We start from the raw sequence: 113,073 nt of genomic DNA, 5'->3' as shown, positions 1-113,073 counted from the left end.
CTGTCAGGTAACGGAGAGCTCTTCGAAAAAAAATTTCGAATTTTTACAATCTGAAATTTGAATCCAGTAATATAATTTGATTAAATTTTTGATTCACATTGATATTAAATATCAATATCTAAATGAATTATTTATTGAAATAATTATGTTTCTAATTAACGGCCATTTCTATTAAATATAAATTTAATGAATGTATTCGAATTCCGAATCGCAGTCAATAATGCGGATTAAAATAAAATCCGGATTCACGCCTAATTTTTTTACAGTATATTTTTAAATTAATCCTTTACACTGTAAAAAATTTTTGGACTCGGTGTAATGTAAATGACTCGGTATACAAATTTTGGTGTGAAAATTACACTAAATATCGTGTTAAATCTAGGCGGTGTAAATGTGTAATTTATGATAATTTTGCGTTAAGAAAAATAATAATAAAAATATTTAAATTTTCAAAATACTATTTAATATTTAAATAAAATTAATGGAGCTATTGATTAAGTAATCAAAAATATTCAATGATTATTTGTTGCTCGTTAATAAAAATTATAACGAGTAATACTGAATGGTGTTAAAATAATACGGATAGATATTTTACACCGTTATTTCACATTACATGGACGTGTAAAGTTCTTGAGGGCCATTTTTACAACAAAATTTGTTAAAGTGTACAAGACCCTAAAGTCTCTTTTAAAATCGAAATTTAAAATTTTTTAAATTTGCTAATTTACCATTTTTGATCTACTTTCTAAAAATGAATTAGTGAAAATCACATGACAATCACTGTTTGACAGTGAATAGTCACTTAGTATCAGTCAAAAGTGTACAACTATTTGAATTAGTAATATACTTTTCACTAGTAAACAGTGAGTAGTCATTTTTTTTTAATATTTCAAATTTGAGAGAGTAAGTTATCTTTGATCAAAAAAGTTTTTTCTGGGTAAACTATAGCTAATTAATGATATGATGTACTTAAAATATAATGACCATGATTACGAAAAAAAAAAAAAAAAAAAAAAAATAAATAAATAGTTAAAACTCTTTTGAGTAATTGTTAACTGTTCTTATCATGTTTATTTAACATACATTTTTTCGTTTTTGCATGCATACATTAAAAATTGAATGGTTTCAATATAAATAAATTCAATTTACTTGAAAACAGTTCATCAGCAAATTGAAATGCTTTGCACGACCGATCAAAGACTTAGTCATTGGTGTTACACAGTATTACTGATAGTAGATTAATTATTATAATCAATTTAGCGATGAATATGACACGTTTTCATCACGGAATTAATCATTTAAACGAAAGATCAAACACGCGTGTTACTGCACTTCGTTTAACAAATGTTAATTTCACTTTTATCATAAATTAGTTTATATAAAATATTTCGTCACACAATTATGATTAATTTTTAATTTTTAATTAACATAATTTTATAATTAAAAAATGATCGACAATGTAGGAAAATCCGGGGTGAAATGAGACACCATTTTTGAGATGAAAAAAACTTTTTTTTTTTAATGCTTAGTTACAATATGAAAAAGAAAATGGGGCAATTTAATAAGCCGGGAAATTGTGGTAAATTAAAAATTTTTTAAAATAAAGTTTTTTTTTTTGAAAACTAAAGAACTCTCACTCTGTAGTAAAATAGATTTTTAAAAGGAGTTCAGACTAAGAAATAATTTTTTTTTTTTAAAAATGGAGTTTCATTTTGTTCTGGAAGTTCCCTTAATTACTGATTAGTTTTTAGATTGACGATAAAAATTAATCAATAAGTTTGCTGTAATTTTGATTAATTTTGCTTTTAGAATATTGATGAAATAAAATTTAAGTATATGTTAAAATTGAAATAAAAACTTAATGAAAAACGACAACTGATATATTATTATATTGACGTTAAAGTGTTTCTTAATGTCATATTTCGTTATTTATAATTTTTTTATCAAAATTTTGTTAATTGATTTACGCTGGATTGATCCCCACATAAAATAAAAAATTAATTAATAAAAAAAAAATGACAGTCATGATATGTATATGATAAAAATATATAAAGAACATATACTAAAACTGGGTGTACTATTTTTATAAAGAATGGATTGAATCTTGAATTCAATATTCATTTTTTTATTTAATCAACTGAAGCAGTAAAATATTGAGATCTATATATATGTGTATATATACATAAAAATATGATTTTCTTATAGAGAAAAGTATATTAAATACGTTGTACAGATAAAATATAAGTGAAAACAAAGGAGAAAGGGGAAAAATTAGAAAAGAGAGATGGACCGAAAGAGGGTGCGCAAGCATAAGCATCCTTGCCAGGTATAAAATCAGTTGGCGGTAAGCTCTCGGTATCCAGTATCGTGATCATCGCTACTGACAAAAGTTATACATTTCATAAATAGAGTGAATATTAATTTTCGAAATTATTGTTATTTATTTTTATTTAAATTTTGGTTTAAAACTTCATTTTATAATATTTACTTATAGTAATTATTATTTTTAAATTTGCAATGAAAAGTCACTCGCGGTTAATTGTGTTTATTTTACTAGTTTGTATATCATCATTAATCAGTAAGTGTTTTAACATTATTATTGCTAATTACTGCAGATGATCCATGCACTGTATTCTTCGTGTTCATGACCGGTTTTCACCTGCGACTCGTACGGACTCGTTGGTGCATGTGAATAGTATACATAGATTTCTAGCCATTGGTCCTCGTTAGACTCAGCAGATTCCATAGAATAACATAAATACTATACATACCGTCGGTTCAATGTGAACACCCACAGCAAACTCTTTCCCATCAAAAAAAGCTCGACCCAAGATCTTTCGCACTCTGCTTTTGGTTCATATAGGGACTGGTAATTTTGATCACGGTTAAAAAATTATGACATAAATGTATTAGTTTATACGGTACAATTTGAATATACTGACCGCGATTGTCGAAATAAACTAAATAATAAAAAAAAAGAGTAATATAATTTTTGTCGTTGATAAATGCCAGCACGTGGTCTTTGACGCGTATTGCTGATTTCCAGTTCTTCAGCATATGATTGAGCTGAGTTATTGCTGATGCACTGACTAAGACATGTCTTGACCAATTCTGATCATGTTAGTGACGAATGACTAAAATTTAAAAAAAATTTACATTAAAAATATTTTTTTTATAAAAAAAAAAATTATTGATGAATTTTTAAACTTTTCTTAAACCGACTAGGATGTATGAGATATTTTAATTTTTTTTACTTTATTAATAAGAATTTTAATTGTAGACTAATTTTTAAGTCAAGTGGTAATTAAATAAAAAAGCAATTTTTTTTTAAAAATGAGTAACGAAAGATATCGATAATTATTTAATGGTTGTTACGAAACAAGAAAAAAAAATCTGAAAACCACCTGACCCTGCAGACCAGCCCCAAAACTTCCTGCAAAACCTTATTACTTGTGAATTTATGATCTCTCCGAGCTCAAAAACTGTTACAAAGACCAAAAAACACACATTTCACTGAAAAAAAATAATTTTTCTCTGACAATATCTTTGGAAAGAATGAACCGATTCAAGTTTTTTGGTGGCAATCGAAAAAGCTCACCAAGATTTAGAACTAAGTATATTTTCAGGTGAATCGAGCAAGTGGTTTATGAGTTATACGCAAAAAACTATAAAAAAATTTTTAATTTTTATTTTGGTATAACTTGTAAGCTACATGACGGATCGACTCCTAAATTTAATTAATTTTGAGTCTTGGTGAGCCCTTTCGATTGCCATTAAAAATGTCTAAAACGGTTGATTCGTTCCAAAGATATCGTCGGACAAAAAAAGTTTACACACACACCCACACACATAAACATGGACGTCCATCCGGCAATAGTCAGAGTAGTTTCCTAGAATCTCAAAACGTCGACATCTGATGAAAACTCGATTTTCGAAAATCGGACCGAACTCAATAACTTCCTTTTCTTGAAAATTTTCAATGTTCATAGCGGCAAATTAACAATGACGCCAATGAAATAGTTCAATAAATATTATTTAGCCAATTATTGAAGATATTATTAAATAACAAAAAAATCGTTCTATCAGTTGACCTTGCAGGCCAGCCCAAAAACTTCCCGCTGTTTTTGAACTTTTTGAGCTCAAGAAAATTGTTGTGAATACATTTTGCTCTTGTATGCCATTGTTTTCGAAAAAAAAAACCGTTTTTTACCATTTTTTCTCCAGATATCTCTCGAACGAATTAACCGATTAAGACGGTTATGGTGGCAATCGATGCGTTTTATTAAGTTCTAAAGCTGATCAAATTTTGAAATTTATTTATCTACTCGTTTTTGGAAAATTTCGAAAATACTTAAAAAAATTTTTTTTTTTTAATTCTTTCTCTTGAACGAATGGATCGATTTTGATGGTTGAGGTGTCATTCGACCCGGTTTATAAAGTTTCAGAGCTCAGTTGATTTTGGAATCAATCCATCGAGCACATTACAAGTTATCCAAAAAAAAACATTTTTGAAAAAAGTTTATTTTTGGAATATCTCTGAAAGAGCCCTACCGATCAAGCTCAATTTTTCGCAGCTTTTAAATATTGACAAGTCGCGTCGAATGACACCTTGACGATCAAAATCAGTTCACCCGTTCAAAAGTTACAAATATTTACACACGTACGTACATACATACATACACTCGGACATCATCTTGAAATTGGTCAGAATAATTTCCTAGAACCTCAAAATGTCAAGATCTGTTAGAAATCCGATTTTTTAAAATCGGACCGAAACCAATTATTTCCCGAATTTTTAAAAATTTCCAATTTTCTTAGCGGGAAGTTAAAAAATCAGCACTAGCACACAATAAACTATGTACTGTAATAAATCAGATGTGAATTCGGAGTGATTACGGACTTTATTTAAATCCGAATACAGTCCGTCATTCGGAGTCTCAAAAAAATTCATTCCACATACGGAGTAAATAGGAAGTTTGGCTTTTTTCGCAAAGTGATTTCGAAGTAATGTGGATTTTATTCAAATCCGCATTCACTCCGGTCCGGAATTTTAAAATTAAAATAAAATTTCCTTTGGAGTAAATTTCACTCTAAGAGGATTAAATAAATACACAGTCACCTACTTCACATTTACTCCGAATTCACTCTAGATTTAATCCGCGTTCACTCCGCAAATATTTTACAGTGTGAATTACTTCACTTTCATCTATAATTAATAAAAAAAACTTTTCATCCCATTATTTATTTATATCATCACATTTAAAAAAAAAAGAAAACTAATAATTGAAAAATAATCCAAACATCAGCAGCTGAAGCAATCCGAGGTATTTCGCGAACGTATCTTCAACATTCGGCATTAGCAAGACAATTAAATGGTAAAATAACTATTTTAATAACATATTTATTTTTCGAGCATTATCCTCTAAGTTAAATAAATTTCTATGACTAAATAAATGTTAATTAGTTATCTAAATATATAATTAACAATGAAATTAATTTATTATTCAAGTCGTTTCTTAGCCCCTGAAAATAACAATAAACGAACATTTATAATCATGAATTTTCTGCTCTTCTTAATCTTCTACACATCGCACTTGACATGAAATCATAAATATGCAATATTTATTCTTAATTAGTCTTCTCTAATTATCAGGTATCCTCATTTATAAGCAACTAAAATTTATTTCAGTGGGCGCAATAAATATACACTTTTATTTTTGAGTTTATGAGAGACAATTAAATATTTTAATTCATTATTAATTATATATTTCTTTAACATTAAAGCCGTTTATAACATTTCATCTTTATGACCCAACTTTGATGTTAAAATTTAATTTAAATATAAAAGGTACAGAGGAAACCGGATGCGACCAAAAATCTGTTATTATTACGATAATTTTAATATTCAAAAAATTTGATTTTCTAGGATATTATGGGATGCTCAAAATTTTTTTTTTATTTTGTACCTTTTTTCAACATTTTTAATTACTATTCATATTTGTATTCAAAGAATTTATAATTATACATTATTTACGAAAAAAAATTTCCGAGGTAAAATAAAAAAATTTTCTTTCCCTTAATTTTTAGATCCTTCGTTTTACTTCGAGTACTCCTGTATTTCTCTAAGATTTATTATAGTTGCAACCTAAGTAAAAAGTTTTTGATTAAAAAGACTCTTTTAATTTTTTTTTTTTTTTTCAAATAATTTTAAAGATGTCCCATTTCGCACTGAGTTCTTTATTTCGCTCTGAAACTTTAAGTATACGAAAATTTTATTCTTTTTTCCATACTCTGGTTTCCTCTTTTATATTTTTATTATCAATTTTTGATTTTCACTAATTTATATACAATCGAACTCCATTAACTTGGACAGTTAGTCTACGGGAGAGCGGGTTTCCGGTAAATTTCGACTTATCGAATGCCATTTCTTCTTTAAAGAGTAAACTATACGCATGCGCTCTTACATCTACATGTATGATGATATATAAATATACAGACACACATAAAAGTATAGCTTCGGGTGGGAGACAGCGTAGCTCATAGTGGGAGTTAAGAATGTCAAGATTGAGGGGAAGTTCCGAGATAATGGAACCCTAGTTAATGGAGTTCGACTGAAATGCATTGAGTTATAAATTGGACACCTCAAGCGCGAAATTTTAAAAATATTTTTTATAAATTTCAGATTGTTTGGGAGCTGTCGAGTATAAAGATTTAAAACTAATTGAATTGTTTTTTAGGTGGTGATAAAATGAGTGATGTGATAACAAAGTACAATGAACGAAGAGCAGCAGGTATTTTGGCACAGCCAAGAGTGGGTAGAACAATGGGAGCCGCAAGTCTTATTCGTTCTGATGGTCCTACAGGTTTGGTTCATTATCCTCGGGTTGGGCGATCGGGTCACTCTTCTTCTTTCAACAACATCAATGACAACAACTCCTTGAAGTTTAGTCCTGATTCAGGAGAACCGAGTCGTGGTAATTTCAATTCCGAACTTTCTATGGATCTCGATTATCAAGGCATGTATTTTTATTATTTATTTATTCACTCAACTTAACAGCCAACCCGGGTCAAAAAATTATATCTGTTTCAAAATAAATTATGAATTCAAATATTTTTTATTTAATTTAGGTTTTTAAATCGTATTTATTTAATGGGTTTTTGTCTGTAGTATTCTCTATCCAGGCCAATATAAGACTTGTTTTCGTATTATATTTAGTCTGTTTTTAATTGCTATTAAATTAAAAACAGACTTTTGTGTTATAATTGTTAGTCTGTTCATTTGATTTTAGGACAAAAACAGACTTTTTTTTACTATAATTTTTAGTCTACTTTTAATCGCCTTTAGATCAAAAACAGGACTTTTTACAAATATAAATAATAATAATAATCTAGATTTATAAATTTATTTTAATTTTCTTGATATTTGAAACATGCCAAAGCGCAATCGTAATAAAATGTCACAATAATTCTGATGGTTTCTAATGCCAAAATATTTATCGATTTATCCAGAAAATAATAAAAATTTCTTGACATTTTAAGAGTAATTTTATTACTTTTATTCAATATTATAAATATTCGGTCAAGACAACTAAAAAATAAAGCTGTCAAACTATCATTAACTGCCGACATTTTTAAACAAAAGACACTAAGTAAATGGTATACAAAATATAATCAATTCTGGAACTCAAAATATTTTTTATAGATATTGTCCATAAATAAAAATATTACAAGTCCATGATTAAATCTAGTTTTGTCCTCGCAAATTTTCAGAACTAAAATTTTTCCAAGTTCAAGAATCAATCTAGTTTTGTCTGCCCGTAACGCAATCGTTTTTTGAAACAACAGATCAAAAAGAGTTTAAAAATTTTATAAAATATCAAAAACAGATCAACTAGTTCAAATACAGACCAATTAGTCCAAACGCAGTTCAGTTAGACTAAAATCAGATAATATTTTTCGACGCGGGAACATCATTAATGAACTGATTTATTATTTATCCAACAGAACGCCTCGACAGTGATGAAAAAACATGGAAACCGATGGACATTTCAACAAGAGGAATTTTTTGGGCTGCTACCAAACCTAGACGAGAATCAAGAAGAGAACAACAGCATTTAAGATTATTCCGCAGTGAAGGTGACAATGATGAAAACTGGATTGCTTTGCCAGTCCAATTCCAAGGTTATAAAAATTTATTGACGTACTTAATAATGTCTATCAATAAATTATTATTGTCATTCGATCATTTGTATTACTTTAGATTTTTCAAATATAGAACAACAGCAACAAGAATCCTCTCAAGATGTATCAAAGATCACCAGGGAAATGAATCATGCTTGATCGGATATTCTTAAACTTAAAAAAATACGTATTTTGATTTCCCAACGGTAAAAAATAATTTATAAAAAATAAAAAAAAAATAAATTTAAAGCTTCTTCAATTGATTACTTGTTCCGCACAAAAGAAACTCGAAAGCTGGAAATAATTGGAAACAACTTTCAATAAATTGAGTTACAGATTATAAAATAAAGTAATATTTAGATCTATTGTAATAAAATTTTTATAATAAGTTCAACGATTATTGTTATTCATAGCTATATAGATATATATATATAAAAATAAAATAAAAAAATTTATTTACTTTAAAGTTTATTTATATGTACTGTTCTATGAACTGAAAAGCTTCAGTATTAAATAAATAATATACTTATGAATTTTATTTTCTTTGGCAACAAAGAATTTTATTCTTTATTTATTTTTAACTTCCCGCTAAGTAAATTGAAAATTTTCAAAAGAAAGGGAAGTTATTGGTTTTGGTTCGATTTTCGAAAACTGCGTTTACAACAGATCTCGAGGTTTTGAGGTCCTAGGAAGCTATTCTGACTAATTTCAAGATGATGTCAGAGTGTGTGTACTCAGTAAAAAACGATACGTCACAATCAACACATATCGAGTGTAAAACGAACAATTTACACATTTATATGTTATTTTAATATGACGTGAGTGTTAAAAAAGTTACACACGTATATTTTAAATGTAAAAATTTTTCAAGAATTCTTTTGTGACGTCGACATTATTTTTAACATATTTTGTGTGTTGATTTGACAGTAAGATATAAAAAGTGTTACTTTCAAATAAAATGACATTTTTGTGTGTTAAAAAATCAATCGATATCGACAGTTCAAACAAGATAAATATTACGTGTTAAATTGACACACAAAAGTGTTAATAATTCAACACTCCGAATTTTAACATACGTTTTTTTTTACACTTTGACGATTTGTTTGAAGCGGCTCAATAATTCCAACAATTTGTGAGAAATTGAGCAGAATCGACAGTATATTCAGAGATGGTCCAAAAATAAACTTTTTTCAAGTGATCTTTTTGGATAACTTGTAATCTGTACGATGGATTGGTTCCAAAATCTAATCAGCTCTAAAACTTTATAAGCTGCGTCGAATGCCACTTCAACCATCAAAATTAGTTCATTTGTTCAAAATAATCGTTGTTAAAAAAGTTTCAAAAAAGTATTTTTTTTTAATAAAATTCAAATCGTTGAATTAATTGATAACAGTTTTTTTTAACGTCAGTAGTTAAAAAACTGCGTCGAACATCAACTTAAACGTCAAAATTGGTTAATTATTTAAAAAAATATTGGTGATACAAAATTTAAAAAATACCGATTTACTCCATTTTTCCAGAATAACTCATAATATTATTAATCAAATGTTCCAAAAATTTTTTTTAAGTTTGAGGTCAAAAAACTGCGTCGTGCTCTTTGAACGTCAAAATTAGTTCATTATTTCCAAAGATATTGCTAATATAAAATAATAAAACAACGATTTACTTAATTATTTTTTTTTGTTATTGTTTATTACTTGAATTTTCACAATGAAAGGTGCGAAATTACTATTTTCAAGCTTGAAGAGCTCAGAAATTTATTAACAATAGTAATTTCGAGTTCAAGAGCTCGAAAATGGCGGGAAGTTTTACGACTGGTCCGCAGGGTCAGGCGGTTTTTAGATTTTTTTTACCAGATGGAGTGTAAATAAATTTACAAAAAAAAAATTATAATAGTAATAATAATTTAAATTTAGTCATTTTTATTAATTGACAAAGCGTTTATAATAAATATCGATGTTGACGATATCATTATCATTATCATTATTTATATTGTTATTATTATCATTATTAATTTGTTAATAATAAACGTACTTAGCAGCACGCAAGATTCTTTGAGTTCTAATAATAATTATTTTTTACGTATAATATATATGACGTAACAAATATATACACAGGTGAAGTTAACATACTAGTGATACTGAACCTCTGTTCTTTATTAGATTAAACGATTGTTACAAGTAATTGATCCGGTATCTAAAATCATTCATATATATATTTTTATTTTATTTATTTTCTTGTTTTATATTTTTATTATTATTTCTTATTTAGAGTTATGATAACTTATACGATAGTTCAAATAAGAAAGTATTATACTGTGAAATATGTATTTACATTATGAATTTATCATCGTAACATTAATTATATATTAGCATCTATTATCATAATAATAAACATATCATTTCCAAATGCACAAACAATAACACTCATAACATTTTTACAATCAGACGGTAGTATACTAAAGTGATACTCAATCTTTTATTTATTATTATAATTATTATTGTTATTAATAATTTTTTTTTTTTTCATACGACTAGTGGACAGACAGGCAGACGACGAAACATACAAGATCAGATACATAACTAATGTCTTATTAGTAATTTTATTTTTATAGTTATGATTTAAATTATTGTTAATTATAAATATTACTATTAAATAAATAAAAAATGAAATTTATAATTCGTTTCATAGAGAAACAAATTCGATTGGCGGCTTAATAACCGGTGGTGGGGGCGGTGATAAATGTAGATCATCCGTTAATGAAAACGTTGAACTTCCGGTGGCGGTAACACGTGGACCCATGTTGTCATACTGCGATCCTAGTTCAGTACGTAGTGATCTGCGTGGTAGAGTCGCGAAACTTGATATCATTGATGACGCTTGTAAAGAAGTTGGAAAATTACTTTTATCAGTTATCGTTGGTGCATGAACTGGAATATCAAGTAAATCTGGATAACAACGTTCAACATCTTGTGGTAAAGCTACTGAAATAAATATATTTCCAAATATACCAGAAGGTAAAACACCGCCGGTAAATTCTGGTGGTGGCGGTGGAAATCCGGTTGTTGAACACGATGTTACATTATTACGTAATGCCGTCGAATTAATGCTACCACACTCGGGTCTGAGTCTTTCGACGGTGACGGTTGTGGCATCACAAATGGAAGCACGTTCTGCAAGTTCTAGATCACCCGGACTACATGTGTCTGCTAAACTACCGTGGCCACTTATACGTTCATTAGTATTACAACCACTTGTACCAGTTGTTGTTACTGATAAGTCTAATAGTTTTTTTTCTTGATCACCAAAACTTGTACTACCTTGTAATTTAACTTTTTCACGTCTGCTGCGTCTTCTTGAACCACCGCAAAGACACAGGACCATCAGTACTGCTGATATAAATCCAAATAATGCTGCTGTACCACCACCAGCAAGCGTCACCCAAAGTAACCAATTGTCTGTCTGCGACAAAGTTGGTGCCGTAAAAACACGAGGTACCACAATATTCGTGGTATCCTTAGCAGTACCGGCGATATTTTTAGCATGGCATGTATATTCACCGGCATCACTGTCACTTGCATTGTAAATTGTTATGTTATTCCATCGTTCTGGCAGCTTTCCATCAGGACGATAGTGACTAAATTCTGGTGTTGATGTAAAAGTTACGATATAAGATACCAATGGCGAATACGACGCTGTTGATTCAGTGTTGCGAGTTAAATTCAAAAAACCGCCATTCAGTTGCCACCAGAATTCGGGTAATGGATCACCGGAAATAAGACAAGATAGACTTAAATTACCGTTAACTTCTTCTTGCATTGGACTTGAGTAGACTTTAACTTGTGGCGCACAGGCAAAGTCAGCGGGTTTAACGTCTTCCCAACGACGACCCTCGAGTCTTGATGGCCCGTTACAAATTTGTGATACGGAATATATTTTTTTTGGCACATCGGGTATTAGCCAATTGCGAAAACTCTTCAATCGGCAATCACATGACCATTTGTTTGCGTCAAGTGTAAGAGTCTTTAGGCTTGGTAATGATGATATTGTGGTGTCATCCAAGTGGGTTAATTGATTATTATCAAGTTTTAATGATTCTAAACCGGGTAAACTAACAAATGCAAGACTATGAATTTCAGTCAATTCACATCTTTGTAGTTCTAAAAATCTTAGATGCTGCAGCAGCGGAAATTGATGACTTTTAAGGGTAATCAGTGGATTACCGCTCAGAGTTAATACTCGAAGCCTTTCATTGCCAAAAAAAGTATTTGGTTCTAAGCTCGCGACATGGTTGTCAGATAAATCAACTTCTACGAGTATACGCATGTCTTTGAAGGCATCCGCATGAATTTCGTGTATACCCGCGTTACGAAGAAATACTTTTTGCAAATTGACGAGTCCATTTCGTTTGAAAATTTCATCTTGCAATGCTGGTATTTTGTTACCCGATAAATCAAGTACTTGCATATCTGGATCCAGTGATGCTGGTAAAGACGTCAACCCGGCGTCTGGGCAAAATGCTGATTTTTTTCCTGATGTCCATTTGCAACTGCAGACAATTGGACAGTCTGTCCAGTCGGGAAACGCAGCAGCGTCTGATAGCAGTACATATGTACTGTTTATTATCAAAAGAGCTAATACTGTACGCCCTCGAAGAGGGTGCTTCACTGTTTCTAACATAACACTGTTTTATAACGTTTCATTTACAGCGTTTCTTCCATTTTCTTTCGTACTTTTTGAAGATTGCCATCTATGTATACTGTCGTTACTTTACCATTTCATCAGACATTTTTAGTTTTTTTTAATCAATTTTTATTTTCAGCAAATTTTGTCGATAAATCCAAGTTTGAAGTCTAAAATAGAAAAACAAACAATTAATTATATTTTTAAAGAGAGTTGTGGAAAAATAATTGTATATGGAGTAAAAAAATTAGTGAATTTCCTTTCATTACATAGTTGCTTTTGTCTACAGTACACAGAAAGTACCCATCAGGCATAAGAAATTTTTCTATTGTGTAGAAAAAGTTCCGATTCTTCATACTTATAGGAATACTTTCCATGATGTTATAGGAAAAATTTCTATGCATGTATAAGAATTGTCATGCACTGAAAAATTATTCTTGTTTAAAATGCTATCAAAAATTGCTATGGCCATGCATAGTAAAATTTACAATAGTTACAGTAATCTGTGATATGGTGATTGTTCATTAAATTATGGTCATAATAATTTTTGCAATATGTTTATTCCAATTTTTGTAGTTGACCATCATGGTCCGGTTTTACCATAACACCATAATATTTCAAACAAGAATACCCAGGTCAAAGATAAAACTTGATTTAAAGACTGGTTTAAAAAGTCAAAATTTGGAACCGTTTTTCACAAGACACTCAACTTTTTTTTTTTACAGAAATATGACATACATTGAGTTTTCGCCTTGATTTAGACTACTGGCTACTTAGTCACGATTTAAGACCATAAAGTCGAAATTCACTTGGTTTAAACTTATTCAACTTGACTTTTAAGAAAAAAGTTTTAAAAGTTGACAAAAATTAAATTTAAATCGAAAAAGTCGAGATCATATCGACGTTCTAATTAGCAAAGTGTCTAATTGATTATTTTTCGTAGATGATTCTGTGCAATTATCAGATACTAATAGTCAGAGAAAATATCATTTGAGTAACCTTGACGAAAATACAATACATATACTAGATATGCAATTGACTTTTAGATGAAAAAAAATTTTTAACTTCCTTTTTTTCGCATGCATGAAGGATTTTCTGAAATGGAATTAGACAATGTGCTAATTAGAACGTCGATATAAAAATATGGATAACTTCAAAAGAAAATAAGGTAGAGTGAACCTGAATCAAGTTTTATTTTTGATCCGGGAAATTTCTTCGTGTAATTTTTGGAACCGTTCCGTTAATTTCCATTCGTGTTATTCATGCATGGAGAAAATTAGAGATAAGAAATGTACAAATTTTTTTTTATTATGCTGTCGACCAAAATTAGAAACAGGAAATTGAGTCGCCAAAAAATTATTAGGCTGCACTACAAAAATGTTTTACACTTGAAACTTATTGATAAATTGTAATGAAAATTATTTTTCTGAATTAGGAACAATAGAGAATTGAAAATTTTAAGAGGCTCACAATAATAATTGCAGTACAGTATGATAATTTTTCGGGACTCATTTTCCTGTTTCAATTTTTGTTGACAGCATAATAAAAATTCATACATTTTTTAAATCCATTTTTCTTCGTATACTTCATTTAATTATTAATAAAAGAAATAAAAATAAAAAATGATAGTCTTGTATTTATATAAATATTTTCTGTAAAATGTGTCCTTATTTTAAGATGAAGAATAATAAAGAAATAAATATCATCAATACTATTATATATAATGGATGACTGCGTATTGTGAAAGGACAAATGACATTAAAATGATTTATGATCGTACGTTGACAAGAAAAAAAAATACACTGAATTATTACAAATAAAATAAGTGAGACAAAGTATAAGTGACCTTTGATATAATATTCAATTATCGTGTCCGTTATTAACTGAAATATAATTTATCTGCAGTATGTGATCAAAGGGTGATAAAATTAATTGGATGATAAAATATTTTTTTGTTATTTTTGTTGATAAAAAAAAACTTACTTGATTTTTGACTACTCTCTGGGTAATAGTGTTTGCAGTACTGCCAATTTCCATTTCTTATCAATAATTATAATCATTACACAGTTGACAAATAAACAATAAGACAATTATTCTTCACTGGATGGCTTCATTATTTAAAAATCTTCAACACATTGTTTAACTTCACTGTATTCCATATTTTTACGCCCAACATATCTTCAAATCTGAAATCAATAATATCGTTAAAACTTATTGAATTTCAAGTATCCATCATTTGATGTATAGAGGGAAAAAAGTTTTTCTTCGTTATTAAAATTGTGAATAGTTTTGTGATAAAAAATAATTATAGTTGGATTCAATATTTAAATCTGCATGAGAGTCGATTATTATTATTTTCTTAACAAGTTAATAATTTTTTATTTTATTAATAATTCCACTGGAAAAAATTGGGAATGAATTTGGAGTGTTTCGGAGTTTTAAAAAATAATCAACTTGCATATGGAGTAGGGGAGCCTGGGGAACGAAGGCCCCCTTAGAGACACAAAGACCCCCCTCGAAAATTAGGTAAAAATTTTTTTGTTTTTTCCCGTCAAGTTATGACCTTTACAATGTTTTTATCATATTTTAGGCCAATATGTGATATGCGGGGCAAAATGGACCACTTCAAAAAAAATTGTAAGGAAAAAATAATTTTTTTTTATTTTCCGTCAAGTTTATTTTTCCGTTACAATTTGTTTTTTTTGTGGTCCATTTTACCCCACATATCACATATTGGCCTAAAATATGATAAAAACATTGTAGAGGTCATAACTTGACGGGAAATAAAAAACAAAATTTTTCTCGATTTTGTGGAAAATTTCGACTGATTTTTCCGAAATAGACGGAAAATAAACAAATTCGGTGGTTAAAAGCCATAAAAAGAAAAAATCGGCTTATGGGGGCCTTCGTGCCCCAGGCTCCTCTAAATAGGAAGTTAGTTTTTTCAGCTGATTCTTTTCGGAGTGATCTAGATTTTATTTCAATCTGCATTCACTCCGAACCGGTTTTCAATATTAAATTAAATTCCCTTTCAGGGTAAATTTCACTCCGAGGATATTAGATAAATAAACAGTGAGCCGCTTCGCACTCACTCCGAATTTACTGAGCAAATTTTTTACTGTGGATTTTTAATTTTATTTAAAATTTCCTTTTTTCTACGGAATATCTCAATTATAATTTTTTTCAATGACATTTTTTTTTTAATTCACGAGATTATAAAATGTAAGCGCGCAAGTTAATTACACTAGTAATTTTTTCTCCTTTGGCATTCATTTTATTCAACAAAATTACTTTAATTACTTTGAGCTGCATGATGCTTCAGTTTAAATAAAAAGAATTGTAGAATTAAAAGTTCAATTAGCTCAACATTGTGGAAAAATAATAATAAAAATAATAAAATATCACAGCAAGGTATCGAACAGAAGGATTTTACATGAAATATGATATTAATATATGAAATATTATATGAATTTAATCATCCAGTTTTGTAAAAAATGAAAAAACTTTGTGGAATATCGGAACAATAACAAAAAGCTTGAGGATAAGAATGCGCTTTTATAAATTTTATCATGTAAATATGAAAAAATTTCATGGTTTTATTAATGTAATAAAGTATGTCGGATATTAAAGCTGTATATGAAAATGTATATGCATGTAACAATATATGTATAGCGGAGGCTCGGGCAAAACGGAAAAATCTAAATTTTTTTTTTTAATTTTTATTTTTAAATCCCGAAATTTTTCTCTAAAAAAAAAATTTTTATTTAAAATCTTTTTTCAGGAATTTTTCAGTGGACTCAACACGGAGGAAAACGGACCTAAAAAATGTACAATTTTTTATTCTGCTGTCGACTAAACTTGAAACAGGAAGTCGGGTTGCTAAAAAATTATTATGCTGCACTACAAAGAATATTATATGCTTAAAATTTATTTACAAATTGTGATGAAAATTATTTGTCTAAAATATGAATTAGAGATAAAAAAAATTTTAGACTCACAACAATAATTATAGTATAGTATGACTAAATTTCTTGTTTCAAATTTGGTTGACAGCATAATAAAGAATCGTACATTTTTTATCTCCAATTTTCCCTGTGAATGTATTGTTGGCCACAAATAATACATATGTCTTCTTCGCTATATTTGAATTTTATATAATTTATCTTTAATAATTTTTTTGCTCGTCATCTTTATTCACTAGCACTATTACAAATTTCTTTTTTCACTGAGATTTAGGCATAAACAATTTTATTACATTAATCATTTTACTTTTTTCTTGAGAGTGATCCGTTTTGTCCGCCGAGAAAAAAAATTTTTTTTATATCAACTAGAAATTTGGTTTAATTTCTTGAAATGGTAGTCAAAAACAAAAAAGAAGATTCTTCGTAATCCTGCCCAGAAATCCATTATTTTCTTAGTAGTCCCATTTTTCCCGCCATTCCCGTACAGGGGAGCAAAACGGGTTCTTTAAAAAAAAGGGCTCTATGTAATATAAATGTAAGCCCATTTTGCCCCCCCCCCCCTCCCTCTCCACACACACACACATACATAGTATTAACATATACAGTAGGACCTCGTTATAAGACTAGCTCGGGGCTGTAGGGGAAAAAATTCTTAGAATTGAGGTGCACCCACGATTGTACTTAACAGCGTTTGCGCCCAAACCTCGCTATAAGACTATCGCCGTTTTGCGTTTTATTTATGTATTCGGTTCAACTCTACTCTATTATACAGTGAATCTATTTCATATATAATCATAAATAAACAGAATTTTGTCGTTCTTTTTTGTTAATTAATTATGTGATACCACGAAATTTGAAGTATTCTTTATGAAAATAAATTATTTAATGTACAATCTTTATGTATGTACATTTTATCTCGATTTTAGTCGTACTGGTCGTTAGTCTTATAGCGAGGTTTCGGCACAAAACTTTTATTGAGTAGTTGGTGGGGGAAGTGTTCCGAGCGAGTTTTAACAAATTGAGGGGAAGAGTCTTATAACGCGTAGTCTTATAATGAGGTCCTACTGTAGATCATATTTAATTTTGAATTGCAATCTACTAATTTAAAATTTTGATTTTTAAAATAAAAAATAATTCAAATAAAATTTGGTAATTTTGTTACAAATGTATCTGCGGTTGAGTCAAAACGAATTCAACTTAATTTATATAAATTATAAAAATATTATTTTTCCATTATTATATTCTTATCTATATCATTGAAATAATTATTTGAATTTTCATAAGAAATTTAAAATTTAAATAATACATCTTTTATTATTTTAACAAAAATGGATTTTCCATAAAAAAAAATTTAAAAAAAAAAAAAAAAAAATTCAGATCATGTCCATAGACGAATTATGTTAAAGTCAAGAGATAAAAATTTTTCTCTATAAAATAAATTTAACAATACAGATAATATTCATCAATGATTTCATTAAATCTTTTCAATTCGACGGTCTCTCCATATAAATCAACTTCTTTTATTTCTCAATTCTCATAACTTGACCTATTAATTTTTCCCCATTCATTTGCGACAACTTTATTTAACAAAATTTACATATTAATAATTTTTATAATATAAAATTTATATAACTATTTTTATTACGTTATATATTTTATTATCAAACTTTTCCATTTTATATTTATGAAATATAAATTTTTGAAAACAATTTATCCGACAAACAAAAAAATAATAAGTAAAAATTGTGACAGCTACGAAATGAAAAATATATTGTGATATATATGTATGACGTCATCCGAATAAGCTTTGAACAATGTTACGCCAATAAATATTTGATATAAAAGTAATCTGAAGAAAGGTAAAATGTGATGACTCAGTTGTAATGTTGTGGTCGTTGGCCTCATAAACGCGCATGTCGATGGATAAGAAATATAAGGAAATGATTAAAGCGCGGATAATATTGAAAAGGGTGCTATGTCCTATTAAGTGGTACATGGAGGACATTACAAGAGTCTTGTTGACACGAATTTGAATGTCTAAGGCTATGTACTATTTGCCGTAACACTTTTTCTCTTTCTCATTTACTTCTTCTTCAATGTGTCTCATTCATAATGCGCAGTGGTCCAGCCAAATCTCTCACTATATTATTTATACATATATATATATATATATATATATATATATATATATATATATATATATATATATATATATATATATGCTGTACATTGATCATGAGCACAATATCAGTGGCAGCGTGCGATCAAGCTTTTGGATGCGCGGAACTTAATTTTTTTCATACATAATTATAAGCAATCAATTAATACTTATTGGTTATATATCGATTTTTTTCTTTTTTTTTTTTCATGTTACAACTCAACATCACCATTACACTCGACCTTTTTTCTATATTACTTTCATCTTTCCTCTTTTAATCTTAACCTCGATTACTTGAGTTGTTGTAGATGCATACGATAATCATTGCAGTGGAAATTATGAAGATTTTATGAAAATAAAAACTTTATTTCAAAATTTTTTTCTTTTAAATTTACTCTAATTAATGAACTCAGAATTAATTATTTTTATTTATCAATAGTATTGATGAAATATAAAATTCACTGTTAAAATAATTTTATTTATTTTTTATTTTATGCAAAAAGTTTTCCTGTTAAAAAGTTAGCTAACAATTTATATTTTGTTAGCTTATTTTTTTAAAACCCATCTATATCAGTAGACAAAAGACTACAAAACTTTCTTTCTTGTCTTTCAACAAGTGTTGAATACATAATAGTTCACTTTTTAACTATCACAATGATATATTGTATTTATTGTGTTTAACAAACTTTAAATTTCAGTTATTTTTTTTTAAATGTCACTGTAATTTTCATATATTGTATATTTTACATTCTTAAATATATTTTTTTATGATACTGAAATCAGCCGATGTCTGATAATTTTTAGATTCTTTTACCGAAGATAAATTTATAAAAAATTGCACTTGTAGTTTTTTTAATTTTCTACATGTGCATTTTTTTAGTTTTATTTTTTTTTTTAAATTAAATCATTGAAATAAAAAAATCCAAAAATAGTGGTCTACTAACTTCAGAATGATTTTTGGATTCTTTTACTAACGATAAATTTATAAAAAAAAAATATTTTAGAAAATTGCACTTGTAGTTTTTTTAATTTTCTACATGTGCATTTTTTTAGTTTAATTTTTTTTTTTAAATTAAATCATTGAAATAAAAAATCCAAAAATAGTGGTCTACTAACTTCAGAATAATTTTTGGATTCTTTTACTAACGATAAATTTATAAAAAAAAAATATTTTAGAAAATTGCACTTGTAGTTTTTTTAATTTTCTACATGTGCATTTTTTTAGTTTTATTTTTTTGTAATTTAAATGGTTGAAAAAAGAATCCGAAAATTGTTAATTGTCTGCTAACTCCAGAATCATTTTTTTTTCATATAAAAAAAAATACTAATAATAATAATGTCTTATTAAATTAAAAAAAATAAAATGTGTGCCCATGAAAATTTAATTAATCATTATAATTAAGTAACCAACATATTCCGTAGTTGAAATAAAAAAAGTATATAAATATTTAATAACTGTGTCAACAAAAGTTTTGTATTCATATAGAGACTCACTTTGAGGTTTAATCAATTATGGCTGTAGATGGTCACTCTAATGTTCAGAAACAACTTTTTTCTTTTTTAAATATTTCACGGCATTTATCATTGGCTCTATATGATTACAGATAACAACGATGTTTATGTAAAGTAAAAAATAAAAATTGTAATGGAGGATAATTGATAAAAATACCACTTACACTTTCACTGGAGAGTTTTTAAAATGTGTGGATAGTCAAACATACAAACCCGATTGATCGAAGGACGCGACTGACACCCTAATCCAGGCCGGGTGCAGTGTTCCATATCGTCCACAGCTATTTTATAATATCAAATTTAACATGTGCTGATCTTCAATAATATATAATATTTATAAATAAAGTTTACCAAGTAATATTAAAATTTGATTTGTTGCTTAAGTTCAGCGTGACAGTGCAATACGCAGATTTGCCGCAGCGAAGATACAACCACGGATTTGTAATCTACCCCTCTTTCCTCCATCCCCTTTGTCTATCATCCTCTATGTTCATTTACCCTCTTACTACCCCTACGCTGTCCGCATATACCGCCATCGTGGCAGCACTGGGAAATTCCACAGCCCTCGTTCAATGAAACTCGTCTCCTCTGTATCTACTATTTGTTTCCATATATTCCGATATATACTACTACAATGACAGCTCATATCATTGCTATGTACATTTCACCCTCATCGTCAACCCTTTGTACATTTACGAACGGAAAACTTAGCATATGACAAAGCCGCTTAATATTTAAATCGTAATTGTTTCTATTATTTAGACTCAAATAAAATATTATAATAGGGATTAACTTTATAAAATTTCATTAATTGTTTTTTTTTTAAATTTATTTTTTATTTTTTTATAAATTAAATTATTATTATTTTTTATTAAATTAACAAAAAAAAAATTAAGACTTAAAAAATAATTTTAAAAAATACACAGAAAAAAAAAACTTCTTGATGCAAAATATTTTTACTTACCCCACAAAATTTTTTGAATCAACAATTGAGAAAAAAAATTTTCTTGTTGTGAAAAAAATTAATTGTGCCAAGGAATTTTTTTCAACCCTAAGTTTTTTTTTTTTTTTTTTTTTTCATTTAATAAGAAATATTTTTTGTGCTCAGAAATCTTTTTTTTTCTGTGTAATATAGAAGGATATAATTCTTTATTAAGATAATTATGATGATTAGTAACTGATGACTGTATGTACATATATATATGTATGTAGAAATATATATATTTAATGAAGAATTTATTAATCAGTCGTAGGTGCTGGTAATAGTTTGTGAGAGTATATAGTCTGAGTAATTGATTACTAAGCCCTCGATGTACATACAATGCACGGAATTACCACCCCAAGTTTGTTGTGTCGCAAATCATTCCTGTCATTATTGCAGCACAGACGGATTTAATCAGATTATGGTTGATAATAAAATTAATATTGATGGGATTGTCTACTATTTGTTTGAAGTAAATAAAAAAAAAAAAAAAATAAAAAATATAAACACGCGTTTTATAAAACAAGATTGTGAGATCAATGTAATCGGTCGCTGTAATGATTGACATAAAATAATGCTATTTATTTTAAATCATTAGTGGCCAAATTTGCCCCAGCTATAAAGAATCAGCCGCAAAATGGATTAATATATTAAATTTTTATGATCTTGAAATTAACAGACCATTAAAAATTTTTTAATTTTTTTTTTTCAACAAATTGATGACGAAAAACAAAACTAAAAATATGCACATGTAGAAAATTTTAAAAACTATAGGTGCAATTTTTTGGAATATTTTTTTTTCATAATTTATCATTTTTTTTTAAATCCAAAAACTATTAGACGTCGGCTGACTTCAGTACCATAAATTTTTTTCAATTTGAGGTAAAAATTTGAAAGAATTATTTTTTAGAATTTTCAGCTGGTCCATTTTGCCCTAGGTGTCATGCGTAGGGCTAAAAATGCGTAAATATATTGGATTTATAGTAATTAGACAAAAAAAAAAAAATTTTTTTTTGATCAAAATTTCAGAGTGGCCGCTTTACCCCACTCTTTCCTAAGTGTTAAATATTTTTATTGTTATTGAAAAATAGAATAATACACTGTAAAAAGAGCGATGTTAGAAATTGACTCCATTTAACACCGTGGTGTTAAAAAGAAACAACACCGGTATAGGCGGTGTTAAATCGGTGTAAAAAAAAATTTCACGTAAAGAAATTAGGAAAAAAAAATTTATTGCATACACTGTAAGAAATTTACGGAGTGACCGCGGAGCGGATGACTTTTTAATTATTCACTCCCCTTTGGAGAGAAATTCACTCCGAATGGGAGTTATCGCGGAGCGGATGATTTTTTATTTATTTAATTCCCTCGAAGTGAATTTCACCCAGAAGGAGTTTCGGAAAATATTAATTATATAAAAAATTACTGATACATAGTGAGCTTAGGTCTTCGATATTTTGACATTTATATTGAGTACGCAAATAATTACGAGCTCCCTGAACATATATTCACGCGAAATTATTTTTAAAAATTATAAGCAGCTGATAATAAAACTTTGACAAATATAATTCCACTGAGTCACAAACTGTCGTATGACTTACATCAATCATACCACGAGATGACATTTCATATTGTACCGAAATATAAAATATTCCCATAAAAACTATGTCACTATGGCTGTTCAATAATTTAATATTTTCACTATGCATTATATATATGAAATTATAATTTAGTGAGTTACTAAAACATTTTATAAATTAAAAACATAACATTTTAAGTTTAATTATTAATATCTGAATGAATTGTTTATTTAAATAATTATGTTTCTAATAAACTCCGGACCGGAGTGAATTCGGATTGAAATAAAACCCGCGTAACTCCGAAATCACTCCGCCCATAAAAAATCCCTATTAACTCCTTATGCGGAGTGATTTTTTTTAAAGTCCGGAGCTCTGAGTGACGAAGTGAATTCAAATTGAAATAAAATCCGTATTTAATCCCAATTTTTTACATTGTACAGTGCAGAGTGTGAAAATACCCAAAAATCAGTTTTTGAAAATTCCGCTTTTACTGATTTTTTGAATGGAGCAATCGAGTTGAAACCCTCTTCTGTATAATTACTAAAATTTTTGCTGTACAACAAAAATCTCACACGGACAAAAAAATTTCACACTATCTGTTAGAAATAATAGTATAATTAAAAAAAAAAAAAAAAAAGTGAAAATTTTGATAATTTCAACTATTTAAAGAAATCGTATTGATTTGTTTAACAAATATATATGACTATTGTGCAATATCCATTCATGTCTCATTGCTTAATTAGAGTATTTGTAGTCTAAAAAAAAAGTTGTGGGTATTCCGTGGGCGTTGACTGTTATCTATATAAAAAACAAAAGGTCAAGAGACGATGAGTCGGTCGATTTAACATAAATACTTAAAATTTGAATTTAAAATTATCACAGTTGTATTTTCTCATGAACCCAATTTATCAACAATTGAAAGTTTCAATAAAGCTTTAATTCATGAATACACTCGTTAAATATACTATTTAATTTATGTATTTTTATTGAATGTATATAAATTTAAAAAAATTATTGAAACCGTAAATGTAAAATAAATATTGAATACCAATGACATGAAATATAAAACATTGTACTGTTTTTCCACATAAAGTACAAATAAAAATAAATTATCATATATTATTTTGTTTTAATAAAAATGTTAATTTTACTAACAGCTATACTGAAAAGAAATAAATTAACCGCAAACATTATTTACATATTAGATGATATCATTTTTAATTAAAAATAAAATCACTCATATAACTCATGCCGAAGAATACGCCGCTAACTGGCTAAGGTCAGCCTCATCAAATTTTATATTAAAATGCAATACTTTCTGATTGGTCAAGAGTGTGATTTAATATACAATAGAACACTCTTTTTTATATTAAACCACTGAATTTAAATAAAATGCGACAAATATATCCCTACTCAATAATTCGAGCCAAAAACTAATCTATCACTTTTCTCTCTTATGACTTCATTTTGAATTTAGCTGCTTATTAACATAACCAAAATCTCTTGGCTGCACATGCGCATTTAATGAATCAGCGCACGCATGTGTAGATCAGTAAAATGTCAGCTGAATTTTATAACCTTACAAATCTCTATTAATTGATATGACATAACACCAAAATTAACTTTTTTATTGGGTCAAATTTTGTTAAGTAAAACAAGATAGTACTGGTTACTGTTCTGCGCAGTAATCAACGAACAATATAAGTAAAAATACATTTTAACATGACTGATTCATGTTAGAATAGAAGTGAGTCATAGCTTAACACGGACTATTACTTTTTAAACAGTAACAAGTGCTATCCTACACAGTACATGAAACATATGTTTATATGACTGGTTACTGTCAAAATAGTTGTCATTAATATCCAAAACAGTACTCAGTCCTGTTCTGACACGAACGGTTACTACATTCATATGTCTCTTTACTATTTTTGACAATGGAGGTCTTTTATTGAAATCTGTCAAATATTTAATTGCAAATTTTGGTATTTCACTGAAATTACGGTATTTTGCGATAAGTTACGGCAATTCCCCGTAAATTTGTGATAATCCTGCGGTATTTTACGGTATGAGTGCAATTCTTTTCGGTGAAAGTGCGGTATTTCATCGTAAACGTGCAGATTTACCGAAAAATTACGTGAACTGAATTATAGTAAATTACTTCATGTTCCGTTACGTGAAGTACAGTAGGACCTCGTTATAAGACTAGCTCGGAGCTGTAGGGGAAAGAATTCTTAGAATTGAGGTGCACCCACGACTGTACTTAACAGCGTTTGCGCCCAAACCTCGCAATAAGACTATCGCCATTTTGCGTTTTATTTATGTATTCGGTTCAACTCTACTCTATTATACAGTGAATCTATTTCATATATAATCATAAAAAAACAGAATTTTGTCGTTCTTTTCTGTTAATTAATTATGTGATACCACGAAATTTGAAGTATTCTTTATGAAAATAAATTATTTAATGTACAATCTTTATGTATGTACATTTTATCTCGATTTTAGTCGTACTGGTCGTTAGTCTTATAGCGAGGTTTGGCACAAAACTTTTATTGAGTAGTTGGTGGGGGAAGTGTTCCGAGCGAGTTTTAACAAATTGAGGAGACGAGTCTTATAACGAGGTCCTACTGTATTTGGCTGTTTTGCAGTAAAAATGCCACAAAATGCGGTAAATTACAGAAATTCGTCATATTCTACCTAAATTCCGTGTTTTTATCACAAGTTACTGTATTTTACCGCAATTGTCCACATAATGCGACAAATTTGCACTAAAATACAGAATTTTACCGTAATTCGGATCCGCTAGGGAAAATATATATCTTTTTTTAATAATCATAAAGTAGATTATTTTTATAACTTTGGCTGCATGACGCATATTTTGAATATTTAACGGCGTTTTTCTTCGTGCACTCCTTACGTAAGCTATTGTATATATCTAGTGACGTCCAGTATTATACTCTCGTGTGTTGGCAATACTCGAGTATAATACCGATTCTACATGATGTATAAGATACCATTAATAAATGAAATAAAAAAATTTATATACAGCATTATCTAAAAAATTATACACGATTTTTTAGGTTGTTTATATTTTTTTTTCTTAATAAATTGATTAGATTATTATTTATCGGAAGATGACAGTATAATAACATTGTTTTTTTTTTTTATAGTTTTTTTCACATTTTTATTACAAGAATATAGTATAAATCTGCAATCAATAATCATTCATACACATAGATACGCGCATATAAATAATATTTGTATGAGTGTCGAAATGTATGCATGTGTGATATGTATATATATATATATATATATATATATATATATATATATATATATATATATATATATATATTTATATATAGATCTGTTTTGTGTATGATTCTGTTTTTTTTGCATATAGTTACATTACATTCACGCAGGCCACAATAATTATAGCTTTCATCGTTTTCAGATATTATATATGTACATATATATAAATATATAAATTTCTTAATAAATTTATATATACGTACGCATACATATACATATATAATTTTATACGTTTTTACGTTACTTTTACTGTTCTAATCAACTATATAGATTATTGTATTGTGTTTATTTAATTTAATTTATTTTTTTTTTTGTTCACTCAAAACATAATAGGCAAATCAGGTCTAATAAGTTTTACAACAAAGCATTTTTTTGATGTCTTATTGGCGCAATCATTGTTTAATTTATATCATCTTTTTTTCCCATATGTTCTTGTTGACTTAATCATATATTATATGCACGACAATTTGTGCCACGTGACTTTACGCGAGTTGATATGTTAAATTTTTTTTTACAATAAAGTTTATAACTCTTGAAAAAGCATGTACAGCAGCAATCCATTTAATTCAATCCCATTTAGTCGGATTGTTCCCAACTATTTGCTGAAATTTAAATAATTATAATACTAATTTAATTAAGATGTTATAATGTGATTAAGAGATGATGTTTATAATTAAAGTGGGTCATTTATTAGTATATTGTGTGACAAGGGATAAAACAAAACAATTTCAGACACGGGTGAAGTTGGCTGACATCACCCGAAGTCTGAAATCATTTTGCATCTTGTACTACACACTATATTTTTCATATTCCCTGCATTGACAATGGGAGTTTTGATGTTCGAAATCAGTTGAAACAGGGCAATTTTTTATCAACAGTGCGGCAAAAACATGCTGCATTTGAAATATGAAAATTTGAGTAATTTAACAGAATAAACCACAGCTTCCTATTGATTTAGTATTTTTTTATAAAAATTCATATTATGTTTTCAATTTTCTAAACACATGTTAGTTCGGTTGGTTATTAGAATAACATAAATTTTTAGAGGTTTATGATAAATAAATTGTACTCTGACAGAGCTGAAATTACGTCAGAAACTAATTTAGCAGACAGAAACTAATGAGTTTCTTCCCTAGGGAAGATACTCATTAATTTCTACCCGCTAAATCGCATTGCTATGAAATTGGTTTGTTTTGACTGGCAAAACAAACATTAAAACTCACAGTTTCAATGCAGGTTTATGAAATAGTATATTATACAACAAGGGAGAAAAGTAGGATATTCCAACCCACGTGTGTAATTGCCTATCCAAGCCGAAGACGAGGTAGAAAATACGTAGATTGGGACGTCTTACCTTCCTCCTTAATGTGTATGCTATTTTTTCCCAGATCTTCGCCTCAAAGTTTAAATTCTTGCCGTTGTATGGGAAAACATGGCGCATGCGCTAATTTTTATCATTTGCTTTCTCACAAGAGAAAAGTAAGACTTTATTTTCGCTAAACAAGGCAGGAATTCAAACTTTCAGGGCAAGTATAATTATAGTACATTACACACCAAGGGAGGGAAGTAGGGCATTCCAACCCACGTGTGTAATTGCATACCCGAGGCGAATGTGCGGGTGGCAAATACGTGGATTGGGTTATTCTACTCTTCTTCGTTGTGTGTATACTATTTTTCACCAAATTTGGACCTGAAGGTTTAAATTTTTGTCTCTGTTTTTGGGAAGAATAGCGCATGCGCTAATTTTTATTAGATTTTTTCACAAAAAGAAAGAACGACTTTTTTTCCCGTGAAATAGGGCAAGAATTAGAACTTTCAGCATTAGTTATGGTGGAAATGTATTGATTTAAATATTATTTTACCTTTATAATATATATCTCGATACATTGTTGGACAATTTTTCACTCCCTGAAAACAATAAATTTGTAAAATATAAATATATTGTTATTTTTTAAACCGATTTGCATTAATGTGAAAAAAAATTAAGTTTTACCTGTACGCTAAAATCAATATTCGTTCGTACAGGACGATGATGAAGTAATTGTGGTGGTCTAAAATTATTTCCCAATGGTGCTTTAGAATGTCGCTTGTCACCTTGCATCAGAGCTCTTAAAGCGATGAGCTGAAATAAATTTTAATTACATAGATAATTAATTTGATGACAAGTCATTTCTACCCATATGAAAGAAAACGTTTATTTGCTGATAAACAAAAATAAAAATTTTATTTTGGTAAAAGAATTGATTGTTTACATTTTATGAAATTGATTTTTAAAAAACCCAGCTTCTAAGTTTGCCGCCAGTAGAGTTCCACCTCCTTTGTGTTTGAGGTGTGAAATATTCATATTTATGAATGTAACACAACTATTAATAAACAAAAATAATTTCTTATTTCTGGTCAACTTCTATTTTTGTATCACTCATAAAATAAGATTTTATAAGTTGATAAATTTCACTAAATTAAGAAATGAAATTTCGAGTATTTTTATTTAACAATTATTGATATTTAATTTAATAAAATGGAGTAACTGGGGTAAAATGGGTCATTTAAGAAATTCACTGGAATCATTTTTTTTTAATTAACTTTCTATTCGTACTATATATATATATATGTCATGTTTTAATAAAAAACAATTTTTTTATTAAAATCAATTTCTTTTCTCAATTTTTTAAATTAAAAATTATTAATTAGATCAAAAAAATATATTACATAAATAAACATAAAAAAAGTTGAAACAAAATTTTTAACTTTTTTGTATCTTATTGCTTATAACTACTGTACATAATTTGTCTTGATATATTTTTAATAAATCGATAATATTTAAATCATTTAGAAAAAAAAAATTTTTTCCCAGGCACAATAGGACAAAAAACAATTAAATATTGCACAAAATATTCATTTTACCTAAAATTCAACAAATTTCTACTGAGTTTTAAGTCTTTTTTGTAAAAAAAATTTTTTCAGAATTTTAATTTTGTGCCAAATTAAAAAAACAAAAATGATACTAAAGTTAGGCGACGTCTAATAATTTTTGAACTTTTTTTCAAAACGATAAATTATAAAAAAAAAATATTTTGAAAAATTGCACCTGTAGTTTTTAAAATTTTCTACATGTGCATATTTTTATTTTTTTTTTTTTTTTTTTGTAAGTGATCAGTTAAAACAAAACCCGAAAATTTTTAATTGTCTCACTTTAGGATCATAAAAAAAATGTTATAAATTTTCACTAAATTTATCAAGTGATCATTCTGCCTCGGATATTTTGTGTCGCTTTGACCTCTACAACTCGGGTAGAATCAATAAAAACTTGATGAAAAATATTTATATTTTTTCTAATCTAATTTTCGATGTACTCCATAATGCCCCCGTATATTCTATTCAATTAAATATATAATCCGTATCCATGCTCCACTTTATTTTCTCTATCGAATTTACATCACAAAATAGTTCAAAACATCGATAAATAATCTACGCTATATAATATGTATGCTTTAATTTTTAATTACAAATGGAAATTTACTACTTTATATTATCCAGCAAAAGCTTATACGAAATTGGAAAAATGTTACGCCTATTTATTGGTTTTATACTGAAATTTTTTTCTATACATTCAAAGTTTTTTCTTTTACTAAAGCCACAGAATAAATAACGATAATATATGAACTAATTATAATTCTCACCTGCTGTTTAGTAATATATATTGGTTTATTGAGAATAATCCATGTTGTGGTCTCATGACAGGCTGGCATAGTGATGGAGCCTTCGTACGTCATGTAGTGATTCGTGTCCGGTAAAAGATCTCGTACAGCGAAGCGAGTAATTTCCGTGACCTCTCCTATGTAATTTTTGTATTGATCGATAACGTAATTTTAAACTTTGTTCGGTAATATATACCCATTCATTCATATATATATATATATATATATATATATATATATATATATATATATATATATATATATATATATATATATATATATATATATATTAATTAGGGGTATGCGAATTGAAGAATCGAATAGATATATTTGAACTGAATTATTCGACCTTTTTGAATAATTCGAAACTTTTGTCAATTATTTGTAATCTTTTAAATTACTCGTTTCGAGTTGAGAAAATTTTGATCAGCTTTCAAATTTTCAATTTTTATTTAATGATGAACTTACACTGTAAAAAATTTAAGGAGTGAATTTGGAGTAGAAGACATTTTATTTATTTACTCCCTTTCGGAGTGAAATTCAAGATTACGAGCTCCCTTTCCATATATTCACGTGAAATGATTTTTAAAAATTATAAGTAGCTGATAATAAAACTTTCACAAGTACACGGAAAAATTATAACTTGGGTTACTGTTCTGCATCGTACTAGGAGTACGTACAACTCCACTGAGTCACAAACTGTCGTATGACTTACATCAATCATACCGCGAGATGACATTTCATATTGTACCGAAATATAAAATATTCCCATAAAAATTATGTCACTATGGCTGTTCAATAATTTAATATTTTCACTATGCATTATATATATGAAATTACAATTTAGTAAGTTACTATTACATTTTATAAATTTAAATATAATATTTTAAGTTTAATAATTAATATCTGAATGAATTATTTATTTAAATAATTATGTTTCTAATTAACAGCTGTTTCTATTAAATATATATTTATTTAAGTATTAAAACTCCGGATCGAAGTGAATTCGGACTGAAATAAAATTCGTATTAATGCCGGATTCACTTCCGATTTTTTACAGTGTAGTTTTTTAAAGTAACCAAAAGTAAATATTTTGTAGATTCATATATGAGCTCTAAGGGAAGAGACCCAGTACCTGATCAGGGAACTAGAACCCGATTACTCATGTATTTGTAAATCTAAATTTACTAAATTTTACTAAATATAGTTATTCAAATACATGGACCGATCAGGTACTAGTTCCCTGATTGGGTATTAGGTCAGGACAAAAATTTGAATTATATTGGAAAAAATATTAAAATTTTAAGTCATTCAAAAGAACATTTTGTAATTATTCTGAGCTTTATGAATTAGTCATAAAGTTTCAAATAATTTGAAAATTCCCGAGTCAAAAAACAAATTCTAGTTTAGTCTTCAAAAGCCTCAATTTCGTTGATTTTTTATTTGCCGCCCAGAAAGTAACTTTACTTTAGTACTCAAAATTCTCAATGATAACTATGAGGTCTAAATGCAAACAATTTATCGATTTTAAATTATAACTAAGACCTCCAAATCCTCAACGAATCAAAAGTTATAATTCGGACTTTGAAAAATTTTAGATAGAAAAGGGAGGGGAGAAAATGCGTTGAATGAGACTTCTGAGGTTCAAATGTGGATAAAATTATTTCTTTATGTTTTGAGTATTTTGAGACTCTAATCCAGATTATGTTATTCCAGTTTAGTTCTAAAAGTGGTAAATTGGGTCGTAACTACTACTTTGAGGACTAAACTAGAATAACTTTCTATACTATTGTCGATCTTAAAATTCTAAACTGATCCTCGGAAACCTCATTGAGAACTTAGAAACTCAAATTCGAATTGGTTTTTTGACTCGGGTTTTCAAATAATTCGAAAACTTACGAATTATTCGTATCAAATCGATTCGAACTTCGAATCAAATAGTTCGAAAATTAACGAAACATTCGCATTATTCAATATTTATTTTATTTCAACGTTCATTTCAACAACTTTTTTTTGTCCAGAAGTTAATTAATTTGAAATAATATTAATGTTAAAAATAATAGTTTTTAAAAAACCATAATTTTAATTGAAAATTCTTTTTTTTTCAATCTACATACAGACATATTTTATTACGAATTATATTTTAATGAATTGATTCAAAATATCCAGTAATTCATTGATATCTTTTTTTTTTATTTCATTTACTCTAAACAACTTTCATTGTTAAACTCACCTCCATATTTTATTTCGTTTAATTTATCTGTAAATTGTCTCAATTCAGGGTTTGAAAGATCCCCTAACTGAAATAAATTTTAAAAAATTTTTTTTAAATAAGTTAACGATCAATTAATAAATATAACACATACTTGAAGTAATAAAGAAACTGCTACGATTCCTTGAGGTCTATGGAGTGCATCGGAAAAATTATTATAAAGCTGGGAATTGAATCCGAATATTTGAATCTGTTGAATAATTACATGAGTTATTAAACGGAGTGAAAAAAAGTAGTAAATAGTTGACAAATATGTTTATTTAAATTGAAATATACCTCAGCGGGGAATGCATAACCATCTACGGTATGTTCGCTTCCATGTTGATCACTCATACCGTAATGCAAGTGAATTTCATGAAATTGATAGCGATAACTTAGTGGTCCGCCTGATATATTAACGGGATGTTGTGTACCATTGTCTACAGAGAAAACAACTCCATGTCCAGTGTTCGAGAGTATTCCACGTATAGCGTGTTTGTCTAAATGAAGTGGCTGAAGATTACGATCAAAAAGTAGTCTCTTTGGTTCGAGATCTACTGGAGATTGTCTACGTCCTTTATTACAGAGTGACCATTCTGGATTAATTAAACCCCAGAATGCGGGTCCTAAAAAAAATAAAATTGGAAAATCAAGATAAATGAGTAAGCGTAAGCAGAACACATCTCATTGCTTCGCAATTGAACTGTACAATTATTTTTTACAGGTTACAGTCGAAATCCATTATCTCGGAAAATTAGTCTACGGAGGAGCGGAAATTTTTTAGAATTTTCGAGTTAACGGATGCCCCTTTTTCTTTAAAAAGTAAACTGACTCCGAACATACAAGCAGAAGAAACGATTATATATTTTATAAATTTCCGGTTGCTTCTTGGAAATAAAATCAAAGGAAAAAATAGATAGCTGGAGTAAGAAGAGAAATATACTACCATAACCTCTATTTCAATCATAAAAGTAACACTGAAAATCACAAACATCAAAAAATTAATAAGTTTTTTTTTTATTAAGGTTAATTATTCTTTTTAAACAATAATTAAGAAAATTTACATTTCTAAGTGTTCAAAATTTCTTCATGTGTATTTGAACCATTTTATTCACTTATTAATTTTTTAATTATGTAGAAAATAAAAATGTAATTTATCAATATACAACAATTTTGTTAAAAAACTAATAAATTTAATATTTTAAGAAATTTTTATTTTGTGTTATTATTTTTTTAAACTTTGACAGTACTTATAACCAAATTTTCACTAAGTCATGAGTATTTTATTTGGTATTTTTTTCTTGATCATACTGATTTCTTGTTAGCTGAATTTATGACAATAAATTAGTAAGAATTGTATAGAATTATTTTAAGGTCAAAAAATATAATTTTTAACGCGAACTCCTATTTAATCATATGTTCAATGTACCTCAATATCCTCCTTTAGTTCATTTATTGCTTGGCGCTGCTGTCGCGCACGAAGTAAATATAAGTATACACAGGCACATATAAATCTGTAGCATCGGGTGGGAGACAGTGTAGCTCGTAGTGGGGGTGAAGATTGAGGGGAAGTTCCGAGATAATGGAATCCGAGTTAAAGGAGTTCTACTGTATTTTTTTTTTTTTTATGTATTTTGAGTTAGGGTAGAGGTACAATTTTTTGACACTTTCGGGTCATTTTTGGACACTTTAAAAATTTTAATAAATTAATTTATTAAAGACGCGATGACCCTGTTTAGAAAGTCTCATAGAATCCAATAGATTCTCATAAATTCCCAAAGAGATTTTATAAGAATGAATGAGTTCTATGAGAAGTGCTATAGTTAAATATATAGTAGGACCTCATTATAAGACTACGCGTTATAAGACTCTTCCCCTCAATTTGTTAAAACTCGCTCGGAACACTTCCCCCACCAACTACTTAATAAAAGTTTTGTGCCGAAACCTCGCTATAAGACTAACGACAAGTCCGACTAAAATCGAGATAAAATGTACATACATAAAGATTGTACATTAAATAATTTATTTTCATAAAGAATACTTCAAATTTCGTGGTATCACATAATTAATTAACAGAAAAGAACGACAAAATTCTGTTTTTTTATGATTATATATGAAATAGATTCACTGTATAATAAAGTAGAGTTGAACCGAATACATAAATAAAACGCAAAATGGCGATAGTCTTATAGCGAGGTTTGGGCGCAAACGCTGTTAAGTACAATCGTGGGTGCACCTCAATTCTAAGAATTTTTTCCCCTACAGCCCCGAGCTAGTCTTATAACGAGGTCCTACTGTATATAGAACCTTCTACATACAGCTATAAGAATCTATCGATTTTTTGAGCAGGGGATATAATTAATTTAAAAACTGTGTCCAAAGATACTTTAATCACACTATTGTAATTTTATTTTATACTTCTTCATTAATTAAAATGAATTATTAAGTATATAAAAATGGAGCAGTGACCACAAATAGTACTTCTACTCTATATTTTTATTATTGAAAATTTATTATTGAAATTACCGGATATTCCGTCATACGTCCACCATTCCTCCCAACTAACTGGTCTTGATTCTGTAATAAGAAATTTTAATTCATTAAAATTATGACATTTGTTATAAATAAACTGATTTTTATGATAATTAGTTTTTTTATCAAAGTAAATTAAAAATAAATATCATGGAAGAATTTGAAATAAATAAAAATTTTATGATAAAAGAAAACCTTCAACTTCCAATTAGTTTTTTAATTAATTTCAATACATACTTATTCATTCTATCGATGCTTTTGATTTATGAGGCTACTTTATCCCTGGCAATTTTTTATTAAATTTACTCAATATCAATGCATAGTCGCAGTGTAACGATTTATGTAGAGTTTTAATTGATTAATTAATTACAGATTAAGAATATATATATATATATATATATATATATATATATATTTATTTATTAGAATATTCATTGAAATATGACAGAAAAGCTAACGAATTTTATTTCATAAAAAGCTTCATGAATTATGAGCAACTGCGCACAGCTTTTCCTGATTTAATCCAATACTTTTTGTTTCAAAATTTAAATACAATTTTCATTTAAATATTTCAATGAATAAAAATATTCATTTGAATAGAATTCTCGAATTCATTAAAAATGTATAGATAACAAAATATAGTACTTCGTTAATTTTATAATTAACATCGTTTATCAATTAGTATTAATACTAAGTTAATAGTATACTTAGTTATTATATTTATATAGTGTGATAAGTTATGTTTAAATATATCACTAAAGGTAAAAGACCCAATTACTGACCCGGCACTAATTTTAGATTAGACATTTTCTTTAATTATTCATTGTGTATCTCAAAAAGTTTAATATATATTAATGTAATATCGGTGAAAATGACAAGTGATAAGTTAAATCAATACACTGTCAAATTTGAGTCTTCGGTGTGGTATGAATGACCAAATCAAGTAGTAAAATTTTCTACACTGCCGGTGTGAAAATTACACGACACATGGTGTTAACTTTTTGACTGTAAATTATAACATCCACACCTCTAATGGTGCAAATGTATAAGTTCTTTATTTAAAATTCTCGATTATTTCTACGAGATATACTCATAATAATGATATACTGGTGCTGCAATCTGCATATTACCTATTAATTTTTAATTACGTATTGTAGTCTCGGACCATATTTGAGGTAATGATCGAATGGTGTAAAAGAAAACATTCATATTGTATGAAAAGTACACCGCTTGATATTTCACACCGTCAATTCACATCAAGCAGACTCTGTAAAGTCATCGTGGACCATTTTCACACCGAATATTTTTTACAGTGAATGCTGACTTCAAATTAGAATAACCTTAACCACACTACAGTCATCAATGTTTACTACAAAATATAATTGTCACCGAATTTATTTAGTATCTTTTGCTACATATTAAAGAACCCGCTATTGCACTGTACGAAGATTTTATACTGTTTCCAATTTGAATTCCATTACATGGTGTATTAAAATATTCTACTTACGAATAATATACTTTTTGATTAAAAATCAATTACTCGGAGAAAACAACTGCTCAATTTAATGTATATTAATCTCTGTCAGTAACATAAAAAATCTAGATACTAATATTAGCAAGAGATCTTTGCAATTCGTTTTGGTTTTTATAATTGATTCCCGTTTAAACAAAAATTTGTAGCAAATTTTCATACAAAATTTTCTATTCGTGTAATTATATTTCATGGTTTAAATAAAATGTATATTAATTGTTAATTTCATATTTTAATATCGAACATAACAAACTCGGAATTCAAAAAACTCGAAAATTTGCGAATAATATAATAATTCGAAAAAAATTCGAATTTTTTCGAATCATTCGGAAACTTTACAATAATTTGAATTCATTTTATTTTATTTTTACAGTGTATGATATTAATTAGAAATTAAATCTTAGAATAGAAATTTCCATGAAAGCAATTTTTATTATTATCCGCTCAAATGAAAATTTATTCTTATAACTTTGTCTTTCATTGTGTGTCTACAAAGTAATATTTACATCCTTGGTGGTGTGGTCGTTCTTATTCACACTGCTGAAAACTTAACATGGCAATTCGTGTAACTTTTACACCAGCGGTGTTTAAAATTTTCACACCGTCATTCACACAACACCGCAGACTCAAAATTGTGTACAGGGTACAATGTTTTACTACAATATTGTGATTGTAAAAACCACAATTTCTTTCCATACAGGGATTAATATACTCGGTTTACAAGGGATAATTCTTGTACTAACACAGGAACTATCCCTCTGTAAACATAATAATAATTTCTGTGGTATTATAGAAATTTCTCTTATGTTAGCATATGAATTATTTCTATGTTGGCATATAGTGAAAATTCCTATTTTAACATTGAAATATTTCCATGTGAACGCAGGAAAAATAGGTTTTTTTTGTCCGTGAAAATCACCCGCATGAAAATACCATATATGATAAATATATATGGAAAAATATATGATCAATATGGGAGCATATAAGTGGCCAATAACGATATATATTTTCTTATATATAATATAGTAAGTTCTAATATAATTAATTATATACGTAAGTTTATAAATTAATACATGTATTATATATATTTATAATCATATGTAAACTTATAAGTTAGCATATATATGTATTACATATATTGATAATTATATATGTAAATTTGTAAGCTGGCACACATATATATTCTGAACACAATGTTTGAATCTTATAACAGAGAGAGAAAGACAGAAAAGAATTGATTTTATTTATTCTTATATATATGGGGAGACTTATATGGTTCTATATTTCGAAAAATATATAAAAATTTATAAAGTTGAATACATGGTACATATATCGTGCCATATAATGATGAATCATACATGTATTCTTATTTGTTTTCATAAATAAATAACATTTATGTTTGAATATATTGAAATTATAAGTTTTCAAATATATAAATAATATATTGAAGTTATACGGAAATATATGAAATCATATAAGAGAAAACATATATAAAAATATAATAAAATCGGCCAAAATCTATATACAGTTCTATATAAGATTTCATGTATTGTCACATATATATTTATATTTGTAACATACATTTCTTAATATATGTCTACCATATATGATATTTTTATGCGGGCATCAATAGAATGCATTTCAAAAAATTGATTTATTATCCATAGTAATTATGTAGATAATAATGTCGAGCATCCTTCCTATAGTCCATTTACAGGAGCTTTTGCTTCATAATACAGTTAAAGTTTGAATGTTACAAAGTATAAGTGTAGCAAGTAAATTGCTTAAGTGTATTATAATTTCCACTTTGTATTAGTGAGTACTCGAAATATTGAAGATCTGGATGAATAGTGAAGACATACAAACTTATATGAAATTCCTTAAGGTACATTAAATTGAAGTAATTTATTTGATTTCATTATATGAGAAATGTTTTCTACGATTTCATGTAATTGAATATATATATTTATGAGATTGATTTCTTTTTTCAATGCTAATATAGTAACTGCAGTTTTAAAACATGTTATTGGCATCACCTGCAACATTTTTGCTCAGGTTTTGAATATAAATCGATCAGACACCAGAGAACATTCTGTGTAAGTCATAGATATTAAATGACTTAGAAAAAACATTCGAATTCATCGATTTATGCATAAAATATTTAAATTCAGAAAAAGAGGAAAGAACATGCAATTTTTTTTTTTTAACTGAATACGCCGATTCAAGATTTCATGTTTTTTTTTTTAACCGTAATCCTTTCACCTTACTATTATTGTTATTACCAAATTCTGATTTTTAAATATTTTATTTTGTTTCGAGATCAAAAAACATTTTTTAAAATAAACTTTATGAAAATTTCATATTGTTTTTATAATTTGTATCAAACTTTTGTTAATACTGATTCAATAATACTATTATTATTTTTCTACATAATGCTATTATGGGATTAAAAAGTATACCTAAAAATCAAATTAGTTTATAAGTCTACTATTATACAAAGAGAGAAAATAAAAGAGCTTTTAGTTAGCTGCTATACGGAATGATTAAATTTTTTACTTCCGATTAATCGAACTTTGCGTGTTGAAATTTTTATCTAAATAATACTCAAAGAAAAATTTTTAAAAATCCAATCCTATACTTTATGAGAGCCTGATTTCTAATTTTATGGAAAAGATTTCTATAATATAATGGGAATTATATTACTAATTACTTTCATAGAATCCAAAATATTCAATTAAAATTTTGTAAATAATAACGATACTATTATCAAAAGTGTTCTTCCAGGAACACGGAGAGAAAATTATGGTATTTTTTCCCAGTACGTTTATGAAAGTTTAACCCATAATATTGTGGTGGTAATAATAAAAATATTGGCTATGGGCTATGAATGGAATTTTAACCCATAATTTTTGAGAACGATAATATAAGAATACCTCCTATGTTATTATGGTGATTGATTACCATAGGAATATGGGAACAGTTACCATAGCAGTATAGGAACAACTACCATAATGACATAGGAACTATTTTCATATCGTATAGGAATGAAAACTATTTAGATAGGAATTCATATATGGATATATATATATATATATATATATATATATATATATATATATATATATATTTATATATAACTATATATAGGTTTGTATAATAATACATGATCATACATAAAAGTAAACATGAAAATTTCATACATCTCCATATCATACACATCGAATATCAATCAACTAATTTTTACTGTAATTACAATAATCAATCAGCCAATTTTATTATATTTTACTTTTTCGAAAGTGATAATATTCTTTCAATCTTACGTAGAACAACTAAACTTCGTTGTAACTCTTGGTCGCATAGCCTAGTCGTCAAAGTGTCGGTCTCTCGTACGGAAGGTCCCGGGTTCGAATCCTACTGAAGCGGGTGCGGTCATTAATAAGTCTAGCGTTTTTTCTCTGAATTAAAAATTTCCGATTCGATTCGCAATTCAATTATTCGCAGATCTGATAATTTCTGCGTTGTCAAAATAATTAAAAAGAAAAAATTTTAATTTTAGTTAAAATTCCTATGCATAGTCATATCACGTCATATATGGCCATATCGAGCTATATATAGTCATATCAAATTATATATGCCCATATATTGTCAATTTCTATACATAGTCAGGTCAAGTTATATATGACCGTATAAAATTGTATATCATTATATGTCGCCAATTTCCATATATGTCTACATATGTTGCATTTATATATTCCCATATATAATTCGTTTTACCGGGTGATTACGAAAATTTGTATTGCCGCCGTTTCTATCATTGATATTCCAAAAAAACCCGTTATCATACGTTATGGGAACTATTCCCATAATATATTGTAATTTTTGCCATAAATTTCTCTCCGAGTTAATTAGATAGTAACTGTTCCTATAATAAAAATAAACTCATCTAGATAATATGGAAATTAATTCCATAATCTCAACTGCATCAAATAATTTTTTTTTAAAATTTTATTCCCTATATTTAAATTAACACACAAAATTAATTGTTTTTCTTTCTTTGTTTTTTTTTTTTTTTTTTTTTTTTTTTTTTACTATGTTTCATTAATGAATATGCATACAGGCGAGAATATTGAATATTTAACAGCAAACTTTAAATACGATATTTATTTCAATGAAAATATAAAAAAATTTTATTGTAGCGCTACCTAGCAGTCTTTTTTTTTTCTAACCTCCAAATACTTTGGTTGTATGAATAATTTTCTGCGCTATTGAATAAAATTTAATTATTCACTTTAACTGATTAACGGACTTCACTGAAAGCACTTAAGTACCTTAAAAGATTTTACGGAGTTTTGAACATAATTTCAAAAAATTATTATTATGGAAGAAAATTTAATTATAGATTTAATAATTATAAAATTTATTCCTTTATTATTAATCGATGCTCTCATAAGTGACAGATCATGTGAATTTAAATAAGAAATGACGACGAATGAGAACTAACATATAGCAACAGTATATTGTGTGACAAGGGATGACACAAAAGGATTTTAAACCAGGGTGAAGTTGGCTGACATCACCCGCGATCTGAAATCGTGCATCCTGAGTTCAACACTGCATTTTTCATAATTACCTGCATTGGAAATTAAAGTTTCAGTGTCTGCAGCCAGTCAGAAACATGTTAATTTAAGACCAATGGTGTCATCAACTATTAACATTAGCGTACATTGCCATTTGCAATTTATAATTAACCCATCGTCCGTCGCGCTATGAGCGCAGCGTCGAAATTTTTATTAAAAGATTAGTTAAAAATAAAATAAATTTCCTAGTTTTTTGAAATTTTTATAAGTTCCTCTACTATACTTTTTAGTATCGAATGAATTAATGATAATTATTTTTCCGATATTTCAAATATTAAAAAAATCATTTTTTTTAGAAAACCTGAGAAAGCGATTTGCCGCTTACACGAGTAAACTCGGGGGTTTAATTTGTTCGGATTTTCTGCGCAGTGTTGCCAGTTACTACCAGCGACTTATTTCTAGCTCATTTAATTCATCTCTTTATTTAATATTTTTATTTAATACAAAATTTTTATTTTAGTAAAAAAATTCTAAAAAAAAATGACAATTGTCTAGTCGTATTAGTTTGTGTGGTTTTAATTTTTAAAAATCATAGTTTTGATACTTGGCAACACTGCAATGTTAAATACACGGCCGCAGCACGACGAACAAAGGGTGACGAGACCGCGCAACGGACAGAAGGTTAAGTAGAAACTATAGATACTATTAATTACTGACACTAATTTTTATAAAACTTAATTACAAAATCAGAACTGTCATTTACGTAAATAAAATTAATGGTCTGAATTGCTATTGAACAAATGACAAGTATCAGAATTTAAATTGCGAAAGCCTTCAGTCACCGGGCAGAAACATTATTTGTTTGTTCCCTCGGGACGAAACAAGTTTGTTTTTGCCCGCTGACTGAATGCATTCATGATTTGCGCGATTGCTAATATTTGTTTGCGGCATTGGTCTGAAATTGGCTATTTTCGATTGCCTGTAGAGATACTGAAACTTAAAGTTTCGATGCTGGTATCATGAAAATAATATTTGTAACAATTTTGACTCACCTTTTATTAGAACAAATATAATAACTCCCCAGATGCCCAAGTACACAGAGCTGTAGGTGGCCATCCCGAGTGGTAATTTTATTAATTATACATGATTTCTTGTTCTCCTATAATGAAAAATTATATAAACATTAGTATACAATCTGTAATTATCGCTAATAATTATAAAAAATTTATATAAATATGCAGAATTAGGGCTTCACTCTTTTCCTCTTTTTACATCGGTTTGTAATTATATACGGAAAAAATTTTTATTTCTCCTGCATTGTAAAAAACTTGTGGATTAAATCCAGAGTAAATTTGGAATAAATGTGAAGCAGGCGACTTTTGAGATTCATCCCGAAGAAGAGTTTATTTTAATTTAAGCTCTGAATCAAAGTAAATGCGGATTAAAATAAAAACCATCTTCACTTCAAATTCACTTCCAATTTTCTACAGTATATGTTAGTATAAGAATATTTATATAGGCGGGGGGAGCAAAAAGGGGTAGGATAGGTAAAACGGGATACCCCCAAAATTTTATAAAAAAAAATTTTATTTTTTAAACATTTCAAAGTCACTTTTGTAAACGCAATTGAGTATTATTTTGAATATTTTTTGTTAAACTTTTTCAAAAATCGAGTTTCAGTCATAAAAAGTTGATGGCTTTTGATTTATGATAAAAACCAATAAATTTTTTTTTTCTTCTGCATCCAACAATTGTGTAAAATGTAATGTTCCTTTATGTAAATTGCTCACAAGAAAATTTAATTTGATCAATTTTGTTTAATATGCAGAAATTTTTTTTTTCGCCTCTTTTAGGGGATACCCCATTTTGCCCGCCAAAGTTAAAATTTTTTTGTTTCAACGGCAACTGAAATTTTTGTTTATTTATTTCGAATATCATTAAAAACAAAAAGATTTTGCGTATTTGAGTACTCGGAACCATAGTATTTCCTTAAGTACTCCACTTTGCCCCCCACCCCCTTTTTCCCTACATGTTATATATTCGTTACTCGAAGTTGCGGAGTTTTAAAAAAACTCACTCCGAATACGGAGTAAATAGGAAGTGAATTTTACTCTAAAAGGGATTAAATAAATACATAAGTCATCCGCTTCGGATTTAATTCGCGTTCACTCTGAAAATTTTTTACAGTTTGCAATTTGTTCAGTTTAATAAAAGTGGCATTGCTTATTTTATAGGTAATAAAATTTTATCTCAATTAACGATAATGTCGTAATTTTAACGAAATATTATTATTAACATTTTTTTCTGTTTTGTAGATCTTAAAACATTTATATTCAGGCCCTGATATTGTCATCAGAGTTGAAATACTCTGCGTGTACACCGTTGTAACACTGGTTAGATAACACTGCTAAGTAGCACCGCTAGACTGGTGTAAGTTTATTTTACAGTGTAGTATTCAAGTTCTGTTCTTTTTCGCGCAATAATTTATGTAATAAATCATTTTTTTGATTCAGCTTAATGAAAAAAAAAAATAAATTATTGCAAAAATTTCAATGTCTAGTTTCCTGGATTTGAAAAGTTTGAAAATGGGCGGACAAATCAAGTGCATTAATTTAAGACCCCGGAGCGTTTTACAGTTTCCAAACTCACATAACTCACTAAAAAACCGAGAATTCTGTGATTCATTTGTATAATACAAATTCACTGTAAAAATTTTTGGTGTGAACATGCTCTCGGAGGACTTTAAGCGGTTTGCTCGGTGTGAAATATCAAGAGGTGTACTTGTAACACGGTATGAATATTTTTTTTCACACCGTTCGTTATTATTAGCTCAAATATTGTCTGATAATATAATCTGTGGTTAAACATTAATAAATATTATTTATTATATGAGTTGCAACACTAGTGTATATATATATATATATATATATATATATATATATATATATATATATATCATTATTATTATTAATGTGGATTATTTTGAACATAGAAATTAATATCTACGCTGCAAAAAATTTTTAGACTTGGTGTAGTGTAAATGACTAAAAATTTTGGTATGAAAATTACACCAAATATCGATAATTTACACCGAGAACTTTGTATGCCGTTATTTCACACCACACGGCTGTGCAAAGTTCTCTGGGGTAATTTTTACACCAAATTTTTTTACAATGTATGCCCTAAAAAAATTTGCTCATGGTGTAAATGATTTGGTGTTAAAATTTTGAACACCACTTGTGTGAAAGTTACACCGCGCACAGTGTGAAATTTTTTGTCGTGTGAATTAGAACGATCACACCACTAATGGTGTAAATTTTAAATACTTATATTTAATAAGATCATTAATTTGTCAACTTCGAACCATAAAACACCTTACAATTGTAGTATGAATATCAATTACTATATATTCATTTTAATAATAAAGACAGGTATTGGGTCGTTTTTAACTACAGATCTTATGACTTAACAATGTAAGAGTTATGAGGTAATAAAACCTAATGGTGTGAAAAATAACACACACCGTGTTAAAAGTACACCTCTTGATTAATCACACTGAAAAAAATTCACACCGTGGAAAGTCTTCGAGGACCGTTTTCACACCAAAAATTTTTGACAGTGTAGTGTTGAAATAATCGAGAGTTTTAAATAAAGAACTGTACATAAATGTGTAAACACCGTTGGCGGTGTGAACGTTCTAATTCACATGGTCTGAAATTTAACACCTAGCGTCATGTAACTTTCACACCGACGGTGATGAAAATTTTAACTATTCACACCACACTGCGGACTAGAAATTCTTTACAGTGTTGAATTTCCTGTCAAACGAGCGATTTTAAAATAAATAAATTTTTGTAAACTCACAAAAAACTTTTTTTCTGATCAAATGGTTGAGTCCCTAGTTCTGTATATATTTGTTATGATTACACACATTTAACTATCGATATTAACCTTTTAGTAATTCGTAAATTTTATACCCAGAATTCAAAAATATAAATTATAAATATTTGAATATTTAAATAGTTGTCTTTTAGGTGAAAATAAATGTAAAGATATCAGACTGCGTTCAGAGAAATTACTTGACTGTATAACTATTTCAGAGTTTAAAGAGCATCTAAGTGTTAACTTTTAAGTCTGACCTTACGAGGTCAGCTTAATTATCTACTTGTCTCGCTGCAATGCTAAGTAATTAAAAACGAAATAAAGATCAAAATTTAATCATTATTTTTTTCAATTTTAATAATTAAAAAAAAATATATACATATAATTCCATCGTAATTATTGATTTAGTTATTTTTATAATATATAATAATAAGAAAACTTCAATGATAATTTTAAATTTCATTCATTCAATACTCTAGTAATTATTTTTCCGTTGGAGAAAAAAATCAATAATTGGGTATTATTGCGAGTAAAAGTCTAATTAGTTTGTTGAAAAAAAAAAAGGGGAATTAAGCAGCAATTAAGTTATTGTTGTATAAAAGATAATATTATCTTTTATAATAGCAAGCGGTATTATTAATAGAAGTGGGATGAAAAAACAGACAAGTGTTTTATTTCAATTTTATAGGAAATTATAATTAATTTTTATTGCATTGCTTGCAATTGTTGGTGATTGTGTTATTATTATTATTATTATTATTATTATTATTATTATTATTTATAATCATACATAAGATAATATTAAATAAAAAACCATGATCATTCTATGATTATATTGTGAAAATAAGTAATAAACATAAATGCAATATCAGGTTAAGTTCATTAATATCAATAAAACATACAAGAATGCATGCAGCAAAAAAGTGTATAACATATAAAGGATTTAATTGATATAACAAGCTTCCTTAATCAATAAAAAATGAACATAGACTTACAAATTTTAGACGATTATTAAAAGACTATATTAAAAAATCATATCAATGAAATTATAAAAATATAATAGTATTAAATAATAATAATAATAATAATAATAATAATAATAATAATAATAATAATTATTATTATTATTATTATTATTATTATTATTATTATTATTATTATTATTATTATTATTGTTATTGTTATTGTTATTATTATTATTGTTATTATTATTATTATTATTATTATTATTATTGTTATTGTTATTGTTATTATTATTATTATTGTTATTGTTATTGTTATTATTATTATTATTATTATTATTATTATTATTATTATTATTATTATTATTATTATTATTATTATTATTATTATTATTATTATTATTATTATTACTATTATTACTATTATTATTATTACACTCTGATTCGAAGTTTTAATATTAAAAAAAACTCCCTTTCGTAGTGAATTTCACTTTAAGGGGATCAAATAAATAAGCAGTTATCTACTCCGCATTTACTTCGAATTCATCCCGAATTTAATCCACTAAATTTTGACGGTGCAGGAGTTAATTTTAATTTCAAGTCGGAGTTTCAATATTAAAGTAAATTCCCCTTCGAAGTGAGTCTTATTCTCAGGGGATTAAATAAATGGACAGTCATCCGGCCCGCATTTACTCCGGATTTAATCCGCGTTTACTCCCCAATTTTTTTACAGTATGGTGACTGTTATTATTATTATTATAATTATTTTTAACAATAATTTAAATACTTTTTTTTTTTTAAGAAAATTTTATAAAACTCAGACTATGGTCAAAAATGAGGTTAAAAATATTTGAGAATTATAAGGCGGTAGATTGCTTTCATCCCCTTCCACCCTTGTGAAGTATCCATATATATACTTATATATATAACCACTGTTCTCATCTATATCTATGGATACTTGAGCCAATGTATTCTTAGGTTAGGAAAACTCAAGTAGGCTTATGTCGATCGATCGATTTGATCCCTCAAGTTACGCTTTCACAATTCAGTGAATATATATATAACGCCTATATATATGTATATACAGTAAAACCACTCAATTGGTGGGACAATGAGGAATATCATCCACGAACATAAAGGTAAGTATGAGGACTAGGTAAGTGAGTAAGATAAAGAAAGGTTTAGAAAAAAAAAATTAGATGAAACAGGGATAAAGAAAATGAATCTCAGGGCGCAGCTACTTTGTAACAATCCCCAAAGATACTGATTTATAACTTTTTTACTAACAAAAGTACATATATATTTTTTTATTATTAATCATAAGTATATTATCCAGTAAATATTTTTTCATGGCATTGCTAAGGAAATTTTTCACATTTGTTATACTGAGTCTAAGTATAAAAATTAACTTTTAACTTTTTTTATTAAATTTGATCAAGTTTCAAAAATATTATTTTATAATTAAGCCAAATAAAAAAAAATTTAATTGAATAAGTACTAAAGCAATAATTATCATGATGCAAATTGATCGATTGTACAAACAGGTGAAAATTTTCATTAGAAATGCGTAACTTGAAGAAATCAATAAGTGGCAATAAACTCAAGAGCTTACATAGTTATCGAAGTGAAACGAAAACAAAATAAAAAAACTGTATTAAATAGAATAATAGAAATAAAATAAAATAAAATGAAATAAAATTAATTATTTTAAATTGAACGTAAGTGTAAATACGTTTTTTCCACTTTTACGTCTAATTAATAAAATAAATTAAAACAAATGTAATAACAATTATTTTGATATTTTAGCAACACAAAGTAGCGACACCTCAGCAGCAAAGGGTTGTTCGACCTATAGATTTTTGTTTTAAATCGTACTGACCTAACACGGCGACGATGAACGCCGAAAAGCACAACTTAGACCACTAGTTTAATAATTTGTCTGGTTGTAAATAAAATGTAAACTCCAATTAATCACAGCTTTAACAGAATAATTAATAACAACAAGTAATTTATTCACTTTATTATTAATAACACTGAGCACAATACTTTTATTTGGCAATAAAATAATTTGGCTAGATGGAACACGAAGGTGCAGCAAAGGAGCGACTGCCCTATGAGTAAAGTCTATTCGGGATCCGTTGAATCTGCGCCTGCTCGCGGGAATCCTCTCTTTCTACATATATCTCTATTTTCTCTGTCGCAATTCCAGTTTAACTCGAGAAACCAAGGCTCTGTCCTCGTCGTTTCTTCACCTGGATGCTACTATACCTATTGCAGTTTCTGCTGGTGCTGCTGCTGCTGCTGCTGCTGCTGCTCTGCTAATCCTCTCTTTTCTTCTCTATATATTTTCCTATCCTGTGTTATCAATCTGTCCTTTACTATCTCTCATCCACCCACTCTTGTCCTTATTCCCATCCTTATATTATACTATACTCTACTCTCTTTTATTTTACTCTCGGAAAAAGCTCCCCCGACATCGACAACTTTTCTTTTAAACTATATAGTAGTCTGTACCTAGTAGTCTGTACAGAGTATGAGCAGGATGACAGCAGACTAGGACTTTTTCAAGATTATTTCGCGCGTATCTTATCTGCGCATGCGTTTAAACAACCAGTTAATAATAATAACAACAATTTTTTTTTTTTAAATAAAAGTTGTTACTCAAATAGATTTTTTTTCATGAAAATTTAAACTGGAAGCTTTCAAAAAAGTTTCATCCAAATTTTCCTGATAACTTATATTTTTTTTTTTTAGTAAGAAGATAATGCAGCAGAAAAATAAGACGTTACGAAATAGATTTGAAGAAATTACGGGTAGTGAGCTAGCACTGGTAGGAAATAGTTATCAGTCTAGTCTGGAGAGATTCGCACCTGGTCTATATGGGGTCCAGGGTTCGTCCGTACGTGGACGTGGCGAAAGGTCGTAGCGATTGGCCATACGCGTACGCGCTACTATCGATTTTCAAAGCAGCATTCTACCTAAATGCGCTCCAGTTCGTCGACGTCGCTATAACCAACGTCGATAGAATTTTATCTCACAGCTCTATCTAATCTCTATTTACTTCTTCACCTTTTTTTTTTTAATTCGAATTATATATGATGATTTTATTTTTAAAAAATATGTTGATTTAAATAATTTATATTCATCTGAGTTTATTATCTGAATATTTGTTTGAGTAAATTTTTATTTGAAATACTAATCCCATTGATTTAATGATACAGATCATTAAATTAAATAAAATCGGAAAATCCTGTCCCTTTGTTCTCGATTTCAAGCTTTTTATTATAAAAATAATAATAATAATAGTTTATGTCAACGGAGATTTTTTTTTTTTTTTTTTTTTTTGAGATTCGTTTGTGAAGTATCAGATTATTTTTATTTTTCGAGCTTATAATTGTTGGGAATATGACATCGTATATAATTCTGTGACGACAAAGTAAAACTTGGTCGTTTTCTATCTCGATTCACGTGAAAAAACGCTCGGTTTATAGACTATTGTATAACTGAGATACTCATATTTCACAATAAAAAAAAAAATTTTAATATATTAATATTAGATAGCATCGTAGAAATTAATATAGTTTGAAATTTTTTTTTACATTAAAAAAATTGGGTTTTCTATCTCGGTATTAATATTTAGATAAAAAATGAGTTTTTTTTGTGTTATTATGCTCTGGCAAAAAATTTCAAACCTATTACTTTAAGGTCTTTAGCTATATTTAGCGGTGTAAAATTCTCTCGGTGTAAATTTCCCATCGGTGTAATTTTAACACGGTGTAATATACTTTTTTTTACACCATTTCGCGTTACTCGTTAATTTTAATTAACGAGCAACAAATGATCATTGAACATCTTTAACTACCCGCATGAAAATACCATATATGATAAATATATATGGAAAAATATATGATCAATATGGGAACATATAAGTAGCCAATAACGATATATATTTTCATATATATAATATAGTAAGTTTTAATATAATTAATTATATACGTAAGTTTATAAATTAATACATGTATTATATATATTTATAATCATATGTAAACTTATAAGTTAGCATATATATGTATTACATATATTGATAATTATATATGTAAATTTGTAAGCTAGCACACATATATATTCTGAACAGAATGTTTGAATCTTATAAAAGAGAGAGAAAGACAGAAAAGAATTGATTTTATTTATTCTTATATATATGGGGAGACTTATATGGTTCTATAGATCGAAAAATATATAAAAATTTATAAAGTTGAATACATGGTACATATATCGTGCCATATAATGATGAATCATACATGTATTCTTATTTGTTTTCATAAATAAATAACATTTATGTTTGAATATATTGAAATTATAAGTTTTCAAATATATAAATAATATATTGAAGTTATACGGGAATATATGAAATCATATAAGAGAAAACATATATAAAAGTATAATAAAATCGGCCAAAATCTATATACAGTTCTATATAAGATGTCATGTATTGTCACATATATATTTATATCTCTAACATACATTTCTTAATCTATGTCTACCATATATGTTATTTTCATGCGAGTACTTAATTAATAACTATATCGATATTATTTAGATATTAAATAGTATTTTTAATATTTAAATATTTTTTTAATTATTTTTCCTGAACGCATAATTATCATAAATAACACCTTTACATGCTTGACGGTGTGAAAATTTTAAATTCACACCGCCTAAATTTAACACGATATTTGGTGTAATTTTCACACCGAAATTTTTACACACCGGGCCCAAAAAATTTTTACAGTGCGCTGTAAAATAAACCGGGGCAAGTCCAGGCGGTGTAGTTGTTAAAACTTTCGGTGTTAAATTTTAACACCGAAAGTAGCTTTTAAATTTACACCTCCGGTGTAAATATTTTTTACCGGTGTTAAAAAAATTTCTTGGTGTTAAAATATTTTCGGTTAACAAAATATTTAACTTTGTGATATTTTTACTTACTCGATCATTACAGTTAATTAATGTTATTATTAGCTAATTAAATTATTGGTGACTGAAATGGCGGGCGTAAAATTTTGTAATTTTTAAATAAATTACTTATAGCATAAATAATTATTTAAGTAAGTACACAGCAAAATTAAAATTTCCTTCAGATAATATTCATTAAATTTATATATTTTTTTATATGCCATAAATTTTTTTTCCAATTTCTATACGTGGAATTTTTTTTTACACCGATTTAACACCAGTATTTTATCGCAGCCAAATTACACCGTCGACACCAGTGTTATTTCATTTTAACCTCTCTTTTTACAGTAATTTTAAAACCTCCAAATGGTTGTTCCATAAGGCAATATGCACTTTTCAAAGTTATTGCTATTTTTGAATTCCCGATTGATGAAAAAAAAAAAAAAAAAAAAAAAAAAACGATGTCATTACTACTATTACTGCTCTGTTCACTCAATAAATGCCTTAGCGAAGCCAACAAAAATCGGATTGATTATTCTCCGTATTTGCTGCGAGAAAAAGTTTAACGATTTCTTTCAAAGCATCTTAACATTCTTCAAAAATAATATGCTATAATTTAAATCCACATATGAGAATATAGGGGAGGCCACGAAAAACGGACCGCCAAGTAAATAATGAATTTTTGTGTATACTGCTGGTAAACAAAGACGCCGAAAAAAAAAATAATTTTAAGATAAATAACATATATGAAATTTAAATATATCGAAGAAGACATCGTATATGTTTTTTGTGACCAACAATGCATTGAGTCAACTGAAAAATTCCTAAAAAAAATTTTATAAAATTATTTTTCAAGGAAAAATTTTGGAACTCAAAATTTAACAAAAATAATAATGAATGTCGAAAATGACCTTCACAAAAAATTAAAAAACATTTTAATCAATTTTTTAGGGTGGTCTGTTTTGTCCACCTGGTCCAGCTTTGCCTGTCCTTCTCCTAATTTGATATTTTTTACTCAGATTCAGAAAAATAAAAATTTAAGTTGTCTATATAACGTATTGTTATCTCATATTTCAAAAAGACTATTATGTTAGATGAAATTTTTTAATCAAATATTCTATACCCTTTGAAATTTTATCAAAATTTAATACGTTGGCTTAAGTGGTAGTTACATACTTAATGATACATTAATGGGTCACTATTTAATCTCATGTATTTCGACACAATTGATGACCCACTTGTTTTAGAAGTGCAGATAGGGGAAAATGTGTTGACGTAGTAAATGTTAACATATGTTAAAATAGTAAGTATATCAGACTAAAACAAGTGTATCATCAAAGGGTGTTTTTTTTTATTATTAAATAGATGGTCTTGAATAGTTACTACAAACAATGTGTCCTAAAATATGTTATAACTACTCTGTAAAAAATTTTGGTGTAAAAATGTCCTCGAAAACTTTCCACTGCCGCGTGGTGTGAAATAACAGTGTAAAAAATCCTCGGTGTAAATTATCCATGGTGTAATTTACACCATAAAAAGAGCGGTGTTAAAAATGGGTTAAATTTAACACTTTGTGGTGTTAAAATAAAATAATACTGGTGTAAGTGGTGTAATTTGGCGGTGTTAAAATGGTGTAAACAAAAAATTTCATGTACAGTTATTTTAACGCTGCTTTCGGTGTTGAAATTTAACACCGAAAATGTTAACATATGTTAAAATAGTAAGTATATCAGACTAAAACAAGTGTATCATCAAAGGGTGTTTTTTTTTATTATTAAATAGATGGACTTGAATAGTTACTACAAACAATGTGTCCTAAAATATGTTATATCTACTCTGTAAAAAATTTTGGTGTAAAAATGTCCTCGAAAACTTTACACTGCCGCGTGGTGTAAAATAACAGTGTAAAAAATCCTCGGTGTAATTTACACCATAAAAAGAGCGGTGTTAAAAAATGGGTTGAATTTAACACTTCGTAGTGTTAAAATAAAATAATACTGGTGTAAGTGGTGTAATTTGGCGGTGTTAAAATGGTGTAAACAACAAATTTCATGTACAGTTATTTTAATACTGCTTTCGGTGTTGAAATTCAACACCGAAAATGTTAACACCTACACCGCTTGGATTTATACCGATTTTTTTTAGTGTATGATCTTTTTTTTTAACTTGAAATTATCATAAATTATACATTTACACCCTTGGAAGTGTGAATGTTTTTTTATTCACATTACTGAAGTTAAACACGATATTTGGTGTAATTTTTACATCATAATTTTTACACCGATTCATTTACACTACACCGACTAAAAATTTTTTACAATATAATATAAAAGCCCATCGATTTAAAAAAAATAATCTTTTTAGTTGTGATAAAACGAATGAGTCGATTTTATAGTGGTGTTGACATAGAAAAATCGGAAGTTTTGTTGCTATGGTAGTGTGAGGTATTTCACCCTAACCCACCCTGTTAAACATTCTCTTTGATTTACTCGTAAATTTTTTTATTAGCAGACTTATGCCTCAAGTCTCAAAGTTTAAAAAAAAATTTTTTTTACTTGGAAATTTTTTTCTTTCCTAGTCAATTTTTAAAAATAAATTTGTCGAGATTATTGAAGAACTTTTTATTAACAAGGATATGGTAATTAATATTTCAATTAAGAAATGTTTGAAAAATAGAAAAATAAATAAATTTCATTGGGACTTTTTTTTTTTTTTTATTCTGTTATATTCGACGGAAAAAAAGCTGATGAAAAAATATATTGAGTCAGGATGAGACTCATGAGAAATGGTCGGATAATAAAAAGTTTAATTTTATATACCTTATACTGATAGATATAATGTTTTAGTAGCACAATAAAGTTTATCGAATTTACATAAGATCTACTTTTAAATTCCTCAACACAAAAAAATATATTATACAGGAAAAATATTGTTCTGTCTGGCTATTAAATTTATCTCATATTATCGAAAACTACGGAATAAAAATAATCGAAATTTAAAGATATGATACTTAGATAAAAATCTTTTGTATCACAGTATCACATTCAATTTTAAACTCAGGATATGATCTTAACAACAACTAGATAAATAAATCTGAAATTCCCAGACTGATTTAATGATAAATTTTTATATCAATTCGTCACCACATCGTTATTAATTGTCTTCCTCAATAAAATAAATTATTTAATCAACGACAATAATAAATTGGCTAAATTAATTAAACACCATTGAGTTTTTTCAAAGGAAACTTTTGACGTAATTGTCTTTACATCAATAACGTAATAATAAAGTTAATTAGTTAAAGCTGATGTCATTTGTATTATTCTTTTATTTATCGTTAGAGATTATGTTGAAAAGAATAATTTTTTTTTTAATGCAACAGACACTAAGTCTATGAATGTTACATTCTTAGTATCCTGTTGCATTTACTACTGCCTAAGACTGTTGCACACCCGAATAAGCTGTGATGAATTATTTAACAGTTTTCCTGAAAAACTATTATGCTATTGCATGAATTCTGTACAATATAGAAAAAGTATCTGTTAGCAGAAAAAAAATCTGTCTATCAATCCTGCGGGCCAGCATCAAAACTTACCGCTGTTTTCAAGCTCCTTGAGCTCAAAAAATTGCTGGGAGTACATTTTCGAGCTTTTCGAGCTCGAAAATACTTTTTTATGCCTTTGTTTTCGAAAAAAATCGTTTTTTACCATTTTTTCTCCATCATCTCTCGAACAAATTAACCGATTGAGACTGTTAAGGTGGCAATCGACGCATTTTATTGAGTTCTACAGCTGATCAGATTTTGATCGATTGATCTATCTAGTCGTGATTGATTTATCTAGTCGTTTTTGAGAAATTTCGGATATACTAAAAAAAATGATTTTTAATTCTTTCGACAACGGTTTCTCTTGAACGAATGAACCGATTTTGATGGCTGAGGTGTTGTTCGACGCAGCTTATGAAGTTTCAGAGCTCTATTGATTTTGAAATTAATCCAGCGAGCACATTACAAGTTATCAAAAAAAAAAACATTTTTGAAAACTTTTATTCTTGGAATATTTCTGAACGAGCCCTACCGATCAAGCTCACTTTTTCACAGCTTTTAGATATTGACAAACTGCATCGAATGCCACCCTGACGATGAAAATCGGTTCATCCGTTCAAAAGTTACAGATACACTGTAAAAAATTCCCATTAAATTTTACTATGGGTGCATTGTAACCCCGGACCATAAGAAAACTGGTACAAAATTTACAAGTGTGCCATAGTAAACGCATGCGCATAGGTTCCAATCGTGTCGTCTGCGCATACCGTTTACTATGGGACACTTGTAAATTTTGAACCAGTTTCCTTATGGTCCGGGGTTACAAAGCACCCATAGTAAAATTTAATGGGAATTTTTCACAGTGCACTGAAAAGTAATGTATATACATTGTTTCACAGTTATAAGTATACCACTTGGTATACTTATAACTGTGAAACAGTGAAAAGTCACTGGTTCAGATTTAGAGAGTACACTCGGACACCATTTTGAAATTAGTCAGAATAGCTTCCTAGAACCTCAAAACGTCAAGATCTGTTAATAGAAATCTGATTTTCGAAAATCGAACCGAAATCCTTAACTTCCCGAATTTTTGAAAATTTTAAATTTTCTTAGCGGGAAGTTAAAAATCATAGATTACAGCGAGAAATTATTGTACTTACAAAATGTTTATTATTATACTTATTATTTCATGGTTTTGCGTGATTTCGGTCAAATTTAATCTTTTTGGTGATAGCTCCTCTCAATACAAGCTATCAAGTAAGATAGAGAAGAATTAACATAGAGTTGAGGGTCCGCATTCAAAGCGTATTTCCATTCCAAATTCAAAGAAGTTTTTGAAAATTATGTACCATGAACAGAATTCTATAAATTTTGAAAAATTTAGGTTCTTCTACTATTGATCGATTTTCAACGCAAGTTCGTCTGACTCTGAAGTAAAATGGGTCACGATAGAAATTTCGTTGGTTAATTAATTTAAGTATCACAGTATGCTTTAATTTCTAAAGATCATATCCTTAAGAAGTTTAAGCAAACAGTTTGTCATTAAACATGCATATTGCTCAGGCTGATCAATTTGCCTCGTTATTTTTACAAACCGTAACTATAAGCATTTTTAAACAGGAACACATTTTTTTAAATTAAAAATAGTGTCTCATTAGTCTCGATCTCCCCTGCTAAAAGATGCATTTTTTTAATAAAAAAAATGTATAATTCCAATCTGATGAAAAAATAGACTTCTCTTTGAATTTTTTAAAATGCAGTAAGGCGTTAAAATGTCCCAGCCATTAAAAAGACACGAGACACGTCATTCACTTAGTTCGCTATTTCTAGAAAATGATATTTCATGAAATTTATTTATAAATTTGATCATAGAAAATAACTTATAAAGAATCCAATAATATATTTATTGATTGTCCCGAGTTATGACTGTTTCATCGATTATTTCGGTAGTTTTAGCACTTGCAATTAATATTTCACTAATTGCTGATGGGGGATAATATCACAGCTTTGGATATCAATTAAATCATATAAAAAAATCAATGCAGCCACTTGATGCTTTTGTGATAATGAATAGCACATACATTTAACATGAAACAATTTTTATCCCTCAATTCAGACATTGTTATATTATTTGCTGTAATTACTCAGAAAAAAAATTTCAAGTGAAAAAAAAAAAAAAAAAAATTTTTCATCAATCGAAAAGTGACCGACAAAAGACCCAGGTAGTGAACTCAAAACCGAAAACTTAAGAATTTTTTGTTCTATATTAAGCTGCATGAAGTTTTTCTGTTCTATAACTTCATTAAAAATAAAAACTGTGGTCAAATATCTGCCGGCTCTATTTTTCGGACCATTTATTGAGAATAATAAAATTTTCGCCAACTTCAGCCTTTTTCAATAAAGTTTTTTGGTTTTATTGTGATTTCGGTAAGATATCGTTTTTTCGGCTAAATATTTTTACCTGGATATTCATTAAATTTGTTGTAAAGTTAAAAATTTTATCAATCCTTCGCGAATTCAAATTACGGTAAATTACCATATTTTACCGCGAAATTTGCTGCATTGTACGGAAATTTTCAGCAAAATATTATAGAATACGGCAACTTGCGGAAAAATGCGGTAATTTTCGGTAAAATTCGGTAATTTCGGTAGAATACGGAGCATTAAGGCCATTGCTGGTAATTTACCGCAATTTTTACCATAACACAGTGAAATAATTCACTTCACGGTAAAATGCCGTAGTTTTACCGTAAATTTGTACATTTACGGTGAAATGTTGCAATATTACCGCAAATTTTCGGGAAAATACCGGACTTATACTGAAACATGTTGCGTTTAAACGTGATTTACCGCAGAATAACACAATTTGCGGTAAAGTAACGTATTTTTTACTATAATTCGACCGAATATCGTTAATTACGGTAATTTTCGTATTTTATGGTCATTTACCGTATTTACAGATCCGTCAGGGATTTGGCTTTTATGGAAATTTTTATCTATTTCAAAAAAAATTTTTCAACAATTTTTTCGCATGATAATCATTCAAATTTAAAATAACGAAAAATTTTGGCTTGATAATTCTTTAATTTCGAAAATTTAAAGAATTCTCGATTTAACTTCTGAGATTCTATATTCAAAACTCGAAATTAAATTTTTTAAGTAAAAGATTTCATCAGCACAGTTTAATAATTTTTTTGAAAAAAATGTTCAAAATTTGGAACTTAAATGTTATCTTTACAAGTTTGCTGTCATGAATATTTATGAAGCAATTTTCATAGCAAGAGGGTAAAAAAACAAACTAAATTTGATATTTATTTTGATACTTCAATATAGAATTCAGATGATAATAAATTTATATTATTTTCTTATCTTACATTCCTAGAATTTTTTAAATTTATAATGTCTTAATATCATATTTACATTTAATTATTATTGTTTTACGAAAAATAAAGTTGGTCGATAAGATAAAAGGTTTCCAGGATTTTAAATCAGGATTAAAATGAATACCGATAACCGATGGAGAAAACGCTATTATCAACCTCGAACAATATCCAATAACTGGTTTAACGCTGGGTATAAGTTCATCTGTAGATAATCAAGTAGCTGCATCATATCATATGTTAATACTGAGATAATTCATCTGAGCGTTCAATTAATTCAAATCCAATTGAAATTCAAATTTTCCATACACCATATAGATGAATTAACAATAATTTTAATCAAAGAAGCAAAAAAATTTATCATAATTTAGGATTTCCCAAAAAATATTTAAAATTTATAAATTTGCGAAGTAGAAAAATTTTACAAATGTTAGTAAGTTAAAAAATTTGAAGTCATGTTTCTTCACCACGTACTTTAAATTTGTCTTAAATATGGAAAGACATTGTATATATTTTAATACTTATGAATGCGATATTTGATATATTAACAAATACCTAATTTTTCATAAAATTACCATAAAATAGTAATGCGATCGATCGATGGCTATATTATGTTATCTTGAAGATAAATCATCTATACTTTACTGCATGGTAATAGCATATCACTGGATTAGTAAATCGATTCCACGCACGTTCAAGTTTAAATGGCAACACGTATTTTTTTGATGTACTGTCTGGTCGTTTATCTAACAACGGGTATAATAATCTGCTCTAAGGATATTGTTGATAACAAACCGAGAATTCAGAAATTTCTTTATCATATTTATGTACTTTGTCACTCAGTAGAAATAATAACATAGATGTAATACATCTAATACTAATTATTATTATTGTTATTATTATTATTATTATTATTATTATTATTATTATTATTATTATTATTATTATTATTATTATTATTATTATTATTATTATTATTATCACAGATTTATATTTTATCAAATAAAAATATATGATGAGTTCCACGTAATTCACTATTTCCATTTATTATGCAATTGTAAATAAAAATTAATAGTGATATTGATTTGTTGATAACAAATAACAAAAATTTTTATCTTCGATTTTGTAATCTTAATAATTTTCATAAATGAAATTTAAATATATATATATATATATATATATATATATATATATATATATATATATATATATATATATATATATGTATATATATAAATAGAGGAAGGGGGACGGGCAAAACGGGGTACTTAAGGAAATACAGTTTTCGAGGATTATTATAGTAGTTGCCGTTAAAAAAAAATTTCATGTGGGTAAAATGGGGTACTCCCTAAAAATCTAAAAAAAAATTCTGGGTATTAAATAAATTTTATTAAATTAAAATATTTTGTAAGTGATTTGCATCAAGAAAAATTATATTTTTTGTAATTACAGTAGGACCTCGTTATTAGACTAGCTCGGAGCTGTAGGGGAAAGAATTCTTAGAATTGAGGTGCACCCACGATTGTACTTAACAGCGTTTGCGCCCAAACCTCGCTATAAGACTATCGCCGTTTTGCGTTTTATTTATGTATTCGGTTCAACTCTACTCTATTATACAGTGAATCTATTTCATATATAATCATAAATAAACAGAATTTAGTCGTTCTTTTCTGTTAATTAATTATGTGATACCACGAAATTTGAAGTATTCTTTATGAAAATAAATTATTTAATGTACAATCTTTATGTATGTACATTTTATCTCGATTTTAGTCGTACTGGTCGTTAGTCTTATAGCGAGGTTTCGCCACAAAACTTTTATTGAGTAGTTGGTGGGGGAAGTGTTCCGAGCGAGTTTTAACAAATTGAGGGGAAGAGTCTTATAATGAGATCCTACTGTATTGGATACAGGGGAAAAAAAAATTTTTTATAGTTTTTATCATAAAACAAGTTATTAATAATTTTCAACTGACACTCGATTTTTGAAAAAGTTTAATAAAAGAAAATTCAAAATTATACTCAATTATATTTGCAAAAGGGATTTCGGAATGTTTGAAAAACATTTGAAAAAAAAATTCTGTATAAAATTTTCTACCCCGTTTGCCCTTCCCCCCACCTGTCCCGACACCTATTTTATATATAATTATATCTATTTACATATATAAAAGGTAAGAAACTCAGTACCTGATTACTCGTCTATTTGTAAATATATATTCATCAAATTTTACCAAAAATAGCTATACAAATGTATGAAGTAATCGAATACTAAGTTTGTAACCTTGTATACTAATTGAATTTTTCCAAAACTAAATGCAATTAGCACTTAAATTAATTAGATTTAATGACCTACAGTAAATTCATGTAACTTGAACTTGTCGCTCAATATCAATCGCCAATAAAAACAATATTTAGAAAAACATCATAAATATCAATATAATTTTTATCTCGAGTAATCAACATTCTGTATAATTCAAATTTTTGAGTAAAAAAAAATGTTAATATTTTGAAAAGACGGTCCCAATTACTCTGATTAAATGATAGTTACTCAGATTGACTGTAATTGATCGATACTTACTTAGAAAATAGTCCGACACCGTTTTCCAACTTTTACCATACTAGGAGGGCAGCGAACAGGGACATTGATTATCGAACTTTCAATCGTTTCAATTCTTTCATCAAATGGTATAAATTTTTTCGACACTTCTGCTGGTAATTTACTTTCAGTATTATTATTATTATTATCAGTCATTGCCAGTGGTAGTAAAAATAATAATAAAATTAAATTAAAAAATATATAAATTTTCATGCTGTGACACATTCTATAAGACTTATATTCACTTGACTGAATTAAAGAAAAGAGTTGATCAACGCATATACGGTCGTTCCCCTCCTATTACGTATCTTTTGTCGCAATGCGCATATATATACACACCAATACTCTATTAGAATGATTTTATCATTGAGGTAGATACGAGAACTATATGCATCTATATATAGGTACAAATTGATAATACACATATACATAAACACGTTTCATTGAAAAATAAATAGCTTTCAATTTTTTTTTTTTTATTTTATCAAAAACTAATAGTACAGATAACTACTTTTTCAAAATAATCTGACTTTTCAATTTTTTTATTTGTTATCTATTTACAGAAAATTTATTATTTTTTATTACTTATCTATTTTTTGTGTAAAAAATTTTTTCCGTTTTAAATTCTCTAAATTAAAAAAATTTAGTCGTAGCTTCAAAACGTTTTTAATAAAAAGTTATTATTGCAATAAGTTTTAATAGTTCAATAAAAATTTAAACTAATTTACTTAATATAAATAAATTGTCTGACTAGTGTATGAACATCTCGACTAAAAGTGTTAGTTTTATTAAGAGAGCTTTGATCTTTTTTCTCTGTCACACTTTAGTCGATGAACGGTACTATCCTTGTTGCACTTGCGCAGTAAATGGAAACTTTGTCCACGTTTTTCTCTTAAACAAATGAACACTTGAAAAATTTAAATGTAGATTGCTCGATTATTGAGTAATGTATCGAACCTCGTTTTGAATTTAGCGCGCGGGTACAGCAGCATCCTGTACATGAGTGTATTTAAGTGTTTTATTGTGTTAAAAAGTTACTAATGTTTATTTATTATCTTTATGAAATATATCAACTAAGTTTTATATAACAATACTAATTATATGAAAAAATTTTTACAGAGTATGAAATTAAATAACTTTGAAGTTACTGAAATAGCTAAGAGCTAACCTCAATCTAAAGTAACATTTTAAAATTAAATGTTAACTAAATAATTTATAATCATAAGTGTTTTTTATTAAGACTCTTTCAGTTCACTTTGTTTTTAAATAAATGTTTATAATAAATAAAATTAAATGGAATTCACTGGTTTAACGAGTGAGCTAAGCGATCATCTTAGTCCACTGGTTGAATCAGTGAATTTCATGAGTTGAATTGGTGAATCGAGCGATCACTGGTTCAACCCTTGAATTTCACTGGTTCATTTTAAGAGAGTAGACCCTCCTTAAATAAACTGGATTTAATTTATTATTGCAACGTTATATTTCTGATATTTTTTAATAATTCCAATATATACGATTTTTTTTTCGCCATACCTGCACCGAAAGTTTAAATTCCCGCCCTGTTTAGATGAAAGAAAGTCATTCTTTTCTTCAATGAGAAAACAAATAATGAAAATTAGCGCATGTGCTATTCTTCCCACAGAGACAAAAATTGAAGGTTTCAGGTTCAGATCTGGTGAAAAATAGTATACATAACACATACAAAGGTAGGATGACTCAATCCGCGTGTTTGCCACCCTCGTTTTCGGCTCAGGTACGCAACTGTACACATGGGTTAGAATTTCCTACTTTCCTCCCGAGGTGTGTAATGTACTATTATACTCTATAAAGTTGGATTCTTTGTTTAATACTGGGTGTCACTAGATGCATTCAATAGCTTATGTAATAAATGCATGGAGAAAAACTCCGTTTAGTGTCTAAAGTCAGCGTTACGCAGTCAGAAGTATAAAAATAATTTACTTTATTTTTATGAAATTGGATACTTTGTTTAATACTATTCACTTAACATAACTTGACTCAATAAAAAAAAAGTCAACTTTGGTGTCATGTAGTATCAATTAATAGAGATATGTAAGGTTATGAAATTCAGCTGACGTTGCACTGATCTACACATGCGTGTGCTGATTAATTGACTGCGCATGTGCAGTCTAGAGATTTTGGTCATGTTAATAAGCAGCTAAATTGAAAGTGACGTCCTAAAAGAAAAAGGTGATAGTCATAGGTTAGTAATTTGCTTGAATTATTGAGTAGGGATATACACCGCCCATTTTACTAAAATTCAGTGGTTTAATATGAAAATGAGTGTTAATACATATTAAACCACTCTTTTGACCAATCAGAAAGAATTGCGTTTTAATAAAAAATTTTATGAGGCTGAGTTTAGCCAGTTAGCGGCGTATTCTTCGACATGAGTTACGTAAACTTAACTTTTTAAGGACTACAAAATAAATCGATTAAAACATTAAAACTTAAATAGTTAAATGTATTAATTAAAGACAGTTGAGCACTTAACTTCAAATGTAGACAGTTTCTACCCCAACCACTGAAATTTTTATTATTGTATGCATAAAAAACCTTCAAGTATTCATCGTAAAATCATGTATAGTTGAGCTATAAGAAATATCGATAAAACAATTGTTGTGTCAAGAGACTTGCTCAAGATTCTAGAATTAAATAAAAATGTAAATGTCATTTTATTAAATCTATCAAGATATTTACATGATAGTCTTTATACTCATTGAAAAATATATTCATTTTTAATGCGATGATTTAAAATAGTAATAGTCATATCTTTTTATTATCAATTCAACTGCGACAGTATAAAACTTTACAAGATTTAAATTACTTTATCTATCTACTTGATTATTAGTTTGACATACTTTTCATGTATTATTCAGGCGTATCTGAAAATAATTTTAAATAGTTATTAATTGACATGAAAACTTTATTTTTACTCAAATAGCTTGAAAAACAACTTTTTTTCAATTTGAATCTAAACTTGAAATTAATTACTATTCAGTTTTCTCTCATGAAGAAAATTTATAAAAAAATATATTAAATATATATATATATATATATATATAAAATTATAAAATAAATATCGGTATCATATACGATATAAAAAATATTAAAAGGTACACTTAACATATTTCTTTATATTTTTCTACATGTATTTTTTATATATTCTAAGATATATTTTTAATATATTTAAATTACATTTAAAATATATAAAATATATATGAAAATGCTAGCTATTAAAAATATATTTTTTACATTTTAACATATATTTTTTTTTATAAATTTTTTTTTATGGGGGTTATTAATTAATAATAATTTATAATTATTGAGATAACATACTATATCAATTCTCGGCATTCTCCATGCGGATCAAGGATTTGTCCGGATGAACATTTCGATCCGTGTCTCAAACGTAGTGGCATATCAATAATTTCTCGTCCTTCTTCTTCGGCTGCAAAAATATCCGATACATTGGATTGCGGATTGCTTGGAATATTTTCATTATTTTTTTCGTCAGATTCTGAAGACTCAGAACTATCTTGTTTATTGACGGATTTATCAGTTGTTTCTGATGAATCTTCATTTGAAGAAGACGAATCACTGGTATTAGCACTGATTTTTAAAATACACAAAAAATATAATAAAATAATTATTTTTACTTTACGTGAGACCATCTTGCATGTTTAATGTTTAATAGATTCAAGAGCTAAAGAGCACACTTTTATTCTCGAGGAATGGAAACTTTATGATTACGCTGGATGATTTGTTATTGACCTATGTCTATAAAAAAAATAAATATTATTTTAGTTACATAAATAAGTTATCTAAGCTTATCGCTTATGTATCTGTTTTTTTTTTTTCATCGTAATTTAAAATGTATAAGCTATTAAAGAATATTTTAATAATTTAACATATTAATTTACAAAAAAAAATTATATGTTTAATCAAAACATATTTGATTTTTGAACTGTGCAAATATATAAATATTTTGAAGTTTCATACAGTACAAAATAAAATCAAAATAAACCATTAGAATATGACGGAATATTAAAGTATAGATATCAAACAATGGAACGTGAGTACAGAGAGTTTAATTGACCGCGAGCTACAATCGGACCGCGTCTTGATAAACATTTAGATTATTGTGATATTAATCCAATTGAGTACAATCTGTCAGCAAAATCACCAGACAAAATGACCTCTATAATAATACTATTTCACAGTACGTTTCAACAGTTGCATCATTTCAGAATTTATTGCGACATTTTAAATTTCCTAGTAATCTTTAATTTAAAACGCGGGAAATTTCGAAATTAAATTTAGAGAAAGAGAGTAATAATTTGTCAAAAATTTTTTGACACTTATCAAATTTAATCCTTTGTATTTTCATTAATAGGTTAAATAAAATAAAACGAAATTGGTCGAATTTTTAAAAAATATTTCATTTATAAAATTAATTAAATTCCTATATCACGTGAACGAAGAAGTTGAGCCACTTAAATGACAGGAACTTTTTTGTAGAGGATAAAATTTTCTAAACGATCGTTATCTGCATTTTTACTGTAAATTTCACTATTAAGCCAATATCAACTAAAAACCCAAATTATCATTAAAAAATTATTTTTAGAACCAATGCAAAAAAACTGAGGGTCTCAGTAAAATTACTTCGGAAGCTTTGAAAAAAGCTCTTTTTAGTTTCATCTTTAAGATGATTCCAAATTATTTATATAAAATGTATAAATGACGAGAAATATTTTTTTACTGATTAATTTTGAAGTGGATATTTTTTTTTTTTTTTTTTTTTTCGTAATCAAATTAAATCTTAAGATTGTCTGGCTTGATACTGACTTCCCTAAAGCATTTTTTAAATAGCCGTCATGAATAGCGTGCGCTCACTCGCTTCAATTAGACATATAAATTATTTTCTCATATTGTTTAAAAAATAAATAATTGATGTAATCAAGTTTAACTTTTTTACTTGACCATCCAAGTACTCTATTAATATTTCAGGATGTATTTAAAAATTTTTTTACAGTCTTCGGCTTATCATTTTTGTTTTATTCCTTATATAAGAGTATGCATGAGTTTTTTTTTAAACTTAAGCATCAATTAAATATTTCTACTTCATTTTTCAATGCTTGCTACAATGTAAAAAATGCAGGGTAGCGTAGGGAGGGGCTAGTTGATCACTTTATGGTTTGACCTTTCGTAACTTTAAGACGATGCATCGGATTTAATAAATTCATGTGCTGTTAGGTTCGTACTCGAAACAATCCGAGTGTAAATTTACAAGTTATTCCCGGAAATGCGCGAGTGCTCCAAATTGCTTAACATGCCCCACTAGTGGGACAACTAAATTTTATTACATCAACATGATCTATTTTATCATTTCTAACAAATTATTTAATATATTTATTAAGAATAAATATATATATTGGTTCGAGGTTAATAAATATATATTTAAACCTAATGATTATTAATTTAAAAAGTTATGGAGCTAGGCAGCAGCAGCGGGAGTAGTTCGGTGCTCGCCACTAGATCGCGCCCACCAGTTGTAGTGTTCCTGGTAAGAAACTTATTTCAGAGTTATTAAATTCCAAACTTGAAGAATCCGTGAGACGATTCTAATAAAGGTTTTTCAACTTTTTCCTTTAACTGCACATAAAATAAACAAGTACAAACATACGTATAAACTAAAAACCATGTCAAATAAACTCATAGTGTAAAATTTTTATAATTGGGAACACTAATATACAAATATAACTGTATAATTTTTGTTAATTTTAAAGCTGATAAATAAAGAGATCTAAAAATTGATCCGTGAGACGAATTCTACGCTGAAAATTAACAGAATGATGCTCACCCTTTTTCGATAGTAATATTGGGGTCTCCTGTATTACTCTGTGACATTAATGTTTAATATTAATGTTTTCTTAAACAATTTTTGTCATAGTACAAAAAAAAAAGTACGTTTCAAGGAAATAAATTATTTTTCTGAACATGCATTTATTTCACTGTCAAATAAATATTCTTTCAATTTAAAATAATATATAATTATTATTAATAACTCATTACTATAGTCTTTATATTCATTGAAAAATATATTCATTTTTAATGCGATGTTTTAAAAGGTGTCCATTTTGCCCCACATATCACATATTGACTTAAAATGTAATAAAAACATTATAAAGGTCACAACTTGATAGAAAATGAAAAAAAAAAAAAATGATTTTTTCAAATGGTCCATTTTACCCCACATATTGGCCTAAAATATGATAAAAACATTATAGAGGTCATAACTTGACGGAAAATAAAAAAAAAATTTTTTCCTATTTTTTGAAGGAGGCCTTTGTGCCCCAGGGGGGCCTTCGTGCCCGAGGCTCCCCTAATTACAATTCATAATTATTAATTATTAAAATAACATACTATGTCGGTTCCCGGAATTGTCCACGCGGATCGCGGAATTGTCCAGATGTATATATTGATCCGTTTTTTACACGTAGTGAGAAAACAAGAATTCTTTTTTCTATCTCGTCTTCGGCTTCGTTAATATCCGATTCATTGGATTTTGGATCAACTATTTTGTTTATTAACAGATTTATCAGTTGTTTCTGATAAATCTTCATTTAAAGAAGACGTTACACTGGTATTAGCACTGATTTTGAAAATTCACAAAAAATATAATAAAATAATTATTTTGACTTTATGTGAGACCATCTTGCATGCTAAATGTTTAATAAATTCAAGAGCTAAAGAGCACACTTTTATTCTCGAGGAATGGAAACTTTATGATTACGCTGGATGATTTGTTATTGACCTTGTGGAGCAAATGGAAATTTTCGCTGAATTTTTCTCTTAAACAAACGAATATTATCAAATAATTAAAGCGCACTTCACTAGATTAGACAGTAGTTCATTAATATGCCGTCTGTATTTTGTATTTAGAGATTTTGTTTCCGGATAAAACAGCCGAAAATATCTGATAACTCCTGTTATCAAAAAGTTCATTTTTTTAAAAATAAAGTTTCTATTGAAAGAAGATCCTTGTTGAGAGAATATAAAATATTGAATTTTTCAGACATTTTTTGAAAATTTCGTTTTACTTCAACAATTATCACATCTTTAATCTTCAGTATATTCTTTGCGAAAATCGTATAGGCAATCGGTATATAAATTTATTCGATTTTTAAATGAAGATTTAGCTCATGAATAAACCAGTCGTGGTAACAAATGTAAATATATCGATTCGGTAACTTTTATTTTTATTTTTCTTGACTTCATTTAATGTTAAATTATGTATTAGTATAATTTGTCTTCATATTTACGTCACATACACGGATATGTATTTTTTCCTCTACATATCGGTTAAATTAGTATTTTAGTATGGTTAAATTTAGCTTTTTTAGTCTTTTCCATGATCTTTGGACTCATACATTTATCCACCATTTTCCGAGTGTCTTTACAATCAATATTTAATTTATAACATATGTAACAACAACTGTATATTTTTAGTCTTATTATAATTGAGGTAAAGTTGCTAACAAATTTTTAAGTATCTTTTTTTCTTATTTTTTTTGCACGACTCATGATGCGAAGCATCAGAGAGTGCTTTACGATCGAAAAATTTTTTTCGTCTCATTTCGGCAACTATTTCAATTATTATACCTTTGTTGATTTACGGAATTAAGATAAGTTGCACACCATTTTGAAGATAATTTAATGGAGATTGATTCCATACTTTTCAAAAATTTATTTAGTTCAATAAAAACCGAAAAAACATCAAAATAGTTTAAAAAAATTTCCTGTTCGTCAAGTATGAAACCCGTAGACACGATAACTTGCGAAAAAATTCAGTAATTGAAACAAATTTTTTTTTTAAAAATTCTTTGAAAGAATTGTAGATCCCCTATTGAAAATGGTTAGGTAATTCAGTGTCGTTTAATTACAATTAATAAAAGAATAAAAAGGCTGTATAACTATACATATATATATACCTATGTAAAATTAACATGGATGGTGATATATCTATACATTATACGTACATTTATTCCACCAGGGGCGCTTGCACATTACCGTCCTAGTACAGCTGTTTTTTTTTTGTGTTATTGCTAATTGGTAAGCCTGAATTTTTTCAATTCAATTCTTTTTTTTTATTTGTTTATATATATATATATATATATATATATATATATATATATATATATATATATATTTTTTTTTTTTTTTGTTATTAATCGAGATATTTTAAGAAAATTCTTTTATAATTATAAAAAATTACTAATATAATTAAAAAAAAAAAAAAAAAAAAAAACAAATTTTAAATTTATTCGTGCTTCCCGCCATATTTTTGTTATTATTTTATTATTTCATAATAAATGAGCATTATGAGTCGTGCGCTTTAGGATTTTCCAAATTTTTTTTTTTATTATTATCTTCCCTAACATGGGCAGATTCTTGTTACACTCGCACAGTAAATGAAAACTGTTCACGTTTTTTTTTTTTTAACAAATAAAAATTTTCAAAAGATAAGAAGGTGGATTGTTAGATTACAGTGTACATATGGAGTAAATAAGGAGTTTGCTTTTAGGAGTGAATTTCATTCACTCTTAGGGGATCAAATAAATAAGTAATCACCCGCTATGCATTCACTACGGTTTTATTCCGAGTTAACTCCGTTATTATTTTTTAGTGTACATCAAAACTCGAGCTTTATTTTACCTTTGGAGTTTTTGTTTAAAAGCAAAACGTATAAACATAAACACCGACCATCCTTAATTTAATTATTCCACTCAATAATATTGTGAAGCAATTACTTCATTACTATTGATTTTATTTTTTTCTTCTTGTGTAGTGAAGTGCTTAGTTAGAAAAGTATATTATTACCAATGTAGTAAAGATGACTGTGAAGTACAAAATATATTAGATATAAATATAAATAACAATCCATTAAAGTCTTTCGCAATTTTAATAGATTTCATAGAAATCTAGAAATTATACGCTGTAAAAATAGCGGTGTTAAAAATACCCGTGTTAAAGTGGGATAACTGGTGTAAAAATGGAGCAGAACTGGTGTAAAAGCGGGGTAAACTGCGTCTGCTTGGAGAATGAACTTTAAAGATTATAAAACACAAAAAACGTCAGTTCTTTATGAAAATTAATAAAAAATATTATTTATTAACAAGTATAGTGACTGAGTAAGAAAAAATATTCAGAAAATAAAAAATTTTAACACCCGTAAAGAATATCTACACTGGCCACGGCGTTATTTTAACACCGGAGAATTTGTTCTATCACCGGTTTAGAATATTTACACTGGCGGCGGCGTTATTTTCACACCGCTTTCGGTGTTGAAATTTAACACCGCTGATTTTAACACCTAGACCGCTTGAACTTACCCCGGTGATTTTTTACAGTGTATTTCTAAAATCATTCTAAATAGAGCAAAATATTAAAGTATACATCAAGAAAAAAATTCCCTACAATTTTTAACCCCAACTTCTAAATACTTTTATCTTTAAGTTTAAGTTTTTCGGTTTAAAACGCATTAGGAATCTAACTACAGTAGGACCTCATTGTAAGACTAGCTCGGGGCTGTAGGGGAAAAAATTCTTAGAATTGAGGTGCACCCACGACTGTACTTAACAGCGTTTGCGCCCAAACCTCGCTATAAGACTATCGCCGTTTTGCGTTTTATTTATGTATTCGGTTCAACTCTACTCTATTATACAGTGAATCTATTTCATATATAATCATAAATAAACAGAATTTTGTCGTTCTTTTCTGTTAATTAATTATGTGATACCACGAAATTTGAAGTATTCTTTATGAAAGTAAATTATTTAATGTACAATCTTTATGTATGTACATTTTATCTCGATTTTAGTCGTACTGGTCGTTAGTCTTATAGCGAGGTTTTGGCAAAAAACTTTTATTGAGTAGTTGGTGGGGGAAGTGTTCCGAGCGAGTTTTAACAAATTGAGGGGAAGAGTCTTATAACGCATAGTCTTATAACGAGGTCCCACTGTAATAGTGATCAAAATTTAAAAAAATAACGAAAATTTTAACTCCCATGACTTTCTTTAAATAATTTTTTATTTAAAGTGATTTTTTTTCTAACTCCAGAACTGCTATTCTATTCAAATTCAACTAAAATCCGTATTTACTCCTATTTTTTTACAGTGTAATTATACTTACTTGTAATAAAAGTCACCATGGAGTTCGACACTTTCCTCGTCTATCTAAAAGTTGTCCGACTTTGCATTTTATACGACGTCTTGGAACAACAATTATAGCAGCCTCCTCTTTTGGCTCATTCAAATTTTCAAAAGATTGTGATACATCTGTACTATGATTATAATTATGAAATCCAATTGAGCGTATAAATCTATTGTTATTCGGATATAATATATATTTTGCAATAGGCTGGGTATTGACGTATGCAATGTAAATAATTAATATAAAAGTAATAATAATATAACGAACATTCATGACTGTCACCGCTATTAAGAACTTTACACTTCATGTATTAATGAATTAATCGTATGCTCTTTACTACATTGATTAAGGTCGTCAACTTGAGATAACCCATTATACCCCTCTTCGAGGCCTTCGACGTTACACAATCATTTTGATTATTATTTTTGAGTCATTTCGTTTTTTTAGAGATAAGAAAAATTTTTTGTATACAAATATTTTTTTATATTTCAAAAATATTTTGAAATCATAATTAATATCTGAGAAAGGGGGGGGGGGATGTGATACTAAGAATTTTTGAAAAATTTTTAAATTAGAGGGGCAAAATGAATCCGTAAAATTTTGATTCCTGTATAAATTTATGACTATGAGTAAAATTGGCCCAGAATTTTAAAAGAAAAATTAAAAAATTTTAAACAATCCTTTTTTTTCCTGTATACGTATCGAAAATATATATTTTCTGGTAGATTGAAAATTTTTTAGTGTGTCTTATTTTGCCCTGATCTCTTTCTTTCTATATACATATGTTTCGAAATAGAAAAAAAATGAATATATAACGATAATACAGAAAGAAGAGAAAGAATGAGAGAAAGGTGAAGCGTAACACGGCTCGCAAACTCTTTATCCCTGTCACTACAAATTAGAGTAAAAACTATGAAACTGGATAGTGGTAAATAACTTACACAGCAGGAGATTTGCTTCGAAAGAAGCCGGTGAATAGTGATATTTTTAAGATGTCTATTTCAAATTTTTTTTTTTTTTTTCAAGTTTTGCATATATCACCAACTATGCAATGTTATACTCTGTGTCAATGATCACAACTGATGACCATAACAATATCATAAAATAACTTTATCAACAATATAATATTAAATATATACACTGTAGAAAAAACTTTTGAACCCGGTGTAGTGTAAATGACTCGGTGTAAAAATTTCGGTGTGAAAATTACACCAAATATCGTGTTAAATTTAGGCGGTGTGAATTTAAAATTTTTACACCGCCAAGCATGTAAAGGTGTAATTTATGATGATTATGCGTTAAGAAAAATAATATAATAAAAATATTAAAATGTTAAAAACACTATTTAATTACTAAGTAGTATTAACATAGTTATTAATTAAATAGTTAAAGATGTTCAATGATCATTTGTTGCTCGTTAATCAAAATTATAACGAGTAACACGGAATGGTGTAAAAAAAGTTGATTACACCATGTTAAAATTACTCGGATGGAAAATTTACACCGAGAAAATTTTACACCGCTATTTCATACTACTTGGCCCTGTAAAGTTCTCTGGGTCCATTTTCACACCGAAATTTTTTACTGTGTGAATATTTTTTTTCAATTATTTAAAATTGAAATTTTTGTATTTTTAGTACACTGTAAAAAGAGCGGTGTTAAAAATGGACACAATTTAATACTACGCGATGTTTTAATGAAATAACACCGGTGTATTTTGACGGTGTTAAATTGGTGTAAAAAAAAATTCTACGTATAGAAATTAGAAAAAGAAATGTATCACATATATATATATATATATATATATATATATATATATATATATATATATATATATATATATATATATATATAAATTTAATGAATATTATTCAGAGGAAATTTCAATTTTTTTAAGTACTCATTTAAATAATTATTTATGACATACGTAATTTATTTAAAAGTTACACAATTTAACACCCATCATTTCAATCACAAATAATTTAATTAATTAATATAAATACTGTTTAATTATAGTGATCAAGTGAATAAAAGTATTCACAAAGTTAAATATTTTAAAGACCAAAAAATAATATAACACCGAAAAATTTTTTTAACACTGGTAAAGAATATTTACACCTATGGCGGTGTTATTTTAACAGGGCTTTCGGTGTTGAAATTTAACACTGAAAATTTTAACACCTACACCGCCTGGGCTTACCCCGTTTTTTTACAGTATAAATACATTATCATAAATAACAATTATTTTTAAAGCTTATATTTAAAAACTTATTACTATAAAAATATGTATAATGAATCACCTGAGTAAAATTTAAAAATTTTGCGGTTTAAGTTTCTTTTGTAAGTTTGCTCGAGCAAAAATAAAAATAATTATATTCTCGAGCCTTTATAGAACACAGACAGTTTTAATTTATCAAAGAAAATTGCATAGGTATAAATTACTATAATTAAGTTCTCAGTAGTAGTAAATAAAAAATATTACGATACTAAAAATTATTTAAAATCTATTTATTTATTTATTTATCAATATGATATTTATAAGATAATCGAGATATCGTTTAAAATCAAATGTAACCATAAGTATTAAAATTTTTGGTCAGCATTCGGTCTTGATTTCTTCGAATCGGTCCTTTCTCACTTGCAAACTGTAATCGTTCAAGCATTCAAATATCCATGAAAGGTAGCGAAGAGAAGGACAGTTTTAATAATCGGCCGTGTTCGGTAGATGGTCACCAACAATGTGAAGGAGTGGCAAAATAAAATATTTGAAAAAATTTTATTTAAAATAATAAAACCGGCATGCATATTACATATTATTTATTTTATTTTCTTCACAACTAAATATATGCCAGTCAGTATTTTTAGGTGACAATTCATAAGCTATGGATTGCATGTGTTATGATGCTCGGTTTGACAAGACAGCAAACACTAAGAGGAAAAATATTTAAAAAAAACTCAGAGAAAACGTAAATAAAATAAAATAAGAGCCAAAAGCAAGTCGAAACCAACGGACAGCTTCCTTCATCTTCGTAAATGTTTGCGTGAGCCAATTCTTATTACAAAGTAATTTGTTGCACGCAAAGTGACTACTACTAATATTTTTTTATTGGATGCATATGATACCGCAACTGCCGTCAATTATTTACCATTCTGAATTTATTTTAAAATAAATATAGGAAATAGCGGAATTGCACATATTGCGTGATTAGTCACAAGCATATCCACTTACAATCGATATATATATATTTTATCATATGAAATACTGTGGCGTAATTGTTATTAGAATTTATATAAATTTTTAGAATAAATACTTGTTATAATTTTTAATGACGAGTGTACCATTCATTGGAATTTTCCTCACAAATTCAAAATTATTTTCATTCATCATTAATTCATTTAAAAAGAGGATCCTCGAAAAATGAGTTATTGAAATTCACTGTGAATCCGTTAATAGTCACTGTTTTACAGCTATAAGTATACCACTAATTCAACCGGTGGTACACTGAAGGAAGTATTTATTTAATATTAATAAAAGTATTTATTTGAAACAGTTTTTCAGCCTTATTTGGTTGAAATGAGCATTTATTTGCCTCAAATATAGATTTATTATTAGTTAAGAAATCTCATATTTGAGTAAACATCACTGTGATTTTTTACTACAGCGCCACTTTTTGTTTACAATATCTTTCAGTATACTGTCTAGTGTAACAAATTCAAAATATAATCAACGAAATATTGTTTTATAAATAAAAAAAATATATTTTAAATTAGTATATTTTAAACTGAATATATTTTAAATTAATTACTGTGCGTATTATTTTCTTTAGAAAAATGGGACTTTAAATTATTTGTCATAACCCTACTTAATTAAGTTCATGTACCATTTCCTATTTAAATAAGTCATTTATTAACTATTAATAAATCTTATTTGGTTCAAATAAAGTCTTCTATCAGTGTATACGTACAGCTGGTTCCTAGTGAATATTATCTAATTCGAAGTAAGTTTTACTGATTTATTTTTACATGGAAAAAATAATCGGTAGCAGCTACCTTTGGCGATCGGTAGTTGCTACCGATTAATTTTCGATAATAGCTACCGATTTTTTCAGTAGCAATTACCGATTTTTTTTTCGGTACTCTCTAAAAATAAATTAGTGAAATTCTCGCGAATCAGTGGATAGTCACTATTTATACAGTTATAAGTATACACGGAGAGAAAATTATGGTAACAGTTACAACATATTATGGGAATGGTTCCCATACTGCATGATAACCGGTTTTTTTCAAATGTTGATTATAGGAATGGCGCCCATATATATATTATGGTAATCATTCCTATAATTATGGGTATAGTTCCTATGGAATCATGGTAATCTTTACCATGTAACTATGATAATGGTTACCATAATATTTAGAAATTATACTAAATTTTTTTTGGAATAACCGTTTTTTTTGTATACTTAAAATTTTGTAATATACAAAAAAAACGCTTTTTACAAAAAAGAAAACATTATTATAACTTCTAAATATTATGGTAACTATTCCCATAATATTATGGTAACGGTTGCCATAATATCGTGGTAATAATTTCCATACACTATGGGAACGATTACCATAATTTTATGGTAACCATTACCATAATATGATGGTTATGTTTACCATTATATTATAGGAATAGTTACCATAATATATAGGGCTTATTCCCATACACACTTAGGAACCATTACAATGTGGTTATAGGATCGGTTACTATTTGCTTGTGGGAACTATTCCTATGAGTATGGTTATCATTACCATGATTCTTTTACATGCGATATGGAAATTGTTTCCATAATGATAGGAATCGTTCCCATACTTATGGAAACTTTTCCCAGAAAGTATGGGTCTATATCCCATAATCCCATGTAATCATTACCATAACGGTATGGGATGATATTTCATAAACGTACTAGGAACAGTTACTATAATTTTCTCTCCGTGTACCACTAATTTAACCAGTGGTATACTTATAGCTGGTTCCCAGTGAATAGTACCGATTTTAATCAGGGGCAGGGGGGGCGGGGGTGGAGTTAAAGGGGGTACCCCCAAAATTAAAAAAAAAAAAATTTATTTCTTAAATGTTTTTTAAGCATTCCAAAATCACTTTTGTAAACATAATTGAGTATTATTTTAAATATTTTTTGTTAAACTTTTTCAAAAATCGAGTTTCAGTCGAAAAATGTTGGTGGCTTTTGATTTATGATAAAAACAAGTGAAAATTTTTTTTTCTTCTTTTGCATTCAATAATTGTGTAAAATGTAATGTTCCTTTATGTAAATTTCTCACAAAAAAATTTAACTTGATCAATTTTATTTAATATACGGAATTTTTTTTTTCGCCTTTTTTAGGGGATACCCCATTTTGCCCGCCAAAGTTAAAATTTTTGTTTCAACGGCAACTGAAATTTTTGTTCATTTATTTCGAATATCATTAAAAACAAAAAGATTTAGCGTATTTGAGTCCTCGGAACCATAGTATTTCCTTAAATACCCCACTTTGCCTCTTTCCCCTAATTGTTTATAATAATCAGAAAAATTTATTAGTTATAATTATTATTATTAAAAAAAAATTAGTTTTAGAATAAAAAAATAGTAATGTTATTATTGTGAATGAATAGTGAAGTAAATTTCCAATAGTTATTGCGCGTTATGAAATAAAAATAAGTATTTATTATTATCAACTGTTAATTAATAAAGGCGGCATGATTCAAGCTCACCACAAAATCAGCAGGAGACATTGATAATCTTTGAAGCCTCTGACAAGCGTAAGATGGTAGTGCGGAACGTAAAAGAAACCGTGTTCAAAGCTGTGAGGAAGGGCGAGAATAATGACGGTATATAAGAAAGACTCGCGGTAAATACTTGCAGAGTCATAGTTACCCATTATCTTAACCGCACGTAGGTTTATTAAGAACACAGCGGGGGTGGTCCATCTCATTCATATCATCGATACTTTAACAGTAATGCCAATGAAAATAAAAATGTTTTTAAAAATGAAACTAAAAAAAATTGAACTGAATCAGTCAGACCCGTTAATCCTTTAACGATCATTGGCGATATATTTTTTTTATTTATTTATTTACTCATTTTTTTTTATTCTCACTTTATTATACAAGAAAAAAATCCACCATGAGAAATTATATTCTATTGCTTTTTTTTATTAAATTTATTTTCATACTTTTATTTATAAATGATATATCATTATTTTAATTTTTAAAAAATATTGTCGTTTATTAATAATAGAATACATGCGAAATATAAATTTAATATCGATTCATATATTTAGAATTAGTGATTATAATTATAGAGGTGAGGATGAGTTTAAAATAAAAATTATAAAACTGTATCATAATGATTGGGATTTGATTCCGGAAATAAGTGTTTCCCGGACGTTTGGGTTGTTGACGGAATTGACATGACACTTATAGTATTTATCAATACTTCCGTCGGTACTTCTACTTACAGAAAAAAAAACTATATAATCTAAGTATATTCGTTTATTTAAAAAAAAATAATGTTGACTATTTTTCGATCTATAGATACGTGGGAACGATATTGCAATATTTAAATAAAAATGAATACCATAATATCCTCATTTAAAAAAAAAAAGTGCATTGGAATTTTAACTTCATACATAGAATTTGCGTAAAAAAATAATTTAAGAAATTTACGACTTTTATAAGCAGCATAATCCATATCTCTTTTTTGTAAAAATAACATTATTGTGAAAGAAAGCAATTAGAATCGGTTATAAAAAACCGCATTGTATTTTTGTTTTTATTCAAAAGTAATGAAATTATTGTTATTATTATATATACGAAATTTTTTTTTGATAATTGTTTGGATTTATTCATATCTGTCCAGATCTGAAGATTTAAACCCACCAGTGATGTTATTTTAACACTGGGGTAATATAGGCTTACACCGGTTTTTTGGTAGTATATTAATAGCTTTTATTTTAAAATACAATTTGCTTAAAATAATCAAATTTACATTGCAAAAATTAATTATTGTTTTTTTTTTATTGATGCACAAGCAATCGAAACTTTCTCTTTACTGATACACTGTAATTGAATTGGGCATCTGTGAAATGAAGTGGATTAATTAATTTACCATGACTTTATAACGCTCTAATAACAACATATATATATATATATATATATATATATATATATATATATATATATATATATATATTAGCCGTCACCCGCAACCTCGCCTGCGTAGATTATTTGATATTTATGTTATTGATGAAAATTTTAACAAAGCCCCCTCGTAGTTGATTTTCGAACTCGGAAAAAAATGAACTATAAAAATAGAGAATGACAAGTAATATAATGATAAAGTGATCAGTAAATACTATCATTCTAAATATTCATTTTTCCATTTACGATTTAAACGTGAATAATTACAGGATAAGTAGGAAAATTTATTGTCTATGCAAGAAAAAATACTATTTGAATGTTAAAATTCCCCATATTGACGACCGGGTACCGAGTTACAATTTCAAATAGTAATTTTTAGAGTTTTTTTTTTTCCGTGAAAAAATACTCTCTAAAAATGAATCAGTGATCAATTTCAAAAAGTTATTTCACTTATTTATGTTCAGAGAGTAAGAGAACATACAGACAGACAGACAGACAAAAATGATATAATTGGCCTCAGTGAGAATTCATCAGAGGTACAGATGGAACCTACAAGCTTGTATATAGCAGTATATATATATATATATATATATATATATATATATATATATATATATATATATATATATATATTTCATTTAATAATAAAGCTATGGAGAATAAGTGTTTTGAGATATTTATTGAATTTTTCAATGTTTGATATAGATTAATCGTAAATATAAGAATAGTGATCACTTCATAAGAGGTCGCTTAGTTGATCATGCATGTTACCCGTCACTCCTATAAACATGCTAATGGCGGTTCGTGATAATAAGTTAGTGGTTCGATAGCTTTTTCCTTTGTAGGGAATTAAGGTGGCGTGTGAACATACAGAGAGGAATATGTATATATATATATATATACTTATACAAAAGAAAGATAAAATAAAAAAGAATAACAAAAAGTTTGTCGGAGGAGTGAGTAAGAAAGAGTAGGGCTGGATTGAGCGTGTTTTACACATCGTTGCATCCAAGGAAGGTAAGAGAAGAAACGCGACAAGTGAGAAGAACGTGCAGTATAAACTGAGAGGTGAGAAGAAAAAGGGTGCGAGGACGAAGGCATGCGGAGAAGCAAAAGAGACGGGTTAGTAGCTCTTGTAACGTTATCGACCCTGTCGCTGTACATCACTTCGACGCCATTCTAGTCGAACTGTTTCCACCAGCCAACTCAGTGCACCATATAAAAGCTGCTCAAACACTATTATTTCACACGAAATCAATTCTCGCTTCTTATGTCTCTATATCTGTATCCATGAGGTAGTTGTCCCCATTAGTGACCATGTCTTTTTCACTAATCAGTATTTTTTTTCGCTCCCCCCCCCCTCCCTTTTTTTACTAATTTTATTAATTATTGCTATTTTAAGGAAACAAATCAATATATATATATATATATATATGAGATTATATCAATAATTGACGCAATATATCTTAGTATAAAATAAAATGGGATATTAAAAACCGGAATAAAATAAAAATTCATAAAATTAGAGGGGTGGGGGGGGGGGGGCAAAACGGGGTACTTAAGGAAATACTGAGTTTTTGAGGGTTCAAATACGTTAAGTTTTTTTTTTTTTATGATATTCAAAGTAAAGAGAAAAATTTTCAGTTGCCGATAAAAAAAAAATTCCATTTTTGCAGGCAAAATGGGATACCCCCTAAAAAAGGCGAAAAAAATTTTGGATATTAAATAAAAATTTTTTGTAAGTAATTTTCATAAAGAAAAATTACATTTTACATAATTATTGGATACAAAGAAAAAAAAATTTTAATAGGTTTTATCATAAAACAAGAGTCATTAACATTTTTCGACTGACACTTGATTTTTGAAAAAGTTGAACAAAAAAAAATTCAAAATATTGTTCAATTATATTTTTTTTTTATTTTTGGAGTACCCTGTTTTGCCCCCCCCCCCCCTCTTCTATATATTTAATGTAAATTAATAATAAAAATAATAAAATTAAATGTTTATAATCTGTGACTAATTGTCTGATTGATAAAAAAAATAATAAAATGTGAATTTCCATTTACAAAAAATAAAAAAGAAAAAAAGAAGTTAACGCCTAATGAAGTCATCTAAAAGCGTAATATATTTTATTCGAGTTATCAGAATAAAGTGCGTAAACTGAAACTAAAGATCGCTATAAAATTGAAGCAATTTGGAATATTAGTTGGTTGACTCGTGCAAAAGTCAGTATCATTATCATGGAAGATAAAATAAAGTTACAAAAATAATATTAGTAAGTGAATATAATAAAAGAAATATATATAAATAAATAGCAGTATATACATGTATAAATGTCAATGGGTGTATATAATATGAATAAATAAGCAAAAGGAAAAGTTGTCAAGTCCAGTCAAAAGAGAGATAAATAAAAGGAAGAGTGTGATAGTCACGCTATCTCATGACTTTTTTCCGGTTAATTGATCGTTGTGGTCCGTCGAGAAACATATACGTGGCAATCAGTTCCTTCGAATGTACAATCAAAAGGATTAAATCGTTAAAAAGGTCGATGGTCAGTGGATGAGCCAATTAGCCAGCTCAGAATGCTCAGGTATCTCCATTGACCAACGAATTGACGGTTTTTATTGCAAGAAGGTGCTGCCATATTCGATGTGGTCGTTATATGTTTACTCGGCTTCTGTGGATCAAAGAGGAGAAAGAAGCTGTTACAGCAAAGCCACTACTGCATCGACCTAGAGACTAACACTGAAATAAGAAACAAGACTTGGGATAGTCCTATCTTATCCGCTGAAAAGTTTATAGCCCAGTCGAGTCTAATTGGGTGAGAAATCATCGGGCACTCCTTTTCTCCCTCCGTCAGTACGTTACTAATTCACAATCCGCGCGTTATTGCTATCCACCAAGGATAGGAATGTATACGACCAGGAAAAAAATACTCGATTTTTAACTTAAATTTTTCTTTTTTTAAACAACATTACAAGTTATTCAAGTTTTCGACAAAATACTAATGAAAATTGTAGCAATAAATAATTATTAATTGTCGGGAATGATTTTTAATAGCTATAAATCTGATGATTCATTTTTTTTTAAATACTTTTACAAGTTTTGTCTAATTAATATTTTTAATTGGTTTATTAAAAATTTTTTTTTTCTGATTTTTGGTGATGTTATAAATCAATTATAAATTTAAAAGGAATTAAATTATTTTCCCGTCTCAATAATTTATATTCGGATTTTGTAGAAAGGCCAATGTTTAGATTAGACCGACAAGTTCACCCAAACCGGCGACAAAAAAACATTTAACATGATGTTTTATGAGACACTAGTTTGAATTATTATTCAGGTAATTTTTTTCGTGTTGAGATTTTTTAAGAACTTTGATAACAATTTCATGGTTTCGTTCCAACACAGACCGGTTTTCGTTAAAACCGACAACATTATGGTTGTCATAAATGGAGTGGATTAAGAGTGGTTTATATGATAATTAAGCTAATGTGGACCTTATTTTTACACTTTTTCAGACGTTACTTGAAAATAAAATTTAATGGATCGAAAAAATTCTGATAACAATTTAATTACTTAGTACACAGAAAAGATGGATTTCTTGGCGCAAAAAAAATTTTACGTTATGAAATGAAAACAAAAGTTTTTAGAAGATATTAGAATAATATAAATTTTTAAAGACTAGAGAAGATACTCATTGATTTCTACCCGCTAAATCGCATGAAATTGGTTTGTTTTGACTGGCAAAACAAACATTAAAACTCGCAGTTTCAATGCAAGTTTATGAAATAGTATATTATACAACAAGGGAGAAAAGTAGGATATTCCAACCCACGTGTGTAATTGCCTATCCAAGCCGAAGACGAGGTAGAAAATACGTAGATTGGGACGTCTTACCTTCCTCCTTAATGTGTATGCTAGTTTTTCCCAAATCTTCGCCTAAAAGTTTAAATTCTTGCCGTTGTATGGGAAAAAATGGCGCATGCGCTAATTTTTATCATTTGCTTTCTCACAAGAGAAAAGTAAGACTTTATTTTCGCTAAATAGGGCAGGAATTCAAACTTTCAGGGCAAGTATAATAATAGTACATTACACACCAAGGGAGGAAAGTAGGGCATTCCAACCCACGTGTGTAATTGCATACCCGAGGCGAAGGTGCGGGTGGTAAATACGTGGATTGGGTTGTTCTACTCTTCTTCGTTGTGTGTATACTATTTTTCACCAAATCTGCACCTGAAGGTTTTGATTTTTGTCTCTGTTTTTGTGAAGAATGGCGCATGCGCTAATTTTTATTATATTTTTTCAAAAAACGAAAGAACGACTTTCTTATTTATTAACAGGACAAAAATTTTCAAACCATCTACTCATAGTTGTCTGCAAAAGAATGGATTTTTCACCCACTACTTGTCTATGATGAAATCTATGATTTTGCACTAACGCACATGCGCAGTAATGACAATTGCAGAAAAATGGTGGAAGAAAAGCCCAGTCATTTGCAAACTCAACGATACATATTTTTTACTGTTGATAAAAGAGAGGTTAAGTAAAAAAAAAATAATTGTCGTATTTTCAAACTTTAAAATGAAATTTTTTTATTTTCATGACAATTGATATTTATTATTGATAATAATTAAAATATATATTTTCCTCTGTAATATATATGAAACAAATTGTCAAATATGAAATTAAATTTTAGTCAAACATATGTATTGTACTTTAATTTTATACATTTTAAAAAAATTGTAGGTGAAAAAAAATATGTTAAAACAACTAAAAACAAGTTTTATTACAATGTCATTTTTTATATGATAATCATAATTTATTGTAAATATCAAACAAATATGAACTAAATTCTACAATTTTAAAAATCATTGTTTGTTATGCCCCGGACTTTTTATCACATAAATTTATCACGGCAATTTAACATTTATTTGAATATTTATCATAATAAATCAGAGTATATTAATACAATATTAAAAAAAAAAAGTATCATAATTGTAAACCTTCCCCATCAACTTGAACATTAATAAATTAATAATAATAAAAATAAATTGAACTACATATCTTATTCAGTCAAATATTTGAGTAGCAACTCATTAACCTTTAATTGCATTTTAATTATTGTACAAATGAATTTAAAATAAATTAAAAATATATATAATATAAAAAACAAAGACATTTATATTTATATATAAATATATACACGATCACTTACATAAATAATAAAAAATAATATTAACGACCATGTTTAGTAAGTTCGAGTGGTTGCTGATCAATCCACTGATCTTTCCAAACAATTGGCGACGATGATGTAAATTCTTGATCTGAATCTTGCACATCAATTTCTTCGTCTTCATCTTCATTCGAAGATTTTAATTCAACCGATTCAGAACCGGTTTCATTTATAGATCTCGATTCTATTTTAGAATTATTTGAATTACGCGAAGGTAAATCTTCGCCGACAAGTTGACTAATCATCCTAAATGCACTGGGTTTTCTTACGGCATGAGAGTTATTAACATCAACACGTTCTGTCATCATCGGTGACGATGTTGTGACAACAGCATGAAAAGCACTATTTCTACCACCCATGCCGGCAATTGAAGTTGTCGTGTGAGTCGAGTCCAGTCCAGCTCCTGACACCACATGGGAACCTGGAGATCCGGATCTGGGTGTTTGTGCTACAGACAGTTGGGATGATGGTGGCTGTGATGAAGGTGGGGGTGAACGCTTCAGTAGATTCATTCGCTGATGACGTCGCCACTTTGCCCGTCTGTTAGAAAACCAAACCTAAGAGTCACGAGTTAAGTCGTTAGAAAGCTCGTGACTTACCAATTAGAAAAGACAGTTGAATTCATTTCTGTGAATGAGGGTCTTTATATCCCTTGAAAGGGAAATGGATTTGCTTACCTGAACTCGTGCTTCAGATAAAGATGTTTTCGAAGCCAATCTCTCACGGGTTGATACACATGGATAATGCGAACGTTCAAATTCTTTTTCCAATTCTTCAAGTTGCTCTGGACTAAAAGTCGTTCGGTTACGCCGAAATTTAGGCTGTTCTGACCCGTCTAAGCTTCCGTCATCGTCATCTATGATTGATCATAAATACATTCAGATATTTAGTTATGATTTAGTTAAATTATGAAATATTGCACATCCCGTATTTATTTTTTTAATAATAGAGTTTTATTTGAAAAGGTTAGAACTCAAAAAGTGTAAGGGATAAAATGAAAATTTTTTTTTGCTTAATATAAGAAACCATGAGTATTTGAATTTCCTTATGGGAAAAAAAATGTTATCGATTTATTAATTAACTCAAGAAGTATTACATCTTTATAGAAATTACAAATAATTTTAATAAAACACTAAATACGAAACCATAGAAAAGTATTATTTGTACTCCAGAAAAGTTTATAAAAACATACCGATACTGCTATTCTAATACGTCGTATCCCACATTCGGGAAATTTTTCAGGAGACGATAAAAACGTTTTACGGTCGGTAAAGAAAATTATTTGTATTATGTTTACATTGGTATAACCTACAAATTTATTTTCATGTTTTCATAAAATACAGGCACTTGTAGTGAATAAATAATTTTGAATTATATGCTGTATGAAGAGTCAAAAATTATACATCATTACCTTCTTACTCATGTCGTTAATTGCTTCCTTAAAATTAACTCAAAATTAAAAATGTTGAGCGTGACTAAACCTATACGAATGTGGGATACGATATATTCGAATGCGCGAAAGTCTGCACTATGAAAAATTTCCAACAAATTTTACTATGGGTGCATTGTAACACCGGACCATAAGAAAACTGGTACAAAATTTACAAGCGTCCCATAAGAAACGTATGCGCATATGTCCCAATCGTGTGATCTGCGCATACGTTTACTATGGTACTCTTGTAAATTTTTTATCAGTTTTCTTATAGTCCAGGGTTACAATGCACCCATAGTAAAATTTGTTGGAAATTTTTCACAGGGTGTGTGTGAGATACAACATATTAGAATTTTTATTTAAAAATACTAAATAAAAAATTTGACCTCGAAAATTTTTACATGAGCTGCACATTGTTACAATGATTCCATTTTTCAAAAAAGTATAAATGTCAAAATTTGTGAGATATGACGTATTTGAATGGCAGTATCGATATATGCTTTTTATGGTATTTGTATCAATAAAGTGACGCTTTTTGTTAATTTTCCTAATTCCTAGTCTATACAAGATTCATATATGGATTTTGACATGGTACAGATTTTTATGGAAAATTTTCGTAAAAATTTACATGGAAATCGATACAAGATTCCCATATGGATTTTGACATGGTGCAGATCCCTATGGGAAATATTCGTAGAAATTAACATGGAAATCCATACTAGATTTCCATATGGATATGGCATGATATGGGTTCCCATAGGAACCCATGTGAAAATCTATATCGGAATATATGCTGGATTTCTATAGGAAACCATAGGAAATCCAGACTGAATTCCCATATGGATTTTTGTGGTAGGGTACAGTACAGACTATAATACTTGAAGGTACTGTTCTTTTTTCCGTGTGAAGTAGCAATGTGAGACAAGTGTGCGCTGTAGGCACGTGTGCGCACACTTGCCCCACATGACTCTAATGATAAAAAATATGTATTTTAAATTGAAATATTTTAGTTTTAGAAAAATCTCATTTATATTTTTTCGCTTCGAATTCTTCATCGAAAGCTAATAATAAAATATAAAATTAATTAAAATTTGAAATGCACTGGATTGTGATGGAAGCCTAATTTTAATGGTGATTATTTTACAAGCATAAGTAAAAAATTTTGTTAATTAAAAGTCAAGACTTAAGTTATGATTCTTGATAACTGAATAAATATCAGTAAGAAAATTATTATTATTATTTTATAAATATCAAAAGTGTTATAATTTCGGTTAACTTTTAAATGTTGAGTTGTTGATTGAGAATGGAATTCGAGGTTAGTAATATTTGATCAGATATTAAATATTTGTAACACAAATTGAATGCCGATGAATACATTTGTAAAATGGTTTATGATAATGTTTGGTAGCAGTAAATAACCATCACAACTTCCGGTATTACTCACTTTGAAAAGTAATCTATTGTCAGCAAACAGCTGCACAAATGTTAAGCCGTTCTGTATTGCCCAATTCAAGTTGAGTGCATTGTATCTTGGACACGATTTTAAAATATTTGCCGTTACAATTTTAATGTAATTTAGTACAATTGAATTTATTATAATAACACAACATTACTATCAACATTTATGATTAATTATTTTACTGTAATACTTTTAATGTTGGCCGATGATAACAGCACAGTGTGTGAATTAAATATATATCACTTTTAAAAATTAAATTGAAAAAAAATTTCCCACAGAATTTACGTATGCAAGTTTTAAGACGATAAAAAAACTCAAGGTTTAAATGCGGAACTTTGAGGCAAAAATTTTGTAAAAAAAAAAACAAAAACCCTGGTGGAAATTTTTCGGACTTCTGTCTTAAAAACTCAGTTCTAGAGTTCTAAAGACTTTTTCAGAGTTCCAAAGACTTTTTAAGACAGAAGTCCGAAAAATTTCCACCAGGGAAATTATCAAAAATTTTTTTATTAATTTGAAATTCTTATGAATTTTGAAATGAAACTAAGTACTTAGGGTAAAACGAGTCGCCTAAAAAATTAAACAATTTTTTTTAATCTTGCAGGGTAAAATATTTTATGTCTCATGCCAAAGGTTACGCCGCTAACTGGCTAAACGCAGCCTCATAAAATTTTTTATTAAAACGCAATCCTTTCTGATTGGTCAAAAGAGTGGTTTAATATGTATTAACATACTCATTTTTCTATTAAACCACCGAATTTGAGTAAAAGGTGCCGAATGTATCCCTTCTTAATAATTCAAACTAATGACTAATCTATCATTTTTCTCTCTTATGACGTCACTTTGAATTTAGCACCCTTATCAACATGACTAAAATCTCTAGGGGTGTGTTCAGAATTATACTCTGGAGGTGAAGAATTATCTATCCAGGTGTAATTGGTACCTTTGTAATGTTAAATCGCACCTCGGATTCGACTAGAGGATATTTCTGAATATTTGAATATTTTCTCTTCCAGACTGTTTCTGAACATGCCCTAGACTGCGCATGCGCATTTAATTAATGAGCACACGCATGTGTAGATCAAGGCAACATCAACTGAATTTTATAACCTTAAATTTCTCTATTAACTGATATGACATAACTTCAAAGTTGACTTTTTTTTATTGAGTCAAAATTTGCAAAAAAAAAGACAAAAAAACAAAAAAATTTTTTTTTTAATTCCTAGTCACGCTTAAGTAAAAATTCAAATTTTATCAAAAATTTTTTATTCATTTCGATATTCTTACAAATTTTTTAATAATACGAAGTACTTGGGGTAAAATGGGGCACGTCAAAATTTTTGTGAATTTTCCTTCAGAAAAATAAGATTTTTGCTGAAAAATCTTGTAATTCCTCAGTAAAAATTTATTTTTTATTTATAATTATTAGTAAATAATAATATTTGTTCAAAATAGATGACAACAAATAAAATATCAAGTCATAAGAATTTTTTATTCGCTCACGTATTCCATACTCCGATCTCTATTAAAATTAAATTCAAAAAAAAATTTTAACTTCTTAACCAAAAATATTCCTAAACATTAAACGATTTCGTAAACTTTTATTTCAACGCTTATATACTTGTTCATCATAAAACGTATTGTAATTTTTTTCACTTTGCAAGACTATACCATCAATCCATTATATTATTAAATATAAAAGATCAATTCCTAAATGACTCAGTACATAAGCAATCTTTACACGCCACAATAAATAATTATCTTTTAAAGATATACAATTATAATTACAGCCATAGCTGTATGCTGATGATTTGCATAATCATCGCATTCGTGATAAAAAAAAAATATTCATCATCCATACAAATACGATTCCGTTTAAAACCAGCCACTATATTATAATAATATTTATTATTTTTAATCATCATATAAAATTTAGTTGCTCGATTCGATCGGTAGCCTCGCGATAAAAATCTACTGAAAGATATTATATAAATATAATAATATGTATATGTATAATACGAAAAACCAATGAGTATTAATATAATGAATGCATTGTAAAACGGGATGTGCTTTTTTTTTATTAATTTTACGTAAAATCTTATATAAGTGACGTTGCAAATAAGTGCAAAATTATTTATATATTTATATATTTATATATCGATCGATTATAATATTTACTTAATAATAATAATGATAAGAGTATTAGTAATAAAAAAATTCAAACCTTGCATATAACCTCGTGCAATAACATCGGCAGCACGAAGTGCATGTTCTGAATTGGCAGCAGCCGCTGAAGCGGATGTCGCTCCGGGACTAAGTGACGTTGGAAGAAGAAGCGATGAAGCAGCTCCAGTTATACCAGTAGCTAATGGTGGTATCATCCATGGATGTCCTGGAGCTCCAGGTGCTGGCCAAGTAGCCGGAAGGTGATGGGGAGTAGAAGGATGATGGTGAGCTGAATTGAAATACGGATGGGGTCCAGCGGCGTACAATCCGTATCCAGTGGCTCGTGCAAATTCAGCGGCTGCTCTTTCTGCCGCCCGATTTCTTAAGATTCTGTTAATGCTACTGACTGACGGAGCTGTTGCGTTGCTACAAACTCCTGTAAAATTTTTTTTTATATTTTTAATTAAACAAACAAATTATTGTTATGGGTTTATTGTTTATAATAAAATAATTTTACACTATAAAAAATCCGGAAGGTTTCCGATTTTATTTAAATCCGAATTCACTTCATCATGGAGTTCTGAAGTTTTTTTTAAAATCACTTCGCATACAGAATAAAGAGGGAGTTTGTTTTTTCAGATTAGTGATCTGAAGTTTACTTCAGTTTGCATTCACTCCAAACTGAAGTTTTTATACTAAAATGAACTTTCCTTTAAAGTAAATTTTGCCCGCTTTCACTCTGCAAATTTTGATGCAAAAAATGAAAAAAACTCAAATGCCCCTTCTTTTTTTTTTTTATATTCGTGATCGCGATAAACTACCTGGGTAAAAAAATGTATAAATTGTAACAAATAAATATTTATGTCTGTTAATAAACAATTTTGGTATTGTTCAAAATATTTGTAAAAATCATGAAATTTTTTTTTCATTAATCCTTCGAAAATAAAAAAAAAATATTTTTTTATTCTTCATCGCCGGAAATAATCGACGCTGTATCTGTATGATTATTTTCAATAACAATGTGTAGTTTTACACCAAATATTCTGTGTTTTTTTTTTTTTTTATGCGTCGTAAAGTCGTATAGTAAATTAAATTAAGTTTTCGATATCCCTATTTAGTCACAGAAGCCAATCCGCATTTATCCGAGACTATTAGCGGCTTAAATATAATTACCAAGAAAATTTATTGAAATTAAATCGGATTTTAAACTAATTATTTTTTAAAGACACACATGGATATTTGTTAATTAATTTTATTAACAATAATAATAATAATTAATAAAATAAAAAAAAAAAAGTTTTTACGGCAGAATCTAATTGAAATTTAATCAATAATACTTTAAGTATATATGGAACACATAAATATTAATAATGATATTTTCTTGCTGCAACGTATATACATTATTAGATAATTTTTAACGATGGATTATATAATGGTCAATTATTTGAGAAAATAACACCGAATGGTGTGAAAGAAAACATTCATACTGTGTTAAGAGTACACCGCTTAATATTTCACACCAAAAAAATTTCACACCGTGTAAAGTCTTCGAAGACCATTTTTACACCAAAATTTTTTTACAGTGTGTATCATATACACCGTAAAAAATTGTTGGTCTCGGTGTAGTGTAAATGAATCGGTGTAAAAATTTTGGTGTGAAAATTACACCAAATATCATGTTAAACTTAGGCAGTGTGAATTAAAAACTGGTACACCTCTAAAAGTGAGAATGTGTAATTTATGATAACTGCGTTAATAAAAAAAATATTGAAATCTTCAAAATACTATTTAATATTTTTAAAAAATTAAGGACCTCGTTATAAGACTAGCTCGGGGCTGTAGGGGAAAAAATTCTTAGAATTGAGGTGCCCCCACGATTGTACTTAACAGCGTTTGCGCCCAAACCTCGCTATAAGACTATCGCCGTTTTGCGTTTTATTTATGTATTCGGTTCAACTCTACTCTATTATACAGTGAATCTATTTCATATATAATCATAAATAAACAGAATTTAGTCGTTCTTTTCTGTTAATTAATTATGTGATACCACGAAATTTGAAGTATTCTTTATGAAAGTAAATTATTTAATGTACAATCTTTATGTATGTACATTTTATCTCGATTTTAGTCGTAGTGGTCGTTAGTCTTATAGCGAGGTTTCGGCACAAAACTTTTATTGAGTAGTTGGTGGGGGAAGTGTTCCGAGCGAGTTTTAACAAATTGAGGGAAAGAGTCTTATAACGCGTAGTCTTATAAAGAGGTCCTACTGTAGTTAAAAATATTCAATGATCATTTATTGCTCATTAATCAAAATTATAACAAGCAACACTGAATGGTGTAATAAAACTAGATTACACCATGGATAATTTACATCAAAGGTCTTTTACACCGTTATTTCACACTACACAACTGTGTAAATTTGCTCAAAAATTTTTTACAGTGTGAAAATGTTTATATTTTATTTTTGCTTGTAAACTGAATAAAAACTGTTAGTTCTTAAATAAATTTACCTTCAGAAATCAATCGTTCTCTAATTTCCCAGGCAAATATTGTTGGATTTTCTCGTTTATACTGTTCAATTTTAGAAACAACTGCCGGAGTTGCGACTTTAGGTTTACTACCACCGATTAAACCAGGCGGTCGTAGAGTTCCTGTAACAAAAAAAGTTTAATTCATGATTATATTTACTTCTTTATAACGAAATTATAAAATGAAGTTGTCAGCTATAAAAAAAATGATAATAGTCATAGAACTCTAAAAATATTTCTTATACAAAGAAGCACTACCGGTTTTAGACACTTTAAGTATCTGTTATGGAAACTTTAAAAATTTTTATACGCTGATTTATAAAATAAGCAAATAAGCTAATTTTTTTTATCATATTTAAAGATACTTGATTACTAATTACAGTCACAATATTTTTAATTAATTAAAATGTAGTATTAAGTGCCGATATGTAGTGGAACCAAAACCGGTGCTAAAACTTCAAGTAATTAAAGTTTAATTAGTACACCTTGACTAAATCAAAGAAACTGTCGAAATTGTAAATATATAATTATAATCATCTATTTTTTTTTCATTTCTGTTAATTACAAATTTAAATTAGCAGAATTTCATTTTATTAATTTTTAAAGAACTTACATTTTTATGTACAGAAAATCATGGATTTCTTGGCGCGAAAAACTTTTACTCGCCCCAAGAAAATTTTTACTTGCTCCAAGAAATTTTTTGAATTGAAAATAAAAATATTTTTAAAGCAAAAAAAAATATCTTGAGCCAAGAAATTCTTTTTTCTGTGTACATCCTTTTGGTTTTAAGAAGCTTTCTAATTTCAAACGAGTGTGATTTTTTTTTCATTGCCAATCGTTTGGTAGGCTTATTTTATAGCTAAAAATTTTTTTTAAATTTGAACTTTAAAATGAGTCTCCAAAACGATATGCAATAAAAAAAAAATTTACGAATTGAAAACAAAAATTTTTTTAGAATAAGAAAAAAATTTTCCCTCATCTCGACATAATTTTCGTTCTCAATTCATAATGAAAAAAAAAATTTTGGAATAAATAAAAATTTCTTGCGCTAATAAATATTTTTTTTTCTGTGTAGTATTAACTTTCGAAATAGTGAATCTAGTTTTCATTATTATCAGTTACTAAGAATCGGTAACCAATAAATATGGTTGACTTACAACTTGCCAGCACATTGATTAAGTATTATGAAATAAATAAATAAAAAGTTAATACATTGATAATCCTTGATTTATGAGTTTGTTTCAATTACATATTTTATTACAAATCAGCATATAATCGAAGTAGATATGAACATGCAAACTCATTATTTTATTATTTAAATATATAATTTTTTTCTGTAATTTAAAAATTTTGAATAGCAAACTTTTGGCGCCTGGTTTCAAAAACCATAAGATACAAAATTTCATGAGCTGAATTTTTTGTACTTTTATATTTCGTAGTATCTTCTGAACATGTTCATGTAGTATACTATCACATTTTTTGAACCTCCTATAGCCTAATAATGCATTTTTATGTCAAATATAGAAGAAATTAAAAGTTGGCTCTTATTAGGTTTTAAACTTGAGCAGCCAAATTAATAAATTTTATTAAAAAAAATACTGTTATATATTATTTTAAATTAATTGAAAAGAGTAAATTTTCCGGATCGAAGAATTAGATCTGTTTCATAGTAAATAATAAATTCGAATATTTTTTATTTACTTTGGGTTTTTAAATCTTATTTATTTAATGGGTTTTTGTCTGTACTATTCTCTATCCAGGCTAATATCAGACTTGTTTTGGTATTATATTTAGTCTGTTTTTAATTGCTTTTAAATTAAAAACAGACTTTTGTGTTATAATTGTTAGTCTGTTTATTTGATTTTAGGACAAAAACAGACTTTTTTTTACTATAATTTTTAGTCTACTTTTGATCGCCTTTAGATCAAAAACAGGACTTTTTACAAATATAAATAATAATAATAATCTAGATTTATTAATTTATTTTAATTTTGTTGATATTTGAAACATGCCAAAGCGCTTTCGTAATAAAATGTCACAATAATTCTGATGGTTTCTAAGGCCAAAATATTTATCGATTTATCCAGTAAATAATAAAAATTTCTTGACATTTTAAGAGTAATTTTATTACTTTTATTCAATATTATAAATATTCAGTCAAGACAACTAAAAAATAAAGTTGTCAAACTATCATTAACTGCCGGCATTTTTAAATAAAAGACACTGAGTAAATGGTAAACAAAACATAATAAATTCTGGAATTTAAAATATTTTTTATAAATATTGTCCATAAATAAAAATATTACAAGTCCATGATTAAATCTAGTTTTGTCCTCGCAAATTTTCAGAACTAAAATTTTTCCAAGTTCAAGAATTAATCAACTTTTGTCTGCCCGTAACGCAATCGTTTTTTAATACAACAGATCAAAAAGAGCTTAAAATTTTTATAAAAGATCAAAAACACATCAACTAGTTCAAATACAGACCAATTAGTCCAAATGCGCTCCAGTGAGACTAAAGTCAGATCAAATTTTTCGACCCAGGTCCTATAAAACTAGAGTTATCGGGATTAAATGATGATGTTATCGTAACAATTACCTTGAATCTTGAGATCCAATTAGATATGTCCGGGTTAAAGTACTACAGCATATTAATATTGTCAAGGTTACTTGTGCATACATTTGTGCAAAAACATTCTCGCAAAGTTGGGTAGGTAGGTAGGTAGGTAGGCAGATAGATAGGTAGGTATCAGTTGCCAGATGATTGGATGAAACACGCACATCATTGTTGATGTGACGTAGTGTCTGACAAGGACATTTTCGACGTTTCAATAAATTAACGTAGATATAGAGGCCATGGAGGGACACAAGGAAAATTAAACGGAAGGAGAGCTCAGTACATGTTAGTATACATCATACCCAACCAAAGCACTCAAAGAATCATGGCATGATGGGTATGCAGGGGTATATTCTTTCATTTTATATTACTCTGAAAAGCTAATGGAAGCCGCGACGCAGACAGGCTTGAGCAATTATCGGTCATTACGTGTTATTATTAATAACAATAATAATAATGGTGAAAAAGAAATAAAGCGTTGGTATATATCGCGTGCGCTCCCACGGGAGAAGTGCGTGCTGAGGTATAAACGATGTTACCTACCTAATAGGTATCTACGCCTCGAGCAAATTCCTTTGCCACAGTATTCATTTTTGTCTCTTGTTTTTTTATATTATACCAAGTTTACTTAACTTATAAATATATATAAATAAATATATATGTGTATACATGTATGTACTTTAGTTTTTGAATGTCAGATAGATTAATGATACTGATAAAAGCACATTGTGAGTTTAATAAATTGCTTATTGGCACTTATGTTCGAGCAACTACGTAAATCACCTTTCGTAATTATTTAAGATATATTTTAATGACAACAAATATGTTATTATATTTATCTCATTATTTTATATGGCTATTTGATAATTACTTTTTTCCCTAATTTCATTTATTACTTTTTTTATTTTTATAAAATCTGTATTGGTGGAAAACCTTAGCTATTTTACATTAATTTATTATTGAAAATTACAAACTTACACTGTAAAAAAACGGAAGTCAATTCGGAGTGATTACGTATTTTATTTAAATTCGAAACTCGAAGTCCTGGAGTTTTAATATTAAAATAAACTCCCCTTTGGAGTGAGTCTTATTCCCAGGGGGTAAATAAATAAAGTCATGCGCTTCGCATTCACTTTGGATTTAATCCGCATTTACTCCCAAAATTGTTTAGTTTAGGAAAATAATTTAAATCTAATTAACACAAAATTAGATCAATGAAAGTTTTGTTTTTCCCGGTTTAAAAATATTGATTGAAAAAAATTAAAAATGATGAAATTCGAATTCTTTTAAATAATTTCAATTCTTTTGTTTGTATATATAGATATACAGTTTTCAAAGAACACTGATAGAAGGATTTCTTTGAATTTAATAAGATTTGTTAATATTTAAAAAATGGTTTATTAATGAACAGGCTCAAATAAATATTTATTAACAGTCAACAAATTATTTGTTAGAGCGTGTTTCCTTGCACCAAAAAAATATTTATTAATGTATAATAAATGATTTATTAATATTTAATAATTCATTTATTTGACGCAATTTAACGTATTTGAAGATATAACTTAATTCTCTCATAATATAAATAATAACAATATTTTTAAAAATTTATTTCAAGTGGGAAGATGAAGAATATATCATAATAAAAAAATAATTTTTATTAAATAATTAACAAACAATTATTTAAAATAATTTTTATATTTTATATAAAATATGGTCGTGTGGCAACGCTTACTACTATCCAGTTAGTCTCATGCTAATATATACAACTACATATGATTGTATGCAGCCATCTATCGATACTATTCGCCAAAGAATTATTTGTTAACTATTAATAAATATTTATTTGTCTCAAAGAAGCTTCTCACAAGAGTTTTAATAAATCTAGTTTTTTTACTCTCAAATAAATCCTTCTATCAGTGAATGACCGCTTCTCAATTATTTTCAATCAGTATTTTTAACCAGGGTCCTTGTTTCAGATTTGAATTGATTCCAAATAGATTTTGTTTTAATTATTGGAAATTTAAAACATATAATTCTTTATAAAATTTTCCCGCGCTAAAATATGTTTTGTCTTCAATTCGAAGGGGACAAGTAAAAATTTTTTTCACTAATTAATAAATTCTTTCTTTCTAAGTAGGTCTTAAAATGAGGTAACTGAGTCTAGATTTTGATCAATTTTTATAGTAAAGTAATAATTTTTAATTTTTGTATAATCACAAATATTTTAGGTTATAAGGGAGAATTGATAATTATGATAATTAAGTTTATCCTTAAACTGTTTACTGGTAAAATCAATACGATTTACATTAGAAGTTAAAATGAAAAAATAATTCCGTTTAAAAAAGCTAATCTTTAATTTCGGGTTGTTTAAAAGATTGACAAACGTGATTATCTCTGAGTCAACGATATGAGGGATTCCCCATAAAATTTGCATGTCAAAGCTGTATGATAATTTTTTCAAAATCTTTTTGTATTTTTTATACTGTCATCATTTTGTTTTTAAAATAACTCTTTCATTTTTTAAATTCAAATTTTTTTTTAACAGAAATATTATTCATTTCTTTTTTTTTTGTAACTTCAAAAAATTCTAATAATCCAATTTTTTCATAAGGATTATTGAACATTGCAAGACTTCATAATACTAAATTAATCAATTATTTTGATCACACTTAAATAGATTAAATTGTTTACTCATATATACAAAGAAAGTTTCATAAAAAAATTTGAACTTAATTTTGGTTCAATTTATTGTTCCGTTCATTTAAAAAAACTTATTTCAATCTAATAAACCAGCGCTGTTAATTATTGCGTATAAATCTTCGTGATTACAATAACTTTTGACAGATATAATTAATCGATCTAATTATTTTTAATTTTCCCGCCATGTAAATTCAAAATTTAAAAACCGTGAAGTTATTGGTTTTGGTCCGATTTTCGAAAAACAATTTTTCATGAGATGTCGAAATTTTGACTTCCTAGGAATCTATTCTGTCTCTTTTCAAATGGCCGTCCACGTGTGTACGTGTGTCTATATATATGTAAACTAATTTTTGTCATACAATATATCTTTGGAACGAATCAACTGATTTGAATAGCCTAGGGCTTTTAAAGACTTGAATTTAATTAGATTCTGAAGTCGATCGACCGAGTAGTTTCCAAATTATACGGAAAATATAATTCAAAACTCTGTTAAAAATATTCAAAATAAATAAACTAATTGGGAACTTGTACTTGGAAATAATTTATATAATATATTTAAAAGCACGTCATTACCTAACGATTATAACAAGTGTATAACTTTGACGAGTATTTTTTTTTTTTTTTTTATATTTACACTGAAAAATTTTTTGAACACCATAATTAAGTTAACAAGTATTATACATTCAATTCATTTCGGCCTCCAAGCGAAATACCTCATTACCAATATCTCACTTTTGATATTTATGCAGCTATATTCTTCTTTTTAAATTCTTTTAACTTCATATGTATTGAAGGGTAAGAGTTGATTTCATTGAGTAGTCAAAAACTTGATTTACGTTTTTCCGCTAACTAGAAATATATATTTTTGAACAAAATTGTTCTTTAATTATTTTTAACAATACGTAATAACAACTTCAAGCCATAATGACTATTTTCTTTTTTTTTTTTTTTTTTTTTTTTGATACATGGAATAATTATATAGTGTGGTATTTATATGGATTTTAAATAAATTTACCTCATTTTTCTACATTACCGAATTCTTTGAAATTTTTTTCATATATAACACAAATTCTATAAAATTACTTTTTACTTGTAGTGTTATTTAATAGTAAATTAATATTTTAAATACTCTGTCGAATTCAAAATAGTGAAAATAGTGATTATTCACTGTTTACTAGTGAAAAGCATGTCACTAATTCAAATAGTGGTATACTTTTCACTGGCGATAAGTAACCGTTCACTGTCAAATAGTGATTATCACGTGATTTTCACTGATTCGATTTTATAGAGTCTCATTATATCGCGTTACTAATTCCAAAAAGAGGCATTTGTATTGGCCCTTTTGGTTTTAAGGAGCTTCCTGAAGCCGAAGGGCGTACTATTTTTTTTCATAGCCAATTGTTCAGTAGGCTTATTTTAGAGCTGGAAATCTATTTTCAATTTTGAGCTTTAAAATAAGTTCCCAAAATAAATCGGTCTGAAATAAAATGATACGCCCTTGTGGCTCTAGGAAGCTTCCATATGCCAAAAGGGCGAATACAAATGCCTCCTATTGTAAATAGTAATGCGATATATTCGTTTAGACAAAATCTTCAATATTTATATTAATACACGGAGAAAAAATTATGGTAACTGTTCCTAGTACGTTTATGAAATATCATCCCATACCGTTACGGTAATGATTACATGAGGTTATGGGATATAGACCCATACTTTTTGGGAAGGTTTCCATAAATATGGTAACAATTCCTATCATTATGGTAACAATTCCCATATCGCATGTGAAAGAATCATGGTAATGATTACCATACTCATAGGAATAGTTCCCATAAGCAAATAGGAACCAATCCTATAACCACATTGTAACAGTTCCTAAGCGTATATGGTAATGGTTACCATAATATTATGGTAATCATTCCCACAATGCATGGGAATTATTACCATAATATTACGGGAATAGTTACCATAATATTATGGGAATGGTTACCATAATATTATGGGAATGGTTACCATAATATTATGGGAATGGTTACCATGATATTATGGGAATGGTTACCATAATATTATGGGAATGGTTACCATAATATCATGGGAATGGTTACCATAATATTATGGGTATGGTTACCATAATATTTAGAAATGATAATAATTTTTTTTTTGCAATAAGCGTTTTTTTTGTATATTTAATCTGTTTGTGAAACTATATTACAATAAAATATTATTTTTAGTCAGATAAAAATTAATTTGTAAATAATAATAATAATAAATAACTTCATAATAATTTACACTGCAAAATTCTATAGAAAAAAAAAAAATTATTATAATTTCTAAATATTATGGTAACCATTACCATAATATTATGGTAACCATTCCCATAATATTATAGTAACCATTACCATAATATTATGGTAACCATTCCCATAATATTATGGTAACTATTCCCATAATATTATGGTAACTATTCCCATAATATTATGGTAACTGTTCCTATAATATTATGGTAACCATTCCCATAATATTATGGTAACTGTTCCTATAATATTATGGTAACCATTCCCATAATATTATGGTAACTGTTCCTATAATATTATGGTAACGATTACCATAATATTATAGTAACCAGTACCATAGATACATAGGATCTATTCCGATACCGTATGGGAATTATATCCATAATTATCGGAATGGTTACCATAATATATGTGGGTGCCGTTCCTATAATCAAAATTTCAAAAAAACTAGTTACCATGCAGCATGGGAACCATTCCCATAATATATTGTAACTGTTACTATAATTTTTTCTCCGTGTAGTGAGCTCAAAATTATAATCTTAAATTAATTTTTCATACAAAATTAAAAATATGTGATTTTAATTCAATATTTTATTCAGGTATCTATTGTGTGTGTGTGTGTGTGTGTGTGTGTGTGTGTTGGAAGGCCTGAAATAATTGAATTTAGCAAATTATTGAGTAGTAGATAAACTTAATCATTAGTACAATCAGAAAAAAATGAATGATACAAAATATTTAATTTATAATCACCATAATTTTTTATATAAATAATTTTCCCCTTTTAAAAAACGCCAGAACTGGAAAAAGTATTGACTATCAAAAAAAAAAAAAAATATTGAAAAAACATTATTAATGATTTTTGATTATTTTGAATAATTTTTTAAATAACTTCTTAAAAATATATTACTGCAATAAATCACTACATTAACGCTTAAATTTCTTTCAAATTATTATAAAAAATTTTTAAATAACAAAACGAAAATACTGTAAAAAATTCTGAGTAATTCTTCAAAAGTTAGAAGTGTGTGCCTCACTAAATTATTAGAATTCTTTTGTATACTAAGGTGACAAAATAGTCTACACATAAATATGTATAAATTACAAAGAAAAATTAGAAATCTTAAATTTTTGGACTAACCATTTTAGTCACCGTAATCACTATTTATTATTGAGTCCATATAATGCATCAATTATCTGATAAAATTTATGATTTTTTAAAAAGTAATTCAGGTACTTTTTTAAAATTTGAAAAAATTTTTTGATTAAGGTATTGTACTGTCAGTTTTTCGAATTATTGCTCAGAAGTCAATGGAGTTTGACATATTGATAGACAATTATAAAAAAAAGATCTGATAAAATTTTTGAAGACCTACAGAGAACCAGTAAAATTTGGATTTTCATCAGTTTTTATATAAAAATCAAAATAATTTTGATTTGTATCTTTGTATCGATACTGTGTAATGATATTACAGCATGTATAATAAATTCTAAAAGGATGTAACAATAATAATTGTTAAAATGTATTTATATTATCTTAAATAAAAGAGTATTTGTCTTTGTATCAATACTGTGTATATTTTTAATATCTTTGTAGATTTTCATCAATTACATATAGTAAAAAAAAAAAACATTTTCCGATTTTATTCAGTAACGATTTTATTGATTTGCAATGATATGCTTGGGACTATTTGCATCAGTGAATATTCACTGATTCAGATTAAGAGAGATAGGGATGAGGTTTTGAAAATTATAATGGGTTCAAGTACGACAATAACAACAGCGGGGACAATTTACCTTGTGTTGATAGCATTATTTATTAAAAAAAAAATGATGTTGTAATTTTTGATCTACATCACATTCTTGTTAAACTTTACATGAAATTCCAAGTGTTTTTGAAATGAAAAAAATTTAAGAATAAAACATTACCTGAACAATTAACCCTTCGTTGATCGCGCTATGAATTATTCCCCGCTTTTTTTTCTTTATTTTGTAATATAAAAAATTTGGAAAATCCAAAAGTATACGACTCATAATGCTCATTTATTATGAAATAATGAAATAATAACAAAAAAATGGCGGGAAGCACGAATAAATTTAAAATTTGTTTTTTTTTAATTATATTAGTAATTTTTTATAATTATAAAAGAATTTTCTTAAAATATCTCGATTAATAACAAAAAAATATATATATATAAATAAAAGCAAATAAAAAAAAAGAATTGAATTGAAAAAATTCAGGCTTACCAATTAGCAATAACACAAAAAAAAAACAGCTGTACTAGGACGGTAATGTGCAAGCGCCCCTGGTGGAATAAATGTACGTATAATGTATAGATATATCACCATCCATGTTAATTTCACATAGATATATATATGTATAGTTATACAGCCTTTTTATTCTTTTATTAATTGTAATTAAACGACACTGAATTACCTAACCATTTTCAATAGGGGATCTACAATTCTTTCAAAGAATTTAAAAAAAAAAAATTTGTTTCAATTACTGAATTTTTTCGCAAGTTATCGTGTCTACGGGTTTCATACTTGAGGGACAGGAAATTTTTTTAAACTATTTTGATGTTTTTTCGGTTTTTATTGAACTAATTAAATTTTTGAAAAGTATGGAATTAATCTCCATTAAATTATCTTCAAAATGGTGTGCAACTTATCTTAATTCCGTAAATCAACAAAGGTATAATAATTCAAATAGTTGCCGAAGTGAGGCGAAAAAAATTTTTCGATCGTAAAGCACTCTCTGATGCTTCGCATCATGAGTCGTGCAATAAGATAATTTTTTTAGCTTTCAAGAATTTAACTATTTCTTCTTTGATCTATTTAGCATATATTAAAAAAGTTTCTAAGGTTATAATTATTTATATTAAATAATAAATGTCGAATGAACGTGGAATCGCGATGATTCTCCGTGAGCGCGACCAAACTAAACACTGAAATTTTGTTTTCAACGTTGCCAAATACACGGAACCGTAAATAAAACTAATATGGATGTCATATATTGTCAATAGAATTGGCAATGCTGTAAGAAAATTAACATTACGGCCATTTGACAACATGTATCATTTTAAAAATTTGTTTTTTCATGGAGGTATTTAAATTTCATTTGATTTTATATAATTCTCTCACGATTTAACGTACTTTTAAAAAATTTTCTCGTAGATTGAACGAGTTTACTTACCAAGAAGTTTCGTAACAACAGCTCCTTGTTGATTTAACGACAACACATGGTTTGCCAGATCGTTATAATGTCTCAGAGCACCCAATCCGTGTGACAATTCAAGAAGTCGTTGACGTGTTGCTCCACTGATTGTACTGCTGTTACCAGGGAATGCCCCAGTAGCGCAATTGGGATGGCTCACACCTTTAAATAATTATAAGTAAGTATATATAAATAAACCATAAACTCATAAAATATATTTTTCATCGATACATTGTAATCCATAATTTAAAGTAATTAATTGTATTTAAGTTGATTATATAAAAATCTAATTATAGATTAAAAATGGCGAAAAAAAATCAGTAGCATTGTTGATAAATATTGGATAGTAATATTAATGTATATTTAAGTGAAACGTATTGAAAGCGTATTTTTTCGAGTTGAAACAAAATCAACGGATGTCTTTAAATTATTGTCACTCTTCCTGTCTTCTTGTTAACGTGTGTGGTAGACGCATAAGAAACACATCATTTGTTCAAGAATTCATGTATGCTAACGAATTTAAGAGAATGTATTCTTACAGTTTCTCGGTATGCGTTGAGTAAAATTACGAGTGGCATTGAGCGATTTTGTCGCCACGCCTTGTATACCGATTCAATAGAGTATCGCCTTAGCCATACATTCTTTTAAATTAAAACAGTCACGTCGCGACTCCGTTTTCTATCTCGTCGGTTCTCATTTTTTGTTATTGTCATTAAATAATAACATGAACTAAAATAGAATAATAATTCATCGATCATTATGTTATTGTTTATTTATAAATATATATATATATATATATATATTACATATGCCACACGTTTGTACAATATAACTTTTAACTTCTTTTTTACATAATTGAATAATTATTTTTAACTTAAATAAAATACCAGGAAAATTAATCACTTGATTTATTTACTACATAATAAATTTAAAAAAAAAATTAATTTATTCTAGTGATAAAAATTACCTGGTTATTCACAGTTTATATACTAACACTTGTTTTTGTAATTAAATGATAGTTAATATTTAAATTTTCATTGTATTTGACAGTAAAATCTACATTTTTTAAAATTACACTTAATCATCTGATGTTATTACAGTTGTGTAAACTTATTTGTTTATTTTAATTCGTATTTTTTGCTGGAAACTGGTACCTTACAAAAAACATCGATATTTTTATTTAAAAAAAAAAAAAAAAAATACAATTCAATCATTGGTATCTCAGTAAAAAATAGTTGTGCAGGCCATGAAAAAAATTTTGCCAATTAAATTTTTGATATAAAATTACATCGGCTATAGGCTCATTAAATATTTATGTGATTACTTTAATTTTGTTATTTTAGCTATTTTTAGATAACGTTTTTTTTTTTTTTGTTTGAAATTATTTGTATTTAATTTATTACTGTCTTATTAAACGAAAAAGCTAAAGGAGGTTGCTAAATATAACAATGGCGGGAAAATCAAAATATTCAAAACATTTAATAATTTTTTTTTGGCAGACCAATAGGAAATAAAAAAAAAAGTTGGCGGATGTTCTTTTTTTATAGAATGATTTTTAAAAATGTTTCAGTAAGACAGTTTTAAATTTCTTGAGTAAAAAGTGAAGGAAAAAAAAAATTTTCGTTTTTTAAATTTTAACATTTTTCCGCCACTGCTGTATTTCGCTAAAACGAGAGCTAGAGCATTTTAAAATAATAATTATTTGATTTTATAATCGTCTAGGATTTTCTAATTGATGGAGAACTTTAACTTCATGGAGAAAGAAATGAAGTAATTTTTATTAAATTTGAAAAAAAATTACAATCTGAGAAGCAATCTCGAAACGTTAAAAAAATCAAAACTTGTACAAATCTAAAAGTAAAAATTACAACATATTATTTGGTGCACGATAGTCATTCACCTTACTTTTGACTTTTTCGCCTCATAATTTAAGTCGAATGAGTCTAAACCAAGTCAATTTCTATTTGATTTAAACTTTTTCGTCTTAAATCGTGACTAAGTAAGCTAGTTAAGTCTAAACCAAGGCGAAAACTCAATGTATTTCATATCTCCGAAAAAAAAGTTGAGTTTGTCTTGTGAAAAATGGCTCCAAATTTTGACTTGGTAAACCAAATCTAAATCAAGTTTTATTTTTGACCCGGGTATCTTCAAAATATTTTGAATAAAAAATGAATCTAAATGAAAATATAATTACGAGATATGAACCAAGTGATTAATTATATGCCATTAAACACAATCAATGTAAGTATACTTGGGTAATTATATGAAGTTCCGACGGACTGTTCATTACTATCATTTAAATAAACTTACGAAAGTACACGTAAAAAAAATGTAACTTGCCCTAATAAATTTTTTTACATGATGAATTGAGATCGAAAATTTTCTTGGTGTGAGAAATTTTTTCTATTCCCAATAAAATTTTTTTTTCCAGATTGCAAAATTTTTCTTGCGCCAAGAAATCCTGTTTTTCTGCTTACATTAAATTAAAAAAATTTTTTTAATTTTCCCATTTATAAAAATGAGTATAATCATAAATACAAGTAATTGATCGACAGATTTTAATGATATATAATAATTATTCACCTTCAATACACTTTAAAAAATCGGGAATGAATTAATAGTAAATATGAATTTTATTTAAATCCAAATTCACTCCGCCACTCAGAGTTTTAAAAAAAACCACTTTGCATACGGAATAAACGGAGAATTTGTTTTTTTCAGATGATTGATTTCGGAGTGATCTGGATTTAATTTAAATTCGCAATCACTCGCTTTCGAAATAAATTTTACTCCAAAAGAATTAAATAAATACACAGTTATGTGCTCCACATTTACTCCAGATTCAATCTGCGTTTACTCCGAAAATTATTTACAGTACAATTATTTAATATTAATTTTGATCATATTATAAATTTATTATATATATATATATATATATATATATATATATATATATAGATATGTGTTAATAATAGGTCATTATAATAATAAATGATTTAATCTGAAATATTTAAAATAATTAAATGTGTCAAGTTAATTATTACTTAATTATCTGTTAAAAATATGGTAAATAAATGGGCAATCAGTGGAAACGAGTAAAAGGTGTGAGACCACTCATCAGCTAATATTCGCTCAGGTCAGTATTATTTTGAGATGGAGATATTTTATCGGAGATGCTTCCGTGAAAGCGTTTACTCTTTGGAAGATCAGACATATATATGAGAATTGAGAATCGAGGTCCCAAGAACATTCACTTTCACAGAAACATAACTATATACATGATAAAAATGTAAATTTTTGAGTATATGTATATATATATATATATATATATATATATATATATATATATATATATATATCTTATAAAATTTTACATAGATTCAAATTACACGATTATCTCAAATATATGGAGAAAAAAATTCGTTTTTTTTTTTTTATTTTTGTCAAAAAAACCGATTAAAGAATCGAATTACTTATTTTGCAAAATTTAAATTGTAGTGTACCATGATTTTATGAACATGAAACGGTTACAAAGTATAATTATTGAGGACAGAATGTCTGCTTATCTAACTGCTGTTTTTTATTACTCCATTATTAAGAAGGTTTTTATATGTTTACGAAAATAAATAAATCTTTTTAAAGAATTTATCATCACATCAAACTCCAGTAAAAGTAAACAAGTAAAAATCCTTTTTCAATGCATCAGATTAAATAATAAAAATCAATTTTATAAGAGCAATATAAATTATTTAACAATTGCCAATCGGAGTCTTACAATCAAAATTTTTTTTCATATATTTTTTTTTAATCAACTCAAAAATGTTAATTTTTTTTTTGTTTTTCGATTGTCATATATTGTAAACTTAAAAGTATTAAAAATGTAAAGTAGTGTTAATTTAAATTTTTCATATAGTTGTATACATTTCTGATAATAATTAAAATTTAAAAAATTTGATATTAAAGTTCTTGAATTATTATTGACCATTTTTTTATTTTATATTTATAGGGCATTTTTATTTGTATTATAATATATCATTATAATTGAAAGTGTCAGTAGTTATTCATTTAATTGCATTATAATGAATTATATATAAATAAACCATTAACTTTTTTTTATTCGATGATTAAAATTACGTTTTTTCTATCACTATTTAATTCGTAATATTAGAAACATATATATGTGTATAATTATTTTATATCTTTATTCTTAAATACCTGTATATATATTTATATACCTGCCTACTCTTTATAGCCATGTTAGTCATGCGAATATTTTCTTGATTAAGATAATCTTATCGTCGATCATAAAACTCCTTTTACAAATTAATGTATCTTGTTAAAAAATTTTTATTATCGAATGCACTTTATTTGATCATCTTATTAATTATATTTACACTGTAAAAAATCGGGAGTGATTTTGGAGTGATTTGAATTTTATTTAAATCCACATTCTCTCCGATTTCGAGTTTTAACATTAAAATAAACCCCTTTAGGATCAGTTTTTCTACAAAGAGATAGGAGAGGTCGGGGCAAGACGGCCCACCTAAGCCGATTATTATTCTTTGTGGCTTTGAACCATCAAGTCGATTTACTCTCGTCCAACTTTAACTCAATTCACCAAAATTTTGGTGAAGCTCCTGAAAAAAATTTTTTTTTTGGGGCAAGACGGCCCCCCTCCAAAAAAATGGAAAAAAAATTTTTTTTTAATTGTAAAAAAATTTCCCGCGTTATAAATGTTTATATTTTTCTCTTTAACACCTGTATTTACTTTTATATTACTCGAAATAATCTTTTTTGATATAATACGAGTAATTTGTTCACTTCTGTAGAAAAAAATTGAGTGTTTTAATTTTTTTCCGAACGATTGTTACTGTCTCTCCTGTCATGAACTGTATTCTGAATCAAAAGAATCATGGATTCAATGTCAAAAATGTAAAGAATGGGCTCATGATTCCTGTGCAGGAGATGACGAATATTTTTCCGATATGTACATTTGTGAATATTGTGAGGATTAATTTATAGAACACTTAAATTAAATTTAATATCCAAAAAAGAATTTTTGTTACATTTTAATAGTTAATGTTGTTAATTTTATAAATATATTGTTCATAATGTTACATATAATAATTAGAATTGTTCTGTTGGATTCTATAACAAATTACATGAATAAATTAAAAGTTATTTAATAAAAAATAACTTAATTGATTAATAATTATTTTTCTATTGAATAAAAAATTGATTACTGATATTTTTAACTTTTGCAAATGCTCTATTTTACCCCAAATCCATAGAATTAACCAAAAACTGATATTTCTATCAAATTAATCATGACTAGATTATAATAATATGAAATACATTTTTTTTTAGAATTTTTAAGTGGTTCATTTTGCCCCTAGTTTCACGTATAAGGCTTAAAAATGAGTAAATAATCTGAATATGTGATTATCAAAAGAAAACAAGAAAAAAAAAAATTTGGTTAATTTTTGAGGTGGGCCTTCTTGCCCCGGTCTCCCCTAAAATAAATACAGTCATTTCCGTATTTACTCCAGATTTAATTCACATTCACTTCGCAAATTTTCTAAAGTGTAGATAAGAGTGTATCAACTTTATGAAAGTATATTTTTATAATAATTAACACTTTAAATTTAGGATGGAAGGAGGGGGGGGAGCAAAACGGGGTAAGATCGGAAAAAAAAAATTATTTGGCGCAAAAAATCCTTTTTTCCGTATACTGTTAATTATATTGTGAAGTTGTCAATTATTATTTCTTTCGGCTGAAAATCGTTCCCGACGGAAATTTTGTTTAATATTTTTATAATAAAAATAATTTGTCCAACATTTTATCAGTTAATTTAGGGGAAGCGGGAGCAAAAAGAAGTAGGGTAGACAAAACAGGGTACCCTCAAAATTTTATAAAAAAAAAATTTTATATTTAAAATGGTTTTTAACCATTCCAAAATCACTTTTGTAAATATAATTGAGCATTATTTTGAATTTTTTTTGTTAAACTTTATTAAAAAATCAATTGTCAGTTGAAAAATATTAATGACTTTTGTCTTATGATAAAATCTATTAAAAATTTATTTTTCTTCTTTGTCATTCAATAATCATACAAAATATAATTTTTCTTCATGTATATTATTTGCAAAAAAATTTAACAATCAAATTCATTAAAATCCAGAATTTTTTTTCCTTTTTTTGGGGGTACCCCATTTTGCCCGCAAAAATGAAAAATTTTTTTTTTTTAACAGTAACTGAAAATTTTTTCTATTTACTTTGAATATCATTAAAAAAAAACAGATTCAGTGTATTTGAGTCCTCGAAAACTTGGTATTTTCTTAAGTACCCCGTTTTGCCCCTCTCTCCCCTACACTCTTATCTAATTTATATATCACTACAGTATATACATACATAAGGATTATAAAAAGAATAACAATAAAATTTGGTTTTATAATAAAAATTATCAACTATTTTTCTAATTTTTCAAATATTTTCCTACATCTAAATTAAAAAAAAAAACTCTTGTCAGTAAAAAAAACCTTTGCGTCAGACGTCTGCGGATAAATAATTTCAAAAAAATTAATTTTGATTACTAAATTATTCTAATCAAGACTTTTAAATAATCACTCGTTAAAAATAGTATAAAATTAAGATAAAAATAATTCTTCAAAAATTTTCTGTTTTAAATTTTTCAGGTGTTACTCATTAAGTAATTATCCAATTACTACTCACATGATTCTCAATAAAAAAAACCGCCGAAATTCAATATTAAAAAAAAAAATATTTTTGCAACAGTAATTTTAAAATAAAAAAAAATTCTAATAAATTTAAAAAAAGAATTTTTTTATTTATAATCTATATATAGAAAAAGATAATTATTATTTACTTTCAACAATCGGCGCTGATGAAATTCCTGAATGATGATGACTGGCATGATGGTGATGACTCTGATGAATTTGAAACAATCGTGATCGGGATTGATCTAAAGTCGGTGACGGCGGCTCCCATGGCCGCGTAACAGTCGTACCGACATCCGTTGCCGTTGTTTCATTAATCTGACAGCAATATTTGCTATTGCTATTGCTTGTGCCATTGCTGATATTATTTTCTGTCGCCAATTCGTCATTATTATTGTTGCTGCTAACATTATTGTTATTATTATTGTTATAATTGCCGCTATCATCGTTTATTGTTGTTCGCGTTACCGCGGTAGTTACTGGACTCCCACTGCCACTACCACTACCACTATGAGCACCACCAGCACTACTTATATTATCAACAATAATTATTTCATTAACAGTAGCTGTTACCGGTTTGGTAGTACCCGGCGGTGTAGCAACATTACCGCCTATCATCATCACCGTGGATTGCACCCTTCTCAATAAATTACCCACCTAAATTATTCTTTACAAATAAATATCCCCAATAATCTGCTTTTATCACAACAATAAGATGATTTTATTCTACAAAAGTCTCTTATAAATATATTTCAAAAATTTAATTTTTTTAAAACTACACTTTTGGCGCGCTTCCATAGTCACTGACACAGCCGCGAAAATTAAATGATTTATAAAAAAAAAATTAAACTCGCACAAAAATGTTTTTATTTAAAAATCACGATATATTTAATAATCGATACTATTAAAAATCTTTTTATCGTTGATGCAAGACTAATGCTCTTATATTACAAGACTACAACTGTCTACTGTCTTTACATTCCCCTCTTAGTTATACAGTGGTATAGCTGTTTGTTATATTAAGACACACGTTCGACCAGCCGGGTCGATATCTTAGAGTGTATACTGTGGCTGCTCGCACTCTGCCGGATTCAAGCAGATTGGCTTCCGTTCAGCGGCTCGAAGCTTGCCCAGACTACCTTCTACCTTCTACCTTATCCCCACCTTTATGGCTGAGGTGAGATCAAGATTTAAGGCACCTCAGAGTCGCACATGACATTACCCTACAGACTTTAGCTTGTTTCACTCATGAGTTAAGAGGAGTAGGTTTTAATCGGCTGTATGGGTGGAAAGGAGGATAGAAAGATGGGAGGAAGAGAAACAAAGGGTTAGAGGTAAGTAAAGGAGATGAAGGGAACAAGGGTACTCTGTTTGGTTGATTATTTAAGTGGTATGAGAGGTGAAGGGAAAATTTTAAGATATATATATATATATATATATACATATATTCATATATGTTTAAAAGTACGAACTGAAGAATATAATGAAGATCAAGTCGCGCACTTTCATCGCGCATCTAACCCGCCCACCGACCATTACCAACTGATCGGCCAATTGAACGGCCTCGTGGACGCCTACTGTAAAGACGCGATCATCGAGACGGCTAATCGAAATTCACCCTGACTTGGGTAAGTATGATCGACCACAAGAACCACTCACGCGTGCATTACTTTTATTTTTCATGCTAGTAGTCATTTTTTATTTTTTTTTTTTTAGTCATTTTTACTTTACCGCCACGCTCATGTAATGAACGACCTGACGTACGTAAGCCTTTTATCCCTCTATCTTTTTCATCTTTACATAAGTATGTGTATATATGTTTCATTTATATGGATAATGAGTCTTAGAATTGGGTATATTGATCATTAACATTGCAAGCGAGACAATAAAAAACACCCTGAAGAATTTGCATTTTATATATATATAATATAATATATGACTATAATGTGAATACTTTCTAAACACGAATTTGCATTTTATATATATATAATATAATATATGACTATAATGTGAATACTTTCTAAACACGAATTAGTGAAAATAAGTGAGTATTCACTAATTCAGAGTGCGAATCGTACCACTAATTTTAAAAAGTGGCGCAATTAGCACTTTGACTTAGTGAGTATTCACTTATTTTCAATAATTCATGTTTAGAGAGTATCCAATACCCGAGTTCCGTCATGGGAAAAACCGAAAATCGACATACCAAAAAATTTTCAAACTTCGTTATTATTAAGAAAGTTTTCGGCAGTGCGAAAGTTCAGTTCATTTTTGGAATTTCTGACTACATCCTGATTAGGATGACCAAAGGCTTGCTAAAGTCAAGAATGACAATTTACTATATATTATAAAAATTTTATTACCTAGATTAGTAAATTTTACTTATATAAAAACGGCGTTTATACATTTTTATCCTCTTTAAATCTGAAACAGTGAAAACCACTGAAAAATACTCTTTAAACATGAATAAGTGAAATAAGTGAATATTCACTAATTCTGAGTGCCAATTAAACCACTTTTTGAAATTAGTGGTTAGTCCTTAGGCCCAACATTGCATCTCGTCGGAATTTCAACAAGACGGATACTCTTCTAATTCCATTTGCTCGAACAACAACTTACCAGAAGTCATTTTTAATTACGGGCTATAATTTTTGGAACTTGCTTCCAATTGAAATTACGACATCAGTAACTTTAAATGAATTTCGAAGTAAATGCTATTTGTATTGAATGGATCTAGATAATCAGTAGAGCCTTAATAGATTCAACTATTGTATGTGTTAGAGTGAATGAGTAAGCGTCTAAATTATAAATTATAAGGTTTTCTGTTGTAATCGTTATCGCTAATAATAATAACAAAATAATATGTATTTTGATATTTGATCACAAAGAACAGCAGCTTCATAATCGTAAATAAATAAACTAAACTATTTTCACTTATTTACACTCTAAAACCAAGTGTGTTACAAACGTATTATTTTGACACATATTAAATGTGTTTTATATTTAAGGCCATAAGCGAAATTATAGTTTTTTGTAGTCATTTAAAACACGTTTCACGGTGTATTAAATATCTATAGATTGCTTATGGCGTTTCAATGTTATTTGGTAAGTGTGTAAGTTTTGACTACACACTTGATTTTACAGTGCATGTTTAGAGAATAGTGTATATACAGTATATTTCTCAGCTATAAGTACACCACTTAATATACTTCTAGCTGTAAAACAGTGAATAGTCCGCTGTTTCAGATTTAGAGTTAATTTCATGATTTTTTATCATTATGATCATTAATGATATGTGTATTGTAAATGGGGTCTCTAAATCTGAAACAGTGACTATTCACTATTTTACAGTTATAAGTTTACCAAGTGGTATACTTATAGCTGAAAAATAGTGCATATACACTGTTTTTCAGTGGTTTTCACTGTTTCAGATTTAAAGCGGGTGTCAATTTTAATATTTAAAGATCACTTGACTTAACCGAGATTCGAACCCTGATCTCCCGCGTGCGAATATTGCCTTCAGTCTTCTGGTCCGATGCCTTTTTTCAACGAAGGGTCTCGGAGCTTGTAATAGATATTCGTGTAGGCTAATCTCTACTAATTATTAATTTTATCGATCTGCTTTAGAAAAATCACTTTTTTATAGTTTTTAGTTGCTGTATAAAACTTAATACTGCTTACAAAAATCACTAAACAGATTTTAAGTTTTGCATACTGTGAGTATTAAATGCATATTTTTAGTTAATCCTTAGATTTTTACAGAATAAACAACATTAAATTGTAAAATGAAATAGTAAAATTAATGCATTCATTGATTAGCATTAGTGCTTTTTACAAAAATATAATAACATATTGTCGAGACTCGTTTTATCCGTGTATCAAAATTTAATTTTTGGATTTTTTAATAAAATATTTTTTGAATAATTAACAAGGATAAAGCAGACATGAAGAATCAGATATTTGATAATTTAAAAATCTATATGCTAGTTTCAGTTATACGTGTATATATTTAGTAAAGAATTGACTAACTTTGATAAAATATACGTATAGTCGGAGCTAAGTATGGGTGTACACCTGATGTATACTGGTCAATATATCTTAATCTAGATTTGGAAACAGATAAGATCTAGAATTGGTATGTACATAATAATTATGAAAATACGAGGGCTGACTTCTGGTTTAACTGGAAGAGTTTAAAAATATATAGTTTTCATTTCTTTTAAAAGCTTTTCTGGTTTCGCCCTCGATAATTATATGAACAGAGGTTAAAATAACTCTTTTAGAAAATTTTTCATCTCTTTAATCGCTTTCCTAAGGATACTTTATGATAATTTTATATTTTATCATGAAACAGATATAACGATCATAGTAGGAGAAGGGGAGGGGGACAAATGGGCCCTTAAGAAAAAAGGTTTATATGGTTAGTGGCTCTCACTTGTTTTACTTCTTTGTATCCTCTTACCATGCATTTGGTCTCAATATGTTACGATTGCTCAAAATCGAAAATCTTTAAATTTGCAGTAACATGGGCTCCCCAAAAAAAGTTTCAACTATTGGTTTTCTTTATCCCTTTTACTTTTTCTAATCTTCTGCCATGTATTCGTAATCAATTTACTCTAAAAATAAGTAATTAAAGCTTCGGGCAAAATGGGACCTCTAAGAAATCTACTAAAATTCCGTTATTATTTTATTCCATTTTAATGTTATATTACCCGTCAAGGGAAGAAAGTAGGACTCTCAAACCTAGGACTTCGCAAAGGTTACTTATTCTTCAATCATTTAAATTAAACAAAAATTTTGGGAAACTCATTTTGCCCCCTTCGTCCCTACTTGAAGCTGTTTCCTAGTGCATATTCACTAATTCACACTGCGAATATTCACTGCACAAATAATTTCAAATTATATAACTTTATAATTCAATCAGTGATATACTTAAAACTAAGTCGCAGTGAATTTGCAGTACTTATCACTGATTCATTTTAAAAGAGTAACAAAACTGCTTATT

The 113,073-nt window shown here is 27.8% G+C and overlaps 4 protein-coding genes and 1 long non-coding RNA gene across 12 annotated transcripts; 1 reads left to right on the top strand and 4 right to left on the bottom strand.

The window, feature by feature from the left end:
• Positions 1–2,350: 2,350 nt before the first annotated feature.
• On the top strand, positions 2,351–8,568 carry LOC103580894 (uncharacterized). Of its 3 annotated transcripts, XM_008562835.3 has the most exons (6): positions 2,351–2,578; positions 5,307–5,375; positions 6,738–6,791; positions 6,864–7,016; positions 8,005–8,181; positions 8,261–8,568. In XM_008562835.3, the coding sequence occupies exons 1-6, from the start codon at positions 2,518–2,520 to the stop codon at positions 8,338–8,340; spliced, it is 594 nt and encodes a 197-aa protein (XP_008561057.1). In that variant the 5' UTR covers positions 2,351–2,517; the 3' UTR covers positions 8,341–8,568. The 3 variants fall into 3 exon arrangements, with proteins under 3 accessions (XP_008561057.1, XP_008561049.1, XP_008561041.1); XM_008562827.3 differs by having other exon boundaries at positions 6,738–7,016; positions 8,276–8,568; XM_008562819.3 differs by having other exon boundaries at positions 6,738–7,016.
• Positions 8,569–10,715: 2,147 nt separating this feature from the next.
• On the bottom strand, positions 10,716–20,905 carry LOC103580913 (peroxidasin homolog). Of its 3 annotated transcripts, XM_008562865.1 has the most exons (4): positions 20,661–20,905; positions 14,848–15,050; positions 11,193–13,034; positions 10,716–11,111 (listed from the first exon to the last, which is right to left on the bottom strand). In XM_008562865.1, the coding sequence occupies exons 3-4, from the start codon at positions 12,859–12,861 to the stop codon at positions 10,867–10,869; spliced, it is 1,914 nt and encodes a 637-aa protein (XP_008561087.1). In that variant the 5' UTR covers positions 12,862–13,034; positions 14,848–15,050; positions 20,661–20,905; the 3' UTR covers positions 10,716–10,866. The 3 variants fall into 3 exon arrangements, with proteins under 3 accessions (XP_008561087.1, XP_008561070.1, XP_008561078.1); XM_008562848.1 differs by having other exon boundaries at positions 10,716–13,034; XM_008562856.1 differs by having other exon boundaries at positions 10,716–13,034; positions 20,710–20,905.
• A 5,536-nt stretch (positions 20,906–26,441) lies between these two features.
• Positions 26,442–61,827, bottom strand: LOC103580932 (carbonic anhydrase-related protein 10). 4 transcript variants are annotated; one of them, XM_053739022.1, is made up of 10 exons: positions 61,810–61,827; positions 42,015–42,121; positions 34,849–34,899; positions 32,620–32,948; positions 32,438–32,533; positions 32,305–32,371; positions 30,054–30,208; positions 28,367–28,495; positions 28,236–28,281; positions 26,442–26,975 (listed from the first exon to the last, which is right to left on the bottom strand). In XM_053739022.1, exons 2-10 carry the CDS (start codon positions 42,076–42,078, stop codon positions 26,950–26,952), a joined length of 963 nt encoding a protein of 320 aa, XP_053594997.1. In that variant the 5' UTR covers positions 42,079–42,121; positions 61,810–61,827; the 3' UTR covers positions 26,442–26,949. The 4 variants fall into 4 exon arrangements, with proteins under 4 accessions (XP_053594997.1, XP_014299374.1, XP_014299387.1 ...); XM_014443888.2 differs by lacking the exon at positions 61,810–61,827 and adding an exon at positions 60,259–60,342; XM_014443901.2 differs by lacking the exon at positions 61,810–61,827 and adding an exon at positions 53,579–53,627.
• Positions 61,828–63,049: 1,222 nt separating this feature from the next.
• On the bottom strand, positions 63,050–64,413 carry LOC103580935 (uncharacterized). The gene is made up of 3 exons (XR_008403728.1): positions 64,297–64,413; positions 63,634–64,074; positions 63,050–63,179 (listed from the first exon to the last, which is right to left on the bottom strand). It is a non-coding gene; the product is annotated as an uncharacterized LOC103580935 (long non-coding RNA).
• Positions 64,414–82,875: 18,462 nt separating this feature from the next.
• Positions 82,876–109,150, bottom strand: LOC103580959 (uncharacterized). The gene is made up of 6 exons (XM_008562916.2): positions 108,218–109,150; positions 101,311–101,493; positions 90,493–90,633; positions 88,041–88,418; positions 83,606–83,784; positions 82,876–83,485 (listed from the first exon to the last, which is right to left on the bottom strand). The coding sequence occupies exons 1-6, from the start codon at positions 108,687–108,689 to the stop codon at positions 82,931–82,933; spliced, it is 1,908 nt and encodes a 635-aa protein (XP_008561138.1). The 5' UTR covers positions 108,690–109,150; the 3' UTR covers positions 82,876–82,930.
• Between the last annotated feature and the right edge of the window lie 3,923 nt (positions 109,151–113,073).

The sequence above is a fragment of the Microplitis demolitor genome, chromosome 5 (genome assembly GCF_026212275.2).
Source record: "Microplitis demolitor isolate Queensland-Clemson2020A chromosome 5, iyMicDemo2.1a, whole genome shotgun sequence".
NCBI classification, from domain to species: domain Eukaryota; kingdom Metazoa; phylum Arthropoda; class Insecta; order Hymenoptera; family Braconidae; genus Microplitis; species Microplitis demolitor.
Note: the sequence above shows the minus strand (reverse complement) of the source record. Positions and strands in the feature narration are given on the sequence as shown.

Excerpts from the sequence above, each read along its gene's own strand:
- LOC103580894 (XM_008562819.3), top strand. The coding sequence starts at position 2,518 with ATGAAAAGTCACTCGCGGTTAATTGTGTTTATTTTACTAGTTTGTATA. Across the intron at positions 2,579-5,306 it reads TTGTATATCATCATTAATCA|CAGCTGAAGCAATCCGAGGT; the intron begins GTAAGTGTTTTA and ends TCCAAACATCAG. Across the intron at positions 8,182-8,260 it reads TTTGCCAGTCCAATTCCAAG|ATTTTTCAAATATAGAACAA; the intron begins GTTATAAAAATT and ends GTATTACTTTAG.
- LOC103580913 (XM_008562848.1), bottom strand. The coding sequence starts at position 12,861 with ATGTTAGAAACAGTGAAGCACCCTCTTCGAGGGCGTACAGTATTAGCT.
- LOC103580932 (XM_053739022.1), bottom strand. The coding sequence starts at position 42,078 with ATGGCCACCTACAGCTCTGTGTACTTGGGCATCTGGGGAGTTATTATA. Across the intron at positions 32,949-34,848 it reads GACGTATGACGGAATATCCG|GACCCGCATTCTGGGGTTTA; the intron begins GTAATTTCAATA and ends TATTTTTTTTAG. Across the intron at positions 30,209-32,304 it reads AAACGAAATAAAATATGGAG|GAGAGGTCACGGAAATTACT; the intron begins GTGAGTTTAACA and ends AAAATTACATAG.
- LOC103580959 (XM_008562916.2), bottom strand. The coding sequence starts at position 108,689 with ATGATGATAGGCGGTAATGTTGCTACACCGCCGGGTACTACCAAACCG. Across the intron at positions 101,494-108,217 it reads ATCAGCGCCGATTGTTGAAA|GTGTGAGCCATCCCAATTGC; the intron begins GTAAATAATAAT and ends AATTATTTAAAG. Across the intron at positions 83,785-88,040 it reads TGCACGAGGTTATATGCAAG|ATGACGATGACGGAAGCTTA; the intron begins GTTTGAATTTTT and ends GATCAATCATAG.